Consider the following 144,179-nt stretch of genomic DNA (forward strand, 5'->3'; position numbering starts at 1 on the left):
ACCTGCCTCCTCTGCTTTTGTTTTAATAAATGAAGTGGGAAAATTTCACGAGTACAGCACAAGATGCTTTGCTTTGCCAAACTGATTCTGGGGGCGCAAAGCTGTGCGAGGGCCCTCGAACATGATTGTACTTCAGATATTTTACAATTTAAGGGTCCAGAGTGAGCGGTTGTTATTGGACCCAGAGTTTCTAGCAGGTGCCCTGGCCTGATATTTTCTGCGCAGTAGTAAAAGAGTATGTATTCTGGATTTAAGATCACTAAACTCTGTGGAGTGAATATATTGCAAATCATATTTGCATGCAAATATTCATAAATTTGAATGCATTTTTAAAAAGTGAATAAACCTAGTACATTTTGTACACAATACACACTTTTGTAGATTTTATCTCAAGCACATAACCTGCTTTGTGATTACTGATGGAGGAAAAAAACATTTTTTTCCACTAACAATACAAGGTAAATGGAGATAAAAAAGTTTTTGTCTGCACAAAAGAACACAGTGGTACTGTGAAGGCCTGCAGTCTATTGTAAGTCATAGATCTTAGTTTGTGAAACTGTCAGTCTCCTCCTGTATTCACAAGCTCCCACAGAAAAACATACCGTGTGTTCCAATACCCATACTACCATACTATATGCCAGAAAAAGATTTATTGTGTCCCAATAATAGTGTGTCAAATGCAGTGTGCCAAAAATACCAGGATGTTCTACTACATCCTGTCTGATTTTTCAGTATGCAAGCCAGCATGCCTTTCTGGCTATACTGACCCACAATCCTCTGCGCAATGAGTCCATTTTTTTTTTTTACAGTCTACAGGTGCGTCACATGACTGATCCACAAACAGACGACAGCTGATTATACACTAATGCTAATAACACTAATAATAGGAAAATTGATTGTTTAAGTGAACAAAATAATCATAAATATTACGAACAACAAAAGGACATAACTATGAAAATAATGACGGAGAACTGCAGATGTCATTTCACTGAGCAAATGTAATGTGATACTCTACAAACTGCACAGTTATATCTTATGAACTAAATTACATTGCAAAGTATTAACAGCAGAGCTCTCCTGGCTGATCACATAATAGCAAGAGGGTCAAAGTTGAGGACATAATGTTAGGAGACAGTATTATGTGCATACTGCATGCAATGATACATAATTTTTAAGGGCAGCCGCAGTACATACTAAAAGTAAAAACAAAAATATGCACCCCTTATTTTGCAGAGAGTCAATAGGTTCGTTCGAGATGAGCCAGGCCTTCGCAGATTCGATTGGCGCACAATGCATGCCGGTTAGTTTTGTGTCCGACTTCATCCCGACTTGCGCTGACGTATTACAAAAGAGTACGGCGATAAAGCAGTGAGAGCGAAGCGGCCACATGAGTTCATCTCAAACAAGCCTATTGGTCTGAAAGACTGATGTTTCCTCTCTCCAATCAGAGGACGAGGTTGCGGTGACCCAACAGTGGGCGGTGCCAATTGACTATGAACTTTAATGCAGATGAGACACGCGTAGCGCGGCTGTAGCAAACTACGGCTATGTCACAAGTTGTTCACTGTGCAATTACTTAACTGAAGCGCCCTCACTGGCCTGTGCAGTGAAAATTACTTTTTAAAGTTTCACCTGGTGTAGCTAAAAGCTTGGCAGCTTGGCCTCCGCTAAACATGACAAGTAAGTTTTTGCAAATAAGTAAGCTAACATTAGCTGGTAACCATGACACGCACCTGCAGGTTGGTTAAAATCAGCTGATGCTTAATTACTGTATGAGCTCGACATCCTTCCGTCATGTTTGCCTGTTAACCTGAGAAGAATGCACATCTCCATTTTCCCCTGGAAAACCTTATGGACACACTGGTGAGTGTAAATGCTTTCTGACACGATACTATAGTCCCTATCTTACACCCAGCGCACAGCGAAGGGATACTGCCATTGCTGGTGTCAGACGAACACAGGTCTGTGCGCCCATACTGTTGGTGTGTAGGTCTGTAAAGAGTTGTTAGGCCATATACTGTATAAATGGCTCAGGCAGGTTGGTGTATTGGTATTTTTAGGGCAGCAGAAAGCCTTTGTGCCATAAAACGTGGTCTAAAGTCAGAATGAGGCAGTATTGGAGTTGTAGGACACGCCCTCAATGCTCCTAAATGCAAAAAATATTTAATAAGGGCCCTACTTTTCACTTCCGGTGCCACGCGATGAATGGAACACCATCAGTGGTTAAAAAAACAAAAACTTTTGCCAAAAATAAAAATATTTGCAAGGAGATGGGCAGTGTAAAACAAATGATGGTGACATTTTTAGAAATAAGCAACAATACAAAGTGTTAGATTTACTGAATATATTGAATGCCTCTGGCTACATGGCTGTATGAAAGATTAGTTGCATTTGTCATGCGTCTAGAAAGTGACTGAATATTCCTTTATGATAATGTCAAGACAACAGTCATGGTGTATGAAATGTCTGTTAAAGGTCCAGTGTGTAAGACTTGGGGGAATTAGTGGTATCTAGCAGTGAGGGTTGCACATTAAAACCAGCTGAAAGTTCTCCAGGTTAGGATTCCTTCAGTGTTAAAGGGACAGTGTGTAATATTTGGCATGGTTTATTGTCAAATCTGAATCTGAATCTGAATATTCTACCCATTAATATGTTTATATAAGTGTATAATCTTCATAAAATAAAATTTGTTTGGTTTTTGTAGCCTTATAATTATGCTTTTCTATTTTATATATATATATATATATATATATATATATATATATATATATATATATATATATATTTATATAGCAAGGGCCTTGCTTTAGAGAGGTCGCCATCTTGCGCCGCCATGTATGTATGGCAGACTGAGTGGACAATCCAGCCAGCCATAGAATGCATTTCGAGTGTATAAATAAACCAACGAAGACAGCAGAAGGAAGGAAGAAGAAGGAGGAGGAAACAGCAGAGAGTGTTAGTAGTTCGTTGATAGAGAGTAGTGAAAAGTTTTTTTAGTTATAAAGTTTGCGAATGGACCACACTTACCACGCAGCAGGAGAGAATGAACCCGAACTGTCATCTGCGAGGAAAAGAAGACGCAACTTCACTCCTTGTGATGCACTCTCTGCGGCGCTTTTCCTCCTGGTGATATATCTCCCCAACGATGGTAGCAGTAGCACCGAATCCCATTCTGTGCAGCAAAATGGGAGCGGAGGATTCAGCCTCTCTTCTCGCCCGCTCAGTGTACTCCGGCTCTCATCTGTGTACTCCGGCTCAAACAGGTATGGCTCTGGGTCTGTGTCCGCTACAAGAAACTCTTCAAAATCGCGTTCAAAGTCGTCCATTGCAGCTACTATAGTCCGGAGATATTGCTAGGCTAAATAAACAGCTGAGCTCTGTTTACAGGCTACGCTGTCAGTCAGTGTGCAGGCTGGAGATTGGCGGAGCAGAGAGGAGAGCGGGTGCCCGCTAGGTATCGTAAACGAGAATGTGTGTATGGAGTGTGTGTGTTACGCCAGAAGAGTCCGAGTTTGGGACAGAGTTTTTTACCCCCTGGAGTGTTACCGGAGTTTTTGGAGTGTTCGGTTTTCAACCCATTTTACACAGTGGCCCTTTAACTGGTCAAAAGTTTTTTTTTTATTATTATTATTTTTTTCAATATACTCTCTTAATCCCAAGGGGAAATTCAATCTTTTCACTCCGTTTTTTTTTTTCATATAATTATACACACAGGCCGGAAATACACACAGATGCAGAAACGGGACCTATTCGTGCATTAAATGGAGAGATGTCAGAGTGAGGAGGTTGGGGGGTTGGGTGCCTTGCTCAAGGGCACCTCAGCAGTGCCCAGAAGGTGAACTGGCACCTCTCCAGCTACCAGTCGACGCTTCATATATTTGGTCCGGGCGGGGACTTGAACCGGTGACCCTCTGGTTCCCAAGTCTACTGCCGCCCCAGTCACCGGGAGGCAAATTATCCTCAGACATCTCTTCTTCTCCCAAACAAAGGGACCAGGGGTCTCATTTATAAACATAGTATATGCACAAAATGAGGCCTGAAAGAGGCGTACACCACTTTCCACGCTGAAGTTGTGATCTATTAAAACAGACTTGATGGGAGAAACTTTGACCCATGCTGACAAACATTTTGGAGACGGGAAATTGGTGACAAAGATGGTGAGATTTGTAGAAACTGTTGAATATTTTTTGGCGCACACCTTTCTTGGCTTTTGTCTGTAAGTACATTTTAAGTATGAATCCTCTGCACTGTTTTATAAATGAGGCCCCAGGTGATCAAAACTGGTACAAACACTGAATAAGGCAGTTTCATGTTACAAATCAGTGTTTCTCCAATGATGTTTCCCATGTCACAGACATGCCCAGCAATTGCAAATGTGTATTCACCTTTTTTCCCCTGATAACGTTTTTGTGTGCTCACCTTATTTCTGATCCAGAGGTTCAGGTTTTTTTTTTTTTTTACTGGGAGGTCTCTTCCTCTCCAAAACAAACAGACCCAGTGACTTAAAAGTGTGAGAACACTGAATAAGGCAGTTTCATGTTTACAAAAAAGAGGGACTGCTGACTATAAAGGGCAATGTGAAAACATGAATGGCCCTATCTAGAGCTAGTCTTAAGTTCGTCTATTCTGGGCTACTCTAGAAACATGATGGTGCAACCAGGTAATCTCCATGGATGAGGACCTGCTCCCTATGTAGAGATAAATGGCTCATTGTTAGGCAATGAAAACAAAAATATTCTTATTTACAGGTCTTTATACAGGAAAGAATACATACTTATTATATTCAATTTCTTTCAATATGTCCCTCTAAATCCTACACACTGGACCTTTAAAAAAACACACCAGAATATACAGTATAACAGAAATTGCACATACATGATGTATAGATCTACTTCTTTAATTATATGAAGTGTTATAACCTTTCATTTTAATCTTTCAATGCAAGCTGTTTTATTTATGGATTCCAGAGAGCTTTATCCAAAATCTATATTCTCAGACAGACTTTCCATTATTTTCTGCCCATTATATTGTAGCCAGGAAAGGACGTATTGGAAGTGGGATCCTTCTCTCTGCTCCAGTCTTGTCCGGTAGGCTAAGCTCTTTCTGTGAATGTTGTGTCTAAATGATTTCCTGACACTATTTACAAGTACAAGCAACTTGTGATGTGAGAATGCTGCTGTATCATGATGTGTTGTAGAAAAACACATCTGTGAAAGATATGTGTAGATAATACATTGCATTCATTACACCAAAATGGGACATTATCACTGTACTCACTTTAACTTGGAAGTATGGTGTGATGAAAATGCAGTAGAAAGGCAGTCTTGAAAACATTGTGATTTGGGAGCTGTAACAACAGGTTGGCCTAATTGTTGATTACACTCCCAAGTGTCTCTGTTAATGCCTTTTGATTTCAATACCAGGCACACTAACAGCAGGCAAACTAACAGGAGCTTTCGATTAGCGACATTTGCCAAATCAACATCTTGAGGTGATTATGAACATGTTTCCAAGAGCAAATGCTGCGATGGTGGCTAGACAGGGTGTGTTGATAATTACACAGTGGATAATGGACGGAGGGCAGTAGCACATTGCAGGAGGTGCCGGACCCAATGGGCCATGATAATTAACCAAAATCTTAATGACACTGGGCAAAATGATTCTCCCCCCCTGACTCGTATATGATAAATATTTAATGTTTCATTACAATAATGATGGGAATGCAAAATGCCAAACCACTAACTGTCAAACTTTTGCTACTGTTGTCTTGTAATTAGAGGAAGCCCTAACTGTCTCTAACTGTCTAATTTCCCAGTGCAGCCTCTGCCAGCATTTAGCACTCTCATGAAAGAGTGGTGACAGGGAAGGGAATTGTGTGTAGAACAGAGTTGGACTGCACATTGAAGAGTTTACCATCAATTCAGTACTTGGCATCCACTGGTGTGTGAATGTTTATCCTTTTGACAATTAAAGAGTTACAAATCATAGACCTACTTAAAAAGAACGCAATCCTTTGTGTACTCATGTTTCCAGGACAGTTATCTTCTGCAAGTGAGCCAAAGTTAGTTTTTTCCCCCTGAAAGGAAAAGCACTTTTATGTAACAGGAACAATCTATTACCGAAAGCCCTACAGAATTGACTTTTTTGTTACAGTTGTGGCCAGATGGACAAATGAGTGGGCATCTTGTAGAAATGACAAAGTGAACCACAGTGGTCTTATACAAACACATTAGTCAAGTTATTTTGACCACCTCACCTCTGTGTAAGCTTGCTCTACACAGTTGAGAAATCCCAGTTCAATTTCCGTCCTGGCTGCTTTAACCCACATATACACCAGAGGGAGCGGTGATCAATACACTGTACTTGGCCATCATTATCAAGACTTATATCCCCTTCAGCTCAGGGCCCATTAAATCAGAGGACCACATTCTTCCCGCCCAGTGTCTCAACCATGACTCTTGAGTCACATTAAGGTCTGATTTACGCGTCTTTAATGACGGGCCACCCTTAATTAGCTGATGGCGCAAAAACATAGCCACTGCTGAAAAGGATGACCACGAAGATGTTTGCTCCGGGCCACTTGCAATCTGTCATCCATATCAAGCCACACTCACATTGCAAAAACAGCTTCCTCTCGTGGCTGTGGCCATATCTCATATGCTGAGAGATGCCAGCAGCAATAATGAATCCTCGCCATGACGCCTGATCCCTTGCATCAATTCAGGGTACCAGTTACGTGAGACTTTTGGGCTGCAGCAAGGTCTGTAACTTCTCTTTCCTGAAGTATTTGCTGTCAAACAGTGGACTCTGATGACTTCTTCCTCTCTTGTTTTGGTCACAATCCATTGGTTCCAGCCTGAGAGGCTCTCTATATCATTAGCAAAAAAATAATTTGGTTAGTTTAATGGAGTGACTTAGACTAACAAGTTGTTGCAACAAGAATACCCTGAAGTGACTTGAGATGTATTACCACAGTAGTAGCGGCTGCTCATTAGCTCCTTGCAGTGTTATTGCAGTTAGGCTCATAAGAAACCTGCATAATATCCATGCACGGCTGTAAAAGAGAGACGGCTGATAAATTGCATAATAACCAGATTAGCAATATGTCACACTAAGCCTCTGGCAAACGGCAAGGGAATTGGGAAGATTCTACCCTCCCTGTGAGATGAGAAAGATATAAATAGAAACCTTGAAGCACAATTTGTCAAGTTACATGAGCAGAAATGCACTCCCCCTTTCCACCCCATCCTAAATATGTAAGTGTCCTTTGAAGCAGATTTCATCAAGTCATTATCAAAATGGTGATGCCTCTGTGAAAGCATTGACAAATATCTACTTTAAAGGTCACATTCATTCGAAACTCTGTAGTTTGTGAACTGTATTCGACATGACAGTCTTCTATAAGACAAACTCTGGCTATTGCGATGTGATAATGTATTCTATTAGGCAAAATTATATCTGGCTGTTTAAAATGATAATTCCGGCTATTTCGGAGCTAGAAGTGAAATTGGATTGTGCACTTTTGTCAAGGTCAACGGCCTGGCTCAACACTTTGGTCACCGATAAAGTTGCAATAGTCATAAAATCTGATGAAGGGCCCCCAAAACAGGCTCTTCTACATTACACCAAGACTTATTTGGTTTGGATTTATTGCTATGTAAACAGTACATGAATAGACAAACGTTTTCAAAAGATACATTTCACCACTTTATAAAACACTTAATTCCTCGAAACACAAATGTGACGGAGCAAAGTGACTTCGCAAAGAGGCATAGGAAGAGTTCTTAGTAGCATTAGTCAGTTTGCTAAACAAAAATGTTTGATTAAGGTAACCATTAATCGGTTAACCGCAGTGAATATTTTTGACAGGCTACACATGTCTGTCTGTAGGATAATTTTGTTGGTCTTCAGTTTACCACACTGCGTACCAACTGGGTTTGGTGGAAGCTAGCTAGTGGTGCCACTCATTTTGCAGTTACCTCCAGTATCGCTGTTCCAACCCAACAGTGTTGCTGTGGAAACATTGATCCCACCGTCCAGTCTACCCCCAGGTCACCTCAGTGAGTAAGTGGCTCAGTTTTAAGCGGCAAACCGCCTTTAGCATTGTTCACTATATTATCACTGCTAGTTCTGTTAGCACTGTTCAACATGGCTAGTGATGCTAACATGATAAACAATGCTAAATGGGTTTTGTGGCTCAAAATAAAGCTGCTTACTCAGTGGGGCTACCTGGAGGGAGACGGGAGTATGGCCACCAGTGGTAATCTCTGAATGATCAAGCACAATGAACCAAATCTGACATCCCTAGTTTGCATGTTGAACTTCAAAAACTGCCCAAACACACTGACACATTTTTCAAAAGAGTTATCTCTCCTTACAAAGTGTCATTGTGATGAAAAGGACATAATTTAGTGTGCTTTTGATTAAATGTTTTTACTGAGCATTTTTCATCCTCATATTCCACAACTGGAGACAGATACACCAGCCTGGAAGTTTAGTTTACTTGTCATCAATCCTCCACCTTTAGAAAACAGTGGCAGATTCAGACAGGTAAAAGTAAGATTGTTTGGTGTGGTGGAGAAGAGAAGATTTAATTAACCCGTATTCTTTAGAAATATCAGTGACAACAAAGGATGGAGAAACGGTGAAAAACATTGTTCAGGGAAGCCTCTTTAAAGAAAAAGACAGCATTACAATACTGTACCTGACTATTTTATAACTCTAAAGAGAGAAAGGATGGAGAGTAATGACTGGTTGATAGCTAAATTTAAATTCAAATTTGACACTCACTGAGCTGCTGAAGCATTAGCAGTAATATATTGGAATCTAAGATAGGCAACAGTGGCAATAACTTTTCTGTTGTGTTTACTTTTATCTCAACCAGTCCCTTTCACTTCCTGTAGGTTTAATTCAGTGATTCATATTACATTGTATTGTCAAGGCTTTCTTTATCTAAATGTTTTTTATAATTATTAATTATAATAATTATATAAGTATATTGAAGTATTTTGAAATGCATTATATTCGATTATTTTCTGAGCTTAATGATGCACCACACAGATCACCTTTTGTGTTATACTTTGTTCACAGAACATGCTTATAGTTGCATTTCCAATTGTTAAAACAAATCACAAACAGCGCAAAATAAAGTGAAGGTGAAGTGCAACTGTGTGCTGCGTTTTCATATAAATATGACCCTTTGTTTATATTGAAGAAAAAAGATTTCTGCAGCTCTGACAAATTATGAAATGTTCTACTAATTATCTTTATGGCATATGACAGAAAACAAGTTCCTTTTTCTCAAAGAGTACTTAGAGTTATCTTGGAGAGAAAGTGGTAGACTCGCTGTTGTTTGGTCCTCATTTTGCTCTGATTTAGGTAATGAAGCCCGCTGCAGGTTGGTTGGCTTGCTCCCACATCTCAGAGGAGCAACATCCTTATAACCACCTTACATTGCTTCCTCACTGGGTTCAAAATTGGCCATCACAACCTTTTTGTTGAGTCGCTGTTTTTCTAGTGTGGTTTTTCAGAAGTCTGTTCCTTACCTGTTTCCTCTGTGCTGTAGTGGCGAATATAGTTTGTTTCGCTTCCTGGTGTCAGTGGAGCTGCAGCGTCTCTGTTCTCTACAGGGCAGCAAATGAAAAACGTGTGTGTTCCAGTGACGTTGCAAACAAGCCAAGCCATGAATTTAGAACAGGATATTGGCTAGAGGGGAGCTGTTTGGAAAGTAATTACATCAAAGGCTGTTGTGGGAATATTTGCCACACAAAAATTGCTGCTGATGATAAGCAAGGCCCCACAAGGCAGTAATTAGGGACTCCTGCCTTATGGCCAGTGCATTGTGGCTCTTTCCCATGCTAAATAATTCTTCTTACATTTATGAACCTGCCAATGTATAGGGGCTACATTAAGTGCTGAAATCTTTCTCTTATTGCCTGTCATACCTTTGAATAACTACATCTCACTCACTCATCCTCTCGAACATCAAGTTTATGTATGTTGTGGGTTTTAATCACAACATAATTTTGTGTTGAAATTGGATTTGTATCTTGCCCGTATCTCTCAGCAGTAGTGTTCTGCATGGTTTCTGTCTTTAGAGCTTACTGGATGCAAACTCTTCACTTTTTACTGTAGTCTGGTGAAATGAGGTGAGCTGTGTGATGTCGTTGCATCCTCGTCTGCTGTAGAGCCAAATCAGCTGCTTCATAGTGCTCAGATGCTCATGACCTCTTTTTGTACCTGTCCTGACTGCGTTTAGCCTTTAATGGTTGAGGGGTGTGCGTGTGTCTGTCTCTCTGTGTATGAGCCTCCTCTTAAGAGTACAGCTACACCCCCCTAAGCATATAGAGCCTGTCAGAGGGTGTTGACCCACATAGTCACTGTCGAGTCATGGATGCAGAGGTGGGTTTTGACAGCCTTAGATAGTTGTGGTTAGCAAGAGATGGTAGCTCGTCCTGGTTTGCCGTCAATGTGGTACTCTGTGTAGGAGGGTGGTCAAGTCTGTTCTCACAGAAATGGAATTACAAAACATAACTTTTGTCCTCTTAAATTTGTCAGAGAAGCGGGCTGAAATTCCACTGTCACCATCTCCACCATTGTTTTGCCCTCACACACATTATTCATGTCATATTATGCTGAGACGGCAAACAGTTGGCAGTGAGTGATGACATTCAAGAAGTTTAGCTAAGACAACCACCCATTCATTTATTGTAGTATGCAAGTTGTGTTTTATTCCAGAACAGAAAAATAAGACTGAAGGTTGTCAAATTTGCATGAATATTGCAACGATTTGCAATGCTACTGCACCACTGCGGGCTTCAGTAACGTCCAATCTCCTGTTCTCCGAGGAGAAAACTGTCTTTATGTGGGAGGTACAAAGTCCCAAAGCACAAATACGTTATGCAGCACCCAAAATATAAATGAGCAGCACCCCAAAGATGCTTCACAGGAAGACAATGTCCCTTTTTATGTTTAATTTATGTTTTAGGCAAAATTGAAATTCTTGTCACATCGTTTTAAGAGTAATGATGCACACAAGACAATAACATCAGTACCCTTTGGCTAAATCTACACCAGCCTGTTGTAAAATATCTATATTTTATATTTACTAAAGTGACAAAGAGAGCTGTTATTTCATTGGTTGTATTTGGGTACATTTACATAGGCACAATAACACCAGAGTTGCAAATGCTGTTAGAAAAGAAATCCAGTCTCTTCAAGGCATTTATAGTACATAATTTCATACACTGACAGGCCTCCATAATAATCCCATTTGCACAACATAAAATATGATTTTGATTATCCAGAGAAAAGGGCATTGGGAGTTTTGCTTCAGGAGAGGAAGTGCTGTGAGATATATTTTAGGGGGCTCAGTGTGCATTGATCCTTATATAATCTGAGTGAGTGATTTAAGTGTATAAACTTGAAATCTGCATAGAATAGCCAAACAGTTTGATGTGCAGAAAGCACAGGAGGTCATGCACTTATTCTGCCAGAACTTGTTGCAGAGTCAAACGATTTAATAGCAGTGCAAGTCGTGATTGAGAAACTTTTAAATGAATGCGGATGCTGTGCACGTATTATATCTGCTTTAACCAATTGAAAGGGACGACCCCTAACACATCTTCCTGGAAGTTGTGAAGGCCTGATTAACAGTATCCCAAACAGGACACCTGAGGCTCTGTGTGAAACAAAATTAGCAACCCTATCTGTGAAAAATATCTAGGATGGAATATCTGCATCAGAAGGAAAGCAAGATTTCAACAAATTTGAATTTAAAACATTTAACCATTTTATTTTAAAACTGTAAAGAGTTTGGGGATAGGTATAAGTCAGTGCAGACTCTTTGATGTGTGTGAAAAATTATATCAAAGTGAAGTGGTGTATGTGATGTCAGAGAAGTCTGTTGCCTACTTCAACTGAAGCTTTGAAATTTGTTCTGCGCAGTACATTAACACAAAATATCTGCACGGGCAGCAACAAAACACACCCACTGAGAAATAATGATGTCATCTGAAGGTGCTATTTCGGTCGCCTTTGCCGGGGCACAAGCCGTTTAGTTCTTAAATCTTTTACTAATAAATCAGTGCAGTTTTTACTAATTAGAGTGATTCATCGTAAGTTTTAGTTCCGTCTTATCTCCTCCAGTGGCATTGCACTTGTGTTTGTAGCTGTACCCCGGATGACTTGCTTGCACAAAAGTAGAGCCTGTTTGTCGTCATATGGCAGTATCTTATATTGTGTTGGTGTTAGTTACAGCAAGATTTTGTATTTGCACTGTTGGTTGGGATCTTGATTTCATATGTGGATTATGATTGATTTATAAGGACGGTAAAGAGCTCGTAAGGCTTGCACTCCTTGTTGCTTCACCAACTTTTTAACGTTTTCATATGATCGTTGATGAACTACACCCTCTAAGAATTCAGATCAGAAGACCTACCAATATAGAGTGTATAACTTTTCCTATTAAGGGTCTGAGTTAGGATTATATAGTCCTACTGCATTTTTTTAGATGCACACCTTGGGTTAGCCATCATAATTTTGGCATGTGATCCTGACAATATTTGTTCCAAGAGTCCATCTGCATGTGAATGGGGTTATTTTGTCTCTCTGTGTTGCAGTGGCACTTTGGTTATAATTAGATAATAGTTCAAGTGGTCAATTGACATAAACATGTAGTATGGAAAGATGGTCAGCTATCTAATCAGAGAATGCTGTTATTGTTGATTTTGAGTAAACATGTTTGTACATTTGTTGTGTTCCATTAGACCCGTGGCGTCATTCAACTAAGTCAAAAGTGTAATTAAAACAGGGTTCAAAAGTCACATACAGACTTTAATGTCGCGGAAAAGACGTGTGTTGGACATATAGTTCTGTGTCTGTGAATAACGGAGACTAACAAAGTTAACATTACATTGCATTGCATTTTATTAAATGGTTTGTTCTTTTGTATGGAGATGAAAATAATGAAACATTAAATTAGAGGTATTGTTTTGGTACTTTTTGAAGTAAATTTTAATTTCACAGTTGGTGAGCAAAAGGATAATAGCAACAGAGATATGCATTACAGTTCTATTTTGATGTGAAAGAAGGAAATTAAAAATGTGCTTGATTATTTAACAAAAAGCTGTTATTTTATTTTTATTTTTGGCATGATTATGTGTTTACAAGGTTCGTGTGTGTGTGTGCTCATGTGTACCAGAATAATACTCATATATATGTGGGAGTAGAATTGGGATCTGTGCACAGAAGCAGATGTTTTCTCAGGGGGTGTGTGGCGCGCTCAGCAGTGTTTGGAAAAGGATGCACGCTGTGCTCACTGTAATTGGTGCATGTGTTAAAGCCAATCCTTGCTAAGGTCCCTTGTGCGGTTTGTTATCCTGCATCCCCACCTTCTTCCCAGTGGATTGGAATCCAGGTCGTTGCACTTCAGACATAGTGACTTGCCTATAGTGACTGAATGGAGTACAGGGAGACAAATTACACTCAAAGATACTGATTTTACCAAACCAGTTGCACCTTTTGAGCTCACCATCTATCTCTTCTGTTTACGTATATGATGATCACATTACTGTTTGACTTTTTTGGATCCCATGAGTTAAGTCATAGAAATGATCTTGTGAAGATTTCATGATTTTTTTTTTTTTTATAACAATCTATACATTCATCTCACTGCCTCTGACTTTGACCTTCACAGTTGACTTGTGCTGTAGGTGACTCTTGAACAATGAGCATCTGTACAGTAATTGCCAGGAGAATGCATTAAGGCTTTGTACATTGCTTTGTCACATTGATGTGTGGAAAATGCGACTGATAATATGGAAATGTCCTCTCATAAAAAGTGTTGGCTATTTTGGGTTTTATAAAAGAACTGCAGTTTGCATCATCTGCTGTATCACAACAGATGATGCTGGATTGACAATGTCAATGTTATACACACTTGTACAGGTGAGTTTCAAGGTGAGACTATAAGCATTTTATAGGGCTGCCCCCAATAGTCGACCAAACGTTAGTCAACCAGAAAGATCATTAGTCCGCAAGATTTCATTGGTCACTTAGTCGCAGAAAAAACTCCAAACAAAAAACAAACAAGCTTGAAACTATTAGAAGCTGTGCCTTGTCAAAATAAATCAAAACCTGTATGACTGGACCATTAGGGAATTTTATTTTAAAGGACAGACAAAAGAAGAGGCCACACTCAGCAGTCAGACAGGAGTCACGTTACAAACCAATCACAGCCAACAGATATCTTTCCCTTTTTCCGTAAACATTCAGTGTGATAAATACGGAACAGTTGATCGTTTTAGTGCAGGGCTACCCAGAGCTTTACATCTGTCCCACAGGTGATAGGCCTTCACACTTATAAACAGTGCCTGAAAGAAGATCAGCTCTGCACTCAGAATTTCAGGTAAATAGGCTATATGATGCTTGTTAAGGTTGCTTTGCAACCTCAGATGCAACCCGCTGCCACGCTCTTGAAAGATGGCACAAAAAAGGCACAAGAGTAGAGCTCAGCACCGGACTTCGTATTTTCCAGGCAGTTAAAGACATGGCAGGTGTACAGCTCCTAATTTACAGGGCTGGTATGTGTGGTTATTACACAGGCTAGTTAATAACATGTCGGACAGGAAATCCGTGTGGTCGTGGGATCATTTTGAGAAGGTGAAGGACGAACCCAAGGTGATATGTAAACTCTGCAGGCAAACATTTGCCTATCATTCGTCAACTACAAACATGACGTATCATCTGAAACATGGAAGTAGCTACATGCCCATTAGCCACTTAGCATAATCATTAATGCTTTGCTGACAGCGTCATTAACAGGCAGCTTGCTCAGTGTGACGTGCACTTGTAGATAAAATCTAGGCCTATATTAATGAAGGTTCATTAGTATGGTTTTGTATTTCTCTGTAATGTAGCACAGTGTTAACAATGTTACTGATACCATTCTTTCTCAGATGTTCAACTCAAACCATTGTGTTGCCCCGCCCAGAATAAACGATTTCATAATGAAATTAATATTGTAAATATGCGGATGACTAGTTGACTAATGGCCCTAAGTGACGACTATTGGTTGACGAGGAATATTCTTTGTTGGGGGCAGCCCTAGCATTTTAGCATTTAACTGACAGATCAGAAAGGGTAATGTTAGGGAAAACTTGTTACCAAAAACAGTCACTAACTTACATGAGCATAGTAATTAAAATTCTGATTCAGAAATAATGCTGTGCAGATTTCACAAATGTATTCACTTGGAAAAAAAATTATTTATTTAAACTTATTTATTTTTTTCCCCAAGTGTTTATATAAAGCCAAGGGGCACTATGGCTTTTTTGAGAACTGTGTTCAGATGTTAGCCTAGGTCCTTTTTGTGTGTAATTTGTATTTTCCTTCTGTGTGCACATTTTTGTCTTCTGGGTGCCTTTATTTCCTCCTGAAATTCAAACACCTGCACATTAGGTGAACTGAAGACTATAAATGACCCCCCAGACATGGAAATGAGAATATGACGGTGTTTTATGTGTTGGTCAGGCAATAGAGTGGTGATGTATCTACGATGGATGGGTTGTTCTGGCAGTTGTTTGCAGAATTTTGCTACTGTTGATAACACGAGTAAGCTGCTGCCCTTAAAACAAACACCGAAGAACCATCCAATAAGAACGTCTCAGTAATGAGATTGTTATCAGTGACAATAAACATATCCACATACACATAACCAGGCAGACAACGAGCAGATGTACAGTAGATAAAGGCCTTGGAGTTATTGTGTTGGCTGCAGAGCTACAAATGAATATGGATATGGACAATGTGATGACAAACAAAGAGAGATTTGGAAAAAGAATGTGGCCATAGTGTGAATATAAATGAACAAATCATAAAAGCATAATATGCTGTAGAGCATAACAGACAAAAACAGTTCTCGGTGTAAATGCACAACGATGGCATCTCATAAAAGTCTTCCTTCATGGTCTCTCCCAAAACTCACATTCACACACCAATAGCTGGATTGTCACTGTGTGAATATACCACACTAAATGGCAAATTAATGTGAGTGAAACATTCACACAACAAAAAGATGAAACAGTCATCACCAGAACTGCAGTCATGTACTGTATGATAGAAGCCAAACCATTTCTGTTTCCTCATATTGATTTGCCAGTGCTAATGATCGGCAAGAAATCTTTCATAACAGCTACAGATATTCCACAGGAGATTTATAAAATAATGCCCATATTCCTTATGTTTTTCATTGAGGCTGTGGCAGCTGGCTGGTCATGATGCTCCCTCTGTGCTTGTCAGATTACAGGCAGCCTAGACCCTGAAACCAGGAGACTATTTTTAGATGGCTAATAAGAATTCATTTAAGGCGGCGCCTTCAGTTGAAACAATATGTTCAGTGAACAACACTGTCAAGGCAGAAAAATGGGGCTGAAAAGTGAGCAAAATGATTAATTACCTCCACGTCTCTGTTGACTATATAAATAATACGAGAACAATAAAAAAATGGGTCTGGTTCATCTTTTACTCATAACCACATGTGAAACATTAATGGCTCGCTGTGGTTTTCAATCATGTCACACTTGAGCTACAGCAACTGTAAGTGTCTATTGTATCAAATAAATATTTCAAGATTCGACATGATAAGGCCCTCTTCCTCTGTGTCGCTTCTCCAGGGCAGCTCTTTGATACCAGATTCCTCTTTGCTAAGAGACGTCATGATCTGTCTCTAACCCAAAAGCACTATCTAGATGCACTGCAGTTTCACACGCTGCGGCCAGCTGTCATATGTAGTCCAATAAAACATGTCTGAAGCATACAATATTTATCGCAATATCCACAGAGGTGCTTCCATAGATACAACTGTTGCAAACTGCTCTCCTGCTTTCACAATAAGCTGACACCATTTAAAAAGACCTTATGATACACGGATCAAGAATTTCTTCTTTAGCTTATTGAACTCAGTGTTTCCTGTATATTGATTTATCTGTGGTGCAGTGCCACAATACCAGCATTGACTTCAACTTATAGATTTCTATTTTTTTTCTCCAATTATTTAAAGGTATACTATGCAGGATAAAATAAAAGAAGTTACACATTCATACAAAGTATAGTGGTGTATTCATCTGCAGAAAACCTTATCCCTGTTGGTATTTTCTTCTTTCTTCTTATTTTGCTATGTGGGGGCTGTTGTTGGGCACAGCGTGCAGGTTGGGACTTTATTAAAAGATACCAACCAGGTGCAAAAGCGTTAGCAGCATGCATCCAAGAGGAAGCTATGAAAATAGCGGACACAGTGCCGAAAAAATGCAAATATAGTGGGGCAAAATACCAAGCAGACAAAGCTGGGGTTGCTTTCTCTTTCGCTGGCAATACTGTTTATGAACAGTAGCTGACAAATCCTGCATAGTACACCTTTGAAATCTAATAAAATGAATTAATTACGAAATAATAGGGCTGCACATTCAATTGAAATATTATCAAAATCGCAATATGGTCATAAATCATTTTTTCAGTCAAAATGAAATGCAAAAATGACCATTCCCACTAGAATCGCAGATCATATTACAGTCTCTATCAGAATAATTACAATATGATTTTTTTTTTTTGCATATCATGCAGCCATAGAAAACATGTACTATTTTGGCTGTGATGCAGCCATCTATGACTGCAGTCACCATTCTGTAGCCTTGCTCAATGTAGCCTTGCTTTGTAGATTCTAGTGTTGTCACGGTACCAAAATTGGGACCCACGATACGATACCAGTGAAAGTATCACGGTTCTGAGTAGTATCACGATACCACAGCAAAAATGAGGCAGATGTGCCTTTTGTCATTTATAAAAAGATAAATCACTTTTCTATAAAACATCAGTGATATTTCAGTGGAATAAATTACTTATTGACTTATTCATACTTCAAAACAGCATCAATAAGTGATTAACATAGGGGGGATCAAAATAAAATAAATAAATGAAATAAAAATCAACCAGCCACCCTCCTCCCCTGACAAGTTAAGAACAGTCCCTTAATTGCGGTGACGTTTGTGGACCGTTACCTGCCACAAAGAGAGAAATGTGAATGGCTCATTTCTCTTATGACACGTCACATACCTGTGTGCCGCCACGGCTCGGCTGTTCAGGTACTTTTGGGCAGTCATGACACCAAGAAGAGGAAATTATTGGACCTGGAGCCGGGCTTCTTGGTCGCCGGTAAGCTGTAATCTTGCGGTGGCCATAGTGCTCTGCCGTATTCCTGTCTGTGACCCCTGTTCAACCCACAATCGGCAGGATTCGCCTTTCGTTTCTGCTGCTGATTGAAATCTGTACTCGCACAGTGTACTCCTGAATGATTTCTTTTGCTTGCACAAAACTATTTTTAGTCGCAAATGCGAGTAAAACGCTCACACCGTAGAGCTCTGTGGAAAACAAATCACTGTAGCATATATAAACAAATCTAGCCTACAAGTAAAAATAAATAAATAATAACTTTCACTGCTTAAAGATACTCAATAGCTCAGCTAATACCTGAAATGTCACTGGATACAAACCACTGCAGCAGCATATTGAGTGCCAGGTGGCCAGCGGATGGTGCATGGACACTCACCCTCTTGCGATCGGACTTTGACCTTATCCCACAGTAGTGGTATTGTGAGTACTATTGTAGTACTACGGTACTCCAACATTGTGGTATCACATGTGCCCTCGTGTTTTAGTACCACAGTCTACCGTTGGTACCAGTATACAGTGCAACACTAGTAGGTCCTTGAGTTAGCAAGTGGTGCTGTCTGTCAGATGTAAGGCAACAGAGGGGCGTCGGTAGTGTAGTGGATAGTGCCGGCGCCCCATGTACAGAGGCATCGCCTCGCTGCAGCGGCCGCGGATTCGAATCTGGCTCGCGTCCCTTTGCTGCATGTCAGTCCCCCACTTTCTCTCTCTGTCTCCCCATTTCACTCTCTGTCCTGTCAATAAAGGCAAAAAGCCCATAAAAATAATCTTTAAAAAAAAAAAAAAAGATGTAAGGCAACAGATATTACTGAAATTAAATTTAACGTCACAGTCCTCTACAATGATGTTGCAAAAACACCCGGGGCCTCATTTATAAAGCTTGCTTACGCACAAAACGGGGCTTGAAAGTGGCATATGCCACTTCCCACGCAAAGGTTGTGATTTATAAAAATAAACTTGGCGACAGAATGTGCGCACCTGTAAGCAAACTCTGAGTCATGTGTGTGCACATTTTGGAGACACTGGGAATTGGCGACGCAGACGGCAGGATGGAGAAGTGGAGTCAGATTTTTATTGATGTCTCACACAAATTTAATGTCACGTTATATCCACCTTAGATCCACGTTATCATTGAAATTAAATCCAGCAGCCTTATTTTGCGCTTGGAGTGAGTGATAATTGTTTCATAAAAACGTTGTAAAATCCAACTCAAATCCTGAATTGAAATTCTTTCTAAATACGTATTGAATCCGCACTGCCTCTAATGTCTCATTGTCCACTCTGTGAGCGCAGGAGGGGGAGAGGACGGCGCGACTGCATGGAATATATTTATTTATTTAGCTAAATATTTTCAGTGCATTTATCATGTCTCAAAATACAGCCATTAAGCACAACCGTTACACTAATTTCATCAACCCTACTTAGACATGAGCTGTTCATGACAAAACCGGCATTAAGAAACGTGTTCGCCTATTACACTTTCATCTTTGAATTGTATTTCAAATTACACGTTATATTTTGGGACAGGGATACCACTGGTTCATGCTGTAATTCAGGTCGAGTGTCTGATCAGACTAATTGCCATAAACATATAAATACTGCGGTGACCCTCGTGCGTAATTGCGCAAGATGGCACATACTCCTTTTTGCCTCCACCTTTAATGAATGTGATTCTTTATGTCGCACATCAACGTCAAACATCCTCAAATTTAAAAGCAACACATTAACTACATGTTGGTAAAGGAGTAGAAATATCTGGTCTACCTTTAGATCAGACCACTTTTTTTTTTCTCTGTCACTGTCCGTGCAGTCCCACAGACACAGCTGACAGCATCAGCAGCGCTGATGTGTTGCCACTTTTCTCGCTTTCTTTTATTAGTGATCCTGCTGCTGTGGCCACCAAATAAAATCTTTCTTCAGTCCTCCACCTCCCGTTAAAGGGTCTCGAGCTCAGTCTCGGAGAAATTCCGTTTTTTTGGTTCGTTTCTCACACCTGTCGCCGTGACTCACAACGAGAGAACACTCCCATGCTGGCTTATTTATATGCAGATCGCATTCATGAGGTGATTTGCATGACCATTTATGGTTGAACTAGGGCGTGTAGAGGGCGGAATATGAGGCGGATCTGGGTGCCCACAACTGCAGGAGGTCTGTGATTTATAAAGAGAACATTGCGTGCAAGTGTGCGTGCACACGGTTTTATAAATCAGATTATTTTTTGGCGCACGCCATTTTCAGCTTTTGGGAGCACGTCAACTTTTAGTATGAATCCTAAGCACTCTTTTATGAGGCCCCTGGTGTTTCCACTGGTAACGTTCTGCTGTTAGTAATTGTAGTTAGTGGATGTTTAAAGTGGACCTACAGATGCGCATTCAAGCTGCCCTGGACTCATTCAAATGAGTCAGCTGTTACTCTGTTTTGTCTCTGTTAGTAGAGTCTTCAGTCTGCCGTTTAGTTCATACAGCACACTTCCCTGAGAATTATATAGTAACATTCATTTATTCATTACCTGTATCCGCTTATCCTATTCGTGGTCATGGGGGGCTGGAGCCTATCCTAGCTGACACTGGCTGAGACGTGGGGTACACCCTGGACAGGCTAACACTATAGGGCAGCTACAGAGTCCTTTCTTGATGCCACCTTTACATTTTTACACAGAATAAAACCATGGTGTGCTTTTAGATAACTTGCTAGTATGCAAAATCAAAAGAGGTGTGATGGGCATGACATGTAACACAACAGTGTCAGCCTCTAATGTGACATTTTACATACCTGTCAGCAGGCTTTTTCAACAATTTCAATGGTAAAACATAGCAATAACAAACATTTACCGCTCCTATTATATGGCAGCTGATCTCGTCGTCTGCTTGGAGAGTAAGAAGCTCCCAGACCTCATTGTTTTCCCAATTTGCGGAGACTACGGCCACTGATATTCTTCTTTGAGTTAGCTGCTAACTGCTAGCAGCCATTTTTAGAAAATCTCCCGTGGTGGGTTGCACACATAACATTTTGTCAAAACATTACACCCATGCTGCCCAGGATCTCATCCTGCCGGCTGTCCTATACAGAAGTCGTTTTGGCGCTGTTACTGCCTCTGATGGGTACTTAAAGCCAAGACAACTGTGTCTCCCCATTGCACGATTGTATCTTATATACAGCACAGTGAGGCGGCATAACGGCATGAAATTCCTGCCTTGAAGAGGCAGTGTAAATGGGGCTATAGAGTCAGACAAGCATTCAAGCTCACATTCACACCTATGAGCAATTTAGAGTCACTAATTAACCTAACCTAACCCAAGATGGAGAACCTGGAGAAAACATGCAGAGAACTTGAAAACTCCACACAGAAGGGCCCCAACCTTTCTGTTGTGAGGTGAAAGTGCTAACCACTGCACCATCATGCTGCCCTATACAGTACCATATCTAACCATATCAAAATTTCACTACGTTAGAAGAAAGCAACATTTTCATGATTGATATGAAATCTAGCTTTCAAGAGGACAGATCTAATGAAAATAATTTGAAAAGAGACAACAGCACAATGTACTATACTGTATCTTTTAATTTGTTTTAAAATTAGCCATTTTTATGCTGAAAAGCCCAAGTATCCAACCATAACTGTAATTGTTGTTTAATCTGCCCTGTGATTATCACTCCCTTTATATACAGTTATTGTGTGGGACTACAAAGAAGTCAGAATCAGTAAAGGATGAATCAAATTAATTTTTAAGTGGCATCACTTACTTAATATTGCATTTGGATTGGGTTTATAATTTTTTCATGAAAATCTCTATTGAAAATTAAAGCCTTTTTTACTTTGAGGTAGGAATGGTACCAGATGGTGCTAGCATTCAGTGCACACCCCATTGTAAATGAAAGTTATGAGACCAGCAGTGTGTTTTTAAAATGACCATAAATATAAGCTCATGATAGGCAACTGTAAAACAGCCGGTAGGAAGTCGTGTTTAAAGCACAAAACATTTGTTGCTTTCATATGCCTCATCTCCTGCAGCATTCAAATGGCACAGTGAACCCTGCACAGTGAACATGCTGGACCACAATACTGGGTCAGGGAGCCAGTGCCCCTCATATTGTCAGCTAGCATGTCCCTGTATGGTAGTACACAAGGAGATTAGCCTGCTGAATTAATTATGTCTCCTTCCTTTTGACTTTATAATATTATTGTAAAAACGAGTCCTCGTTTGTAACAACTATTGGTTGTTGTTCCATAATGACACATATGAGCATTTTCCTGGTCTGGCACCCATATTACTAGGACAAAGACAAGCCAGCAATACTGTGTAAAGGCCCTGAAAACATATTTTCATAATCAGCCTCCTACTATAATCGATGGGGCCCTACATGAACACAACAATTTGTGCCAAAGTTTGGACAGTTTTTAATGGTTCACATTACACATTTCTGTTTTTGTGTTTTTCTCTGTGCTCCTCTCGCTAGACAGAAGGGGATAGGGCTGTGTTGGGAAATTAATAAATGATAACTGTGGAATTTTTTTTTTTTTTTAAACCAAACTTAAACTTTGGTTGTGGCTTTACATGGTAACATATTATTCTAGAGAAAAATACTTTTTCGATTTTAGAAAGCTAACAAAACTAAGCATTGGTTGAGATTAGGAGAAGATCAGTGTCATGGTTTACAGAAATCGATGCTGACTGCCCACGGCACTTTAAATAAATGACCAATGCTGTGAAAACAGTTTATTTTTGCCTGCGTTTTTAGAGTGTTGAAGTTAACCGAGTTGTCACTGTTGGTTATTTTAATATTAAAGGTGACAGGGGCCGAGGTGTCAGCAGCTGTTCAGTTCCAAGTTTAAAGCTTGTCATCATGTCAGTCTAATTGTCATGTGCAGCTTGAACAGCCAATGCCAGATATAGCAGCAGGGCACAGACTACGAAAAGACGAAAATGCATTAATTGAATGAGGAAGATACAGTAAATGGTATACATATACAGAACCAGGTCACTGGTTGTCCGTTAATTTAATTACCATGGCAGCAGAAGACATCTCAGCAACTAAGTGTTGACCTGTTGAAGCTTCAGTGATGATGGCTGCACAACTTGTATAATTGACTTAAGATACAATAGCACAAATGCACAATAGGAACAATAACTAATGTGATGCTTGCTTCAAGTCTGAGGCAATTATATTATCTACTAGGGTATACCAGAGTATTGCTGTAGAGACTAGAATGATACATGCACAATGGATTTATAGCTCCCTCATAAAACAAGTTTTATTTTAGGGATTGTCAGAAAAAAATGATTCACCTAAACATTACATTGCAACATTCTTTTCATGATTTTTTTTAAATTGTTATTTTTAATGCCTGAATTGATATAATTCAAATGCAAAGGTGAAAAGAAGTTGCTGCTTTTATTGAGGTAATCTATAAGTAACTAAGTAATGGAATGTTAATTTCAAGAGAAACAGAGCCAAAATGAGAAAGCAGAAAATGGTGGACAGTTCGAGAACATGGATCGTCAGCCGTCAAATTGCAACTCAAATTCTGCCAGCCCAGCACAAACCCCCCATTGGATCAGCAAGTGTCTGTTGCCGCAGTTAAACAGGTTAGACCCAGCCGCCGTGAACCCCTTTGCTGTGGTTTGTGCTGGTTGAATTCGAGTTGCATTAGCTGCTACTTAGTCGATACACTACACTCTCTCCTAATGGCAGGGAGGGAGGCAGAAGGACTGCTGGGTAGCTAACTAGCTAGCGAGCTTATTCTTGCAGCATTTGAGGTCTGATAAACAGAGCTAGAGATCAGGGCAAGGTGCTGAGGGAATCAATGCCCTGCTTGCAGCTGCACAACGGAATAAGATCTTACTCATTTTAACTAAGTTAAAAAAGAAAAAAATGAAGGTAGGTGGTGGTCAGTGTTGATATTGTGGCAGCCACCACAAATAAATCATTGTATGGGAAACACTGGGGCTCGATGCTGACCTGCGGCCCTTTTGCTGTGTGTTGTTCCCCCTCTCTCCTCCCTTCAAGCTTGATAAACTGTCCTGTCCATTTAAGGCAAAAGCCCAAAAAATAACCTTAAAAATAAAAGTTAAAAATAAGGCCATGCTTTTCTTTGCAGTATATGATGCTGTTTAAATGAAAATCAGACAGACTGACTGACATGTGATGTACATTGCTTTTGGTAATATATCTTATGATAAGTGTGATAGCAAAATGCGAAACTTCTGGAATCACAATACACAGAAATTGCAATACATATCAAATTGGCACCCAAGTATTGTGACAGTATCGAATAGGGAAATATGCATATTGCCACAGCCCTACTTACTTTGAGACATTCTGAGCATTTTAAAGTTCTGCCTGTTGAAAAAAGTTGCCAAAAGGACTTTTTTTTTCATTTCATTTATATTTGTCAGGAACACCTGCTGTGCTGGTTTTTGTAGATGTGGCGATGGCTGTTGTGCCCAGATGATCCCATCTGTGGTCTATAGCAATTATTTTATCTTGTTGGTCTCATTGTACTCCACTGTCCATGACCTGCTTTTTATTATATTACATATTCTGTGTTGCTGTGAGATTGTAACACACAGCAGCGCTATCTGTAACCTGAGAGCTAGTTAGCTGTAAAAATGATGCTAATCAGTAAGATTCTGATCAACACCAAGTGGTAACAACTAGAAAAATAAGTCCCAGGTTAAAAATACACAGAAATGTCCTTAACATGTCATGGATGATTGTAAATAAACAGGGTTGACTTCAGTTTTGCTACATATTAGTTAGATTTCATAACAACAAACTCCCACCGTCCACAATTACTTTGTTTTAGATGATTTTACATCGTTAGCATGTAAAAGATCAGTTTATTGGTGTGAAGATGGAGGCGGAATAGTAAGCCATGCAAATTGACATCACTATAATATATGCATGATTTAAAACAACAATATAATCTGATTAGTTTCACTGAAAGTCTTTGTTCTTATTGTAATGACAATCTGGTATGCTGAGGTTGAGTGCTAAAGCAGTTGGCATATATCACAAATAAGCAGCAGCTACAGAAAACATAATGGCAAAGATACAATAATAGTTACCACATCTCAGAGGCTTCAGTGCATTATGGTAATTCACTAATGAGATCAGTCCTAAAATGATTATAACACAGCTGTCGTGAATTATTTTCATCTGCCTTCCTGCTTTTTGGGGGGGGATCAAGACGTGGCATGGTGCCACAACTTTACCTTGAAGTGCTTTAACACCAGTTGGATGGCTAGCTGTCATGCTTGGAACCAGCCTTCAGGAAATGTAGCTGTGGAGAAAAAATATCTGAGGGGTTGTGAGCAAGAGAGGGGTTGCCATGGTGATGCAGTGGCAGACGGGCCGGGAGGTGCTAGGAGTTGGTTTCTATGGGCCACAGGACGTCAGATGGGGTGTGGAGTAGCCGGGGCCATAATGAGCGTTGTGAAGTGTGTTGATGGGTCTTGGTGCTATACCCGGGTCTAGGGATTTACAGAACCGCTGTCCCTTAAATCCCTTATATAGGCCTGTTCAAAAGATGGACCAGGATTGCATTCACTGAGCGCAGATTTTACAGGCTGCTCTTCATATGCAGATGAGTGTGTTTAATTGTTGCAGCGCCTAATTCCTAATGTATGAGAGGAAAGAGGAAATGCATTCGAAGATGTGTATTCAAATGAAATATTCAAGGCTTTTAATGAAATATTCTGTCAGTTTGGAGTTTCTATGGGCGACTCTGCCACTGGAGCTGCTTTTAAGAAGAGAGGCAGGCTGCTTTAATGAGCCTCTGGGCAGCCTCAGCCAGCCTTTTAAACTCTGCGTGTTTGTTTAGTAGCCTTTATTCTTTGTCTGCCGTGGACTTTTCATGGCAATATGACGGACCAGACATTGCATTAATAGCCTGTTGAAATCCTTTGCACCCCATTTCTGTCTCGACAATACGCAGGATGAACATTGAACATTTTTGAAGCCAGCTTCCATGTCTTGATCTGTATTTCTGATACACTCAATCACAAGAATAATCATGTCCTGTGGGCATAGAGTATATTGTATTTTATCTCCGAAACATATTTTCAATTAACAGGGAGATGGAAATTGATACTCCATCAAATCTGATAAAAAATAAATAAATAAATAAATGGGCGATGATATTCTTGCAGTGTTTTTTTTTTTTTTTTTTTTTTAACATGTTACTAATGGGCATATCCAGATTGCTTAATTAGAGACACACTGGATATGTTAATTATGCCAAGAGGAAAAGAGCTGGAGTGTTAAATTACTTCCCAATGCAGTGGCTCATCCACTAAAAACAAGAGGCATTTTAAAGGTTTGAAATGTAATCACAAGGGTACAAAGAGAATTTAAATAACACTGGCCTTGATTGTGTCCTGAGGTGAAACTGCAGAGAGGAAGAGCAATTTTATACTCTAGGGAGGTGCTTATCAATGTTGGCTGTAAAACATTTCCTGTTGAGCTTTAAAAGAATTTTTAGTGGGTGTACTAACGAAGCAACTGAACTTTTGATTATGCAATGCAATCAAAACTCTTTGTTAAAAAAATGAACCGATACCACATTCCCCTCTGAACAATTACATGCAGTAAATCAACACCTAATCACCAATTTGCTTGCTTTTACTCAGAGGGAAGTTGTTTCATTTTGTAGGTTCACTGTTAAATTATGAAGACCTTTTGTTTTGAACACTGCATGTGGCATGGAGGCTGCAAGCCTCTAGCTTTGTCCCTGTAATCTCTCTGGGGAGTTGATCAGAAAAAAAAAGACTTTCATGTTGCCTTCATGGCCACTAAATACTCAATTTAGGATTTAAAAATATTAGTGCTGATTCTGCTTTGGAGCTGAGATTAATGTGCAACTGTGGCTAATTTAGTCCTATAATTCACATATTTTTTTTTTTTTTTACAATTTCAGTTCAGATTTGATCAGTCTAGCAGATCTTGTTGTTGCTTACAATGCCCATTTCATTATGTTTTTTCGTCGCTGACACATGGCACATAATCTTGAATTAGTAGGCACAGGGATCTCAAAACTGATAATTGAACAGTCACATATGCATTGTGTGCTGGCATGGAGTAGTAGAAAGAGCTAAAGACAGGTGAAATAGCAACTTCCACAGTCCTGTGTGTTTGTCTCTGTCTGGAGCTCATCGCCAATGGCTACTGACAGTCTGTATTAAAGATTTGTGTTGCTGCATCATGTCATACTGAGCCACAGGATTTTATACAGACAGATCCAAGACTTCGAATTTGAAACCATTTTGAAACATTGTTTGTGACCCTGACTATTACTAAGAGTAAGAAAGAATGGTTTCATAAATAACAGATAGTACATTGAGCAAAAAGTAAATATTATGCACTGCATTAGGCATTCAATTTGTGGACTAAAAGTGCTGTCAAACTAGCTACACAAAATAAATGAAGGTTATAATTGATTGAATGCTTATTAAAAGCTAAATGTACCCAAGATTTTTACTAATTTATTCAACTTCATATTGTTAATATTAAATTTTTTCATTTCAAGAGTTCTTTGCTGATTTAAGAAAGATGAAGGCAAAATGGCGGCGTGATGAATGTGACATGTATGATGAGAACTAAGCAGCGAAAATGAAGCGAGTAGCCCGATTTTGCGGGAGAACAGGCTCTAATTGGAGGGAGAGCTAGCCACGCCCACTTAGGAGACAGGAAGAGTAACTGTTTTCTTAACATTGGATAAGCCTACGGTGGGGTATCTCCTCTATGCAATATCTCTGGTCAAAGCTTGCTCAACTGTTATGGAGCACAGAACAAAAAGGGGCAGGACTTAGAAGGCTAAGGGGCCATACACATGCCATATCTTCAACCTCCTGGAAGACATGAGATCAGACACTGTGTGCAACTCTTGTGCCTACTCCCATATCATAGCCTACTTACATGAAATCCTGAGTGCAGACTGGATCTTCTTCCAGGTGCTGATTTTTAACTGTTAAGGTTTAAAATATTGTCCATGGGACCGATATAAAGTTCTGGGTAGCCCTGCATTAAAATGATCTACTTCTCCATATGTACCACAGAGTAATATTTATGAAAGAAGGGCAAGATTTCTGTTGGCTGTGATTGGTTGTTCCCTGTCACGTAACATGTGGTGCACGCTGCTGCGTTCCAAAAGCTGATCTTAGTTTATCCGAGAGCTCTGGCTTTTCTGGAGCGCCTGCTGCAACTCAACTTTAAAAACAATGGATTTTAAGGTGTACAGCCCCAAACTGAGTCTCTGAGATAATGACCATGGTACCCAGAAACATCTAACCACTATCTAGGTTAAATTCTGAAATAAATCTTGATGATCCCTGGTTTTGAGGTGACAATAGATGAATGGAAATTACATTTAGACTCCTTTTAAGTTTAGCCGTCACCATACTCCATATTTTAAGACGCTTTGCTCAAAGCTCTCTGGCCTAATTTTTTTGAGCTTGTTTGGTACAACAAACAAACAGACTATAGAATTCAACAGTAATCTGTTACGTGGCTTCTTTCATGTTCATTTGTTTGGAGTCTGAACATGTTTGCATCTGTAATACAATATTGTTTCTATGGAGCAACATGGAACCTAATTAATCACCACAGAAAAGAACCAAATTCTATTTATAATGCACTGTAATTAGTCTGCATGCATAGAATGAAATTAGGGATACTTGCATTGGGTGCTGGTGATTAAAAATGATTTATTGAGACTATTTAAAGAATACAAATTGAACAATAACTAATGCAACGCACACCCTACTTGTAATCCTGAGAACATTGAAAGTTATCCCAAAGAAAGTTGAATTTCACAACTAAGTGAAAAGGGGAACAAATTGTGGCATTCAGTCCCATTTCCTTCACAGTAAATAAACACTGGCAGTTTTAATTTGATTTTTTACTAGAATAGTTATTGTTTTGTCCAACAAAGCCAGCAGCTCAAAGTATAAAAATCACTTATCATAGTCACTGTGCCATGTGTCTTGTTTTGTAGTACTGTTGTGCACTTCTTGCCAATATACAAGATCACTGGGACCTCAGATGTTGCAATAGTTGTTTTGAGTGACTGCACAATGTTGTCTTATTTATTTGTGGATATGGGATCTCTCCCTTGTGTTCTCCTCCGTCTTTGAGGTTTAACTGTTCCCCTCCAATATTCAAGCCCTCCTTCCTTGCCTTCATAGGACCAGTGGTGTAGCAGATGGAGCTTTAAAATGAAGCGTGTGTGGAAAATTAATAGTCCTGAGGAGCAGAGTGTTGCATGATGCTTTTATAAGTTAACAAATATTTAATGTGTCCTTCTGAGGAGAGAAAACGCATGAATAATGCATGTATCCAAACTAGTGTGTTATGCTAGCTGGATAGTTAAAGTGCAACTACAGTCAGTGGTTACATTGTCAAGCCTTTTCCCCTCAGACCTGTGATGAATACAGCTGTTTGGATTGTGTGAAAACAGATGAGTGTGTTAACCAGGTTATCAACAATATGCTGAATAATGTAACTGAAGCAAATATGAGTCACAAACTACATCTGTGTTTGTGTGTGTGCGCTGTATATGTGTGTGTGCGCATTGTATATGTTTGTGTGCAGAATATTTTCTATGTGAACAACAAATCTCTTTGAAAGGCCAACATTGAACTGATGCACTAGTATCATTATGTTACATCTATTACCAACAGTATAACTGTAGAATTACAATGCTACACATTTGAGCTGTCAATTTTCTTCTATAATCCTATTCATCCCGTATCATTGTTAATATTCAAATTGTATTCAAAATTTTATTGCTCACATAGAACCAGTTACCCTACCCCAGTCAATAACTACAAGTGTAACATCAAAAAATTGTTGTTATTGTGGATTAAATTGACTCCACTAACACACATGAAACATGAAAATGCGTCTCAATAAAAACTGTAAAGTTTCATAGACAACTGTTATTTTGTTGGTCACTCATTATTATCTATTAAAGATAACGTTACTAGTTGTTGTCAAAGCGAGTAACGTTCACTTTACCTGTCTCTCCTCTCCTGTGCTCCACCACAGGGCCACTCTGTGTGTGTGTGGGTGGCAAAGCCCTGCCCTTCGTGAAACATGTAGAGGAGAGAAACTTGCCCAACCCTAAATATCAGCAAAACACAGGGAAGACTCCCTCAACACCATCATTTATTTCCAAATCTATGGATATTTGGCATTATGTTTGGCATTGAAAAATATATATTTCTTTGGCCTGTTGGTCTAGCGGCCCACCATGCCTGAACAATTACAGGGGAAACGTATTGCTCCTCCTTTCAGACTCAAAAAAGGTGGCAGCTGGCTGGAGGGAGATCTGCAGGGAGCTGAAAGTTTTATGTTAGCTGCAGTATCCTTATCAAGGTAAAAGACCATCACTCATAACAATCTGCTTGCTGTTGGTTATACTGTATGTCATTACCAGTAAATATCACATTATAAAATGTGAGCTTTCTGTTTTAAAAAGTACAAACCTACCAAGATAGAAAGCAGGCTACTCACCCATCTTTCAAGTGGTTACGTTTTCAGTCTAATCCTAAGGGCACAGCTGATAGATACGTGGTTTATTTGCAAGAACGAAGGCGCATATTCAAGGAATTCAGTGTGGACAGAATGCATCTGATGCAATAGTTGGACGGTGGCCTATTTCAGGCCAATTTCCACCAGATGCGTGTTGGTTGCGTCTCCGCTCCGGCACAGCAGTAGAGCCGATAGGATTCAATTCTAGTCAATGTGTGTGTTTCCACCGGCTGCGGCTGTGCTGCGTTCCGGCTCCGTCTCAGCTCCGGCACTCCAGAGCCCTCCGCAACAGATACGCAGGACTTCTATTTTTGCCGGACGCCGGAGCACAACGCAGCAATTCAGCACAGAGCAGATCGTGCGGAGCAGGAAGTCGTGCACAGAAACACAATAAAACATCCGGTTAATTTTCAAAATAAAATACACAGTGTTCACGGCGGATCATATTTCCCTGCACTACACCTTAAAAACTACATAATGGGCAGAGGCAGGCCTGAAGTCAACAGGTCAGAGGTTTTCAGACATCATTTCACCCCGTGAACACCATGTACGAGGAGATATTAATCATGGCAGTGCACAGGTGTCTTCCGGTGGAGCTGCACTGCTCCGCACAGCAAACGCAGCCGGTGGGTATTGACGGACGGCGGAGCATGCAGCGGATAACCAGCGCTGCCATTCCGCAACGGACATGCATCCAGTGGAAATCTGGCGTTCCACCAGATGCGTGTTGGTTGCGTCTCCGCTCCGGCACGGCAGCGGAGCCGATAGGATTCAGTTCTAGTCAATGTGTGTGTTTCCACCGGCTGCGGCTGTGCTGCGTTCCGGCTCCGTCTCAGCTCCGGCACTCTGGAGCCCTCCGCAACAGATATGCAGGACTTCTATTTTTGCCGGACGCCGGAGCACAATGCAGCAATTCAGCACAGAGCAGATCGTGCGGGGCAGGAAGTGGTGTACAGAAACACAATAAAACATCTGGTTAATTTTCAAAATAAAATACACAGTGTTCACGGCGGATCATATTTCCCTGCACTACACCTTGAAAACTACATAATGGGCAGAGGCAGGCCTGAAGTCAACAGGTCAGAGGTTTTCAGATGTCATTTCACCACGTTAACACCATGGATGAGGAGATATTAGTCATGGCAGCGCACCGAGATGTCTTCTGGCGGAGCTGCACCGCTCCGCACAGCAAACGGAGTCGGTGAGTATTGACGGATGGCAGAGCACGCAGCGGATAACCAGAGCTGCCGTTCCGCAACAGACACGCATCCAGTGGAAACCCGGCGTTACGCTCTTACTGGTGTCAAAGTCAGTCTTTAAGAAATTCTGGATACTCTACATTTTGGCTGAGTTTTGCTAGGTTATTAGAGAGTCTAAAACTGAAGCCAACAACTCTATCACCACAAAAATTGATTTAGCAACAGTAAATTTGTATAGAAGTTTCACGTTTTTTAATTATTGTTTCATGCACGCATGGTGAATTATGTAATACAGCATGATGTGACTATAAGTGATGTGGTGTTACCATGCTATTCTTTATAAACAAATTAATTCATTGACCTTTTATGAAAGCATATTACACTAAGTTTCACTGTATGATGTTTGCTTAATTTATACTTATTTTAGGGCTGTAGTCTCCTGGTCGACTAATTGATTATTTGGTCGCTATGCTCTCGTCCGACCAAATTCTCATTAGTCGAATAATCGCTGTGTTACTTTCATAAGGAGAAAAGTGCTACATCAATAGCTTTCCAGGATTAATCCATTATTTCCTGCGGCGGGGGGACAGGCTAAGTTACCTGTGAAAATGGGGGTGTTTTCAAAACATCCTCGTTGTTGAGAAAAAGTTGAACTCGTCCACCCTACACTCAGCGTTGCGGTGATGCAGACCTCCTGTCGGTTTCAGCTTACAGAAACAATTTCCCTCAGTGGAAACAAAGCTTGTATTTACTTGTATTTCACAGATAAGAAACAATACATGGTGAAGACAGTAAAGCCTCCACTAAAATAGCATTTTAAGTCGTGTGTGTGATCTATCCTTTAGGGATTTATACTTCGGGATTTATCCTGGCTTAATATGAACAGAGGAAATCTCCGCTCGTCGCTAGGCTAATGTATACCCTGTAAAATGCCATAGGCTGGTGCTAGTAACTTTAGCATGTTGCATTTGCTTGGAAAACGTGTTTAGTATAAGACAGTTGTTTTGTCGGTGAATGTTGTGAGCTGTAATGGAGCCAACTGTGTGCCGCTACCTGTGTTACATGTTGCTGTTGTCCCTGGTTTTATATGAGAAGAGGAAAAGATCGCTAGACGCTAGGCTAATTTATAGAATGTAAAATGCCATAGACTTGTGCTAATAACGTTAGCATGTTGTATTTGTGGGGGAAATGTGTCCAGATACAGACAAGTGTGTGTCTGTCAGTTCTGCCATTTATAGTGAAGCCAATTTGCATACTTGTGTTTGAAATGGTCTCTATTAAGCCATGTTTAATGTGTGTTTTGACTATATAAATAAAGTTTGATTTGAACTAAACTTTTCAGCACTTAACACAGTCATCCACCGCCGACTAGTGTTTTGAAGGTGTAACAGCAGAGTGACACAGACACACCACAGCAGAAATAACGTGCAGATTTTTTTCCCCCACGACTAATCGATTATTTGAAGATTATGTGCGACTTTAGTCGACCAAGATTTTCTTTGGTTGACTACAGCCCTACTTATTTTATGTTTCTTGTATCCATTCTAATGAATGTACTTGAATTTAAAGGTGCTTTCACACTTAAACTGTTTGTTCAAAACAGTTTCAGGTCCATTTGAACAGTTAGTACAGTTTGTTTGTGCTGGTATGAAAGCTTTCGATTAAACCCTGGTGCAGACCAAACAACTGAATAGAGACTGCCTGAAAAGGTGGGTCTCGGTCTGCTTCCAGACAGACTCTGGTATGGTTCGTTTGTGGTGTAAAAGAAAACAAACCAATCACAGGGTTTTATGATAGCAGATATGTGATTTTAGCAGGATTTCAACAGCTAAACCAGAAATAAATCCATCTGCCGATTGTGAATTCTGTCTGTGATCTCATAAATGATCCTGATAAAGGCCATGTATATCCCATAATCTATTTATGCAAATGCATATGACATGTAACCATAGTAACATGTGCACATCAGTGAGGACATTTTCTCTGGTTAAAAAGCTATTAAAACTGCCGTATGTATCTGACTCCATGTATTTTGTCTGTTCATTAAGTCCATTAAAAAGCATGTGACAGTGATCCCATATTATAGAGCCCCAAGTCATTACTGCACAAGACGCCTTCTTTTCATCTTGTCTCCATGTTAGTCATTATTTATAACATGCCATTGATTTGCAGTCTAATAATAGCTTACTAATAATGCTTACAATCAGTTATGTCTCCATGAGCTCTTTGTGAAACCAAAAAACACAAATATAAACACTTGAGAAGCATTAAAGTGTTGCAGCATAAACGTCTGGCAGTCACCAGAATTTGACTTCCCCACATGGTTCCTGATGATGCAGGATGTGAAACACCAGAACTGTCCAATCAGCAAATTACCTGAACGTCATGTTTACTGCTCTTGGTTTGTTTGCAAAAGTCAGTGTGAACAGGAATTGAACCAAAACTAAAAGGCAATGATGTATCATTTTTTTCTGTCTGGTGCAAATGAACTGAACTCCTCTAAAATGTTATTCCTGATTTACATATTTTATGGCAGAAGTTGCTTATGCTGGACATTGTCTGATGACCAGAGAAATATATATGGAACAACAGGTGAAATATGAATTCTTCCTTGTGAACATTAAGGATCTAAATTTTTTGTTATGGATTGTAACAGTTATTTAATGGTGATATGTAAGTGTGTGGATTGCTTTGTATTGTTGTGGAGACTGTACCTCCCCATTCTTCTGCTTTGGTGGACATGGATTTCAATTGGATTTTCTATGAGACAGAGCCCAAGCCATGGTCCTAAATAGTTGGGGATCCAAAAAGAAATATGAATATGTGGAAGCAGCCTTCATTTCTCTGAATTCACCATGATTACTATATCTCCAAGTGTGACACACCTTCCTCTACTATCCTAAGGGTGGAAGTAGTAGTGTGGTATTCCATACCTGACCCCTTATTCTTTCTTTTTACTCAGTGCTTTGTGTATCTCAGGTGCACCTACCTCAGCATCCCAGCAGAGGAGACTTAGATGCTGCATCCGAATGAAGACTTCTATTTGACATTGATGTACCTTTGTGGTATTATATGCAAATTGACTGAGATGAAGGCGAAGGCTGTTTGATGTGCAAATGATGATTTTGGGGCACTGCAAATGTGCACACCACTGCTTTTCTGTTAATTGCCTTCCCTGTGGAGTCAAGAAACTTTATTAGACAAAGAATGAATGTGAGCCTAAAGAGAAGGGGTTTCAGCTTGCGTGGTTTGAACCGGTTGAGGACGTAGTATGTTCAACATCACAACACTGAGTAAAATTGTAGGCTGTGATTTTAAGAGGGTGCTCTACATTTTTTATGGCGAGCAGAGCCTAAGTCTTGCAGTGACAGAGGAATTGGCTTTCAAATAGAAACAGAACTGCAAATTGCAACACTACAGTCCTTTTTGAAAGAAGAAGTAAACAGTCATAGTGATAGCCTGGGCAACATGTCTGTGGCAGTAATCTTCATTGCACAGCTCCGCTCTGTGTGTCAGGATCAGATACAGGCTACCTCACTTTTATTGATTCTCTCAGTGCTCGCACTAAAACTGTAATAACTGGATGTTATTACACTCTTTGGTCTTATCAAGTTCCACTATGGCCTAGTATCTTACCCTACACCAAGAAAAGGTCAGACAAGACCAAAGTTTACAGAATATATCATTGTAAGCTTTCTGCTTTCTGTCACTCTGCGTTCTTTACCATATCACGACTGAAGCCGAGCATCCTGTCAATGACCTGGTAGACTGACTTAAAATGGATTACTTTATCCAATCTGTCTGCTTTGAATTTGTGAATGACCCTTTGATCAGCTTTAGATGGTGTATAATCAAAGACCTAGAGTTTATATCACTTGCATTATGCATTACCATTTGTAGTCAACCAGGTGTCAAACACATTACATTGCAAAGGGGCCCGACACATCCCATGTGTGTGCCAACTGCAGCTTTACAGGCATCTAGCATTTAGAGCCCTTCTGATGCTGCGTTGGAGGCGAGGGAGGGCATGACTGTCAGAACCCACAAATCAGAAACATGTTTTAAGACTTTTTGACATGTGGATGAGCAGAAAGTGATGGAGCATCACTTTGTTCATTGAAAATTGACGTCTTTTCGGAGACCACTGTATTTTTGTTTTGCACTATCTAAAAAAAACCCTCTTGTCAGGCTCTATGATGTTGTAGCTTGACGGTGCTTTCAACAATTCTTCTATATCAGAGGCATATCAAGAGTTTCATAGACAAAATGGCTTGTTTTAGTCTTGTATAACGTGTTCAGGGAACTGAGACTTACACTGACCAGTGTGTGCTCTTTTGAGTCAAATCCAATCAAGGGACCTTTCTCATTGGACATTTTGACTTGCCCAACACAAGTGTCACTAATAACATTATTAATTAATCCACTGAGGTGTCCAGTGCCAGGGCCCTGCATGCCATCTCACTGGCTTACTTGCACACCTGGATGATGCTGTGCCACCACTAATCTTTTTTTTCCTCTCATTTTTTTCCTCTAAAATGTCAAAATTTTTAGCAGTGAAAAATACCAATTGAATTTGCCTGCAGGTGGTTTTAGAGACATGAATGGTCAAGGAAGATAATTTTAAGACATTGTACTTGTACATAATATTAAATTTGTCAGTACAAAGCATGTATCAATACAAATGGATTAATACTCTAACCAGCCACTTCATTAGGTACACCTTATCAACTGCTCGTTAATGCAAATAGCTAATCGGCCAATCACGTGAAAGTAATTCAATGCATTTAGGCATGTGGACATGGTCAAGACAACCTGCTGAGGTTCAAACCGAGCATCAGAATGGGGAAGAAAGATGATCTAAGTGAGTTTGAATGTGGCATGGTTGTTGGTGCCAGGCGAGCTGGTCTGAGTATTTCAGAAAGTGCTGATATACTGGAATTTTCACACACAAGCATCTATCTATCTATCTCATGCGTTGTTGATGCCAGAGGTCAGAGGAGAATGGCCAGATTGGTTCAAGATGATAGAAAAGCAACAGTAACTAATAACCACTCATTACAACCAAGGTATGCAGAAGACCATCTCTGGACAAACAACACGTCCAGCCTTGAAGCAGATGGGCTACAGCAGCAGAAGGCCATATCAGGTGCCACTCCTGTCAGCTAACAACAGGAAACTGAGGCTACAATTCACACAGGCTCACAAAATTGGATAATAGAAGATTGGAAAAACGTTGTCTTGTCTGATGAGTCTTGATTTCTGCAACATTCAGATGGTAGGGTCAATTTGGCTTAAAGAAAGCATGGATCCATCCTGCCTTGTATAAATGGCTCAGGCTGTTGGTGGTGGTGGTGGTGTAATGGTGTGGGAGATATTTCCTCGGCACACTTTGGGCCCCTTAGTACTAATTAAGCATCATTTAAATGCCACTGCCTGCTTGAGTATTGTTGCTGACTGCGTCCATCTCTTTATAACCACAGCAGTGTTTCCCCTATATGCAACTAGCAGTGGTGCACCGCCGCTGCTGAAATATGACCGCTGCTGCTGATATTTTTTTTGTTGTTGTTGTTGTTTTTGTCTTAGCTCTTTAGAAACTACCGTTATATTATTTGGCACTATGGATGCTTCATATCCAGGTCGATTCACACACTTGTGAGTAAAGTATATAAGAGGAGAGGAGAGGGTTCCGTCTCGATGAGCACACAGACACGTGCGCACACACAGGTGAGCACGCAAGAGCATCGGGCCGCATTTTCCTTACCAAACCCGACCTGAGCCCAGCACAGTTTGTTAGCTGACATAGTTATTGTCATGGTCAGTGTGTAAATAACCATCAACAGACAAACTGTCTGTTATGCACAGACAAACACGCTGCTCGCACAGCAGTGCAGCACGGCACTGTACGCACACTCAGTTGGAGCGGAGCCTATGTTGCGTTCAGGTGTTGCCACGTAAATAACAACTTCCAACACTAATATAGGTCATAGCACAAAACAGCAGCATGACATGAATGTGCAGCCGACAAATCTGCAGCAACTGCGTGATGCTGTCATGTCGATATGGACCAAAATCTCTGAGGAATGTTTCCAGCACCTTGTTGAATCTATGCCACAAAGAATTAAGGAAGTTTTGAAGGCAAAAAGGGTTCAACCCGGTACAAGCAAGGTATACCTAATAAAGTGGCCTGTGATTGTATAATTATTAAAATACAGGATCTACAAGAGAATAATGTCATCAAGCTAGATTCCTTGGAAAAACCAACTCCAGTAATGCATTAGTCCATCTCTCTTTGTATCCCGTTTGTGGCACTCAGCCCAAAGTCCATTCATTCGTACTTAAGAAAGGTCTTAAAACTCAACTTCTTACTCTCACATAGGTGTCTTCACTTACTAGATCTCCTCTAAAGCCTGTGTGGTTGTGTACCAACTGAGCTTGATTGACATCTCCGCGAACCTCCTATTAACTTCTTTGCACCTTTTGAAGGTGGTACAGTTACGCCTTTTATAATTCCTACTGGTTCATGGTGTTTAGTGACCTCCCGTAATTCCCAGCATAGGTCCAACCAACTTCAGCCTGAGCAGAGGTCTAATTAGCCCAAATAAGTAAGAGCACCTGTGTGGATGTGCAAGGCCTTTTAAAAATAGAACAAGGATGTATAGTTACATTTTTCATGGGGTTATGTTTTGGCTGGGCATTGCAGTGTTTAATTAACAAACATTCTCAAACAGGAGTAAAAAGTGTACTTGTTGGGGTGATATTTTCTCAAGTAAATTATGCATTCTAGTGAGTATTTACAACACAGGATTGCTGTTAACCACATTGTGGCTCCTTTATGTGTTTTAGATACTTGGTCACAATTTGGCTATGCAGTACTTATTAGTAGAATAAATGACTTCTTGGTTACAGGATTTGGTGAGAGTATGAAAAATAAAAGAATATACCCATCCTTTTGAGAAGTTGTCTGTTAAGCATTTTCTCAAAGATGTGTGACTTGCATACATATCATAAGAGCCCAGCAGCCTTGTGCAACATGAGTAGGCTCTGAGTCTCTAATCATACACAAGTGACATATTGTATCCATTGTACAATATAGGATGCCGAGAAAGACCAAGGTTTGTTTTGACTGTGACTGCACCAGCAGCAGATTGTCTGATAGGAACACAGCCAACTTGTGAATTCTCAGCGGCTTGTTGGTGTTCTTGCAATGTGCTGTTGGTCAGGCGCTCCACCACCACAGCCTCCCACTTTGTAGCTGCAGGGAGATTGTTGTTTGCTTGCTTGCTCAATTCAAAAAGACTCAGGTATTGTCTCATAACCTCACAGGAAAAACAGTCTTATTGGTCTCTAACAACTTGGTTTATTGTAATTCAGCTTGAGTGAGTCAACCTGTTAATATTCCAGATATAATGTGCATTATCAAGAAATTATTTAAATATGTCCATTCTCAAAATGAGAGCGTACTGTCTCTTGAATGCTGAGAAATCCAATGCATCACAGGCCAAGTTGTGCTGTACTGAGGAACTGAATCATTTGCTCTCTTAGCACGCTCACAGCTGCCTGTAGATAAGGCTTTGTCTTGTGTTTTAAGCAGATATTTGACGCTAAGATGGGTGTTTTCTGTGCCTTGGAGGAGTGAGCAGTAAAAGGAGTGCAGTAAAAATTGCCAAGGTTGACTAAGGACAGATAAGAGCCACAAATTTATTATAATTAAGCAAGCTGCCCCTGCCTCTCTAGCTGTTGTACTATCTACTTCCATTAAAAAAAAGAGCAGAAGAGCAAAGGAAGGCAGGGAATAATAAATAAATACTGGTCAATTCTTCTGAGCTAATTTAAGGTAGAAGAGTTTAGGAACATATCATAACCTTAAAATTGCTAGTCCTCAAAAATTACCTTGAAATATAATGGAAATATGAGGACACCTTTATGACAGGTGTAGCTATCAGCTGTATGTTTGCATGCAGAGGTGGAAACTTATTATAGCTATTTTTTCTGACTTGCTTCTCTTTTCAAATGTTAATTTGTTCATTAGTTTGAGAGGTTTTAGATCATGTTACGTATTCTATTTACAAGATAGAAAAAGAACATCATAGAGGTCATGCGATGTCTTTCTCACTTGTTTCTCAAACTGTAGGCACACTTCTCATCTTAGGTCTTTTACCATTTGCAGAGAGAAAAACTGTTGGAGGTGAGGCGTTTTGCTCAGTTGACCATATGCTAAGCCAGCCCTGCATAGTTACTGTTGCTGTTACTATCTCTTGGATTTTGCAATAAGGATTTGCAATGATGTAAGCAATGACTCAGTAAAAACAATAGAGAAAATGGAGATGGGTTGCTAAAAAACACCAATGTTTGATGGCTAAAAAGCTGCTGCATACAACCAATTTTGTTGTTTGTTGGCCTTAAACAGTTGTCTGCAGTGGTCTGCAGCTTCGCGGGTGTCATTTAGGAGTCAAACAATCTGCCATCTCTTCCTCCTCCGCATGACAAAGTCAGTTACTGTGTCACTTTAGAAAAGTTATTTTGATACATGTGACACGTACAAATGTAATGAGTTCTTCGTTTGCAGAAAAGTACAATGCCGACATTTTCTTCCAGTGACAGGGCTGAAATAAGAGAGCAGCATCCCTTTTTTTGTAATGTAGGGTAGATAGATAGATAGCCTCTGTAATGTATAGGGCTGCCACCTGATAGCTGACCAAATGTTAATTGACCAGGAGGGTCATTAGTTGGCAATATTTCATTGGTTGCTTAGTCGCAGAAAAAAAAACAAAAAGTGAAACTCTGCGCCTTGTCAAAATAAATCAAAACCTATATGACTAGACCATGTGGGAATTTAATTCGAAAGGACAGACCCAAAACGAGGCCGCGCACACTCAGCAGTCAGACAGGAGTCACGTTTCAAACCAATCAAAGCTATAAGATATATTTCCTTTCTTCCATAAATACTCAGACTGATGATGATGAACATGAAAAAGTTGATCATTTTAGTGCAGGGCTACCCAGAGCTTTAAATTTAGCCTTTAAATAGGCTATATGATGCTTGTTAAGGTTGCTTTGCAACCTCAGATGCAACCTGCTGCCACACTCTTGAAAGATGGCACAAAAAAGGCACAAGAGTAGAGCTTAGCACCGGACTTCGTATTTTCCAGGTGGTTAAAGATGTGGCATGTGTACAGCCCCCAATTTACATGGCTGGTACCTGTGGTTATTACACAGGCTAGTTAATAACATGTCGGACAGGATATCCAAAGTGTTGGATCGTTTTGAGAAGGTGAAGGATGACTCCAAGGTGATATGTAAACACTGCCAGCAAACATTTGCCTGTCATTCGTCAACTACAAACTAGGGATGTCCCGGTCCAGCTTTTTCCACTTCCGATCCGATACCGATATTACAGCCTTGAGTTTTGGCCGATACCGATCCAAGCGTGTATTATACATATTCACTTATTTTGTTGTCAGTCATGTTAGAAAAGGTTTGATCAAGAGATATTACTCTAACAAGACCAACTACTTAATCAGGTTAATGATCCACAACAGTTGGTATGAGAAACTGACCTGTTTATTGTTAACAGGGTTAAATAAACAAACTATTAACTTGAACGTTAACATTAAATAAAAAATATAGCTGGTTTGCTTTGGCTACTTTGGCCCCTTAATAAATAGAAAATAAATCAACACAAGAAATCTTTAAAATGTCTAATATTGAAATTAAAATAGCAGCAAGACACACACTTGTGCTTTGCCCCCCTAATAAATAAAAAAACGATTAACACCACAAGACATTGTTGACATTTAACAAACAATGCAGCCTTTCCTTTTCAGTTATTTTAGTAGTGTCAGTGCAAGCCTGGTGCTGCTGTTTCCTGGGACCAACAGAGGGGACAAAAAACCACACACAATATTGTCCAACTGTTTAAACAAGCAATAGTCCATCCATGGCTCCAATTTCACTAATTGTGCCCAAAACAATGCCATCAATGCTCTTTACTTAAACAGTAAGAGTGTAAACCAAATAAAAATATCACTCTCAAAAAACCAGAGCAGAAAATAAATAGTCAGTTAACTAAATTGACCGCTACTCTTCCTATCCTCCGTGTGTGTCTGCCGTCTGCATGCTGGCCTGTTGGATTGATAGTAAGAGCTGGAGCGGTTCACTGGAATGGACTGCTTGAATCGTGGAGCGCTGGGCTGGTCGGAAAACCTGGAGCGGATTCTGTGAAAAACTGGATCAGAGTTCTTGGATCAGCATTTTTCCATGCCGTCCGATCCGATGCTGATGCACGTTTTTTTGCTAATATCGGCGGCCGATACCGATCCAAATATCGGATCGGGACATCCCTACTACAAACATGACGTATCATCTGAAACATGCCAGTAGCTTTATGCCCATGTGCCACTTGGCAAAGCAGTAATGATTGTGCTGACAGCGTCATTAACAGGTGGCTTGCTCAGTGTGTGACGTGCACTTGTAAAATAAAAATAAATTGAGGTTCATTAGTATGGTTGGTTATGTGGATTTTGAGCTAAACGTCCAGTAGCTACAAACATGCTACTTTTGCTTTTAATGATTGTAACCCTGCTTTACAGGAATCAGTGAAGGGAAACAAGGAGACTTTGCCAGTATTCAACCAACTGTGTGTCATCACAGTGTGTGCAGATAAACAGTGTTTGGCTTCCCGTAGAGCTTTCCGCCTATACCCCGGCGGAGGTCCTGGTGCTGTTGGCATTGGGTTGGCTGATCAGATTGAAGATGGATGTGTGGGTCTAATCATGGCTGCTGCTGCAGGTGGATTGACCTGCATAGTTTTTTTCTGACTCTCTTACTCTCACGATCTGACCTTTTATAGCATTCAGAGTCTTTACCATTACACATCTTCCTCTTAACCCTTGATGAGATGTACCTCTGGGTTCAGCTGCTGCTGTTTGAGGTGGATGGACCTGCATGGCTTCTCTAGAACTTCTTCCTTTCATCATCTTGCCTTTTGTAGTAGTCAGAGTCCATTTGACGACACCCCACATTTCACCATTAACCTTTCCCTTAATCCTTGACCTGATGCAACTCTGGGTCTGGCTGCCTCTGGAGGGGTGTGTTGATGTGGTGGTGGAGGGGCTGGGCCAGGGGGCTTCTCACAGCAGTGCCAGCCTGGATATTTCTGCTAGAATCATAGCTGCTGCTGGAGGTGGATGAACCTGCTAGTTGCCTCTGTAATTTGATAAATAGAAGGTTAATTGATAGATTAATATATTTGTGACAGTAACAGACGTCAAACTGATACAAAAGCTTTGAAATTCTTAAAATCTTCTGATGATGTGGGTAATGTAAGTGAGCTAACCCCTGCCATCCAGCCTAGACTATTTTGTAGAGATGAGAGGTTTCATATTCTGTAGTTCCATCTTCATCAGCCTTTCTTTTCATCCCTGACTTGACTGAAGCCATGGTCTGGGTACTAGTGCATGAGTGAGGGTTAATATAGGCTAGCTTTTCAAGTTTTATCTCCAAGTTAGCAATTTCAAGGGAGTTTATTTTTCTTATCAGTTTCACTTTTTAAGTTTTTGACTAACCCGTTGGTTTTTGAATCTGCCTTTATTGTTATTGCTTTATTGCCCAGCCCTAGCTAAAATTCCAGGAGTGCCACATATTTGACACTACACATGATTGCCACTCCTTCCCAAACGATCGTACATGGAAAAAGGCATGCAACGAACATGCATGCCTTTTTCCCACTTTTTTACCATTCTCTGTTCAGACTCAGAGATAATGACACAGTTGCTTTGATGCTGAAGTACATTTTTCCACACAGCAAATTGACCAGGACTTTGTAAGTGAATCGATAAAGAATCAGACTGATAAGCTGAATTGATAATGGCATTGATAGCAATAAAATCTTATCAATTCCCATCCTTCCCTGATAGAGCAGCATTTGTGCTCCTAAACGGTGGATGTGCAAAACAGGTATTTTTATGACATCCACAAAGTAATGAAATTAGGTAATGATATACCCATTGCCTTTGGAAAATAATGCAAGGTATGTGAAAATATTATCTGTTCATTTTTCCTGAGGTGTATTTTTCCCCGTTAGACTGCTAATGGAATTCCTTAATTTTTGCTCTCTATGTGGTAAATTGTTTATTACTTCACTGTGAGCACGCCATCCGCAGAAAAGGGGGAAAACCTTGAAATAAGCCAAACTGCTGTCTGCTCCAGTATGTTAAGGTACAAGAATGGCAGTCCTAGATATGTGTGTGTGCTTGCAGATGTGTGTAGGCAAGTGCATTTGGGTGTAGGTATGTATACACATCCAGTGACAACAAAACCACTCCCACAAAGAGAGGTTTCTGAGGCCTGGCCCTGCAGTATGGTGGGCTTGGTGATTAATAGGGGGGCAGTGCAGGAGGGCTGCAGAATGATTAATTGAGCTCAGGACCTCATCTGCAATGTTTTGATGAAAATGAAGAGAGGATGAAGGGTTGTGCTGGAGTGGTGGCGGTATGTGTGAATGCGTTGTGGGGGAGGGAGGACAGTGAGGTGCTTTAATGAAGCTTTTATGTGTTGGTTTACAGTAGGTGTGCCTTTGCTGATGGTCTTGTGTAGTTATGTGTGACGATTCTCTCTGTGCTCACCTCTACTTTCTAGGATTAAAGCTCAACATTGACAAAACACACAGAAGGATCCAAACATCTTCTCCTCACCAACGCACAAATCATTTAACCTTGCCAAGCATAAAACTACAGTTTACAGTTGGGCTTTTGATAAAGTTTAATTTAACCTTGCCTGAGGGGAATGACATTGTGCGTCAGTAACTTTATCGTATTCTATTCAACTACTTCCTCAAGTCATGCATAGTTAAGAAACGGATCCAGAATGGCAAACTGAGCCAACGTAGAAGATACACCTTGAGAGGGGAGCGCGAAAACAGCCATTTCAGATAAGCTGCAATTATCACTCAACGTGTGAAGGGCTGAATTGTGCTCAAGAGGAAAGTCACTCTACTGTGTTTGCCTGATTGAAAATCAGTTCTCATAAACACTGCAATCACCTTTATAGTCTCCCACAGACAGTTTGATCCTCAGGGGCTGTAATAAACACCCAGGGGAATATGAGGTGACATGCAGTTGGCGTTTTGTGATATGAGAGAAGTGATAGCATACTTTGTCATGAATGTGTTACCTTCATTTGACATTAAAGACTGAAAGATCTAATTAGTATGTAAGCTGCAGCGTGCCGGTTGGTCTATAGTATATCAAAACAGATTTTTCAAAAAGGCAGAATTTTATGCTCCTTCAACCACTAAATTGGTCTTTTGAACACTGATGAGTGTACATTATGTTACATGCTGTACTTTGTTGCAAAATGAAATGTACTGTACACTCATTTCTTCCAACAAATATTGCTTCTGACTCATCTAAATCATTTTCTCCACCCCTGCTACAAGCTGAAGCCCAGTCTGAGATCTTCAGGCGGTGCTGTGCTCAGTTGAGCTTGGTCCATTGCAGCCCCTGCAGGCTCTGGAAGACCTTTTCTCATAAATCTGCCAAGCCATTTTCATTGTCTATTAGCAATCACTGACTTTTTATTTTACTTTTAAAGGCCCATCTTCTACTTTCACTCCTGCAATAGTCAGACACAATCTGAGACTCATTGCATGTGTGCAGGAACAATCTTTCAGTAAAAAAAAAAAAAAAAAAAGGTATCAGGAAATCTACAGCTGAGCTGCACACAAGGGTTGACAGCTACTCTGTGGTATTTTATTCAGCAGATTATTTGTCGCCATTATGTAAGACACCAGGGCCCTCACACTGGAACTTCTGAATGAAATGTAGCCATTATTAATGTTATTAGCTACACCTCTTAAAAAAGAAGTATTTCACTGCTGAAAAGATGGTCTTTTCATAAAACTGAGCTCTCTATGCAGTAGGAAGATGCAAATGCTTTTGAGATTGGTGCTACATGACCAGAAGAACTGAGGAAAAGAACTGTGGCATTTGCTTTAGCTCCAGAGGTAGAAAAGCTACAACTACCAGAATGCACTGTGCCACACTACACCAATAAACATTCCCAGTGGGTGGTGACATGCAAACTTATCAGTTTTGACACAGGAAACAATATGGGGTTCGACTGGCAACAAATAATCTCAAATAACAGTTAATCAGTAAGCTGAAATATTTTTTGGAAACATTTTAGGTGTAAAATAGGCAACGCAGTAACGAAATTTTGGTTCATATTTGATTAGCACTGATTAGTTTAACCATTTAAGTAGTTTGAGCAACAGCCCTAGAGCCCTGAGAGATGAGCATGGAGAAAGCAGTGAAGTTGTTTCTATGCATATTGTTAGGAGTGATAGGGGGATTATAGTTCCTCTTTTCTTTTCCTTTCCTTTTCCTTTCATTTACGTTTTGGACTGGTTTTCGCTGAGAAATAAAGGTATGGTTGAGCTGTGTGTTTGTTTACGTCACATCATTGAGGTGCGCACGCACCCTCTGGAGTTAGTTAATGAGGTGACAAGATTCAGGTGTGAGAGCGGCAGAGAAAAATGTTTGCTTCCATGTCACGAGGACTCCCTCCATTTTTTGAAAGTGCTGCTGAAGAGGACGACAGCTACACCCACTCAGCCAAGCCACAGACTTTGTGAGAGCGAAACCAGTTTATGTTTGTTTTCGGATCCATTTTAACTACAAAAAAACCTGAACTATTGGGAAGAGCCAGGACGGAGCTCGCTGCTCACCGGGAGCCGCGGCCAGAGCTGGCGGTGCCTGGACTGACTGACCAGCCTCTGAATGCACCTAGCCTGCGGACCTGGTAAGCTGGCCTACCTGTATTATTTCTCGTGCCTGGCAAACCAGTCCGCTGTTCCGTTCTTTCCTCCATTTGTTTCCTTCAATCACACTCCAGGTTAGGGCTAGCCTCTCATTTGAGCTGTTGACATCCTTAGACTTGACTAGTCCGTAACAATATGTTACGCTCTAACACACCAGTGTTGGACCTTCAATGAGCGTCTGTGAATTAGAGCTGTGCCTTGTGACTGATTTCCCTGTCGACTAAATGAAAAGACTGGTTGACTCGTCAAATAAAAGGAGAACACTCAGAAAATAGGGATGCCAAATTTATTCAGTATGAATGTAAAATTAAACATCTAAAATAAATATATTTCCACTGAATTGTGAGGTGCTGTGCACCATTCAATATAAATGTAAACCTGGCACATTAACCCCCTAAAAAATGACAAAACTAACTTAAACAAATAAAACAGCATATGACATGAACAATTTGCCACTGAAATGAGCGTCATTTTGCCTTGTTATTTCAGTATAAACCTTGCATATTTATTAACCTACAGAACATAGTAATCAGCAGTAGAGTGAGGTTGACAATCGTCTTCAAACGGCAGGGATATACACAGATGCACACCTTAGTATGCCGCCTTACTGGACTGATGAAACGTTTTTGTTCAGCGAAATTAACCTGTCAACTTGTTCGATAGAAAGATGAGTGCGCAGTCGATAAACAACAGTTTCGGAAAGCGCCGTTTCTTCTCGCTCCACCACAAAGTGGGTCTTTGGTCCGTGGGATGCAGGCTTCGCTCAAGTAGCGCTCCAGCTCATCTTGATCCGCGGCTTCTCCATAGCTATCTCTAAATAAAGAGATCAAACCAGTTTTCTGTCGTTCTGGTTGCGTGCAGCTCCAAGTCAAGTTGTCTTCTGTAGGCCTGCAGTCTTCTTCATTCTTAGCATCCTCCTCACCATCGTTTGCTGTGAGGCTGTAATATTGATCAGCAAGTTAGTATCGTACAGCCTGCTGCATGTCCACCTGGAGAAAACTGAGGTGTTTGTGGCAGGGATCAAGAGCGGAGGCAAGAAGTGCAACACTTCCAGCTTTCTCTGTGTCTGTTGGGCGCATTCATCTCTCCAGTGAACCTGCCACTGTCCTTTAGAACGCGGCCACGTTATTGGGATCGCTTGGCAAGTTGAGATGCCTAGTGGAGGTAATTCAGTAGATGAAAATCAGTTTATGTTCCCATTTTGACATATATTAAAATATAGAATACATAGTGTGTTTGTAATTAAAGTCTTATTTCATTATGATGACATCCTTCTCCCTCATTTAAATAGTTTTTAAAACTCATGGTAATGGGGAACACCACTGACACGTATGCCTCGCCACACAGGGCAATTGTGGCACTTTTAAGGGATTCCAGCACAGGGAGCATGGCCTTGATTGTCTGCCAACTGTCATCTGACAGCTCCAGCGTCCTGGCGTCTGTCAGCTTTGTCAGTGTTCTGTCTGACAGAACAGCGGTGATGGCCCACTGCTCCTCGTGAATGTGCTGAAACATGTTGCTTACAGAGTTCCAGTGTGTCCTGCATAGAGTTGGGTATCGTTTGGATTTTTTCCAATACCGGTGTCGAACCCATACTTTTAAAACGGTACCGGTGCTTAAATGGTGCCTGAACCAGTACCTCAAAATATGAGTTTTTTATGGAGGTTGAAAAGTGGCACAAATGGGCCACCTTTCAGAAGTGTGTGAGTATTTTGTATAGCTTAAATTATAATAAAAACAATGTTTTTATTTTTTTTTATTGCTGAGGCCTATTAGAAATACCTAGAAATAAATAGGTGTATGAACTCTATTAACAGTTTTATAATATAATAAAAAACACTTAACAAATTAACATTACAATAATATTAACTCTATTAAAGTTCGGTGTCTGTAGGAAGCCCAGGCTCCACAAATGGCAACAAAACCATTTGGGTCCAGGCTGTACCAACCAGTCAGCACTAGATCAGCAAAAGCAAGCACACACACATGAACGTGGTGCCCATGTCTCACGGTCTCACGCAAGCACGCACACGTGAACGCGGTGCCCAGAGAGGCAGTTAGAGCTACAGGCTACAATGAGGCTAAAAACAAAGTTTTTCAAGTTCAAATGACATTTTTCCAACGCACTGTTTATGAATGAGGCCAATTGTTATGATACAATGCTTATTGAAAGTCAGCCAAGTGTCCCTTTAAAATTAAGATGGGTTTAAGACATGTAGCACGCAGGTTGTGAAAGATGTTTTAATTTTCTATTAGCCCTGTGGCCCTTTCACAACATGATTCCCCACTTGACCTCTTTCGACATGAAGCAGCAGCATTAGGAAATCATTGGGGTTTACACACTTGGGTGACTCTTGTTAGAGGTTTTCAGGGCACATCCAACTGGTAGGAAGCTTCGGGGTAGACCCAGAACAAGCTGGAGGGATTATATATTTCATCTGGCCTGGGAATGCCTCAGGATCCCCCAGGAGGAGCTGGTGAGAGGGATGCTTGGAATGCCTTGTTTAGCCTGCTGCTCCTGTGACCTGGCCACAGATAAGCGGAAGGATGGATAGATGGATGAATGGATTACAAACGGTAACATGCAGTCCATGAATGCATTTTTTCCACTGTAAATGCACTATATAGAGAGGTAGTCACAGAAGGCAAATACAGGAATGAAAATAACATTAAGATATTTTAGAATGATCAGCGTCAGGCTTAAAAAAGACAGGCTTTAAAAAGAAATTAAAAGCAGTTGTTTGCACTTTATTTTACTCATTAATTAAGAGTGATATTCAGTATTAGGCTTGACTTCAACTTGCCACTTATCAGGCATGCCTAAAAGGATAACTTACCATTGTAATCCGACCTCCATCTATCCGAACTTTCTTTGTGAAACACTTGAAATAGCTCTCTGGAGAAGCAATTAATGCTCAAAATAGAACCTCTATATGCAGTACTTTGCATTATATTGTCATATCAGTCAGCATTCCCTCAGTCTGCTCATGACAGAGGTGTCTTTCCTTTTTTGGAAAAAAAAAAATGAATAAATGAAAATAGAAGCTGATATAATTATTCAGATTTAGAGTGACATGTTGCATCTGCTCAGAACAACTGAATGTGACAGGACTAACTTCAATGCTGTTTTGTTTTTCCTCGGGCCAGTCTAAATGCAAAAGAGATTGAGAGAGAAGGATGAATTCTGTTCCCAGGGTTGCTCTGACTGTATATCTCAAAGAAGCGGGCTTTAAACCCGCTAAAATGGATCCAATTACGAAGAGGGCTTTTTGGTGAAGCTTGTGGAACTGTGTGTAATTGTGTAACCCTAATTTTCCTGGCACGGAGGCTCTGACAGAGGCCTGTCATCTCCCCTAAGCCTCTTCTCTCAGGCACGATGCTGAAATGAGATCTCGTCTTAGCTGCAGAAATGCTGAAAGTAATATAACGGACACCAAGAGAACAAAATCACCTTCTTACAGAGAAATCCCTTAGAAAATGGCTTTAGCTTCCATATCTACACTGTCCTCTCAGCTGACATGATGCAGTGAAGAGGGCTGTGTGATATCCACTCACAGTACGTTCTTGCAGATGAGAGGACACAGAAAAGATGTTTCATCACCCAGGGCACTGAGTAATTTGTCAGCATATGATTTTTTTTTAAACTGGATACTTGTTAATTCACATGTAGACTCATGTACAAATATTCCTTGAAGAGAAAAATGGTGAAAAAGGTGAATACTGATTAAAAAAAGAGCAGTCTGGCTTGTGTGACTGGCTAATTTCACATGGTGTGTGCCCCTCCTCACTACCCATGCCTCTCAGACCTCATAAGCAGCAGCAGGATCCTTTGGCATGGCAGTCTAATGGCTCATAAATGTTTTATAGCAGTGCATGATAGTGCAATGACATCTGGCTATTCCGTGTCTATTTCGGCTAGTGCCAGTTCTTTCAGAGGAGCTTACACTGTGATGAAAAGATGTTTGTTGTCCCTTTGACTTCAGTCAAATCATTGAGAAATTGCTAGGGCCAGGCTCCAAACTCAAATAAATAGAAAAAAATTGATATGTGTTGTAGGGGTGTCACAGTTTCAATTCTTAATCAAAATTCAATCAAAATAAGCTTCTGATTTTGATCACTGAAACAAAAGCAACGATTCTCCCAGTTAGGAATGTCAACAGTTTACCCCAGAGAACATTTTTTTACCAGTCACGCATGTGAGTGTATAGGTTAGTCTTTCGAACATTCCTCATAATTTTAGTGCACTGTGCCGCTCAATCTGTGATTACAACTAGTAATACCTTCCAGACCCAACAATGTTGTTGTGGAAACATTGTGCCAACCCCCAGGTCCCCCCAGTGAGTAACTTGCTCAATTTTGAACCAGAAACCTGCTTCAGCATTGTTAGCTATGTTATCACTGTTAACTGTGTTACCACAGTTAGCACCGTCAGCACAGCTAGTGATGCTAACATAGTTAACAATGCTAAAGGGGTTTTCTGGCTCAAAATGACGGTGCTTACTCACAGGGGCTACCTGGGGGAAGACCGGAGGGTGATCACCATGATTCGATGTTTCCTGGATGGCATTACAAGCAATAATCACAGAATGAGCGGCTCTGCCAGCAAGCTCCCACCTGATCTGGTTGGTGCACAGTGCAGAGTGGCCAAGGCTAACGTCAGCTTACCAGATGAGATCAGAGGATAGGCAGCGGGCACTATATTAGGGCACGCTGATGTGGCTAGACAACAAAGACAACAGATAGTAAAATAAAAATCCACCACCTGTAAACGGATGGATGGAACTGACTGGCGAAAAAACTCATTAAGTAAATATAAATGACAGTTCCCAGGGCATAAAACCAGTTGTCATTTCATCTTTGAGAATGAAAACTTGATAGTCTAGCAATGGAATAGCCTTTAATCCTGGAAAAAAAATGGCTAAATTGAATTGAATCGTGACCTTAGAATAGAAAGTCAAATGGAACTGTGGATCTGGAGAATCCTAATGCCCCTACACTTTTGCTTTACAATGGAAAAATTTTTCCAATTTTTTTTTTTTCCATCTTCATCAATGGAAAAAGGAGTCGTTCATTCACTGATGTTATCTTTACTGATGTGCTCTTTTTTCCATGGACATGAACTGTTTTGAATGTTTGGTTTAGGAAAGATAGATTATGGGAGTATGAGTGTATACAGAAGTGTGTGCGGAGGTCTCTGAAATTACTGCAGATAGTAGCAAATCTCCTGCCTTTGATCTTTGCAACCATCAAAGAGATCCGTCCTCCCAAAGTCAGACACCCAGCTACAAACAGTGCTGCATTTCATATGCATTGAGAGGACGTCAAACAGCATCGCTTCATTTCTCTCTCGCTGGTCAGTAATCTCTACACAGAAATACTGTGAGATTGTTGCTTCCTAGATCACAGACTGCCAGCCACCAGCACATAGTTAGCACAATAACCAATGTAAAAGCAAAGCACTGACTGTAGCTATCAGTGTATGAATAACAAAAGACGGGAAAGAGAGGCATTGTTTGTCTTTTTTCCTATATGTCTGACAATAAATCAAACAGTAAATCCATTTTCTAAAAATAAGTCACCCACTCCTAACGCAGTGCTTTCAGTCTCTAGGCTTACTCTATGCCTCCTCATGCATTTGTCTCCCACATTATTATTTTTGGTTTTATACCTTTACACTACATGACCAGTGACCAGTTTGCTGATGTAAAAACTCAGTTACCCAATAGGTCAGTATTTTGTTTGTACCTGATCAACAACTGCAGGTTGCAGTGTGAGAAAGGCAGAAAGAAAGCATGGAAGAAGCAGCCTTTAAACACATATTAAAACAGTGGGTGATGGCTGAGTTGGGTGATATGAAGAAAATCATAAAAAAACAAGGGCAAACTGGAATGCCTCGAAGCTTTAATCATTGCCATGGTAATCCTCCAAGTCAGTATTCCAGTGCCCTGTTTTTCTATAGTAAAACCCCAAAAATCCTGAATAGCCCATAAATTAAGAAATACATAGTAATCCAACATAATTCATTATGCATCAACATTAAATATTAGTTATACTCAGACAAGGACATTTAAACTTAATGATAACCCAGTTTTGTGACTACAGCAGTTTGACTGCCTGTGACAGGCTTACAGATACGCTCGCATGATGTTAAAAAATGTCAGGCATCTGGCATAGTTTCAGAATTTACAAAGATGACCCCTAACCCTTGCACGAAGGGATGCCAAAGGAAATTGGCATATCACTAATCTACAACAAGCTTGACAAAGCACCTGAAACACCTCTCACTGACGCTTCGATGCACAAAAACTGGGAATGCCTGGCAAATATCACAATATTTTTGACCAGATACCTCAAAATCAATGTTGTGATATTTTTGGGTTGACTGTTAGTAATGCTTAAGTGGGTAAAGGCAAATAATAGAGCAACTAGAAGAGTCTAAGTTTAGAAAGTTACGTCACTTTACTGTAATGCAGCCTTTAAAACAAGGAAAAAACAGTTGCGATATAACAATATCCAAAATTCAAGTTATCCTGTCGATAGTCTTGTTTCTATATCATAATATCTAGCCTATATAATGCTGATATATTGCCCAGCCCTAGTTCAGAAAATGTTTATAAGCAAGAGAATGTGTTCAACATGTTTGTCAGGCTGTAACAATACATACAGTGCATTTTGTTAAGCTCATTTACAGGACAACTCTACAGGGCACCTTAGTATTTTTTCACTTTAATGTCAGCTGGCAGAGTTTGTACAAACAGTACAATGCATATGCGCTAAGTAAAGAGATTGGAAATATTGTAGTATATGTCAGTTACCATAGAACCAATAATATATTTTCACAATTTAATTTTATTCTAGTATGAATGTCTTGTGACAGAAAATTTTCTTGTCTATAAATTGAAATACACTAAACCTTGCAGGATGGCACTGCCTCTACTTATTCTTAATCGTGCTTTCTACATAAATGTTACATCTTTCAAATCACCTTTTCCTCCCCCATGAATAAATTGCTGGACTGAAGCCCAAAGGTTGCTGCAGCTATAATCTCAGTTATCTTTATCTCTTCACTTCACGCATTTGAATCCCTGTCTGTACCCGCACCCTAGCAATTTTTTCTCACATGACCATTTTAGGGTCAGAACAGTATTTACAGTTGTGTCATCAGGGTGCAGTTAATCTGCAGCTCGCACTCTCTACTGCTGAAATGACTCCCACTTCCCTGCGATTGCTCCAGGAAATTAAGCTTATTCGACTGTTTCCCATATTGGGAATCACTCAGGGGAAGAGTGTTAGCTGTGCAAAAAGCTGGAAATGTAAATGACATTATACCTTAAATACTTAAATACTGACTTTTTCTTAATTTGTCCCTACAGTATGCAGCTTATTTAAGGTGACTTTAAAGTTCTTGGTAAATGGAGGTTTCGTGAGGACCTTGAAGAGGCAGCGTGTGAAATGAATCGTCTTCTGCCACATTCCATCCCTTATGTCACTCTTCATATAGCTGACTTGCAGCCATTTCTGCAAATCAATGAAATTTTAATGACTTAAAAGGCAACTAATCAGCCCAACCAGTATACAGTAATTTGTCGCTTACCACCGTGAAGTTCAGCATCAACAATATAATGTCACGGCACCCACAGCAACCATTGACCCATCTTCTGATTATGAGATTTATTCAAATGTTGTTTTGCAGCTTTCTCAAGGTATCGGCTATAAGCTGCTCGTTATGGTGCACAGTACCATCTGTAGACAGTGATTGCTTGTTTTTTCCATAATGCAGGAGACAACTAAGTGAAGAGCCATTTAAAATTGATCTGTTTGCTGAGCAATGACAATCCAATCTACTGCAGGATTCAATTGGTGGACTTTATTAATATGATAATGGCTCAACCTAAACAGTTTAGTGGAGGTTTTTTTTGTAAACAAACAAAAGTTGTATTTACCTATGGGGTTACTCATCAAAACACATTGTATGTATCCTTGAGGTATAACAAATGTCTTGGATGCATTTCCATCCTCAAAGACTTGCAAAGCCCTTTTTTGCACATTTAAAGCATGCATTGTTTACATCAGTGTTTGCACTTTTCTTCTTGCCATTGTTGGTGCATTGCTATGTTTCTTTGTATATTGATGCTGCCAACCAGCAATCAGTGAAAGAGTAAAACCAGTTACAAGTTATTAACAAAGTGGGGATTCGCTTGTAAAGACACTGCTCCATAGCATGGTCAAATACTTGTTTAACTTGGAGTAGCTTCCTTTCTCCTCTTTTGTGTCCACTGAAGCAGTTAGATTTTATTTAAAGATACATACCAAATGTTGATATTACATGTTATTCCAGGGACCGCAGATACAAATTAGCTGCTAGCTAATGTCCCTGCAAAAATAAACAATAAAATAAAAATTACATAGCATGTTGATTAAGCTTTCGTATTAATTACAAATAGAACAAAATTCTAAATTCAGATGACATCAATCAGAATACTCCTTGTGTTGTGGACACAGTGTATTTTAGCACAACAAATCCCTGTTTGAATCAACATAAGAGCAGAAATGCCACCTTAAATTCATTACAATTGCTACTTTTCTTCTGCAGTTTTGAAGTTCTTATGGTTTTAATGCCCCTCTGTCTGTCATTAAGAAATAACCAGACTCCAGTGATGATGAAGGCCTTCTACTCTATCTGCAGTCGAGTCTCGCCCTGCTGAAGGTAAACTTAGTCCATCTTGCGCAGTTGTAATGGCGTCCGTCTCCCTGTGAGAAACAGTGACAGATACCTGCCAGTAACGACTAAATCACTTGATGAAGGAGAATAAATAAATGTAAATTCAATTACCCCCTGTGCTTTCATCGGCATTCACGCGACATTGGGAGTGTGCATGTGGGAATTTGTCGTTCAGGAGACATTGATTAATTATGCCACACACAATTAGCCCATCAAATCGAGTGTGTCCTCCTCTCCTGTGGAAAGGTGATGTCAGAATTTTATGGGGCATTAGGCAATAGTGCTCCTTGTATTTTCTTAGAGATCACTAGAGAGTAAGAGCACCAGGGGAGAGGCGCATTTGCAGGCTGTTTTTGTATGAATAGGGAATCGTGAGGCCTGCAGGGTAAAGAGAAGGCTAACTGATCCTTTTAGACCAATGTCAATACTGATACCCATCACTGTTTGCACTCCCAGCAGGGTCCATGGCCTGCCTGTAATGTCTGTGGCATCTCAGTGATTGAGAGAAGAAATGACAGTGAGACAAATTAAGAGATGAGGCAGAGATGGCTGCCCCTGTAACTCCTCATTCCCCAATGCAAATTGTCTCCTAATACTTTGCTTCTAGGTTTAGCCCAGACATTAAATAGAGAAAATCACCCTGAAAACACAAAATTCATATCGTTCTTTCTACTAATGCTTTGTCATGGATATGAGGATTTATTTGTATACTCTCTCCATATTTAATTTAGCTCTCTCTATATACAGTACAATATGTACCACTGCTATGTCAAACATTTCCTCTCAATGTACTGTCTTCTTTCACTCTGAGCTCCACTCACTAATTCTCTGCTCTTACTGTGTGTGCTTGTATGGACTGTCAAACATCAAGTTGCCAACATGTTGCCTCATCAGTTTAAGAAAGTCTTGTGAAAGTTGTAATCTGCAGTACTTACTGATGTGTGTGCAGAATAAATGGTTATTGGGTTTTTATATATCAAAAGATTTTTATTACAATAATGTTTTCATAGTTTGTATCAGGGATCTTCAATGTTCAGGCCAAGGACCCCTTAGCTAAAAGAGGGACAGAGCAGGGACCTCCTACTACATATATTGTATAGAATTGAGTTGCATAATAAATGGGGCCAACAATAACGTGGAGGGCAGCCTAAAGTGCCATCTATAAACATACCCTGTTATGGTGCATACAATACTAAGCTATTAAAATAATTATTGGCACATTCATAGATTTATATAGCTAATTGGCCAACATGTTTCAATAGTACATAACTGTTAGCTAACTAGTTCACCTCACTGTTATGGACAGGTGTCACACAGTGATTTAGCTAGCAAACATGATTGCACAAGGATTCATGGGTAACAGTTAGCCTATCATCAATATTGTGTACATTGAGGCCAATTTGTTTTTGCTAATGATATGTTGAATTCATAGCACTGTGTATTATAAGACATATTTTAATTTTTGAAAAAACAAAAACACAAAAAACCCCTGCAGAAACTCTTGAGGGCTCCTCATTGAAGATTCTTATTTTCTAATAAATATTTTGACTATTCTACAATAAGCATAATGATCTTTCAAAAAACATTACTTATAGACTTCATTTCCTGCCAGTTATCTTATCGGGAATCATGCCATTTAATGACTGATCATGCTAGGAAATATCACTGGCAGTTTGGGCGGGCGGGACAAAAATAGGCAAAGCAGCATTCAGAGTAAGTCATTAATAACTTACAGAAACACATTCCACCTTTACCCTCTCCCCCTACAGTCCTCAGTCCTGGCAGTTGTACAACAATAATGCATTAAGTTTGTTGGTTGGGTGGTTGTTTAATGCATGTTTTTAGCATCCCACGGATAGCTAGCACACGCTTTCAACTTGCAAAGACAATAGGATTCACCATTATAAAAACATAGTTGCCAACAATGGGCCTCATTCACTAATATCTGCGCAGAAATGTTCTTACTCTCCGCAAAAAATAAGTATTTGTGCAAAATCACCGTCGGATTCATGACACGTGCGTACCGGCCAATTTTGTCCTCACCACTGTGCGTATGTTAGTAAATCAGAACCATTCTAAATTGACAGGCGCGTGTCCGCGATCTGCAATATATATATAAGGAAACCGCTTGCCTAGAGTTGATTCATGAATGAAGGAAGCGGTTACGCGAGGAGAGAAGTAGTTAATTTCACAGTTTGTTAGAAGCGAAGGCGCCGCAGGTCTTACAGGAATGCCATGGGTCATTGTAAGATTGTGGAGGACACAGCATGCCAGCATGATCTTGCACACCTTCTCAGGGGTATAAAGTAGTTTGCCACCGGCCGTATCTGATCCAAACACATCCAACGGCCCTTAAGCACGCCAAAAGTGCGCTCTACGGCGCGTGTGTGGGCATGCGCACCTCTTGAGGGGTTTCAGGGTTTGCGTATGGTGTCATCGGCCATGTTTTAAGGCCATATGCCCAGACAATATAACATTTTAACATTAACAGAATAGAGACTTACTGAAAATACTAACTTAAAACAACTGAAATAAAAGACTAGAACAAAAGATGCTCACCAACAAGCCATCCACTTCTCACAGCCCCTGCCTCCAAACACATTCCCACTGTACTGTTTTGCAAAATAAATGAGTCGTGGGTGCCTCCTGGCCAGCGGGCCACTGCCTTAAGGATATGGCAGTCGGCATTACAGATCATCTGCACGCTGATGGAGTGATAGTTTTTCTGTTCAAGTTATTGTTAATATTTTAATTGTCACAATGATGAGGGTGAACGTGTGTCAATTTCATGGTAATTTAATCCATTTGGCCAATGTATTAGTAAATTAATTATTTTAAAAAATGTTAATTAAATCCCTTTTTCATGAATGTGGTTTTATAGACTCTGCATGTACTTAAAAGGTATGTGTTTGCATTTTCTAAGTCAGTTCGGCCTTCCTCATTTGTGCGTACGCATGGTCTGAGGCAGTTCTAAATTTGTTCGCAGAGTAAGAACAAATTTGGGTAAGAAAATATTGATGAATCCCGGATTTGTGCATCAAACGATCGTACGCACAGTTTAAGCACAGATTTGTGCGTACGCACTGTTTGTGAATGAGGCCCAATATTACCATTTAGGAACACGTCATGAATCTGACTTTTCTTAGGACGTTTCTTACGAACAAATTTAAGAAATGACTTAGGAAGATATTGGTGAATGGGGCCCATTGTTTCCTCGGCACTAAGTGTAAAACTTATTAGTTACTATGCACAAAAGGATGTTTACGCAGTTCCCACACTATATGTGTAGCAAATGTAAAATAATTAATGTACTGGGTAGAGATTCAGTTATGATTGTGATGTACAATGAGTTGGATAATGGCTTTTTTCTTGCATGAAGTGTTGGATCGTCATTATAGTAATTCTGACGTTTCTGTGCCTTTTCACTAGTAAAATTATTAGATGAGTGCAGTAATAGGGTGTGGTACATGTGGGACTGATTCTACACTCCTAATTTATGTATTTTACTTTAGATGACCACTGTAAGCAAGTGTGCCATATTTATACATGTTTCTTGCCAATGAGGATGCCATAAAAGAGCATCATAAAGTATCAAATAAATTTCTCAGGGAGCTCAAAACAAAACTCCCTCAGGCAGCTTTTGTGCTTTTGTCTTTGATTTTGCAACGCCACACATTATGGTTCTCTGTCCAGAAAATGTGCTGCAACTTCATGGTGGTGTGAAAAAGCCTCAGTTAACCTTGTCATCCTTTATTTCTTTCATACTTCACAGCCATTTTCAAGATGACAAACCCATATGTGCCAGTCTTACAGATAGCCATCACTTTCTGGGGCTTTTCTGGGAACTTTACTGAAACCACCACCCCTTTTTTGGAGGGGACTGCTGTTGTTGTTCCTTCACCAGTTCTCACTTTCATGTGATTGTCATTTCAGTTTTGAAGGTCAATGTACAGTTAATCAGTACAGGTCATGTTCTGGAAAAGCATTTCCATGACAACCATTCGCCGAACACAGAAGGTAACTTGGCAATCTGCAGACATCGGTTCTGCATGAAAGAGAGTTGCTGGTAGGTAAAGGAAATCGCAGCACTTTCAGTGAGTGAAAAAAAAAAAGACACGTTCAGAAACATCCAGGATGATCAGTCAAGCATTTAAGCTGTCTCTGAATGAGCTCTAGCTTTTCGACCCACTTTACTGTGATCAATGTAAAAAAAAAAATGCAGTGTGTAGCATCAGTGTGATAGTGTGTAACAAAAGAATATCTTTTGCCTGGACGGTAAAGTGTAAAGATACTGTGAATACTTGCTGCTTACCATCGGATTCAATATTGATTCGGTAGAGGTGTATATAACTTTAGATGCAGGCCACACCATGCAGGCTTTTCAGTGCCATAATGCATTTAGACACTGATAGAAGAAAGCTGAGATGTAAACTGGACTTACAGCACCATTACAGCCCTCTGATGTCCCCTTTAGTATAAAACATGGATCTACACCTTTCTGTGTGGTCAAGGATAATGGCGTGATGAAATGTGTGTAATATTTGCCAAGCTTCCTTTTGGAGAGCTGTGTTAAATGTCCATGTGCGTGTGCAGAAGGCTTGTGTATGAGCTCGCCAACATGGGTAATCTTTCCAATGGTGTTATATTACGTGCTCAGATCAACGTTGGATTTTATGGCCACCCAGTGTGTGGTGCTCCCTCTTGTGCAGATGGCTTGGAGGGATATGGTCTGCTCTGGTGTCAGGGAGGAATAGTTATTTCATGTAATAAATACTACTCTCATAGCATGATTATGCTGCCTCTTTTCAGAGTAGAATCATAACTCCCTGAAGCTAATGCACACACGCCTGTTTCTTTACACCTATACATCTACTGCCAGTACAACAGCAAGCCTGCATCCTGATGAGACTAAAACAGAAGCGTTGGATCATAATTTTAATTTAACAAGGATTCCTTGTGGTGAGGCTTGATGTTTTAACATCAGAGCGAATCTTATTCCTCCTCCTCCTGGGAGAACTATTCATTATATTTAGAATATAGTACCACAAGGGAATTATTTTAATGCACACATAGTGTTGGGAGCCAAAGACATATGATCATATTTAATGAGCATAAGAAGCAGAAGATTCACTCCTTGTTTTATTAATGGGATTCTGCTTTCACCTGGGCCTTGCTATGGGAGTCCAGTGATAATTGATGAAGGTCTAATGTACTTATTTATGTGTCCGGTCTCCGAGGAGGAGGGGGTGGGGAGGGGAGTCATGCCGTAGGATACAAGTGTATGGTCGAGTGAAGCAAAACCCTGTATAATCCTCGTCCTGTGCCTGCAGTCAACTTCTTCTCCAATCACACAGAGCTCCCAGCTCTCCTCTATTAATCCCTGCACCTAGAACACACCATTATTTAATTCCAGCTGCTTTGCAGTTTGAGCTTAACGTAAAGTGTGGCGATGCTGAACTGATTACCTGCAACCTTTCTTGAACACTGTCAAAGAATGGGCGAATATGAATAATGATCATTATCATTGTCAGGGTGTATTTTGGCTATTAGATTTGGCTGTATATAATGTAGGATATACTGCAGCCTTTCTGAATTGGTGTGTGTGTGTGTGTGTGTGTGTGTGTGTGTGTGCGCGTGAGCATAGACGCACAGTATTTCTCCCCCAGCCTCCTTTCTGAGATAGCAAGCAATAAATGTGTCACTCTGAGACCAAGGTATGGCTCTAAGGGAAATCTCAGATCCCTCTCAAATCATCCGTTAGAGAGAGAGAGTGAGACAGAGAGGTCACTGAATTCACAGCTTTTTTTTTTTTTTTCCTGTCTTTTCTGTCTGTCCCCCACTTACCTACAACCATCTGCCCCACGGCCCAGCCCACTTAACCAAACTAAAAGCCTTTAGGAGAAGGAGTAGGCCTTTAGTTGTAAGGGTCAAGCTGAGGCCTGTAGTCCTGTATTATCAAGAGTCCTTTAGTTTCAAGCTGAAATGGTAACGCTCAGCTGAGGGATGTACTCAGATTCTCATCTATGACATTCCCTTCTTTTTAAAAGAGTACTCTACCATTCAGCATTGCAACCCTATAACATTGTTGGACTCACAATGGGCAGTTTACAAAAAAAAAAAAAGCATCATCTTTTTTGTTTCCTGAAACCTCAAAAAGCTTTATCAAATTTGTCAAATCATCAAATCTGTGCTATTTTTCTTCAGAAATAATTAAAGTAATTAATCAATTCCAAAATGCATCTACAGTTTTTTTGAAGATTAACTAATCAATTAATCAGCCGATTTTTGCAGCTCTAATACTGGGAGTTAGGGCTGGGTGGTGTATCGTTTTATTTATATATAATTATTTTAATATAATTATTATATATATATATATATATATATATATATATATTAAAGCAAGGTATAGATTTAGACAATACCATTTGTATGATCTAGGGTCAAGTTGCGTTACATAATGTATACCAGTGTTCATCTCTCCTCTGTCACAGTCTTTGCACAGCTCCGCCCCACTCACAACTTCTCCCGCAACACTCAGAGAGACACAGAGCTGCTCCTCTGTCTAATCTTCTTCTGTTCATTAGTCTACGGTGCGAAAGGTCTGTATGTTGCACAAGCTAAGCTAAATCAGTCTGTGAGATGAATGAAGTTACTGCAGTAGCACATGTACAATACTGTGATCCTTTTCCTCTGTAACTTTTAGCTGCGTCCAGTCAAGCCATGTTGCATCGATTTGTGTTTCCGTTACCAGTTTCGACGTGTGGTGCCATGCTGAGCTGTGCACCTACTCCTTCTCTGGAGTAATTTCAAAAGCTGGGCTGCTCAAGTGGGTAGCTGTGACGTAGAGCTTAGATTCTCTGCCCAAGCCCGAGCCCGGCCCGACCCGGTCCGCGGGCCCAAGCCGGGTCGGGCCAGGAGCCCCCCTCCCTCTGATGGGCCCAGGCCGGGCCTGGTCAGATATGATGTTTTTTTTTTTTTTCCCCAAAGCTATGATTTGATAATATTATAGTTGTAGTGACCCTGCAGTAAATGTTCTGTTATAATATCAGTGTTCTGTGAGTTAATGGCATGTCTGGGATTGAATGAGGTGCGGGGTGCGAGTGTGACGGGGATGAGGAGAGCTGTGTGTGTGTGCGTGCTGGTGTGTGTATGAGCGAGCTGGAGGAGAAAGCAGGAGTGCACAGATGGAATTACAGCTAAGTTGTTGTTTGTTGGTTGTTTTGGCGTTGTTACAGCCAACAGTAGCCTGTACTGTTCAGTAATAAACGATGGTTTAATTGCCGAATAACTGTGTCATCCTTTCCACAAGTCCTGGCAGACGCTACAGTATTATAAAAAAAAATAAAATTAAACCACACTTTGTATGACACATAGCCTAAAGTTACAACAAACTTAGGGCCGAATTCACAAAGAATGAACTGCGGCCACTGATAGCACCTTGAATTGTACTTCACTTGCACCCGCAGTTTGCTCCGTCTTAACGTCCTATTCACAAAGGGTATTGCGCTAATGATATACCAGCGCAAACACGTCCACAAAGTTTGCCAGCTGAGTGCAGTTTGCTCCTGATTTGCCCCTGATTGCAATAAGCCACACATGGCAAAGTATAAATGCTGGCTTTGCGCCAAGAACACCGTGGCAGAACAATGACAGACTTTGTTTGGCAAAATACTGAATACTGTAAACCCTCATGTAGTGATGTCTGCTGGTGAGTCAGTCTAACAGTGTTGGATGGGTTGAGGCTGTGGATTTGACCAAGTTTGACCACTTTATCACTATTCCCTCTCACTTGTAGCTGTTTTTTCGTTATCTTTTGAATTTAATAGGAATTATGGAACCGTTTTTGTTCACGTTTGTTTCCCCCGTTTCGTAAAATAAATTATTGAAAGTTGCTTTTGAAGTGCATTTTGAGAACGACCGCAGACTGGCACCTGTTCAACGCATCACTATCTTCGGATGCCATTAAAGTAATAATGATTATAATAATAATGTCAAAATATTATTTACAGACTGATTTAACAGACGATCACTGCCGCCACGATCACTGGAAAGTCTGGGCGAGAGGCTTCCACAGAGGAGCGGCCAGTTTGCACCAGCTTTCTAAAGACATTATTTACTTCACTCGAACTGCGTGTGGCTATTAGCGCTGGTGTTAGTGAATTAGACGTTGTTTATCAATAAGGCTCATTTGCATAGAAAGGTAAAAGAAAGAAAGGTAATATATGCATATTACCTCATTTCAATACGCGCAAATAACACTGGAGCACCGAGACGCAATCTGCTTGGCAGCGCAGTTAGTGGAGTATTTCACCCTCTGCGCGTGCTTTGTTAATTAGACGGTATCTGTTTGCTCCATTTTTACCGGTTTAGCGGCTGCAAAAGCCACGCAATCCTTTTGTGAATTCGGCCCTCAGTTACAATGTTGCACCACTGTGCGCACACCAACCACCTGGATCCTAAAAAAACACCTGTTTTATTACATAATCATATTTCCGTGTTGCGCCATTCATTAAGATCCTATGTTTCTGTCATTCAAATAACAAGACTTGTGGTTTAATACTCTTAATTATAACAGCCAACTTATTGAAAAATGTCAGGTTTAAATTGACTGGGGCCCATAATTACAGTTAATTGGACAGGCCGGGCTGGTCCCGGACATAACGTGCACGGGCTCGGGCCGGGTCGGGCTGGATTTTTTGGGCCCGATCTAAGCTCTACTGTGACGTCTCGCTGAGAAAGGTGTTTTTTTTTAAAGATATTTTTTAGGGCTTTTTTTGCCTTTAATTGATAGGATAGAGAAGTGTGAAGGGGGGGAGAGAGAGGGAGAGACATGCAGCCAAAGGGCCATAGGCTGGAGTTGAACCCGGGCCGCTGTGGCAACAGCATTGTACATGGGGTGTCTGCTCTACCACTAAGCCACCGATGCCCCGAGAAAGGTGTTTTCAAAAGTCTCTGTGTTCAGCTTTCAATGTCTGTAGCTTCTAACTGAATCTCTGTGGTTTGGAGTTTAGTTTCTTTCCTGCGTCCTGTTTTAACTTTAGAGATCTGCTTTATTTTACCGTTTCATGTTGGCTATCCGCCGTATTAAGTTGTGTCAAGTTGCCGCTCCAAAACTCAATATTTACTTATTTTGCTGCTTCACAATAAAAGTCTATGCAAAGCAAAATAATGGGGGACTTTTAATTTTTACTTAATAGGAATTAAAATATGTTTATTACAGAAGAAGTGAAACTTTACTAGTGGCTTTTCTTCAGTCAAGACAAGTGTAATAATACGGCAGGGAAGAAGCGTAAAATCAGAAACAGCCACAGTGAGATTTTGATGATGAAGAGCTGCAGACAGCAGGCTCTTACTGCACCTCTGCAAACAGCTCAACTCCAACAGGTAAACTTGGAAAAACACATGCAGCAAAAATAACGGGACTTCAGCTGCGGTTCAGCTTGCAACTGAACATGTAGCCCACTTTGGAGAAAATACTGGGATATATATCGTGTATCGCCATTCAACCTGAAAATACAGAGAATTTTGTCCATATTGCCCAGCCCTAGTGGGACGGGATGTAACTCCATCTGTTAGCTTATTTATTCATCCTTTTGTAAATGAAATGTCACAGTTGCCTTTTTACAAACTAAGTCTAAGTATTGTCTTTGGGCACTTGGCATGATTAAATCAATACTTGTACAAGCACATAACTGATAGCATTCACCTGACATTTCATGCATTTCCAGCCAATATGAGGCAGTTCAGTAAATACCATTTATTGGCTTTTTCTTTGATTACAATCATCTACGGTTTGATTACAGACACCTTTTGTTTGCCACCCAACATTTGCATGGCGAGGTAATCAAATACAATAAAAGAGAGGTAAAGAAATGTCCCAGATAAGTCTTATGAATTTGTTTGTGAGTTTGTGATTTTTAAAGCTTTGCTTTGTCAGGACTAGGGTTCAGTATTGTATGGATTTTAATGATTCTGATCCCTTTTGTGCCTATGCATTACAGCTATTATGATTGAGAATTCTGTGTGGGGCGGTGTCAAAACAGGTCACAAAACCTCAAAACAAGAACTCTGTCACAATTCATATTAATTTATATTGACACTGATATTCACAGTCACTTCATGCAACTAATGTAACCTGTCAATTAATTTCATACACTTTAATATGGTTGCTGTCATTAACCCTATGGGCCCTAGGCCTTTTTGGGGTATTTTTACTGCCTTTACTTTTAAGCTCATATCACAGTCATTATAAAGGCTGCATACACATGCTATATCTGTTTTTTTTTTCAGGACAATCTGGGCTAACCAGATTTGCCATCATTCCATGTCCTTCCACACAAATCTGGGTACCTAAATTCTTACATTTTTACATGTATCTCACCATAGCAAGTTGGAAGTTGACATATTCTGCCATATAGGAAGAGGGGAGACTCTCTGGAATCTGGCAATATAAGAACCATGATGCTGGGACATTCTGTCACTTCACAGTTGTCCAAAACACGTGGTTTGTGCCAGGCGGACATGATTACCAGTATTTTTTCATTATTGCAAGAAATTCCATTGACTCATTCACAAGTCAAAAATGTGTTTTATCTGAAAGAAACATGCAATATTTACATCTAAGATCATAGAAAAATAGTCAACCAAGTGCAATGATGTCCTCCAAGATAATATTTGTTTTTCAGTTTCACTTACATATTGGGGGGACATTTTGGGCATTGGTGGGGGGGCATGTCCCCCTCAATGTATATGGTGACTGCGGCCCTGTCAGCATGCATAATTAGGCTGCAGTTGTCTGGGTGCGCAAAGGTGAAGTGCGCTTGTCTTGTCATACAAAGTTTGATGGAGTGTCAACTGGGCAATATGGAGATATCTGCATCTTGAAAGCTGGACTACAAATGTGGATAGACAGGGAGAAACACACGCAAGCCTAAGACGTGGTAAGATACAATATTCCTCACTATATGAAGTGACTGACAACAAGATCTGTATAATGGATTGTAAAGAAATTCGTCAGGTTTTTATTTTGTAGACAATTGATCTGGATTTATAGCGTGATGGGATGACAGCACAGTGTGTGTGTGTGTGTGTGTGTGCGTGTCTGTGTATCCCTGGAAAGCTCTAGTCCTGCACTTTCATGTGATATGCGTGCGAGCCTGCATTCGCGAGTAATCCATCCAACAGTAATATGTGTGCAAAGCCGTATGAAAGCTCCATTATACATCATTTTATTGTAAATTTGTCATTTTTTTTATCGCTGTGAAAACATTGGACTACCAACAAGTGATTGGCCTTGTCGGAAAGCTACAGTTCCGCTGTTTCACGCGATATGCGTGGCTTCTCACTATGACGCACGGTCACAAAGAAAATCCACAGAGGAGAACAGGTGTGAATTTGGACGCACTATACGTCATTCGGGCCCATAGGGTTAAATAACATGATTCAATAATAATCTGTTCATTCTTTTTTTAATTCACTCTACTGATTGGCTTCTTTGCCTGAGGTCCTCCAGAGTAGCCGAGGCTGGGATCACCACTGTGTCCTACGAAGACATACAGGCAGGTTTTTTTTTTTAACCTCATAGATGAAATGGCCTAAAATGACACACAAGTTCAAATGCAAAAGAACATTCATTGTGTTATGGAGAGAAATATAGAAATGGGTTGAGAGTGATGACTGGTATTATAAGAATATAACTCAGTGTGTACTGTGTGCCATATTGACTGTGTGGTTGAGCAAGAGAGGGGAGAGGATGAGAGAGATAAGCAAACAGGTGTTGGAGATAAGAGAAGAAAACCTGAGGTCCATGGCTCACGCCCTCTCTAGGACTTGTGTGCTTGCAACTCCTTATGATATTCCCATAGTATCTAAATAAGACAAAAATAAAATGTATCACTTAGTCCAGTCCAGAAAAAGCGCCGGGAATTGATAAGCATTTTGTATTTGGTTCTGAAGTGAAACAGAGTTTCGGTTCCCAGCCCTCACTGGGGAAAAAAGCCAGGAATTGTCAAGGAATTGGTGGCACTTTGTTTGCTCTCAGGTCTCCCTTCAAATGGCACCAGGTCTCTGTTGTCTGTTTGCAGGATATTGGGCCATGTGGGTCATGACATATGCACCCTTCTGGAACACACTGAAATAGCAGCACATATGTCAAACATGGCTCCTGCTACATGGTAGCTCATCTGGCTCAGGCCCAGTCCTGTCAGCCCATACGACTCAAATGTATTTTCGTCGTTTCCCACCGTTTTGATTTGGCTCCATCTGTTCTCCCTCAGCGAGGGGCTGGAGATACGGACGCCCAAGGTTGAGGAAGCACGCAGGCTGGCGACCTTTGTGAAATGCTGGATGTGTGTCTTCCAAACACCAATAGCTAAGATGCAGTAAAGTTAACAATAAAAGCAGATTACTGAGATTTTTATAGAAACTGAAAGCTTAAATATCCTACAGGCTCCTTAAAAGAAGAGTTAGAATGAAGCTTATGACTTTAGATATTAATTTAATGATGTACATTTCCAAAGGCAATGTACCAGATAATGTTGCTTTCAGTGCTGTGAAAATGTTGTCTTCTTTCTATAATTGTTACTACTGGCATGCAGGCCTACTATATCAAAGATTTAGGATGATCAAATGGCTCTTTCAAGATAACAACCTGTAATGCTTCACAAACAAGATAATTACAAGTGTTTCACTGAAATCACATCAAAGTGAGCGCCAATCTCTTGATGAGTTTGAGTTCAAAATGCCAAGAAAGGACATAGACTTTGTAAATGTATCACTGGGTGTGTGCAGGCACAATACCTGCAATCTGTTCATGTCTTCTCACCAGGTTGGTGTGAAGGTAATTACGGCTGATGATACAAGTAAAATGTGCCACTTACTGGGCTTCTCTGTCAGAGTAGTGTCCAATCAGACAGGATAATGAGCAACACAATTCCAGAGGGATCTTCCCCACGTGCTGATGTGTGTTCGAAGGAAACATCTGGCCTTTATCAATGCTCTAGGCCCCTGTGAGACTGTCATTTCACAAATCCTCATGTCACTAAGCAGGGGGAATATTCTTGCCGAGTCCTCTGGAAATCCATTTTACACTTGTAAACACGTACCAAGGAACCTGGAGAGCAATATTTTAACTTTGTTTACAAAAGTGAGTGGGCGGAGGGTTCTTTAATATCGGAAGCCCTCAAAAGCTCAGTACAAAAGTGAGGAGTGTTGTAAATCCGGCAAACTGAGGAGAAATCAGAAAATAAACTAAGCTGGGAGTGGGATGACTGTTACTACTGCATTTAGAGTCAAAGGCTTTAAGTCCTGGAAGAATTAAGAGATAAAAGTTTTCATTTGACAGCAGAAGAATGCTCTTGGCCTCACATGCCATTCTGTGCGTTAGCTCTGCTGTGAAATGATACTGCAAAATCGAAGTGGTGTCTTTACTGTGAAAGCACAACTTGAGATTTTGTAATCAGGTTTTTTTTTTCTCTACAGCTCCCAGTCTTCTGCAGAATATGTACTGACAAATAGAAATGGGGCCACTACACTGGGACACTGGGAGAAAGTATGATGCATGATGAAGACCTTGAAGAGAAGTAAATATCTACTTAAGTGTTTATTCCTCGCGTGCCATACTCTCAGTGGCGGCGTAGCACAGGTGCCGTGAGCAGTTAGCGATGCTCTGAACAAAGGGTGAAGTGTGCGGGAGAGCATCCATGAAAGGCTGATGGATTCATTTTTCTTGGTTTATCCTGGATGCCAGCCAGAAATAGTCCTGTCTGTAATTCCATTACCAGTCTTTAGTTCATCTATTTATTTAGTGACATCAGCGCTGGAGTTTACTCACAGTACGAGCGATGCCGGCACTAACTGTGATTTTTAATAAGATGTGTACTTACTTCCTGTTCTAATTAGCATCATGCAGAAGCCGACTAATGCACATTTGAGTTGACATTGCTTATATAATTTAACATTACGGGTTTTAATAAAACACCCTCTTCATGCTTCATTTCCACTGATCACCAGCTGCTGGGTCAATTGAATAATTAAGAATTTAATTAAGCTTCAGTTTGGATCACAATCTTCTAACACAGTCAAGCCTTGTACTGTACTCTAAGCATCAGTAGCAGAGATCAAATAGGGAAGGGATGATGTGCCATGCAAGAATTTGGAGATGTGAGCTCTATCATGCGCTGAAATGGAAAGGTCTGAAGTGGCTTATCTATTTGATCTCTGAATCCTCCGGTTCCACTCCACAGAGTGGGGCTGTTATTTTTCTGCTTGCCCATATTATACTGCAGATTCCAGCACAACCCTCTAAGGTATGCAGCATTTCAGTCTGTATTATCCCTTTGGACTGCTCCCCTCATCATTGCCAGCATGTAATACAATACATTCTATTGACTTCTTGGGAAACAGCTCTCACAGTGAATTGACTGTGTTGCTGTAGCCTAAAGTAGGCTAATTTCACTCAATGGTGCATGAGTAAATGTTAACTGAAGCGACCGAGCCTGGCAATATGAGAATAACCTTGCCCTCACTGTGTGTCTCCAAATGTTAACAGACATGTTGTAATGTTCGTTTTGTGTGCAGAGGTGACTATTGGATGCTAAGTATTTAATTGGATGTGCTATCAAACTGAGTATCGGAGAAGACCGCACCGGAGTCTGTCGTCTGACATAATATTAAAAATCGAACTTGGAAGTGTCTGACCCCATGTTATGCAGTTATACCACTGTGTTACACGAACTTGGAGGACTTACGTTAGAGACAGTCAGGAACTGTGTGGACTGACCCATCAGCATCTGTACTGCTGAGACTTACATTTGAATAAATCACTAATTTCCATCACCTCAGGACTGGTAAGATTCCCAGAAAAACAATAAGAGGTGTGTGGTCCAAAGCACTTCCTCATCACTATTATAAAACCTGTTAATTCAGTGAAAGACCATCATAACGTTACACAAAACAGACATACAGTATTTTAGAGAGCCATGCAAAATGGCGGCAGCAATGTGAGAAGTGTGCTATCAACAGTGAATGTGGTAAGATTTTGCAAATGTACAGCAAGTTCAGTGCTTTGGATGATTAATATGGCTCATTTTATATTATGGGACATTTACAAGGTAATCAAAAGGTTTTTGCAAGTATATGATTTTCTGTAGAGCTAAGCACTCATGGAGGGGTTATTGATATTCAAATAAATGGTCACATATCCATTAGGCAAGCTCATCAAAATAAATCTTATTCCACAGTGTGTTATTGTTCCAAATGATATTATACACAAAACACACACATCAGAATCTTCATGTGACGCTTACCAGTTGATTTGTTTTCGTAGGAATTGTTTATGAAGTGCTAACCAAATACCATTAACACCCACCAGAGAAGAAAACAACAAAACGGTGTTTAATCAATTGTAATCGCATTGTCGCTCTCAACATAATGTCTGTGGTAGCTCCTGTCGGCGCACAGTACGAATATACTCTTCAGACACACACAAACACACACACACACACACACACACACACACACACACACACACACGCATACATAAAGCCTATCTGATTTACTGCTTTGTACACATTGTGCTGACACTGAAAATCACACTAGGCATCACAGCACCTGATGAATAGACCCAGTGTGAAGTTATAGTTAGGTTGTAACCCTGTGATATATGCAGGTTACAAAGCTGTATGAAGACTGCTTACGCATAAAGTAGTATTTCTGGAGCACTGACAAAACTTTACTCTCCAGGAGCCTTTTATAGTGTATCAACCAATCCACAGCTGGCAGCTCGAGGACTTGATTTCAGGTTAAATGTGACTATGAACCGTGGAAATAACATCCTTCTTATATAAAAGATACAAATGTTAAAAGGGATACAAACTGTACGAGAGACTGGACTGTGAATTATCACATTCATACATTCTTTAACTGTATGTATATAAACTACAACAACCTGTTCTTATCAGAACGCTGATTACGAGGTTAACCTTAGAAGTACTCCATGTGTGACAACAGATTCTGCAGGCATCAGGCACAGTTAGAACAGCGCTTTAGTAGCCTACTTCTCTGCTTTCCATTCATATGCTCAGTATGTTCCAAAATCCTACTGCAAAGCTTCTGGTTGTTGCTCGAACAGTTAACTGTTTACATATAGTTGTCTTCAACAATAAATGCAAACAGCTAACCATGAAAGCGACAAACGAAAGCCATATTTTTTTTTATATGTAACATAAACATATGCCTTTTTATTAGGTACACCTTGCTAGTACTTCCTTTGACCCCCTTTTGCCTTCAGAACTGCCTTAATTCTTGGTGGCATAGATTCAACAATGTGCTGGAAACATTCCTCAGAGATTTTGGTCCATATTGACATGACAGCATCGCGCAGTGGCCGCAGATTTGTTGGCTACACATCCATAATGCGAATGTCCCGTTCCACCACATCCCAAAGGTGCTCTGTTGGATTGAGATCTGGTGACTGTGGAGGCCACTGGAGTACAATGAACTCATTGTCATGTTCCAGAAACCAGTTTGAGAGGATGTGAGCTTTGTGACATGGTGTGTTATCCTGCTGGAAGTAGCCATCACAAGATGGGTACACTGTGGTCCTAAACGGATGGACACGGTCAGCAACAATACTCAGGCAGGCTGTGGTGTTTAAATAGTGCTCAGTTGGTACTAAGGGGCCAAAAGTAAAGTGCCAAATAAATATCTCCCACACCATTACACCACCACCACCTGCCTGAACCGTTGATACAAGGCAGGATGGATCCATGCTTTAGTGTTGTTTAGGCCAAATTCTGACTCTACCATCTGAATGTGGCAGCAGAAATCAGGACTCATCAGACCAGGCAATGATTTTCCAATCTTTTGGTGACACCCAGTGTGGTCTTCTGCTGCTGTAGCCCATCTGCTTCAAGGTTTCGACGTGTTGTTTTTTTAGAGATGGTCTTCTGCATATCTTGGTTGTAATGAGTGGTTATTAGAGTTACTGTTGCCTTTCTATCATCTTGAACCGGTCTGGCCACACACTTTGACCTCTGGCATCAACAAGGCATTTTCACCCAAAGAACTGCAGTTCACTGGATAGTTTCTCTTTTTCGGACCATCCTTTGTAAACCCAAGAGACGGTTGAGCGTGAAAATCCCAGTAGATCAGATTCAGAGATTCAGGTTTCTGAAATACTCAGACCAGCCCATCTGGCACCAACAGCCATGCCACGTTCAAAGTCACTTAAATCACTTTTCTTCACCATTCTGATGCTCAAGTTGAACTTCAGCAGGTCATCTTGACCATGTCTACATGCCTAAATACATTGAGTTGCTGCCACATGATTGGCTGATTATCTATTTGTCTTAATGAGTAGTTAAACATGTGTGCCTAATAAAGTGGACGGTGAGTGTATGAGTATATAGTAATTGCTCTAATGATGTATCATAAATACAGGAAGCATAAATAAAATAGGTCCAAAATGGCTCATATCGAGGCAAACTAACATTATTGTAGTTCCTGCTTTGCTGAATTATGCTGGTACCATTTCTGTATGAAAAGAAAAACAGAAAAATTAAACTGTTTTCTGCACCTGCAGTTTTTTGTTTTTTTTTTTTACTTTTTCACTTGTTATTTATTGATTTAAAAATTGAACACAATTCATAAAAGGATCAGTTAGTTTAGTGGCTGGGTACACACACAGGATTCATAACAATCAACATCAGCTAAGGTCTACAACATTCAAAAATTAACAGAGTTTTGCATTTGTTTGTTTATAAATTAGAAATTGAAATTCATCATTCAAAATTTAAAAATGTCAAGAAACTAAACTTACAAAAGCTCTTTTTGTAGTGTTAATGTCAAAGTAATTTATTCAAAGTATTGCTGGAGATAGAATAAGAGATGACGAACTGCTGTATAAGCAAACATACAGTAGATCAAACATCTTGGGTGGTCCTGAAAAATGGGGAACAAAAGGATGCACATAAAGGCAATCACGGCACTCGTAACCAAAAATTATATGTATCAACAAGGAGACAAATACATCATCAAAAGAGCCAACATGTTTGACCACTGTAGGTCTTTGTCACGGCTTCATGCTGGAGATGTGTATGTATGTATGTATGTATGTATGTATGTCTGTATGTATGTATACATACAGTATAGAAGTATAATATTCATTTATTTATATAACCACTTTGACTTCCCCTAAATGGCACTAAGAGTTCCTAGCTGAGAGTTTTCTCTGAGGATGTGTTGACTAACCAGATAAAGGTAACTTTCAAAGCTGTGCTGAGATTACAGGAGTGTTAAAATCCATCCTGATTTTAGGTTTCACCATGCGCATAAAAAGGAATTTCACTGATTATCTGCTCTCGAATCGTGAACGCACTCTAACTACAAGATTAGAAAATAGCAGAGCATCACAGGCTACAGGATATTATAAAGATTATCTTTCCAGCAGGAAGTACGCATCAACCAACTTTCTCTGACAAACATACTCGCCTGTCTCGCTGTCTTTCTTTCTGTACCTCTGTCACACATGCTCACACATACAAATACACATCCTCAGGATACACTGGCCCTGTTGTTTCTCTTTTCTAACTTCCTTTATTGTCTCTATTAATTTTTCTCTACTGCTGGCTCATTTCAGTCTGCTTGGTGATGGGTAGTCCAGATTTATGTAAATATGAAACAGGTTTGACATTATCTTATGTGAGGCAGTACAGGTGGCTAAAAAAATTGTATCTTGTAATTTGAGCCCAGTGTAAGAAATAAGGGATATTATGTGGCTAGGAGAAAGGACAGGGGAGATCTTGCTGGTAAGGTCGACATTGGTTTTCATAGATGTACCTAGTACGTCCACAGTCATTGGTTAATAGAGGACCAATTTGTGTTTGTAAATTCATTATAAAAATTTTTGGGAGGTATACTGCTTGTTTATCCTGATTTGAGGTCTTTGTGTGAGCAGCATAACTCTGGTTTAAAAAGAAGAGCAAAGTGAAAGTAAGTACATTTGTGTATGTAACGAGTCTGTGGCTTCTCTCCCTATTTGTTTCAACAGATTTTCTTGCAAGATAGTAGCTCACCAACCTGATTTCACTTCACTTTTTCAACCTTCTCAGTGCAGCAGCGCTGGAAGATTACTGTTAACAGGTAACATTTATGACCCTGGATTAAACCAGAATTTGATACTTCAGTTGCTGATCAAAAAACAAACAAAACATTTTGATGGAAATAACTGAGTTGTGTATGAAAACACAATGTAAGTCATACATTACATGTATTATGAAATATATATATATATATATATATATATATATATATATATATATATATATATACATAATATAAACTTTCTCTGCTGTACACACGTGTGTATATACAGTTGTGACAGACAACAATAGCCATGGCTAGAGGCATTATTTTTTCTGGTTGTCTGTCCATCCTTTCGTCCACTGATCCCTTTGTCTGTCCGTCCGTCCATGTGTCATCCTTGTGTACGTTCTCTCTCAAGAACGCCTCAAGGGAATTTCTTCAAATTTGGCAAAAATGTCCACTTGGACTCATCAATGCACTGATTAGTTTTTGGTCATAGGTCATATGTCAACATAGGTCAAAGGTCAAGTCTATGTGACCTCATCTGTCTCATTGTTGTGAAGGCTATATCTGCTGAACGTGATACTCTGAGAGAATTTCTTCAAATAAGCAAAAAGATTGACTTGGACTTGAGGATGAACTGATTAGAATTTTGTAGCCAAGCGTCAGTGTCAAGGCCACAGTGACCTTGCATACATCTTATTCTCATGAAAGCGATATCTCAGTAGCTTCAAATTTGGCACAAATGTCCACTCAAACTCAACAATGAACTGATTAGATTTTGGTGGTTAAAGGTCAAAGTCATATTGACCTTGTCTGTCTCTTTTTGTGAATGCGATATATCAAGAATGCCTTCAGGGAATTTCCTCAGATTCGGCAAAGCATGTTTTAACAGACATGAATGTAAACTGCAAGAGAAACTTGATTGGTGTGTGGAGGCATACAACCTCAAGGCAGTAATTCGAGTTTTCTTTGTGCTTCCTGTGTGGAGTTAACAAACTGACAGGCTGATCTGTATCCAGTGTGAAGCAGGAATGGTGTTGATAACATAATGAAAATAGCTCTGCTACTAATTTCATGAGAACTTAGCTGCAGACAGAAAAATGTTAACATTTCATCTTTAGTAGCTGATACCACATGTTCTCATTGTTCAGCTTTGCATCACAACAAACGCATATATAGTAACATACTTAACATAGTTGAAGATCTATTTTTCATGTAGTTATATAGATGAAGCAATTATTCTGGACAGACTTTGTCATCACAAGCTTCTCCAATGTTCTTAAAGAAGCTGTTGTCATTTCAGTCACATCTCACATGTTTATATTTCCTGATCATCCAGCCTGAGCACTGGATGTTTTTTCTGATCAATGTTAAACTGATGGAAATGCTGCTGATAGCTCTGCAGCTGTCTTAAATCCTGAAGAGATGTGTAATTTAAAAAAGATGATAAATGATTTCACTCACATGTCTGAAAGTAAGAAGAAATAATTAATAGACAATTTCTGACTGGTTAGGACAAATTTGCTACTCTAAGATGCTGGTCAAATATGAGCCCCAGTTTAGTTAATTTAACTGCAGCTGCAAGTTGGAAAACAAGCTGAAATAACACATATCATAACCCATTTCCTCGCGATTAGCCATGCTTCTCAGCTGCTAAAGGGATTTAAGACACGATAATAAAGATAAAAAGGAGACATTAATAATTTTGTTATGTTAATTAAAGGCAAGAGGATTAACAACAACACAGGAGCCTTGTAAAGCAATAAACAGACAGGGGCTCTGACGTTTTTCCAAAACCATTAATAATGAATGCATTTGGTCCCTGCTGCGATCAAACAAATCATATGGGATGGAAAAACACTTTACATTCTCACTTCACTTTGGAGACTCTTTGAATTCCAGGGTCTTAAAGATCTTGTAGTAGGACCAGTATATACACACTGTGATTTTTTTTTTCCTAATAATTTAGCCTTCACTGCGTCTGTGCTAGTTGACTTTGAGTATTCAGCCTCAATGCAGTGTGTGCATTTGAAGAGCTCTTTGGAATTCCAAGTGAAGAGTAAAACAAACAAGGAATATACGTAGTATTCATTCTTGCAAGTATTCGGCATAACTACAGTTTTTACATATGGATTTGTACCATGGAATTCCGTAAACAGAGCCAAATTCCCTCATTAGAATTAGCACAACCCGTGTTAATGTTTTTTCCTCCAAGCAGTGTAAACATGGAGCTCCAACCCTGAGCAGTGATTGTCAGGGTACAAAAATGCAGAAGCTGTTTAAGAGTGAACTACTTCAGCCATGTTCATGTTAAGCAAATTATTACAGCCTATTAATGAGGCTGCTTATCAGCCTAATAACCTGCAGATGTGCCTGCCTGTCTGTCTAAGCCTGAATAAACTTCGACTCTGGACTGGTAAAATATAATCCTTATCAGAAATGGGGTTGGCTACCATTCACATTAACGGTACAGGTACCTTGAATTTGGTACTTAATTCTCTTTGTACTAACAAAATGGTGTCCAGTTGTAAAACACAAGTCCAAACTCCTCAATTTCAACATTATTCATTTAGAAAATGTTGTCTATTGAGAAAGTTATGCACATCACACACAAATGAAACGCCTCCATACCTCCCTCTCCTCTCCCAAACCCATCCGTACAACCCCCAGCCTGTCAGTGTGTGTCATCAGGGCACAGTGAGAGAACGCTGTCGTGTGTCTCAAAGGAAATACAATTAAACGTGGTAATGTAGTAAAGTAGTAGTGTTTTATCGGGCAACAACCTTGTGTTTACACACGTATTGTTGAAAAAAATAGACTTCATGTGTAAATAAATGCTTTAGGTCACGGTTTCGCGTGTGAGACATAGCTGAGACACGAGTCTGCACGGAGCCGGTGCAGACAGTGGCATAGATTAAAATGGGAGCAAATCTGTTGCGTGAGACATGCAAGTAAAAATATGTATCTGAAATGCTAGCAGTCTATACATGCGACATATTGCCCTGGCCAGCTTTGCATTCACACTACAAATATTGGCATTAGTCTTGTCTGTGTCGAGTTTTGAAAAGTGTAACCACACTTTAAATGTGGCACCTATTGATTTTAAAGTGAATCAGTGCTTAGTATTGCCTACATAATTTGGACTGCACCCTTAAAAGTACGGAGTTTGGTACCAAACCTCAGTTAGGAATGAAGTCCACTATTTGTTCGAGATAGTGTTCTATTTCTCACATCATGTTTTAATTCAATTATGTTGTCTGTCATTTAATATTGAGTTGTTTTAGCTCAAATAGGTAGATAATCTAGAAACAACCATATTTTACCCCAGTGTGTCAATGATATCTACCTTGTAAATGCACAATTCACAACATGCCACTGACAGGGTCTTGGTATTATGAATGCTGGCTCACTGGCATAACTCTCACACCTTAATGTAATGTTAATGTTATTAGTAACACCTGTCCTATTCCTGCAGGTCAAAATGGCTGCCACGAGAAAAGGTCTGTTGGGTGCTTAAAGGTTCATGATGAGTGAAGAGCAATAGATGCTTTTGTAGTCACACCACCTGTGGCTTTTACTGCTGCACACTGCTCCTGGTGGTCGCTGATTTGTAGACAGATGTCATAGAGAGCTGCAGACAAATTGAAATGCGAGCTGCTGGAAAATTACAAATAGTGTGAAGTAGATAGAGCTGTGAGGAATGAACAATATTAGTGTTACCGCTGCAGTCGCTCCAGATGGCACATAGCAATCTGACATTAGCACCAGTGACATGAGCTTAGGCGGCGGGGGGGAGGGTTTGCCTGCTTGACTGATCGGCTCAGACATGACCTCAGCGTTTTAGGGGTTAATAGCCCAGAATTTAGGTTGAAGCTGATTGATATGTTAATATTGATTTTACAATAGTTAGTATAATGAAATAGCCTGGTTGAAATGATCGTAGGTGGTTTGGTTATTGTCAGTCAAAGGCTGATGAAAATTTAAATAAGGTAGCAGTGTTTGCTGACCCCTAGCAGCCAGAGGGGGATTACTTTTTATTGTCTGGACAGACCAGACTTTCTTGCTGATGGCCAATATGCCAGAATTCTAGCTATATAGTTCGATCAGGAGAGACAGAAGAATGAAGTAAAGATAATATTTATCACAAAGTATTAGTGTATAGATTAACAGGTGATTTGTGCTGATTAAGATTTAACACAAGTCTTTGGCACTTAGACACCAATTGGAGATATTGCTTCGCTGTCAAATATAATGGAGGGGTCCCCTCAGATTATGTGTGGTCATATGCCTACGAAGATGCATGGTGATCGGTGAAACCCTTGAGATGTTATACACCTTTATGTGATGAGCCACGCCCTCCGCAATATTCATTGCCTTATAGAAGCTCAGTTTTAGTGAGTTTCATGCAGATCGGTCAGACTTCCTAGGAAGAGATCGATTTTAAGTGTTGTTCAAAAAATTCAAAGTGGCGAAAAATCTGTATAACTGGAAGTTATGGGTTCTTGAGGCAAATTTGTTCCTCATGAGGAGAGGCATCTAGAGGCAAGTGAAAACAGGTTTTTCGGTTCTCTGCCTTGGCGACAGCAGGACAGGGCCCCAGCGTCCTGCAGGCATTGTTGCCACCCTGGTAAGCCTACATACCCACTCCTCTAATTGGTCAAACACTACCACCACCATCTCATCTTCGTAGGTCCAGTCTTGGCACGTAGCAGATGTTTTTCATGAATGTAGAGTACTTAGATGATCCTTATTCTTGAACGAATGTTAGTTTGCTGTGAAGATGTGCACTTTTGTTTAATGGATTTTATCTTTAGCCTCTGCTTCTGTGGGTGGTTCAAGCTTTTTACCAGGGCAAGATAAAAGCCATCACTGGTATGCTCAGCTATTTTAGTTCATATACTCTCCAAGAAAAAAATAATGACATGTCCTGCGCCATGTTTTGAATTCAGAATCCTGGCCGTGTGTCTGAGCAGCTGTGCTTATTTAGAGAACAGAAAGCATTATTGAAATCATATTTACACCTGGGCAGTGGGCGGCCCTCACCATTTAAATGATTCTAATTTCCCAAGCATTTGAATAAATGTCACAAACGCTGTATTCAGCATTAGGATTGGCTGCCTGCAACAGCTGGCACAAGCTGCTAGTCAGTGTGCCATAGTTGATTGTGCCCAGGCTCCCACTTTCATTCCATTTTTTTTCCTTCTTCATATTGGAGAAAATGGTTTCTACATCACACCACACTGCCTTTAGATGCCCCACATTTAAGAATGTTTACCACCAGTAGTATTAGAAGCAAGTGGTAGGATCTAGAGGTAAGGACTACTGAGGTGTGGGTATCTGATCACAGAGCATGACATGTTTAATGACAAACTGGCCAAGAAGAAAGGAAATGGCTTAATCCTGTGTGGAGGTATGGGAGCTGTGAAAAGGGTGTGGAATAAGTGAGGTGGCTAGTGGGATGACCCTCCAGGGAGCACACCCCGCCCTGGACATACCCATAAAATGTATGAAAAATGATTAGGCTGTGACTAATTACCCGTTTAGTGTCGCCGAAAGTTGTTAAACAGACCATTGCCTTTTAATACCTAAAGTAAGGAATGGAATTAATTAAGCAGAAATGTATTCTTCTACTCTGCCAAGTCTCTTTCTCACAGTCTCTAAAAACACTGTGTGATGGGGTTTGCACCTCGGGGAAATAGTTGGTAATGGCCTGAGAAAGGGATCTCCTTTTCTCCACTCACTACTTCTTTTTGGGTGGATGAATGAATGAATAAGTGCATGAGCAGCTGTCTCTATAAAATGGAAGGCAGAAGGGAAAAAATGGAAGCTTAGAAGAAAGAGGATTTATGACTGCACAACTGTTCCTTTGAAAAGCATGACCTTTAAAGGTGAAATCCATAATGGTTTTTAATAAATATATCATTATTAATATCCATCTGTATGGTAAAGAGTAGTGAAACACTAAAAAATGGCACCTATACCTCAGTCTGGGACAGGCTACTCTGTATTCTGCTGCCGAGTGATGTTGATTTTGTTTGTCAGGCTACAACTATCCAGTTGACAATACCAATGCTGTCTAACTTCATCACTTCAGTAAACACTTTCATCAGTCAATGACATTTACACTGCATACTACCAACAAAAAGGTAAAACATGTACGCAAACACAAAGCTAGATGCTCCATCATCCTTTTTGTAGTGTGAATTATGAAAACCTACAGATTGTAGGTTATTTAATCACCTCAGCAAAAGAGCTACTGCTTCTTTGAATACACAAACAGGAGCTAATGAAAATTAAAATGAGGCATAAGCAATTTAGAAGTATTTTTCTTCTAGAAAAAAACTTAATTTACTGACTTTCAGCAGCGTTTTAAAAGGATTGTAATGCCACTTTGTTTATTAGCAGCATAATGAGGAAATGTTAACTAAGGTAGTTGCTGAATGTTGACACTGAACATTGTTCATTTTCAGTATATTTCATTTGTATGATTACGCTTTTTATGACATCGTTTAGGCAACTCAGAACACTAAGTACAGATGACAGTCTTATTTGAATATTGTAAAAGTCAACAGTGACCTGAAGCACAAGACTGGATGTGCTGACTCCATTACCATTCTGTTGAAACTCAGCCTGGTTCCTTTCTGAAATAGGTTCAGTACTGAGCAAGACTGCTGTAGCTTGCAGTGGCAAAACAAGTGTCTGACAAAATTATGTGAAGAATCTTTACAGATACAGACCTTTTTAATAAGAATATGATCTTTTTTGTTCAACCAGAAACAGCCTTGAAGACGCCATTGCCAGACCCACAAGACTCACTTCAAACAGGCGATTTTAACATCATAGAAAAGAAACAGAAAAACTCACAAAAACCATTGTGGTTCATCTCTCCACTGCTATAACAATCACCAATCCTGGTTTGGTTAGAATAAATCCTTAATTCGACCAGTTCGATGTGGCTCCATACACACTGAAATTACTGGAAGGGGTGTATTTCTTGGGTTCTTTGAGTTCAAATACCAATCTTTCCTGAGAATCCCAGATTCCACCTTTAATATAATGTGTAGGTGGATATCTGTATAATGGCTGTATTACCTTCCATCTTGGTTGCTTGGATCATTATAGCCAATTGAAGGTGGCAGTAAAATGTATATTCTGTGGATTATGTCCCTGGCCTTGTATTTGAAGGCAGCAGTGCACATTTTGATTGCACGTTTACACACTCTTCCTCCAACATGCTTAATTCTTGTCAACCAGCACCAGGCTATTGCAAGATTAATACAAAACCTTGTGTTTTTATCTGTTACACACCAGTCTGGGGCCTGTGTTCTCATCCCACATGACCATGACTGAAATGACCTCAGCCAGCAGTCACCTGTAGCTTGATCACATGCTTGACAACGTAACGTAAACAGGAGCCTAAATAGAAACTTAGAAATGCATACTTAACCCCCCAGCCCATCTCATCTAATCATCTGCGACCTGCATCAGGCTACACTGGTCATATATGTGTGAAAGAGGATCGGAAGACAGTTGTGCATGTATCATACTGCGAGTAATGTGTCTGGCCCTCATTAAAAGTGAGCGAAACCAAAGCAGCGACCACACTCGTTATTTGACAGTTTCCCCAGCATTGCCTGGAGCGTTGTATTTTTAATTGCAAGACAAATAGGCCTATGGCTGTAACAAACATGGTGTGGTGCAACAATGAATCACTTGTCATGTAAATTCATGTAATATCATGTAAATTCAGCAATTACAGGGAGTAGTAACTTTTTTATTTTTAAATCATGTAATATTGAAGAAAAAACTTTAAACTCTAATCAGTGCCCCGTTGTCTAAATGTCCACATTCAAATTGTGGTTTGCATGATCCGATGAACAGAAAATAAGCTCTAAGCTGCACAGCCATATTCAGCCATGATATGACTTTTGGGGAATTGGATGCTACATGAGGTTCAGGGTTGTACACAATGGTTTACCTGCTGCATTGGTGATATTTCTGTGTGCATCGGAATGTACTGTAGTCGAATGTGACTAACAGGCCTTTTTCACAGCAGACATTTTGACAAGTAATGTAGGAAAAGCACAGGTCTAACAAACATTAATTACATTACATTAATTATGGCTCCACTCCTTTTAGCTGTCCCAATAAGCCAACATGCACCATACCAGTACTATGGCTACTGGCACACTTAAACAGAATGAAGCCTTTAATGATGTTATTAGTTACACCCACATTTGACAAGCACCGGTGTCCTGCCTTGTCCCTTTTGCACCTTTAAGAACAAGACAGCAACACCAGCGACCTCTTGGAGGACCTACTCTTGTCAGCATGTGATGTAGCTCACTGCTTTTAGAAGGGATGGGGATGGTAGGAGCTTAAAGGGATAGTGCACCCAAAAATGAAAATTCAGCCATTATCTACTCACCCATATGCCGATGGAGGCCCCAGTGAAGTTTTAGAGTCCTCACATCCCTTGCGGAGATCGGCGGGAGGAGCGGCCAGCACACCTAATGGCATACGGCGCCCTAGACTAACGTCCAAGAACACAATATTGAATCCACTATTGATCCAAGTGTGCTGTAGCCCCGACATAAAAAGTTGTTTCGAAAAACGTCATATGAACTCTGTTTTTAGCCTCACTGTAGCCTGTAGCTGGCCGCTCCCCCCGCCGATCTCCGCACCCATCTCTGTTAAAGCACTGACCGGACCACAGTATCCATTGTAGGCATGTTACAATACCAGAAATTTAGTATACGATACCAATACTAGCGAAATTCCATGATTCCCAATACCCAATTTGATACTATGGTAAAAACAAAACAAAAACAAACAAGCAAAAACAAATAAACAAATACCATGTGCTTTAAAATGAACTTCATACTTTTTTTTAATTTAAAAATTATTTCAAGGTAAACTCAAGGTACTAGTTATTGTGGGTTCATGATTTTGATATCATTATATAGCCTACAGTTTATAAACATAATGCTCCTCCATTGTTGTTGAGGCTCAGCACTTGTACCTGTAAGATGTGACAGCTGGTCTTTGTGGTAGACTGTTTGCTCCACTGTGATTGGACAGCTTGGTAAAAAGTAAACATTTTTTAACTCTTAGCGACCAGAAAAAAAATGCCAAACGTGCACAGCATTTAAAAGATAAATGTAGGCCTCAGGAAAAATGCTTTTCCTCTCAACGAGTCTAGAAGGAGGTGTCGCTGCAGCTACACTTGTCACCATCTTCCGTGTGTGTTTGCTGTTCTTCCATGCTGATAGGCGTTCTTCTTCTTCCTTTGGCATTTAACAGTGGACTAGAACACTTGTAGGCATATATGCTACCCTGTTGGGTCTGGAAAAACGGCATCCCTGGTACATAAAGTATTTGAGAAAAACAAGCACTGTCAGATTTTAAGAATTTTGGTGTCGACTTGGTACCAAAGTATTGATTCTAGTGACACCGCCAGTCCAAGGTGCCTTGTGCCTTTTACTCTGCTGTCATGCAATATTGGACCACAAAAATAAAGTCCTCAGTGGTCCTCACACTGTAAAACACGCTATGCACTTTTATTCAGGAAAGGACGCCAAGACTCCAGCAGAATTTGAAGTGCAGTCAAATGCACCATTTGAAATGCTCAGAGGTCATGATTGTACAATTTTATGGCCATAGGTGCGCAGTATAACTTGGCAAGATAAAGAGCACTCATTCACCATATATCATCAGTGGGTGTGTCAGGGGTTGGTATCAATTATGGCCATTCACATTAGCTCCTTACGACCCACTGAAAGCAGAGCCCTCTTGTCAGTGACCTTGTGACGGTTTGTAAGGACACAAAGACTCCAGACTGGCTTATCCTTAGAGCAAATTTATATTGTTGCTCACACGAGAACGTGATTATTGAGAGACTCTCAACTTAAGTTCATGTCTGCAAACATTTTCAAAATTCTCACTTAATACAATGTGTGTTCATGGCAACTATTGTGTGGTTGAGGTCAGTGACAGATTAATTATGGGCTCTTACAAAGTTAGAGACACTACATGCCCTTCCATCAACCCAACCTACACACCTTTCCTTATGCATTCCTACGAAAAGGGCACCTCAAGTCCTGTGTTGGCACTGTATATTGGCACTGGATGTAAAGTCTGAGGTTTGGATTTGTCCAATATGGAACATAATTCCTGGGGACACTGGGCTGTTTTTTGGAAGAACAAATACATGGCAGCCCAAATATGAATATATTGTATAAGGATATGCCAACAGCCAGTAGTGTCTCTTTAAAGTCAATTCAAGTTGCTAGAGGCATTGCGCAAGGGCACAGACATTCAGGTTGTTATTTTGCATCAGTCCAGTGGTGGTTATGCATGATTTAATGAAGAATTTGACCTGGTTTGGGTTAATTGCACAGCACGTCCTTCAAATTTGATACTAATGATGGAACAGTAAGTATTTAACTGAAACAGAAAGCCACCATATAATCCATAAACAGCTATTCATAGCAGATGATGGTATAACTGTATGCTCTACTTTACTAGCATTATATATGAACATAAAAGATGGTTTTGCACTTTTGGATGCAGGTGGGCCTCTGCTTTTATTTTTGGAGACTGCACTAAACACAAACATGCACTTTCTACAGTTTGACCTGACTCATGCAGGTGAGCAACTCATTGCTCACCTCAACACCTCTTACTGCATATATCCTCCTACTTTGCTGCACAGTAAGTCATCAAAATACCAGTCTGGTTCAAGTGAAGGAACATCTCACTACACAAAAGCAAAATGTCACTTCACAGAGTGTCATAGCTGGCTGCCACTGGTAATTCTCCAACTGTAAATTGCACAGTAAATTCACACTACATTTTTTTTTTTTTTTTTTTTGGTCTTTATGGAATCTTTTCTTTGTGAAAGTGATAGCGACTCAGGGACTGAGAGTTGTCACTGTTAGTATCTGTGAAAAGATTTCCATAATGTCTAATTTCATCCTGGTAATAGCATGTTGCTACAGCTGGCTTCTTACAGCTCTGTGGAAGGTGGTAAATCCGGTCTGGAGCCAGCAGAGATCAGTCTGTCAGCTGGGAGATTTATACTTTACATGCTCTTAAAGTCCTGGTCCGACACCAAGGGTGCCAGAAACCCCTGCCAGATTGCCAGACACCAGGCTAGCAAAGGGCCCACACAGCCATTTAACGGCTGTGCTTTCTAGGCTTTATAGCCCATGCTGATGCACTGAGGACACAAGCAAAAGAGAACATTGATTGACCACTTGGACAAGGCCAAGATGCTATAACTTAAAACTGCACCCTGATTGCTTTTTATTCAAGCAACATAACAGGCCTTTTGCTGCCTTGGGATCAATTTTAAAGGAAAAGCGGTGATGTTTGTTTGTCACGTAACTTGGCATCTGACCAACCCATGCTCTATCCCCACTGACCCCTGCTTAATACCTCTGATAGATTAATAATGCAGTTTGTTTTTTGTAGCGACAATGTCCATTGCGAAGGCAATAAGTCAAATCCTCAATGAACAATAGCTTTTATGAGTAAATAATGGCAGATTTCAATGACCAGAAATTATAACAATAATATTTCTACTTTTGCATTTAATGTGTAGCATGCCTTTAATTTGGTTTGAGAGCAAATTTGTTGCAAATAAGTATACTACACACTAGAGACCTTGACAGGCCACCAGTCTTGGTAATACATTATTATCACCATAGGAGAAGATATTTTGTAACCTGTGTACAATATGAATGTTGTTAAATGGCAAAGTTTTTGAATTGATTCACAGATATTAGATTCTTTGGAAAATATTATACCTCAGAACTTCAAAGTCTTTTAATTGTTTAAAGATTGAGAAGTTCAGAATAGATTGTCAATTTTTGTATGTAGTTTTTGTCATCTACATTTGTTCTTACAAAATTATTATTACAGTACATTGCTGCTTTTATTGTTCTTATAAATTGATTGGTGTCCGTTCTACTTTAGGTCTGTTCTGTTCGGCCACAATTGGGATCAGGTGTAATTGTCCTTGAGGTCTATTCGGATCAAGTCTGACTATGCTCGGGTCTCCTCCATATCAGGTCTCTGTTTTTGTGAAAGTTCATTTCTGCACGGCAGATTTGGTCCCAATGTTTTGGACCCACTCTGAAAAACCCTCACTCTTCACCCTTCACCCTTCAGGAAGGCAACAGCACTCGAGCAAAAAATGTAAAATTATGTTTGACTCCCGTGTGACTGAATTTAGACAACCAAACACATTTTGCAAACATTTTAGGTCCAGTATGCCTCCATTGTTTTTTAGTCGTTTGGGCTGCATCTTTGCATGAAAGGTGCTATACAAACAAATTAATTTTTCAGATGTGAATTATTTTGCATCATTCATTTTTGTAACCTACTGAAAATGATCTTTTGTTTAGTGATTACGACTGTAACTGACATGATGTGTAGCAAGGAGCTGTTGTCAGCTGTGACTGTAAATCTTGACATATGTGGACTAGATCAATGCATGGGCCTGTTTATAGATCTTTTAGTTTTTTACCTCTGTGCCTAATTATGGACTAAACTTAAGGGAAAACACTGAAGTTTTAATTAATTTGTGTTTATTCCTCCTGTTTCTTTAAAGCACCTGACTTAATGAAATCCCACAGCTATTAATCTTTTGACGTACCTCTGAGCTACTTTGTCAGCAAGCCACCGTGAGAGCGCAAACCAAGCCTGACATTTGACTAATTGCAGTCATTTGAGAATGATCACTGCTGTAATGTATTGGAAATGCACAGCAGCGTAACACAACATTCAGGCACCCCTATCCGTCTGGTGACCCACTTTACAGTCAGAATATGGTGGAAGCTGTTGAACCACTAAAAAACAAACAAACAAAAAATGTCTACTAATTGGAGCAAGGTAAGTATAATGGTAATGATTGCTAGAATTATTTTGCCTGAGCCCTCAAAGACAGGAACCACTCCATGGCACAATCAACCATCCAGTAAGCTCGGAACCCATTGGCTATTGTCAAACTACAATAAAGGCCAGTGTTTCCAGGGCTCTAATGTAGCCAGTGGATATCCAGGTCAAGTCTTCCCCAGGGATAGACGCTAATATTTATGCTAGTATGTGTAAGCACTGGTCCCAGGGGCCACCAAATTTAAGGATTTGTTGGTACATTTTTAGCCTAAATGTAAACTTATAGAAAAACAATAGTCTACAAAAGAGGCAATTTAATGCAAGTTGGTGCCGCTTTCCTTGACAGTGACACTTCAATAGATAAAAAACTTTAACAGAATGAAATCATCTCTGTAAACATATTCTCGCACAATCTCATAGTTTTTAGTTAAACATCATTAAAATGTTGTGGAAATAGATACTTAAATTTGCTTTTATAGCCCTATAGACAAAACGTCACGCTAAGGCCTCACTGACACCGCAAGCGATGTGTTCGTGTAGCGTTTGTGAAGCGGTCCACAAGCTTAGCGGCAGCACACGTGTATTCACACCAAAACCGAACAGACACGTTGTGCAGCGGCTGCTGCTGTCCTGTCACAATACAAACCACACCCGTACAGTTGGTTGGCAGTAGTGCACCGTGTTTGCAAATCTCCAAAAAAACAAAAACAAAGAAGAAGTGAGTTTGGACCCAAAGCCCAGAGTGGACAGGTTCGCATGCCAGAGATTATTCCAGCGCTTGGGGAAATAATATTTAGCACTACAAATGGGTAAGTACATGAAACGTGCCTGTCAGGTCTTGCTTGGTCAAGTGGGAGATGTGTATGGTGGCTGAGAGAGGTCACAGCACACGCAACCTCGTGTTTTTTTGTGAATACAGCGACCATTAACTCGCGACTCACGCAAAAAATCGGCATCTCTTCTATTTTCGAGCTTGCTCGCGAAAGCGGCGCGACTTGAGCAGCGTGTTGAACAGATGTGGTGTGAATGCTCTAACCTGTTAACATGCTCGCCCAAATGAAAACGCGAGTAAACAGCAACCGTTCACGAGCGCCACTTGAACGCATCGCTTGCGGTGTAAATGAGGCCTAAAAGATACAGGGATGATAATCCCTGTATCTAAAAATAATCCAGAATATATGAGTTAACTGCTGTTTCTGATTGTTTTGTTTAGTTCACGTAAAACACTTTGTAATTAATAGCTGGAACAGAATTAATTAAATGTATCTGGTTACTTATAATCTGACTGATGGTTGGTAAGATGTAAACATCTGATGATGTAAATGGAAAGAATCTGATGAAAAGAATCTGTAACTCCAAACTTAAAGTACTTTTAATGTTACCTCTAAACTGCAGCATTACTCAGCTGAAGTACTTCAGTAACATTGTGTTAAGTTGTCACATTAAACTGCAGGTCCAGTTTTAACCCCCTTATGTTGAAACTCTCAGTCCTGCTGTGTTTTGCTCTATGAGCTGTTAGCTCTGTTAGCAAAGTTAGCTATTCATTTGTCAGCCAACACACTGCAGAACCCCTCTACTCACTGGCTGCTAATGGCTAACAACTAACCAGCTGTCCTCCCAGCACAAAGAGCATAAGAGCATCAAGATTCAGAAGCCTGCTTCACTCCGCCATTTTCTAAGTGATAGTTATACATACATACAAACGGCATCCGTCCTAAAGGTGTCCCAGAGAAGATCTCTGTTCATCCCAAACACATTTTCTTTTGTCACAATGATGATTGAACCTTGTGTCTCGAGCCTTGGCTAGCAGGCAACAAGAACTGTCAGATGGCCAGTGGGTTCTGAGATTATAATCCAGCCAGTGTCTTCCGCCTGCTTTGCTCTCCACACAGACTGCTTAGCTGTAGGCAACTACAGCTCAATCCAATGTGATTGGTCAATGTTGCTCTGGCTACAAACAGTAACCACCATGCTTCCACTACCAGGATCTTGTAATATTGTCTGGGGCTGGGTGATATGGAGAAAATCAAAATTCACAATATTTTTGACCAAGTACCTCAATATTATTATTGCCACAATAATGAAGAGTTGTCTATTGATGATTTCACAAAATATGCACACAGTGAAATATTTGATAAATAATCACTAGTAATATAGATACAATGACTAGGTGGGTCTGGTAAGTTCAGAAAATTACATCAATTTACTGTAATGCAGCTTTACACCCAAGAAAAGACAACACTTACGGCAATATCCAAAATCTAAGAGGAAATCGAGTCTCGTACCACAATATTGATAGATTGGCCAGCCCTACTGTTGCCAACAGATTGTGCATACATATGCAGATATCTGTTTATAAAGATTAGTCATCCAGTGCTGCACTATGATCGAACTCCAACTTATCCCCCTCCCCTCCGTTTCATAGTGGAGCCTCAGAAGAATGACTCTTACCTGTCCTTGGCACCTTGAGAATTGCTGTGCGTTTGATGAAGACCTCAGTCACACCTTCCTGGGCTAGAGTGGAGAGCTCATTACAGCCAGAGGAGACAAGTGCATGGGAAAGAATGAGTAGAGGTGAGTGAGTGAGTGAGTGAGTGAGACAGAGAGAGACAGAGAGAATAGGGTGTAGACTGTTGAGAAAGTAGTAAATATGAGCAATGGGGAAAGCCCCTTGTAAGGTGAAATAAGGGGCTCTTGGGGACTCGCTTTGTACATTGCACCTGTCTTATCATTTAACTCTTATTTGTTGGTCTTACTAAACTGTCAGCAGTTCTCTGCCTTCTTGGCCTTCACCTGTAAAATGCCATGGAAATGCTGACAGGCTGCCAAACTGGAGCTGTCTGGAAACAGACTGCTGCTGGCTTTTCTTTGACTTCTACAATGTATTGTCAGAATTAGATATACACTCAGAGCGCTGCTCTTAGCTGTATTTATATTCCACAGTCCCCCTTTCATATACAAATTCATTTAACAGTGGCTTCCTCCAACTGACTCTTTGCTTCCTCAGCTCACCAGTAACTCTGTAATATATGTTTTCCCTGAAACATGCCTCACCCATTCCTGCAGTCTGTGTCAGTGATGTTTCGTGTAATTGTGTATTTTTCTGGACCGATTCAATTGTCTCTTGATGTATTCCTCGCTCAGCTGAGCATGTCATTACACACATCATTTGTGTGCAATTTAATGTGATATGCAACAAGGTTACATTTCTATGGTGGTTCAATTTGGGGACTCGTAGCATTTCCGCTGCAATCATTTCTCTCTCTGTCTCTCTTTTTCACTGGCTCTCAGAAATTGCTTGGGCGATGATTACGCACTGCTCTGCCTCGCTCGGTCATGCCACATTTTAAGTTCACATTGGGAGATATTCCAATTATCAGTTAGGTAATGTGATAAAAATTGTAACCTTCTCTCTTTAGCCAGGGTGTGTTGATCAATTTTTTTTTTTTCTCAAGTGGACTGCATCATAAAATTATATTTATCAGTTGCTTTATGTCCTTTTCACTGGGTGTAGCCATTGGCAGTTGTATATGCTTCTCAGTGACTCTTGTATGGTGATCATACTGTGGTGTGTTTCTGGTAAGCTTAAATGCAAAGGATTGCAGTTGTCTCTGTGTAAGTATGAGCCAGTACATTTTTACAATTAGTTTTCCCTTTCATAGGTGGAAAAAGGGCAGTTTGCCACATAGAAGAGGAGCTATGCCCATTTTCCAAATTCATACATGTTATTCCTATGGACTGAGACAGTTAGTAAACATTGTAAATAGTAAACATTAACAGTTCTCCCTCAAATCTAAAACATATATTGCTAAAGCTCAAACTTGGAATGTCATAGACTAAAAAGTCTGGAGCTGCTCCAAAGACAATGAATTGGGAGAGATGTTCCAGATGACACTGAGAGCGCCCAAGGGAACGCTCTGAGTATATGGGTACATTTTCTGTTTCAGAACTGAGATCACTAGGATAGAATACAACTCATTTGGGTATAAAAAGAAAATAAACTTTCTGTGGGTTCACAAAATCAGTCTTCCATTCAGTCTCTATGGAGCAGCTCCAGACTTTATACTCAATGACATCACAAGTTTGAGACTCTCATCTTTGGTTTCTGTCTCACAGAGCGAGTGGCTCATGTTCACAAATGTTGATTGAACTTTCTTGGGCCATGGAAATATCAAAGTGGAATTCCTAATTTAGGTAGTGTTCCCCTTTAAAGTTGGTGCAACACAGTTTAGATAGGCACAGGAAAGTAGTCAAATGTCAAGGGTCTGCACTTTTTTTATGTCTGTTATCGGAAGTGCAAATCCAGGTTTCCCCATCCAAGGTCCAGTACAAACACTAAAAATGATTTGGCAGTTTTATTTGATCAAGGCCATATGGTTGCCTTCTCTTTGACCTATCATAGAATAATTATTGCCTCCTATTACCTTTCTTTGTTTTGCTTGACATACTGTTCAATCACAATGCCACGGTGTATGTGAAAGTGACAGGTTTCTCATTAACTTTAATTACTGTGTGCCAAGTCATCTGAAGGCAGTGTTTTGTCCCAGGCACCGCCCAGCCCCCCACTCGTAGCCACAGGCCCTGTCCTTCATCACCTGTGAAGGTCTAATCTTATCTGTGGCTGTTGCATGGCTCTTCATTAATCACTCCCCCAGCCCAATCAAATGGTGACTTATGGTTGACGTGGCCTTGTCCGGCTATCCCTCCGGTGCTGGGAGTCGGTCTCGGATAGGCCAGGGTAAAACGCGTTATAGATTCAGTGGCCGATTGTGACTGGTGTCTGTGTTTGCATAAACACGGCGGTGTCCTCTACATGGGGTATGCTGCATGCTGTGTAATCCTGTGCCAACCATCCACTGCACCTGAAGTTCAACACATTGTTCCGCTGCTGCTGACCTTCGCTCATTAGGAGCAGTGAGCTCTTCAAGCTGTGATCTGGGTACTGGACATTTTTTGCTCAATGACACAAACTTTCTGCCCCATCTGTGTGTGAACTCAGTAGATGTGCAGTGGCCAACCAGCAATACCATGAATGGACAGAGGTGTGTGGTGGAAGGAGGTTGCGGGTAGGAGATGGAGGCGGGAGATGGAATAGAAATGTTTGTTCTAGTAGCGGCAGGATATAAATGGCACATAGATGAAACAAATCAACCTTAGGTAGCCCTGGCCGTTAGCCAATCCATAGTAATCAGTGAGGCTGCATTGAGTTCTCCGCTTCATGGGCCCTTACCAATCAGCAGAGAAAACAGAGATCTGTCATCTGTTTTCCTGTGCTCACTGATGGGGGCAAAGGGCAGTGAGAGTGAAGTGAGGTAATTATATACGAAGTGCAAGTGTGTGTATGGAAGGGGTTGGGGGCGTACGTTTCTGTGTTTTAGTGTCATAATCACCTTTTTAAAGTGGTTCTGCTCTACACTATTTGTCAGCCACTCAACGGAGGGTGTGCCACTGGCAGCGATTAGAGGATTGATCAGGGATATGAACTAATACATTCCCACCGCTGATGTCAAAACACAGATGGCATGACTCACTTTGCAGCCTTCGAAAAGAGATTTTGTTTAATCTTGTCTTATGGACAAGTCTGGCCAAATGACTTCCAGGGGGATGTGCAGCGTCTATTTGTATTGATCTCCATTAATTGTTGTGACAGTGAAATATGAAATTAAACATGAGGCGATGTATAATTCGGAAAAACATCACTTATCTCCTCACACAATGTGCAGGCACAAAGGCAGTGAGCATACAGACAGGCGACACGTACATGTGCGCGCGTACACAAACACACAACATCTGTTTTGTATGCAGTGGCATCACAAAATGATCTTCCTGGTAGGCAGATGATTTGGCATCAGTGGGCTCAGGTTTTTATAACCTTTGGATGCCTCCCATCCTTGTCCTACAGAGAACCGAGGACAAAGCTCTGCCCTATTAGAGATGAATAATGAGCCTGTTGGCAAAAGAGACGTGGCTAATGTTTTGTCCAAATATCTCAAATCTGTCCCCAATGATAATGTATTCTGCAGCAGTGCCAAACAGCTCTGTATTTGAAGAGGTGATTTCATCCCCGATATGACTTATACAATCTTTAGATTAGAAAAGGGAAAAAAAAATCCCCCCTCACATTGTAATGTCTGGTGAGTGTATAGGCATCACACTAAGGGCTTAGTTTGTTTTCCTGTAATTGATGTTTTGCCTGTGTGGCGGCATAGCTTTGTTTGTTTATGCTAATGGCTGTGATGACCTGTTGGTCCCCAATCTAGCAGGGAAATGGCAGCCAATGCTTTGGGGAGTGAGCCATTGATCTCTCTTCAGTGCCTCTTTCTTCACAGGTACTTGGGATTAACTGAGCCAGAGCAAGACAAAAGGAAAATGTTACAAAAGCAGAAAAAAATATCACCAAATTACTTCTGGTATATGCATGTATAGCACATCAGCTTCAGGCCAATTGATACTTGTGCGGCTTCTACCAAGCTGCCTGGTGTAAAGGTGCTCACTTGGCTTCCCTTATATTGGGCTCTTGAGGCTTGATGCTGCCTAAACAACACAGCTGTAATTCCCCAAAGCAATGCACTATGCAATAACTGTTATACATGAACACACAAACAAAAACAACAAGGTGGACTGTTGTAAATGTGCTTTCCTTAGAGTGCCTAATAATCTCTTGCAGTGGCCAGTTGTGGAAGACGTGGTACATCCCAAACCATGATGAGAGCAGAGACTCACTGAAACACCAGCAGTCAGAAAGTCACTTAGTTGTAATTTGTTGAATGAGATCTAATGTTATTTTAAGCCACATTTTCATCAGCTATTGCCGTGATTTCAATTTACAAAAATATTTGACCCTGTACTGTTTTCATTGCAAGGAAATTTAAATTATGTGGTTTACAGTAGCGTGATATTTTCACTAGGGATGCACCGAAATGAAAATTTGTAGCCGAAGCCGAATATTATTAAACGCTTGGCCAAATACCGAGTACCGAATACCGAATATCATTGTTTAGTTTTTCATTAGTTTTTGCAGATGAACACCCTCCAGATTAGTGTTGTCACGGTACCAAAATTGGGACCCACAGTACGATACCAGTGAAAGTATCATGGTTCTGAGTAGAATCATGATACCACAGCGAAAATGAGGCAGATGTGCCTTTTGTCATTTATAAAAAGATAAATCACTTTTCTATAATACATCAATGATATTTCAATGGAATAAATTACTTATTGACTTATTCATACTTCAAAAACAGCATCAATAAGTGATTAACATAGGGGGGATCAAAATAAAATAAATAAATAAAATAAAAATCAACCAGCCACCCTCCTCCCCTGACAGTCCCTTCATAAGTAATGAACAGTCCCTAAAGTGCGGTGAGGTTTGTGGGCCGTTACTGCCGGAAAGAGAGAAATGTGAACGGCTCGTTTCCCCTCTGACATGTCACATACCTGTGTGCCACCACGGCTCGGCTGTTCAGGTACTTCTGGGCAGTCATGACACCAAGAAGAGGATATTATTGGAGCCGACTTCTCCATCGCCGGGTAAGCCAATGGCCGTCGTATTTGACAGGAATACATTAACGTTACTGTCTGTGTCTGTGACCCCTGTTCAACCCACAATCGGTGGGATTCGCCTTTCGTTTCTGCTGCTGGTTGAAATCTGTAGGCTGCTCGCACAGAGTGCTGAATGATTTAAGCCTACTTTGCTCACTCAAAACTATCTTTAGTCGTAAATGCGAGTGCCGTGACGGGCGGATCGCCACACTGCCGACATTTTACTCCGCCCGTCACGGCACACTGTTTGATTGCATTATCAAAACACGCTGCTATTATTCGGCCTTGCTTTTAACTTATTCCACCGATTACCAAATGTGTGTTTTTTTGCAATATTCGGCCGAATATATTCGGTTACCGAATATTCGGTGCATCCCTAATTTTCATTTATACTTTATTAATCTAGAGCTATGGTTGTTGATTCCAATATATTGCTTTGACCGGTTGCAGATCATTTGAGCACATTTCTGCAGACTAAAACCGTCTAATCTTCATGTTGATTATTTTAATAATAAATTGGCTTGTTGGTTCCACTAAAAGGAAAAACAGTCACCTAATAAGTAGCCCCAACAACAAAAACTAAAAACAAGATGGCTTGCTCATGTACACTGCATGTAAAGATTACAACATTTCACAGTGTGTTCCACTACCTACATCACTGTGAAAAGTATTCTCACAACTCCCTTACAGCACATGGAAGCATTAAATATATATGGTATTTGCATGTGTAAGAGTCTGCAAGCATCTGCCTATTGCAGAAGGTCAAAGGTACAGTTCACCTCAAAATCAAAAATACATTTTTCCCCCTTACCTGTAGTGCTATTTATCAATCTTGATTGTTTTGGTGTGAGTTGCTGAGTGTTTGAGATATTGTCCGTAGAGATGTCTGCTTTGTCTACAATTGAACTACTCACCACAATTCCCCTGATGCACTGGATGGTCTCATTGCCTGTTTCAGTGATATTAATGTATGGATGGGTAAAAACCTTTTAAAGATAAATGAGGACAAAACTTAGATTCTTTTAATCAGACAAAAGCAGCAAGAGAAAAAACTGCACTCAGTATTTGGTGGCTTTAGCAAGCACATTAAAACTGATATTACCAAACTTGGAGTGATTTTAGACACTGATTTGAACTTTAATTCTCATTTTAACAGGGTCATTAAAACATCCTTTTTCATCTGCGGAACATTGCTAAGGTCAGACAATTTTAACCCAGAAAATGGTGAAAAACTCACTCATGCTTTTATTACCAGTCATTTAGACTAATGCAACTCCCCTTTCACTGGACTACCCAAGAAATCAATATGAAAACCACAGCTAGTCCAGAGTGCTGCAGCCAGTTGACCAAAGGAAGGAAAATGGATCACATTACCCCACTGTTAAAGTCACTACACTGGCTGCCTCTATCTTTTAGATTAGATTGATCTTAAAGTTATTTTACTTGTTTATAAAGCTTTGAATAACCTTGCCCCTCCATACATCAGAGATTTTCTATCATTTTATGTTCCAGTCAGATCACTAAGGTCCTCCACTGGTTTACTTTTAGATGTTCCTCATGTGTCCCATAAAAGTTACCTACTTTTATTTCTTCTGTTCATTTTTATTATATTTTATTTATTTATTTACTCTCTTTTTATTCTATGGAGTTTTCATCTTCATCATCTTCTTTGTTAGATTGTTCTGTTGTGCCAAAGCACTTTGGGCTGCATGTTTGTATGACAGGTGCTACATAAAGTTGAATTAAGTTGAGTTGAGTAGATGGTACTTGGCTTGCGGTGCTCACAGTGCCTGAAAAAAACTGAACTGCAGAAATCATGACCTGGTTACTGAAGACAATCCACAGACCTTGTTGTGAGCAGATTCATGTAGTAACTTTTTTCTTTCTTTCGATCGTACTACACCCGCCAACTGAATCGCTCTGCAGAAGGAAGGGTGCGTCTACTGCAAGCTCACCTAGCAGCACTGAGCTAGCTAACATTGCAGCTCAGCCGATGAGGACACCATTAATGTTTACATCTCGTGCTGTCACGGAAAAAGCCTCTTGTCCATCAGTAGGTTCATGCTTCCTTCTGGGTGGTGAAAAGGTTAGCGGGTGTAGTTTGGTAGAAAGAAAATAGTTCCTTCATGAAACTGCTGACAACAAGGTTTGTGGATTATCTTGAGTAACTGGGTCATGATTAATGGAAACAGACATTGCTGTTGAGTTTTTTCAAATGTGTGTGTTTTTTTATGGCACCTTGAGCACCACAGGCCAAGTGCCATCTCATTCCATTATATTGAAGAGAAGAACGATATCTCCAACACTCGGCAACTCCCACCAAAACACTTTAGATTGATAAATAGCATTGTCCCTTTACGAACCCCGGTATTGAACAAGCCCTGGGACTACATTCTTCAAGACCGCAGTATTGATGAGCTCTGACCTTAACGGTTCTGCTATCGGTACTGGAGCAGTCGTGTGTTTTTTTTTTTTTTAACAAGATAAACATTATCTTGCACATTTATCTCACCAACTCCGTCAATTATCTGTCATTGTATCATAATTTTCGCTATTCTCCCAGAAGACGAGAGATCTGTGTCGCTCACCCTGGCTGCCTGCTGTGTGTGAGTGGAGAGCAGGGGGGCGGGGCTGTTGTTCCAGTGACAGACAGACAGACACACACACACACACACACACACACACACACGCACACAAGACAGCGCATGCACCAACTCAAGCTCATAGCCTACCTTTAGATAGATAACGATGGCGGAGAGAGCCAAACGGTCAAAACTGTGGCTTTACATGACAAGAGTTGATGCAGACACAGCGTGTTGTCACAAGTGTGACAAATGTTTTGCATGTAAGGGCGGCAACGCTAGTAATTTGTCAAAACACCTTGTGAAAGTGCATCATATTCAGACAGAAAGATGTACAGTGTTTGACTGCCCTAGCACAGCTAGTTCATCTACGTCCAGTCCAGGTTTGTAACATTATGCTAGCAGCCAACACGTGGAGTTAATAACCATTAGCTATTTTGCGATCCTATTTACTAAATAGGGTTTCAGATTTGGGATTTTATTTGTGTATTTTTCAGATACTTCTAAATACATGGATATAACCATAATTATAGCTTTGGCCCGGTCTACATATCCATAGTGATTAATGTTACATCACCATATAAAATACCTAGAATACCTAATATTTTACTTATAGGCTAGATTTGTTTATATATGCTACAGTGATACAGTATGTTTTCCACAGAGCTCTATGGTGCAAGCATTTTACTGCATTTGCGACTAAAAATAGTGTTGTGCAAGTAAAAGAAATCATTTAGGAGTACTCATTCGAGTACAGATTTCACCCAGCAGCAGAATCCTGTTGGTTGTGGTTTGAACGAGGGTCACAGACACAGACAGGAATACGTATTCCTGTCAAATACGGCGGCCATAGTGCTCCGCGGCACAAGATAACGGCTTACCAGAGACGGAGAAGCTTGGCTCCAGGTCCAATATTTTCCTCTTTGTTGGTGTCGTGGCCGAGCCGTGGCGGCACACAGGTATGTGACGTGTCAGAGGGGAAACGAGCTGTTCACATTTCTCTCTGTGTCATGTAACGGTCCACAAACCTCACCGCACTTTAGGGACTGTTCTTAACTTATAAAGGGACTGCTCTTTACTTGTCAGGGGAGGAGGTTGGCTGGTTGATTTTTATTTTATTTATTTATTTTATTTTGATCCCCCCTATGTTAATCACTTATTGATGCTGTTTTTGAAGTATGAATAAGTCAATAAGTAATTTATTCCATTGAAATATCATTGATGTATTATAGAAAAGTGATTTATCTTTTTATAAATGACAAAAGGCACATCTGCCTCATTTTTGCTGTGGTATCGTGATACTACTCAGAACCGTGATACTTTCACTGGTATCGTACCGTGGGTCCCAATTTTGGTACCGTGACAACACTATTATTTTATGTATTTTACATTTCAATTTGTAAAAAGTAAAATGTTTTGTTAAAAAACTATTTTGTTGCATAATGAGAATTGAGAAAATAAAGCAATTTATGTTCTTAATTTGTTTTTTTCTTCCTCGAAAAGTATCTCTGAGTACCGTTAAAATACCGGATCGATAAGCAGTACCGATAAGAGTAGTAGTACCGTTAAAATCTTAATGATACCCATCCCTAGTCCACATTAGGTACGGAGGCACAGAGGTCAGCTTCACAGGAGTCACGAAAGAGTTACCTCTTAAAGACTACGGTATTTGACTTTTTTTCTTTTTAAACTTGAATACAACATTAGGAAAGTGAGGGTGAGGGGACCAGGGGAGCAGGCTCACAAAGCCGTTCCCCGGGGTAGATTATTGCTCTGTAAAAAAAAATCTTTCAACAGGAACACACTCTCTTTCCACCATCAGCTCTCACTCCTGGACACACATTTTTTTGAAATGTCAGTTCTTTAGGGCCACAGTTCTAATTTTTGTTCCACTCAGTCTAAGTAAATAGGTCTGACTGTGAGTTTTTGTTCACAGTTCCCAGGAGAGTGGCATGCATGCTCAGCAGAGAGACCTCTCACTGCAACCTCCCTCTAACATATCGATCAGGAATGGTTATTGGCGTTAGCCCTGTGAATAAAATGCTGCTCTGCTGAGTTCAATTCCCCACTGAGCAACTGAATGGAGAGACAAAACCTCGGATCCCAGGTCTAATGACATCACTGGCAGGCACAGACGGATAGAAAAAATTGGAAATGTCACTTTTGTGGGCCGCACATTCTTAAATTACTTTATACATCTGTTTTTCTGCCTGCCAGTCTCTATGTTTCTGCAGCAGACCAGGAAAAGATCACATTGAGATGATTTATAAAATCAAGGGCAGGTAAATAGTGTTGTTTTCTGGCTCTTCGCTCAAACTTGTTTGTTGACATCAAAGAGAGGAAGAGGCTTGACATGTGCATCTAGATACATTATCCCGCTGAAAGCAACAATCCCCTTGACATTGGAAATAACTGGAACATGAAAAAAGACAATGTTTATACAGATTCAGAGTACAGAATGTGCAGCGTTTTGTATCCACATTATAGGAACAAGCATTTTCTTTTCTTTTTTTGTGTGACTTCTAATAGTGTATGAGGAGGGGAAAGGACCTCTTCATAATCAACTTCCATTTTTGAACACTTAAAATGTTCTAGTAAAAATGATTGCTTTCATAATCTCTGTCATTGTTTCAAATGATTACACATTGGGAATCCATTCAGTGTATCTCCTGACATTAAAACAGGCACTAACCTTTTGGTCCACCAGTACTTTTGTCTTAATGATCTGCCTTGCTTCATTTCATCATGTTTTCCCTGAGCCTCAGAATAACTGTAGGTAGTCGAGTGATTTCCCATATATCATTTATTTATTTAGTAATTAATTTATTTGTGTATTAATCTATGAGCTATGTATTTAATATTAAATAATGCACAGTCCTCTTCATGAGATTTATGATCAACTTAGGGCTTTCTCAGTGGTCCTTTGTTTTCTGTTTGGTTGGAATATAGGGCAGTACAGTTTGGGTGCTCTTGTCAGAGACAGTTTGTGTGCTGCTATTTCGTAACAGTTTTTTGCGGCAGCCGGGATTTAAGAGACCTTTCCTGGGTAGTGTGTGAGCTCCCGTCGTCCCCTTCATTGGCGAGGAGACATAGGAAGGGTCCAGACAGTTATGGAGGAGTGAGTGCTCAGAGGAAGAACGTTTGGGGGTTACTGAGCTCGACAGGAGACTGGGTTCACTATCGCTATCTGGTGTCGCACAGCCACTCTTGTCCTCTTGTAATTCCTCTTGCTCCTCCTCCTCATCGTCATCACAGCACAACGCGTGGTACAGAATTTTGTCGCTGAAGCGGACTCTTTCTCTTGTGCCGGAGGTACGAGAAGTCTTGTGGCTGTGCGTGGAGCTGCTGGCCTCCTCACTGGACGAATCTGGAGTGATAATGCGGGGCCCGTTGGGGATTGGCAGCCCACCATTCATCTGGGAGTAGACCGAGGCAGTGGAGGGGGGCGGGGTGGGGGTCTGCGTCTGGGTGGGGATGGTCCCGCGGCCCAGCTCCGGTCGCAGATCTCCTGGTTGCTCACCAGGTCTGCGGGCAGCGGCGCCTGCAGCCTCAAGGTAGCTGCAGAACTCCCAGCTATCAGAAAGCACATCTGCATTGAGGAAGTCCAGCCTGAAGGCCTCTCCCAAACCTCGCTCACTGCTGGACGTGCTGCTGGCTGTGGCCACTGTCCAGTCATCTGGCTCCAGGTCAAAGTCAAAGTCGGACGTTAGTTTATCGATCTGACCCACCACCTGCAATCGAAAAGGGAGAGGACAAGAGAGAGAGAACTGATGAAATGTTGTAGAGGATAGAGATAGGTATTAGTACTCGAGTCCTTGACATCAGTGTTCTTTCAACATATAGAGAAATTGGCGCCCAACCTCCCACATGTGAACATAACTTCTCTACTTTGCTATTTAAAATGGGTAAAATCTTATTTCATTGCAGAGCTGTGTGCAGTGTATTGCTTTGCTCAGTGCCCCACTGTAACTCTCTCTGTTTAGCCTGAGACACTAGGGGACTACTGCAAGAGTGTGAGCTCCATGCTGGGGACAGTTAGAGAGTCTGCCAATACAAACACACACAGTCACAGGGCTAATTGTTAGCTCCAAACAGCTAATGTTACATTTATTAACAGATTTAACGTCAGAGTCGAGCCATTTCTGTGTTGGTGTGAGTTTGTTGGGACCAGTGAAAGGTGTGGTGTCAGATGTTGGCTGCTGCTGCTGCTGTATAAGCGTGTGGGCAGATGTTAAACTGAGTAGGAGGAGTGGGGCTCTGGAGATGGTCCTTCAACGTTGCATCTAACCAGTGTTATGGCAGCAACAGAAAGTTTGCTGATTTTTTATTTTTTTTTTCTGTTAACTTTAGATATGTGGTTTAAAGGGCTAATTGAAGCCTAGTTAAAATTTCACTTGTTTTGTTGTTGCTATTGTTAGCAAATGTATATTCCTTTCTCACATTAGATTATGCAGTAGTATTTATTGAAAGCACAATATAAGTGGTGCTCATTATAATTGCTCAAAAATGTGCTATTTAAATCTTAAAAGATTTAGTCCCCCCCTCCCATTCCTAGTAGTGGTATATCCCACACTCTTTCCAACGGGTGGGGCTGCTTGGCAGTGCAGTAGCAGTGTGTGGCTGGAACCGCTGCCCATATCGCGCATCGCAGGGTAAGATGTACACTCACATAGACACAGTTTAACTTACGCATGTTACAACACATCCCATTTACTGTTACAACAAGCCCCAGGCCCAGGCTAATAATATAAACTGTCTGCAACATTTCTCCTGCATTGTTCAAAAGCCTACTCAATTACGAGTGCTGCTAAGCTAAAAGCTAATGATTAAGCTCAGAGTTTAGTGATAGAGAGGACAGGAGAGAAAGAAGAGGGAGAGGACAGGACAAGAGCAGTCAGTGGCGGAGCAATGGGTACCTGTCTGTAGGCTCTCCACCTGTCAGTGAGACAAACATGAATGACGTGCACTCTAACTGACAAGGAGCGGTCATTATGAGCGACTATTACGCACGGTTGTGGCGGAGCGGCTCGTATGGGTACCTGTCTGTAGACTCTCCACCTGTCAGTGAGACAAACATGAAAGACGTGCAGACGAGGAGCGGTCATGACGCGCGACTATTACGCACAGTTGTGACTGAGCGTAGCTAATGGGTACCTGTCTGTAGGCTCTCCTCCTGTCAGTGAGACAAACATCAAAGACGTGCAGACGAGGAGCGGTCATTATGCGCGACTATTACGCACGGTTGTGAGGTGCGCAGCAGCAGATCTCACAGCACACTGTTTATAAACCACTTTACCAGTTTAATTGCAGGAAATGTTGTTTTAGTTTTAGTTTAGTTAGTATAGACATTTTCTCTGCCTGTTGGACAGATAAAGAGAAGATTAAAGCGTCAAATTGCGGTAAAAGATGCTGTATAAAAGACAGGCTACAACTTTTTTTCCTTGTCCCCCCCTGGGGTTTATTGTCCCCCTCAACTATGAAATGGGATTTTCACCCCTGGGTCAGGTGGTCCACCTCTTTTGTCCAGATTGAAATATCTGAACAACTACTGGCTGGATTGCAATGAAACTTTGTGCAGACATGGTGAGATTGACATCAAAGCTTGGCAATGTGCAAACATTTTGAAATGGGAAACGCCTGCAACCATCTGTACTTGTTTAGTTGCGTCATGGAACATATGGCATAGTACATGCACTTCTGGTGTGATTTTAACATGACAACACCATAGTAGTGCAGGAGAATAAAGGGCTCTTTGCACAACCACTGCATTACTCTAGGGTTCTCCATGGACTTTTAGACCTTTAGTAGTGCGATGGAGCTTTTTTGTTGGTGATTGAGTTCCTATTTGGTTTATCTCGTGCATTCGACAAGGGACTCTATACACAGTTGTAACAATGGTGTCACGCTATATCACTGATCAACAGGTGAAAATGACTTGGAAAGATATACATCTGTGCTCATGCAAAGGCAGGGAAGAAGAAGACTGCAAGCTGGTAAACATGCAGATTTAAAGATACTTTAAAAATGGCTTTGCAAATGCTTTATGAGGAAGGAAATGCACTTGACATGTTTGTTAGACCTCAAGGATACACACAGTGTGTTTCGGTGAGTAACACTGAATGTAAACATCACTTCTGTTTGTTTACAAGAAAACTCCACAGGGCCCATTTAATGTTCACAGGGGGTTCATTATTACTCATATTTTGGGACTTTAAAAAGCACTACAAATGCTAAATGCATACTGATCTGCCTTTTCACACATACAGTATGTAAATACACTCACTGTAATGACTAAAGTTGATAAAAGTATGAAATAAACTTAAACAAAAGTACTAATTTTTAAACTCACTTCAGTATAAATCTCTGTGACAGCTTAACCGATACTACATTTCATGAAATTTCCAGATGCTTTGCATCCCACTGATTTACCCCCCACAGGCAGGTTTAACAAAAGCTAAGATTTATTCACAGCTGCTAATAGATCTTTGTTTCCCTTTACAGCTTGCCATTGCACTACTTTTCATCCATAAATCCTTAATTGTTTGTTCATGGTTTTAAAATTGTTTTTATTTCCACCAAGGCCTCCCGTGGACAGGTGTTGTAAATTAGCTTTATGCTACATCAAGACAAAATTAAATATCCACTGGAATGAGGATGAAGCAGTGAAGACGTGTCGTGACTCGTCAAAGAGGCTACTTCAGCTCTGAGAGAGAGAACAACTGAAGAAGCCTCTTAGATGAGCGGCAAAAGCAGCACATCCTCAGTCGGGTGGCTGATTCAGTTTGCCTTGATGCTGTACTGCGGCTACCAGGATGAATGAGATGGCCCTACACAGACATATAGCTTTACGGAGCACACACACACACTTAACCCAGGGCTTTTAACGCTTGTACATTGATGTGCATTTTACTCCTAGTGCTATTGTGATGTCCATGTCAAACAAAATCATCTCAGAATTTCACCTACTGCATGAGAATGTGCGCCGTAAAAGCATTTAATTTAGTGTTAACTCTGAATTAACCTCAATGCTTCTGTCACCAGCAGCCACAGCGGTGAGTGTTTGATGAATAGAAAGCACTTCAGCTGAAATCACACTGTTTTGCTGACAACACCTAAAATCCAAGCCCTCTATACTTGACATTTCAGCACCTTCAATCAGCATGTTCTGCTCTCAACAACAGTCTATTGTAAAATGAAAACACTCAGCGTTCCTGCAGCTTGTAAATGATACATTTCCCCATCCTGTTCAGCAATTAAGCCCAGTGGTTTAAACTCCAAAATGTTTATTTTTTTCTTTTTTAAAAACATGCACATATGAGTTTCCAACATATTTGCAGCTGAACAGCAGAGAAAGTGTAGTTTTACTCTGAGATTTGTGTAACATCATCCTTTTTTAATGCCTCTGTAATTATTTGCAGTGTTTGCTCCTCTCTGGCTCTTATGACTACAAATGAGACCAGTTTGTATCAACAGCACAAAGTCTTATCTCTGTGTGTAAGAATTAAAATCCTCATTCATTCTCTGTCCAACTTTAAAAGAGGAATTATGAGTCACAGACTGTATACGAAAACATACTGATAACGTGCTCACCAAAAGCTCAGGTGATGATCTCTGCAAATATGGCAACTGACATCCAGGAGCTTGATGATCTTGTGCAAATATATCAAGATGATGATATGAATCTAACATAAATTTGCTCACTGAGTCCTTGAACCAAAAATAAAGAACACTGACTCACATTACCAGCTGCAAATTTAAGAGAGAGACACTGAAGGATGACTAGATGCTGCTATTCTCCTCACTGCTGCATTTTATATAGCTGATCATGAGTCCTTTTTTATGCCGTTAAGTCACACCTCCTGCATTTGTATCTTGCTGTATATGTCTGCATGCATGGCATTGGCTCATCTGTCAATGAGCTTCTCTGCAGATCTGCCAGTTGTGGCACTGTACACCTCATGAGTACCTGGACCGTGCTTCTCTATTGGCAGACTGCCCAGAGGGAATTGGGCTGTATGAATCCTCTAATCCTTGAATTACTCAACGTGTTTGCTGTGTGATTTGCCGACTTTTTACTCATGAAGTTGTTAATGTAAGACGTTTCTCAGGCCCGGAGGAGGCTGAATTGCTCTGTTTACGTGATTACACATCTTGAGCGAGGGACTTAATTTAATCAACAAGTTAAGAAATTATCTGGCAAATGTATTTCACAAGCTTTGCCGTGACACCAATATAGACTATTTGGTTGGTTAGCAGTTATTGCAATGAACAGAAAGTCATTTTAAATAAATGTCATTTAGATGTGTATTTAGAAAAGTTTAAACACAAACACTATACGGTGACATTTTATTGTAAGAATTGTAAGAATAATGTGTCTAGTCGCCGAACATCACCCAAATGTTGCTGTTGTTTCTCTGCAGCGGATCATGACCCTGCTTATTTCCCATTTTGAAATGCATTGCCGGGTGTTAACTGTAAGCTGCGGCAGCTTCCACCGCTGGTTAGCCTGACCCCTGCCTGCGGTATGTAGGCTAATTTAGCTTGATAAGTGTCTCAGCTCGAAGGGTTCTGCCGAATCTTTCTAGGTCACAATGCAGCACACACTCTATGCAGCAACAATGAACACTGGTCTCTGCTTTTTCTTCCAGTCAGAGAATGTGTGATGAAGGAGCTATGGAGTGAATAGGAGGAGCAGATAGCTTTAGCACAAAGGATGAATGAACACATCAGGAGCCAGTCATTAACAATGCGCACAATGTGTTAAAAATAGAAAATGCATTATGAAAATCTACAAGAGTCAAAAATAGAAGAGGACGAAAGTAATTATGTGACTTTCCAATGAAACATTTCACAGAGGAACACCTGCACACCATAACTTCACATCAGTGAGGCAGATAGCAAATTTCTATTTGAGATTATCCTATGGTAGGTCTCGTAGTGCAACCGTAAAATAGCAGGCCCCATTTAAGATAAGAAATTCGACCAAACATTGCACGGGTAAACAGAATTACTCCAGCGCTCATTTCCTATGCAATAAGCAGCTCATGTTTACTGTACCAACACTTAATGATCCTGTGCACATGAGTCTAATCAGCCAGAGTAATTGAAAACACCTGTGTGGGTGGATAACACAAAAAGTTACACATTTACACCGACTCATATCCTCTGACTAACTGTTAATAGTGAATTTAGTATTTTTGACTTCTCATTGTGTTTTGTCTCCTTAAAATTCCGGCTATGCAACTTGAAGCTGTGATAAACCCCTGGAGTTAGGCTGTGTATCCCCCGTGGACTTTATGGCGCTACCACTCTGCAAGGTTTATGATGCAGTGATGGCACATCCTTGTGACTGAAAAGACTCCATTTGCAACACAGTTAAGCAGTAATGTATAGTATAAGCGTGGATATAAGTGCTGGGGATTTGAGTTTATCTTTAGTCTTTAATTTTCTCTCAATGCCTCCGCTGACAACTTGCTTTCTTTAGTGTAAGTGGTGTCTAGTGGAAGCTACTAAAAACTATGATGATGAATATAACAATATCTATGATTCAATGTGTGAGTGATAAGCACACAAATTACAGTAAACATTTATTTTTCAATAATATTTTTGAAGATAGTTTATTCACTGTCGAGGCAGGGTTGCCCAGCCAACCTGAAGCACATCTGATCTTGTTTATACAGTCCATACAGAGCAATAAGTGGTATTGTTACATTATTTTTTTCTTATTCACTGCACACTATCAGCCGGCAGCCGCGAGTCAACTGTGGTCACTGCACCTGATCAACACTGAGTTCAGTCATTTCAGAGCTCTCAGAGGTACTTTAAAAGAGAGGCTGCCTCGGCAGCATCAGGCGCGGGTTTATTACTGTACCTCAACACCTGTCTGAGATGATTGGGCCGGGTAATTGAGGGTCAGAGTGAAAGAGGCCACTTGGAGCCTTGTCTGTGGCAGAAAGGTACAGTGATGGAAAAGACAGGCAAGGATAATCATACACAGAGTGATGGTCAGTAATGTAAAAAAAAAAAAAAAAAAATTCTCAGAAGAGGCTCTTCTCAGGCAGAGTGGTGGTTTGGGAAATAGATTCCATACTGTCCACTATCATTACAAGAGTCCTTCTCGCTAATATTCAGCTCCACCTGGTATCATGATTTATTTATCCTGAGTGGATACCTGTTTCTTTTCTCCCAAGCGAGCGCCTGTCCTCTGTTAATGCTAATTGAAAATGCAGTGGAACATCAGTACTGGAATAACTTATACCACTACTACCGTTGAATGTGTTGCTGAAAATTACAGGCTGAGGTCAAAATCGGCAAATGTGAAAATTTGGGTATGAAATTGCCTCTGATAAGTAGAAAATCTACCACATGTTCTAATCACTCTGATGATCTTGAAACAGATGTTGAACGGGAAAAGCTTGTTTTGATGTGCATTGATGGCTTTCTGTATGAAAAGATTTTTTGTTAGCCGTCTAGTAAACAGATGGAGGTTGCCAACCTTTGCAAGTCTTATACACAAACACGATGTAAAAGTGCATCTTTAACAAGTTTGCAATGATCACAGTATCATGTTTTCCAAGTTGATGCTGTATTGAATATTCTAGTATTTATCAGTGAATAAAAATAGCTCCTAAATATGGCATCTGTAGCAATGCATTTTGTACATGTGTAAAAAATACATCAGGTGTGAGTTACCAAAATAAATGAGACATAACACCCTCACTGGGTTCATTTGAAATGCACGCTGTATGAGTGAATTTTCTGTGGATCGCTTCATTACGCTGTGTTCAAGTGGCCTCTCTCCATCTGTTCCTGTGCCACCCGTTCTTCCAGGAGTCATTTTCAGAGCAGACTGAGAGAAGTTTGCAGTGCGTGTTTGTTAATTATGCAGCATCCGACGTCTAGCATGGCTTTGCTTTTTCATGGGAAAATCTAAAATGTGTTCAGTGGAGCCATTCAGACACATCTAAGTGTTATTTCTTTCTCAACATGTCACAATAGATTTCCAGCCTGCCCCTGTGCTACACTACCAGCGCTGGAAGCGGTTTATGCCAGTTAGGAAGTCTCAGCAATTATCAAAATAGCCTTGCATGCTGGCTTCGTAAGTAAAACGTTTGCAAATATTGTTTTAATGCAGTTAGCTCCTGCAGTTTTGCAGTTTCTCCTTACTCCTTACCCCATGCTTACTTCCCCTCAGTTTAATTCCCCTCAAGACGTGAAGAGGGGACCATCCAAGCCACTCACATTGTTCATATGGTTTATCTTATCCCCAAGAAGCTAATTTATCATCCCCGACTTACTCTGAAAAGAAAATATTTATTGGATTCACTATAAAAATTGTCCAGTGACTCGTAAACGTGTGCAATCTCTTCCAGACATCTTATTCACTATTGGATGAAACAGCACTTTGGGAGCATTTTGAAATTTCTCGTTACGTACTTAATATTACCCAGCAGTATGTGAACAACATGCAGAACGGTGCGATATCTGCACAGGGCTGTTGGCCTGAAAGTTTGGGCCACATTACCCGAAAGCTGAGAGACGATTTATGAAGCAGGAGGCGGGCCGATGCACATGCTTACTTGTGAGCTCAACAAGGTCATGTATGGAGACTGAGACAGATGCAGAGTATTCAGACATACTTTGTTGAAAGAGAAAGATGATTATTTAGAATCTACTGAGCAGATGGTGCACACCAGAATGATTAATTATGTTTCAGGAGTCGTTTAAGAATTTTGATAGACATTTTGATGCTTTCTTGCTGCTGTGAAAACTTCACTGAAACCCACCTGCTCAACCGTAACTTCCGTACTTTGCCACAGAACAAACTACAAACTTAATTGCAGCCACATTGTGAGCTTCCAGGAGGTGAGTCTTTCATAGTCACTCCATGTAAAAATAAAATAGCCACGGGGTGTTATGAAAATTTAATGCCATAATTATTCTAGCCAAAATAATTGCTATTTACAATATTACCATGAAAATATGTTGAAACTCTTAAAATGGCACTGGAACGTATTGGAAACACGATACCTTACATTCAGGCAAGAAACAAATATTTTAACTGCATCCCAGATAGGACATATATTTTCACTGAACATCCTTTTGTGAAAAACAAATAATCTTAAGAAGCCAGGGTTTTCTGCTATTTGAAATGGCATTGTGTCTTCCAGAATCAACCATGCCAATGCTTGATTAAGATCTTTCAAGGGTTAGTGCAGTCTGGTTTTGCAGAGCCTCTTTTATTGTTGGTTGCGCAGCGGTCTCTTTTGGCACAATACTCTTGATAATGGAAATTCAGTACAATCGACCTCCTGTGTTTTTTTTATTGCGATCTAGGATAAAATCATACATCATCTTATAAAGCTGGACTTTCTTTGGATTATTACACTAATAGAACTGGACATTTTTACAGCTGTGCCTTTTGTCTTTTTTTTTTTTTTTTTTTTTGCAGCAACGTCAGAAAGACAAATTCCTGTATTCTAATTGTACTTTTCAGTTACAGTGAGTGTGGTTGTGATTCTCATGCAGTTGACTCTGCAGAGGTCCAGTGGGTCTGTGGGCGAGAGACATTACAGACAAGCCAGGGGAACCTGATTTAGGTCAGGCCATCTTGATTGGTGAGATGTGTTGCGTGGTGTTGGCACAGGCATGAAGTGTCCTTTGAAGTGTTCGCTGGAAGCATTTGGTGTAATTATCCTGTCATGAGAGGGCCTATAAGCCTGAGACTTCATTAGGCACATGCCCCCTGCTTTTTCATCTTTTCTCAAAAAACACTCATCTTTATGGAGGCCTTAAAGTGCTAAACAACGCTGTGATGAGCATAGGGCCAATACCTCCTGACAACTCACTAATCAAAAGCATCATTACAAACTTCACCGTATAATGGGCCTCGTTTATCCCTCTGGGGCTTTAGAAGAGGTGGGCTTCTGCCGTCCTTGAGGTCTGGAAAATCAACCACTTCCTTAGCCAAATTTAGGTCATTAGACTGGGCAGACTCATCCACCTGCTGTATGGCCAAATTTGGAAGGTTTATACTATTATGCTGGAGAGGTTATGGGTTGTACAATCAGTGCAGGAGCAAGATGGGAACTCTGTCTTCCAGCAACAGGGAGGCAGCAGATGCAGCATGCGTTGGTGCTGGCAGAGTGCACCAATCATTTATTGAGGTTCTCCTTCATCGCTTCTATCCGTGTTGAGAGGCCTAGCGCCGGTAATGACCAGAGAAAGATGGTAGTGCCATGCTACGGGGCTCCTCAGTCTGTCTGCTTCCCTGAGATAGCACTCGGATTAGGCCTGAGTACTGTCAGGTCACGCTGGTCACATGCGGGGAAAAAGGTGTGCATGTGAGCGCAGCCAGGCCACACTGACCCATTTTAATGACTGAGTAGAGTTTTCATTAACAACATGGTGTCTTTCTGTAGAAGGCCAGTGAAGGTCTAAAGTGATTACAGTGTGTCTGAGCGCGGCAAGTGTGTGTGTGTTTATGTGTGTGCGGTGGGTTGGAGGGTAAACGTAGCTGACCCAAACTGGAAAAAAGGGGAGAATCTCTCTGGCAGAATACAACACTACAGGAACCGGCTCAGCCCAATCCAGCAGTAAATCCCTCACCCTGACACTTCACACTGCCAGTTTGTCTACAGGCCAAACCAGTAAGCAGATAAGCAGCAAGTCTACCCTGAGAGAAAAAAAGACACATAGTACAGATAAGTAGCTACATGGCTATCCCATTTTTGTACTGATGACTAATGATAGAGTTCCCTATGTAATCCGTTTGAATTTTTTCCAATTCTGTTTTGATTTTCCCAAATTCTGTACTCATGATTTAATTTTTCTGAGTCTTGTTTTACCATTGAGACACATTTTTTTCATCAGAAGGAGTGTCTCTAGTGTCTGTCTCATGTGGTGGTGGATGTGGAAAATATTCCTAATTTAATGGATCTCAGTGAATTTGATGTAAAACAACATTGCACTATTTTCAATAATTGAATAAAAATTCCTTCACAACTAAGTGGGATTTCTTAATTTGTAAGGGACGCAGGTAACGTGTTTATACTTCCTGTGAATATCATCCAATTGATCTTATTAACTAAAAAGATAAAAAGCAACGACTGGCCAGCTCACTCATTGTAAAACTCCATGGTACAGGCAGCAGGCATGCATTTTACACCCTGATGAAGACTTTAGTCGAGACACGTTGGTTTATCCATTTACTAATGAAGGATTTTTAACTAAGTCAGAATGCCTTGGATGCATTTTTGGACTGCCTGCCTGTACCATGGAGTTCTACACTAAGTGAGCTGGCCAGTCGTTGCTTTTTATCTTTATATGACTATTTGCCCCATCCTTGAAGAGCACCTGATTTTTTACAGTTAATTACATAGTGCCATAACCCAGTGTAGCACTCACTATTTTTTTCCTCATGATCTTATTTCCTGTTTTTATTTTCACTGTGTTAACACTTTATTTTAGAAAGCAAACATAAGCCCCATTTCCTCCAAGCAGTCAGGTACAGTTCAGTTTGGTTCGGTGCACTTTCTTTCCGTTTCCACCGTGAAAAGTTGTGGATGGTACCAATGGAAGCGTTCTGTACGGTCCCCATTTTTGGTAACCCTCTGTTGGGGTACCTAGCACACAGATCTGGTACTAAAAGGTGGAGCTGTGAACACTGCAGTCTGTTGATTGGTCAGTAGCGGATGGTCACTCTGCTCAGGGCCGAGTTGTGGCTGGTTTTGAGGCTCATGTTACCACTGTTCATACTGTGGAGAGTTTTATGAGTAAACTGTAACTATAAAATGAAAGGATGTTTTTCTGCCTTTTGCAGCAGCTCTAGTTGGAGAAAAAATAACTTAATTCACTGGGCCGACCGCTGGAAACTTTTAAGGTGGAACGTTAACTTTTAACTTGTATTTACTGAATACATGAGATGACAATGTGAATCAATCAACACACCTTAAATTTCACTGACAACTTTAATTTTTATGTGACACACACACTTTTAGTAATGAGTGGATCTTCAACTGTTTACATATATTAATTTCACCCAGATTATGTGAACGGCATGTGTTCTAATCCTCACTTGGAGAAAAAAAAGTGCTGTGGAGCATCCTTCCTGTGGGTTACGGCAACATTAACCCCTGAGCTTGCCTGAGAAGGACAAAATTTTATTCTGAAAATGTTGGCGTGCATCTACGTTCTGTGGAAAATAGGCTTCCATCTGTGTCACCAGTAATGAGGAAATACAGTGAGAGCTGGATGGAGCAGTGAGTGACAACAACCACGCCCACATTTACTACTGTTTGCGGTGGAAACGCTAGAGTCTAGGTACCATGTCTGAAGGGTTACTTTCGGTTTCAAAGATATCATACCGAAAGTGTTTGGTGGAAATGGCGCTATGCTAGTCATGTTTGTATGCTGGGCTGTTTCAATTCATTTACAGGTCAGAATACAGTTGTACTCCAGATGCACTCCAACTTTAGCTCCAGCTGCCCGTTTGACCACAGAGATGCAAGTGGCGGCTAGCTTGATGCAAGAAAACCTCAGACAGTGCCTCTGGACCACCTGGGAAGCACAAGAGGACAGGATTTGACCTAGCCTGGCTGACAGAATAAAAGACTGCAGTCAAGCTAGCCATCACCTACACCTCTGTGATCAAACCTGCCGATTCTAAAATTTGAGACAGATACAGGCATAACAGAGTAAAGCCCTTGCGACAAGTAACCCGATGTGGCCCTGCCTGTGTTTGTGGAGGAGCTGAGCCCCGCTCTCGGTGAAACACATGGAGAGTAGAGGAAAGAAGCAGCGTATCTGCACATAAAAATATAGCAGCAAAGTTTTTTTTCTGTTCACTTAGTGCTGTGAAGAAACGCTTTTTATGGTAGGGAAATCTGCAATTTTTTGAATTGCATCCGCATTTTAGCCAGTTCCACAACATTATGTGTTTTACACTTTACACTCAATTTTTATTGTCACTCCTGAGATTCTGTCCGTGTTTGCACGTAGGGAAATCATAGGTCCCTAATAACACTCTCTGTGTTGTGTGGGAAATGCATTGAGATTTCTACTACAGTTAAACTTATTTCTTACAATAACAATGCCTCATGTAATTCTTTCCATAGCAGTAAATACTAAGCACTAAAACTGCTGTGAACATGAGTACATAAAAATATCACATTATATACACAGTTTTTCCCTACTGCCAAACCTGTTTGCCTCAGACGGTGTGCATAGTCAAGCATAAATTAACACTGACTGAAAATTAAATATGCACATCTTATGTAGTTTATGTTGGAATAATAGCTTTAAGTGCTTCTTGGAATTGGCCCGTATTTTGGCCCTAAATTGTTTTAAAGAGGCACTGACCAGCAAAAGCAGCAGTAGTAGTTTGAACAGGCAATTAACAGTTTGCAAGATGGATCCGTATCAGAGGAAAATGATAGAAACTGAAAAGACAGTAAGGTGCACTTGGTGGTATTTGTCTCAGTTGTTGTCAAAGTAAACATCTACACATTTTGTTTCGAAAATGCCAACTAAAAGCCCACCTTTAAGGCTTCATTGAGATCTTATATGTTGCAGATACTTCTAGAAATTTGGTCTTAGGCAGATGTAACTGTAGTTAGGCACACACAGATATTTATTTAAGCATGTCCTTATGTTAGTCTACTTGAAACAAACAGGCATCCCTCTATAGTCTTGACTTCTAACAGTCGTAATACACCCTCATTATTCAAAGCAGGAACATAAGAAAGATGGAGGATGGATGGAGGGACAGACGGATGAAAGAGGGGAGACGGCCAGGCAGCAGGCGAAAGACTGATTGGCAGGAAAATAATCTTCTTCATCCAAACTTATTTTGCACATTTAACTTCCGCAGCTTTTTCGGATCTCATTGTCAGCTTTGTTCCACTTTTGTATCAGCGAGGAACATATTCACATCTTTGAAAAATATAGCCTACAATAAAACTTCTTTACAACATCAGAGTTGATTTGCACCTCGCTCGCATAGTCACATTATCGCTCATATACAGTCACACACAGCCATCAATGCCTTTATCCTAAGTGAGGATGAAACTGCAAACCCTCCACTCAGCAAAATATTTTGCAGTATCCACTCCCCTCAGCCAACAAGACGGAGAGTTCTATTTATGGTTGGGTGAGAAATGATCCATGACTAGTGTTACCATGCAGAAGCTATCACCTGCTCTCTTTTTGTAATTAAAAATCCTTCTTTCCAAATTCCTGTTATGGCTCCTATCACTGTCTGTCTGCTCAGCTGGGGAGAGATGATACTGCCTAATGACAGTTTCCATGCAACAGCAATGGGTGTTATTTCACAATTCCAGGGGTGTAAATGGATTTACACACCCCCAAAAACTTAGAATAATACACCAAGGTGCAACAAAACTACCCCAAAGGCTTTCCTTTTTTTTTTATCAGAGAGCATGTTTGCACTGTTTCCCTTCAAGATTCTGCAGTTAGATCTATCAGCTCTGTCGGTGAAGAGAAAAGAAAATGTGAATATACAGCTTGTTGCCAGAGGATCTGATATGTGGATGTGTAAAACTGGACAACACTGCTGTTCCAGGGAAGTAAATTAAATCATTGTTGCTCTATGTGTTCATAACATTCCAGATTTCTTTATTGACGTAATTTGTGTTGAGTTCAGTAACAGCTTCACACTGTCAACGCACTGTCACTATTTGTCTTAAACAAGCAGCAACCACTGTTTCTGCATACTGTAGTGCAGAGGTGCTGCAGCTCCTGCAGTGAAAAGGTGTTGGCTGCTAAATTCTGACTGTGCTGAAGAAAATAGAAAAACCTTCAAGTCAGTAAATATAAAGTGAAGTTACAAAGTCAATTTAGGTTTTCAAAAGGCATCAACAGAACTTTGTTCAACAATGTCCTCCTACACAACAGAATAGGTCATAGCTTTTTCAGTGCCCTCTAAAACAACCAATATGACCATTTTAAAAATGTCTCAATGCTCTTTGATCCGACACAGTTGGGTCTGGCAAAGTTTAGGCAGCTGTGAATTCTTGGTTGAAAAACACGAAATGCCCAAGTCAATTTAGTGACCCATGCACAGTTAAATACTGCAATAAACACCTAGTAAAAGGAGGAAAAGTTAGCGTTAAAAATGATTCAGAATAAGGTGAGTAAACAAACAGCAAGGTTTAGATAAAACTATGCTGAATTACACACATACATTGTTTCCTGTGAATCCCTAGTGAGCGGGAATATAATTTGAATCCAGCTGACTGCCACAAAAAAAAAAAAACACAATACAGAGAGGTAATTACTGAACGTAAATACATCAAATGGCTATCGCAGAAAAAATCTTAATAGTTGTAAAAAAAAAAATGGATTTCCCAAAACTGTAGGAAATGGGAGTTTGATTTCATGAAAAGCTTAAGGAGATAGTATGTAAAATGTGTTCTGAAAGCCATGTACTTTGTCAACTATCCTCCACAAACTCCCTCCAAAACCTTTTTATGGAGGTGTAACAGCTTCACACCACTTGTGCCTTTTCTGTCGAGAGAGGACAGTCATTACTCCCATAGACTCAAAAGGTCACTTGTCAGAAAAACATGGACAGAGGTTGTTTTAAGCCTTTGAACAACCAATACTGTTGGTTTTGTGGTGGAGACAGTATCTGCATTACCTACCAAAATATATACACATGTATTTACTCGTGCTTTGTAGTGTGCAGTGAGTGAGTGCGTAGCATGTACTAATCATTTAGAGGCAGCTGTTATCAATGTGCCGTAGAAATATTGACATATAAACGCCATGACATGTTACCCGAACTACTCAGCATTCAGGCCACATCTGCAGCTCTGCTACACGTGCAATAATGTATTCGGTTATTATGAATTATATGAACATGTCCCTCCGTTCATTCAGATGTCAGTCATGAATCTGCTGTGCATGGCTGTAACTTTTTTTAACAACAGCACTATTCTACTGTGCAGCAGCTGTCCTTGTTCAGACACACAGCTCGTAGACCCTGATGAAGTAAGACATATCCATCAACAACATGCCAACAACAGAGAGTATAAATCCCTCACTGAAATGTAAATTCACTGTTTCTGTATATACAATGCAGGATAGCTAACCAACACTCTCTGGGCTCAGGAGCTTGCTTTGTTATTGCTGTTTATATTACCATACTTACAGCTGATAATGTTAATAAGCTTACACCTAGAAATATATGCATGTGATCACTGATCAATAATCAATGTTAATTTGTATTCATTGTACCTGCCACAAATGATTAATTTTTATCTGCTTGTGGCTTTTCATGATACCATACTGTTACACAGACTCACAGCTACACTTACTCACAAGTTAAAACCCAGCCTGTTAAAGTGAGTCACAATGAACAAGTGTCATAATACCCAACATCTCCCATAATATCCACTCACTGAAAGTCTGTGCTTACTAGAGAAATGCTAGTTGTTTTTATCTGACACATTTAGCATCACTGACAGAAAAAGGGTGTTCAATCAAACTCAAGTTCGTTTGCCCCCTAAATGTGGTTCATTTGGGCAGGTGTGAACAGAGCAATCACACTTGGGTGCGCACCAAAACAACCGGACCGAGACCACCTCTTGAAGAAGGTCTCAGTACGGTTGTCTTGGTGCACACTCAAGTGCAATTGCTGTGTTCACACCTGCCCAAATGAACCGAACTTAAGGGGCAAACGAACTTTAGTTAATTACAAACAAACTCTGGTGCGGTTTGTTTGTGGTGAGATTGTGTTCCGACCTCAATATGAACCAACTGCAGTAGCATTACACATTGTTCGGGTCAAAAAGGATTGTTAATATGTGCCTCCTCCTGTACTGCCTTAATATAAGTATTCAGGGCATCCAATGCATCAAAACATTGTTTTCTAGTAAGAGCCGCATCTCATTTTCAAACTGTATGGTTGAACAATGAACAATTTGACCAATATAGTCCACGATGACCAGCGCTAAAATCAACCTGCATAGTTGTCCCTCCATTGTGACATTAGAAAGTGTTGCATTCATCTTGCAAGCGTACTCTTCTTCAACGATTTGTTTACTTCCTGGATTTTTCCTGCACGGAAATTCTGACCAATCAAGAGCAGCTTTCTTGAGCAAGGAATTTTATCTGGTCCGCTTATAAATATTGCTGTGAGATCACGAACAAACTCTAGGCAATTATGCAACTTTGTAACAAAATGAGTCCCTGATTTGGACCAAAGCAAGACAACTCTAGGTCTGAAAGCACCCTAAGGAACCACCAACAATGACTATAAAGCATTTTTTTTAAAGGATGTAACAGACGTCAGCGTACTCATTTACACTATTAGGCCTTGATTAAACATTGAGCTATAGAACAAATTAACCTTTCCGCCATGGACTTTGCGCTGCTGTGCACTTAACTACAGCTGTCTTTCAGCTGTTCAGCACTTGTACAATTTGTCATTTGGTTAAAACTTGGGGTTAGTTTTCATTGCTGCTCATTGTTGTTGGGCTGTGGCTTTGGATGAAATGTCCAGGCTGAGAGAGCAGCAGCTAACCCTACTTTTAATACAGGGCATGCAATCAATATGCCACTGGCATTTCTAGGTTTCCTTGGCCTGCAGCGCTTATCTTAATGGAAGTGTGCTCCCATTTTCTTTTATTGTGTGAACCCATATATCATTACCCACCAAATAAAGCTGGATCTACCCTGCCGAAGTGAAAACATTGAGGCTCAGAGGAAAAAAAAACATTTATGCAATTTATTTTTATTTTAACCTTCTCTTTGCTGCTTATGGCGGCGGTGGTAGACCTCAGGGATTTATCTAGAGCTATTCAATTTCTGCTCCATCTTCTTTGTTTTCACTTTGAACTCACAGACAAAGGTTCTCCCAGTGTTTGCAGCAGCAGCGTTATTCCTCATGAACCATAGCATGTCAGTAGAGGATGATGTGCTGTACTTTAAGCGCTTGATATACAGGTAGAAACACACTGATATGGACAGGTATGTTCAGTTCCCCGTAATCTTGAAATGATACATGCTTAGTTACATGGTGCATTATTCTGCTGAAGGACTGCGGCCATGAAGAGATGCATGTGGTCGGCAGAAAGGTTGCATAATACATTGTGGCATTCAGTCAATTCTCGGCTGTTTGTAAGGCAATTAATACAGTTTGCACTAAGGAAAACGTATCATGCCAGCGTATCACCTTCATCTTTTACTGATAGTGACACTGTTATCTCCATGCCACAGCAAACTCTGGGCTCTGTACTTTCCCTGTTTATTAATATGGTGATCACAAGCTGAGACAGGCCTAATCTTGTAGGCAGGTAACAGAAATGGTACCTGGGGTGGTTTACCACTGTCATAGGCCATTCACACTTCCAAGGGTTGATGGTTAATGCTTATTCTTAGACACCTCTTTTCACACTGTTACTTGTGGCCACTCTGTTAGCTTGAACAGGTCGTCTCTGACCTCATCAACAAAGCATTTTCGCCCTCGGGCCTGTGACTGTGACTCACTGTCTGGAGGAGTGAGCCGTTTAAAGTAAGCAGTATATTTTACCTTAAGGTAACAGATATTCTATAATAGGGTCCCATTTACAGTGATGCATTAGCCCAAGGCATTATTGACTTCCTAAGTAGGCTAACACTTAACTTTAAAACAATTCCAAAAACAAAAACTGATATTGCCTCACAAAGGCAAACTTCATTCATTAAATATAAACTTCCACAGTAAATTTAGAGAAGAAATAAAAAAAAAATCATTAATCCTCAGATTTTAGACATATATTAAATCCTGAGCCTGTTTCTCCTGAGGTACTGATGGGAGAGCAGAAGAGCCCTAAGTAGTGAAGACTTCAAGTGATTTAAAAAAAACCAACCTGTAGCAGCTCTATTAAAAAATAATTGGAGATTGAATTTGTGTACTCGTAAAATGTTTGTTTGAGCTTTTACACCCAAATGAGCTTTATCTGGTGTGGTGCTAGCAGTTACGAACCAGAAAATGTGCCCATATCTCCGTGAAATCACCCTGGCTTCTGTTACAGTGTTCACAATGTCGTACTCGCGCTCACTCAGTGGAGCAGATCAGGGATTGCTCTCTTGATGACATAAAGAGAATCTTGACTTCTATTTTTTCTAATAATAGAATTGTTCATGTGCACATTAAGGTTGTCCCAAAATGATGATGTTCAGAGTCGACTTGGCACCTTAGACTGATGCACTGACTCGACTCCCCTGCCCAGTTAGTGTGAGCTCAGTGCACTGCCCCACACTAAACTCCTATATCAGCCTATTTGAGGCTCATGTTTGACCTATAAGACCCACATTTTAATGCCTTTGTTCACATTATCATTCACTTTCACACAAAGAAAGCAAAGGTGTGTGTCTCCTGGTCAAAGTTCAGTTATAAATTCCTGTCTTGCCAGGCTGCTGACAGTGCGGCCACTCGAACATTCAGTCACACTGGATGGCAGTACAGGAGGTCCTATCAGCATCTAGCTCAAAAGTAGTTTAGCTGACTTCATTGACAGTCAGCATCGGAGCTGGGAGTCAACAGACACAAGTCCTGCTGCCCTCCTTTGCACTGTCCAGCTTTGCCATCACCCTTCTCTACTTCCATCACTGTTAGTTTTGTGGTTTGGTCATTTTGAGACAAGACTTAATTTGCAACATTTACAGCCTGCCATGGTGTTGCTCTTGCAGTGTTATGTGCACAATGATGAGTCACGGTCTCCACTAATAACTTGGATCATGGTCTTTTAGGGGCGACCGTAGTGCATATATGTATGTATAGAATCACAGGATGCAAAGATTATGTGTTTGCTGTGGACATTTTGTGACAGAACATTTAAGCATATCTTTAATAGATATCAGACAACCGAAGCATGTGTTGTTTTGATACATCGTCTGCAACCTCTAGGATTGTTGACAAATTAGGTGTAATGAATGCTCACATCCCCAAATTCAAATCAGAGGAGCTTTGGAAGAGAAAGGTATACATCATTCAATCCTGTTCCAACCAGTGGTCTATGTAACACATGGTTCCAGAGTACAACCAAAAATCACTTAAGTGCTACTAAACATTTTCATTGGTTGCACCAGTGCGCCTGACAGATCTGTCTGTTAGCAGGTCTGTCTCTGTGTGTGTGATATGTGTAGCATAATCCCCCACCCACCCACCCGCACTCTGTGAAGACCTGCCCTTATTCTGCCCCTGATTGACACTGATCTTGATATTCTTCTCTGCAACCTTAAAACACTTTTAATTCAAAATGAAGGGAACTATTGATTGTTTTTTCATCAGGAAAAATGCTGCAGTGCCCATTACACCTGTCAACAACCCTGACAGGCCCAGCCCAGCCCAGACAGCCCAGATCATCTGTGGAGGTAACCACTCCACCACCTGTCTCCCCTGTCCCCGGTAAGATGCTTAATCCTAACCCAACATCTTCGGCTGAGACAGCCTCATCTGACTCTGACTCAGAGCCAGAGCCTCACACACACAAAAAGGCCAAAATATATGCTTTTTGCCAAGAATGCAGTGTTTGCAACAGAATTACACTCTATGTGTGGTGGTAGCTGATGACGTTTTTCCTTTTATTTTTCTTGCCTGTGTGTCCTTGTGTATCAGTCTGTGTCCCCTCTCTAAATTCAGGTTTTTGTGATATATGAATGCAGCGCAGGCAGAAGTCATGAGTTATTTTTTTTTTTTCCTCAGCAGCAGTTTGTGGAGTTTAATGTCGCAAGGTGGATATTTGATCAGTTGTTCCGATCAGAGGTGATCAGATCAGAGGCGAGAGAAAGCAAACCTACCCAGCACAATGAAAGGTCAAGTTTCACTGATGTTCTGCTTCTTCATCTATGCCCAGAGTACGCTCTGCACTGTGAGAGTGTGTAGCAGTGAATAACTGAATGGTGTATATATACTAACGGCACTCCTAATAAATGGTCTAGCTCCAACGATAGAAAATCGAAACGTGGCGGCACATGTTTTGATCGTGGCGGGCTGCCACAAGTAAATGAATGTGTGGGAAACCCTGAAATGGCTTGTCCAATTTCTGTGACTCAGATGTGATATAATGTTCAACATTATGCTTTGCATTTATTGCAAGGAATGTGGCCAGTGCATGGCTGGACTTTATTATCTCCAAGAAACAGGTCATGTGCCATGATAGGTGTGTGGCCAGCAGGGCAGTTTTAGATAGGTTGTTCCAAGTTCTTGTTAGAGCTATGGTTTAAATAAAGAAAAAGAAATATCTGCATCTTTATTCCTGTTTACAGTCATTTACATAATGTGTGAAGAAATGACTAATGCGTATGGGAACTCACAAAAAAAGATAACACTTAAAATGTATTATTGCTGCATTTAAAAGATTTTTGGGTGCACCTGTTGTTATGTGCTGGTGCACCTAAATGAAAAAGTTAAGCACAGTGGTGCAATCAAAATTTAAGAAGTTAATCTGGAGCCCTGTGACACACTTCAGGATACAGTTAGGCAAAGTTAAAGGTCGAGAGTTGTGCAGGTAGCTTAATGATTAGCCCAAACAACATATATCTTAAATCTGCAGTTAGTTCTGTTTGCAGAGAGAATCCCACCCGTGAGGGGTCAGGACACCTAGACATTTCTTTATGGGAAGTGAAAGCAAAGATCTTGAGTGATGGTGCGCTCCCCTCCGTCCCCACCACAGCGCTGAAGTAGGCCACAGATATTGGCATGACTCTCTCTCCTACTTCTTTTTCTCAAAACAATTTGTCATTGCTTCCAGGGTTCTGCCATTTCTATCTGTGACAATCTGTAGGGCGGTCGCCTCAGAGAGTGACAAAACCTGTCACAGTGCGTCACTTTCACTCTCTCTCCGGCAAGCGGCGGGACATCTTTGAGTCTGCAGCACCTTTATCAGATATGGCAGTTCCTAAAGCTCTGCCTATAACAGCAGGCAAGTTGGAGGAGAGGAGTCGCGACTTTACAGAGACCTATTTGCAAACAAAATCACTGGGAGATATTCCCCACAAGGCACCATCTGGCTGCCACACATACCTGCCTCCATCACTCCCTCACCATCACCGGCTTCTCTATTTATAGACTGCTCTCCTGTCCACCCACCCACACACTGCATCTTGTAAAACAGCAACCAAAATGTAGCAAACTGACGAATCTCCTTCAGGCAATCAATCATCAGGGTGACAGATGTCAACACATCTCTCCGTAATGTGTGGATAACATCTTCTTAAGTCTGCTGTCGCTAACAATAGAAATGAACAATCAGCCGGCTCCTTTCCAGACCTTGCGGAGATAGTGAGGCAGGCAATGACCTTCTTTGTCATTATCTGAACTCTTTGCCTATTTTTAGCTCGGCTGTGTTAGAGTAAGTAGTGAGATGAGCTATGAAATACAATGAGAAGTGTGGGGTGAAAACTTGCTGCGGTGACAGGTGGGGGCAGGTGGCGAGGGTACTGGCCGTGATCTAATCTTTGTGTGTTGCACGTTGATACAAGCAGAATTTGTGATGATATGAGACGTCAGCCATCAACCACCAGTGGGCTATCAGACTTATCAATAAAGCAATTAGTGTCTCATCTCTGAGGGGAGTAGGCTGAATTCTGATCATTGGTATTATGTTATTGAACAAGCATTACCCAGCGAGGGAGTGATATTGAGAGCCCTATAACAGAACGTGCGCTCGCAAGCTAGTCAGGCATTTGCTGCATTTTGATAAGGTCCACAGAGAATATATTTTGAATGCTATAAGAACCCTCACAGCAATGTACTGCTTTGATTGCAGCTCGAAAATGTCACGTGTAATTAAACTTAAGCAAGCCAGAACGGCAAAATAATAATAGATGTTCTCCCTGCATCCCATATTCTCCCGCATTTATTTGTGCGTTTAACATATCCTCTCTCCATTTTTGCTCAGTTGAATTCCTCTTAGAGCAAGAATGAACTTTAACAAAAATTCCAAAATAAAAAACAGCCTTTGAATATGAAATTAGTCATCAAAATCCAGATGTGCTGGCATGGCTCCCCATTAAGAAGCTGCAACAGCCTCTCTCTTTTTCTCTCTCTCTCTCCTCTTTTGGATGGAGTTCATCAGCCATTTCATAGCAAGAACAATTAGTCAATGTGCATGGATCAGCTCCTTTAATTACATATTGAAATATTACTCATAAGCTCAAAAACATATTGATTACTTGCCTGAAATCTGCGGAGAATACATATATGTTCCCCTCAGAGCAATACCACAGCATATTTTCCTCCCAACAATTCTCTTGATTTGCATCCTTGTGTGTGTGTGTGTGTGTGTGTGTGTGTGTGTGTGTGTGTGTGTGTGTGTGTGTGTGTGTGTGTGTGCCCGCGCGTCTCTTGATAATTATAGGTTGCAGAGTTGGCAAGGAAACATGGTGGTGTGTGGAAAAGCGCTACCTCACTCACACAAGCCCTTCCGGCAAGAGGAGCCTGGTAAACAAATCTTACCAAAGTGAGAGAAAAAATTCTGTTTAAGTAGGGCAGTATTTTAGTGCACTATTAATATTTTTTTGCTACTTTCTGGACTCATTTCTGATAATTCTCATCCCCATTGTCGGGGTTATGGCTGTCCAGGCATAGGCGTACCATGAGATAACCATCTCCTTCTTTAGTATGCATAATCACAAAAATATATCATGGTTAACTCAGTTCATTTGCATTTAACTACAGCCAGTTATCAATTATCTGCCCAGTGATGGGAAAATATGTGCAGTTCCAGAATGGATTAATATAGATGTAAATGGGAAGTTCATGCTGGCCAGCCAGGTGTAGAGTCCACCGTAACATACATCACCCATCCATCCATCAGATTTTCTCCCGTCTGCTACATTCTGCTCTGCTGTCTTGTTAGGAAATGCATAACACAGTAGGGTTCTCTACCTGCATTCTCCAGAAACATTAAAAGGGCCAATTACCACAGACAAATAAGCAATGTACAGTGAAGGTGAAGGACAGGAGAGGCAATTTTCCATCCTTTTCTCCTCTCACTTCATCTCTTGCTTTCACGCTTTAAATTGCCAGTACATAAACAGAGGGCCCATTGTACTGTGCTGTTGACACAAATTGGAAGGAGTGAAGAATGGAGATGTATTGTTCCATGTAAAGCATATTCATCTTTTCAATAAAGTTGGCATTTGTAGGGAAGAGAAAGTGTGAAGTAAGGCGCAGCATGTAATTAGCAGGTAGAGGCATAGTATGGATGCTTCGTCGAGCCATCTGTGGGGGTACATTTGTGAGGATCTGTGCAGACTGAGCTTCCCTCAGCTTCTTTGTCTTCACCTGCGGTTTTTCCATGACCCTCTCCCCTGTATGCTAAGCCTGCCAGCAAATCGCCTCCTCCGAACCTACTGTAGAGCCTGTTTGCAAGTCTGCATGATGCAAGAACCGGTGTTCGCCAAGGCGCCTTCTGACGCAAGCTCCTCTCTTTTTCACACACCATTCTACAAGGTTCCTGGAAACATTTGAAAAGGGGCCGCATTAATAATCCATGCATTCTGTGTCCGTGCGTAAATGCGGCGCCAACCTACAAGTGCAAGTCCTTAGTTGGCCACTGTTTTGACACCTTTTCAGGGTTTTTCCCTCTCTCTCTGGCAGCCGAGCTTTGATTGATGACAACAAAAGGGGTGGTGAAATCTGAGGGCTGGATGGAGAGATAACTGACTGGCTGAGAATGACTCAGTCTGTAGCAGAGAGTCAGTCTGCTGCAGCCTGGAGGAAGAGAGCGAGACAGGAGTGCGAGAGCGTGAGGCAGCGGGGAAAGGGAGAAGGTATCACGGGGTAAATGAGGCCTTGCAGTTTGGTAGTGCACATAGCTTCATCATCCTTGGCTCATGTTTGGGAGGCAAACATGACTGGGCTAATGTTGCTTTATTTGAGAAGAGAAACATCACCGACAGTCAGAGTGATGCGACCAAACACACGGGGGGGCCTCGCCAACAGCGTTCTATCTAATCAATCCACTGTGGGAGGACAGAAAACACGCACAAACAACGTGCATTCACGCAAGAGCACACACCCACAATAGGCACCCACAGAACTACAGTATATGCGCACACACTCCCGTGTACACAGCCAATCTCATATCTTCTGGCAGATACTCATACACCCACGCAAACACATGCATCAATCACTTTTTTCCATCTCAAATAAAAACACACTGTCATACACACGCAACAGATACACATAGAGCGCACGCCAAATCAGTCTGACTGCCAGGCTGGCTCATGCTACTTTGATCCTGATGGGAAACAGTGATTATTCTGATGGCAGCCCAAACGTCTAACCTCAGGGTTAGAGATGTTTATTTATAGGCCAACAATAACCCTTAAAAATGTGTACTGCAGCTCTGACTGCATCTCTGACATCATCGGGCGTATTCCCTCTCGTGTGACCTTGGCTTTTATGCGGTGAATCAACACGGATGCGGAGAACGTGTAACGTGATCAGGTCAGTCACGGCAGAGGAAAATGCCCCCTTCCTGCCCAGCTCCTTTGTAGCCATCATTTGTGTTGCATGTTTTTTGTCACAAGGTGATGGCTGCCAATGATGTCAGAGACACGACGGATGCAGTGTGGACACTGGCGTCGGGGGCTTTGGCGTGCGCTCCCTCTTTAAATAGCCCCAGATCTAATCTGCAGACAGCAGCAGAGTTCTGACAGATCCTGCCTCGATGCCTCCTCCCACTAGGTGACACATTCTTTATTTATTTTTCCTCTCCTCCGCTCTGGTATTCACTCCGTGGAGCACTGGCCCCTCAAGCTATTGTCAGTTCCGTTCTCCTTCCATGTCTGAAAAACCAAATGGATTTACAGGGTTTACTGTCAACCCCTCCCTTTTTCTGGGCTTATGAATGTGACACAGTCTTCTATTTCCAATCTTTTATTTCTACACTATCCAATCTTTTATGATGACTTCGTCATTCTTCTTAGTATGGGGGGCTGCTGTTGTGGCACTGGCTTTACTTTGTCTAAGCATCACTTTCACATGACATCATAATAAGTCCTGACCTGTGGTCTTGGCTCAATATACAGTAGTGCAAGTTTACAAGATGGTCACGGTGGTCTTGACAGTTTCAAGCACGCACATCAAATCGGAATACTTTGAACCTTTAACCCTCACTGCTTTTCCAGTAAGCCCGAGAAAAAGATGGAGAACACACTGAGGCTGTCCTCCCAAGAAAAAGACAGAAACGGGCATTTCAGCAAATGCACCAAAACAATATATGTTTAGGTTTCAAATGACAAAGCGGTTTGGAACCTGTAGTAACTATGACCGTTAGAGTTAAAAGCCAGCTATGGCTTTTAGAAAGTGACAAAGCCCCCAGAGGGACAAGGTGGGGATGGATTAATGGGTCAGCAAAACCTTCCCATTTTGTGCTGCCAGTCACCATAGCTCTCTTTAGTCCTGTGTCCACCGAGCGGGACAGTTCAGTTCAGTTTGGTTCGCTTTTTTTTCGTCTCCACTATGAAAAGTCGTGGATGGTACCAATGGAACTGTTTCGTACTGTCCCCATATTTGGTCAGCCCCTCTGTTGGGGTACCTAGCACACAGATCTGGTACTAAAAAGAGGAGCTGTGAACACTGCAGTCTGTTGATTGGTCAATAGCAGACAGTCACTCTGCTCAGGGCTGAGTTGTGGCTGGTTTTGAGGCTCATGTAACCACTGTTCATGCAGTGGGGATTTTTATAAGTAACTCTAACTATAAAATGAAAGGATGTTTTGCTGCCTCTTGCAGCAGCTGGAGTCGGAGTAAAAAAAAATAATAAAAAACTTTGACCATTACTTAAGTTTTATATGATATACACTTCTAGTAATGAGTGGATCTTCAAGCGTCAACCAAACCGCACATATAGTGTTGTCAAATAATTCTGTTTTATTTCCAACAGTTTAAAAGGCACAGACTGTCATCCTGTTAGTCAGAGAATGTTTATATGTGTCACTCTGGAGGGAGTCGATGTTGTAGCTCAATTTGGAGGACTTGCATGGTTGACACCAATTGAGCCTCTGCTACCTCAGGGTTAACATGGTTGCTTGATATCACCACTGCAAATTAATTAACATTCTTAATTTGAGTTTGTGAAATGGACATTTTCAATTGGAGGCTTGCCAATTCTTTTTTTTTTTTAAATATAGAAGAGGCAAGAAATGACAAATTACACCATACACACCTTTTCTTATCTAATACCTTTGAGGAAGTGAGAAACTATCCCTGGCCAACAATAGAAAATTATACTTATAAAGAAGAGCTCCAATGTGAAGATTATGAATGCTTACGAAACTTCTCATCCCTTCAATTAAGGTTACAAAGCTATTATCATGTCAGAGCAATGAGTTATTTGCCTCACATATTCAAACTTATGAACTGTGTTAAGACATCGTCAGCTTTATTAATTGCGCTCCAGAGATGCATTGAATCACCATTGGCTCCATCACACGGAACTTAACTCTTTTAATCGAGACGTAACTTCTATCTATATGATGATTAATGAGCGCAACTAAAAGTAATACGTAATTCATGGAAAGAGAGTAATGATGATAATTCTTATAATAATAATTCACAAAGATGACAGAGAGCGTTTCAAAGGATTTGCTCAGGAGCACTGATGCTCTCTGGCCCAAATTTGGATTTTTTGATCCTATCCACAGTAGCAGTCATGATAAACCACACTCCAGGCTTCATTGTACTCTTCTGAATCCTGTTAGAAACATCAGATGTTACGTCCAAGGTTCGCTTAAGTCTTTGATTGTAGGGCTGAAACTAATGATTATTTTCATTGTTGATTAATCTGTCATTTATTGTCTTGGTCAATAAATTAGATGTTTGGTCTATAAAATGTCAAAACATAGTGAAACATGTTAATCAGTGTTTGCCAAAGCCCAATATAATGTCCTCAAATGTCTTGTTTTGTCCACAACCCAAATATATTCAGTTTACTGTCATAGAGGAGTAAAAAAAAAGAAAATATTCACATTTAAAAAGCTTATTTTTTCATTAATTGATCATCAAATTAGGTGGTGAATCCAATAGTGTAGGTCTATTTGACTATTGTTCTATTTCTTAGTATATAGAGTCGCCACTATCTATTGAAAACAGTAGACATCCGTTAATAATTCCTGTCAGGTTTCACCTCGTGGTTTAAGTGTTGAGGCACAAGGAACCCCTGCACCAACACAAGACTTCAAAGCCATGGGATAATCCTGAGGCAGTAGGCTCATCATATGTTGGCTTGCATAGCCATTTCAATGTAAATGCTGTGCATACTATCCCTCTCCACGCCACACTGACAAGCCTGGAAATTAGCTAATATGTAATGCTGCACCATATCTGTGAGCTGCATTCAGTATTCTGGTGGAGGCAGCAGCTGTGTGGACTTTGCTGGGATGAAAAAGAAGAAAACAAGGAATATAGTTTTACTTTATGCAATTGTGTGATGACATGGTGAAATCCATTTCTATGAGATATTCTCTCGCCCTCCTCACTCCATGCACAATTAATTTGATACAAGCTAGTAGCATAAATCCTGGATGATTATGCTGTGTTCAGGACAACAGCAATGAATATTTTCATCTTCTCAGGACTCAAGAACAGCAGGAGACAGGGAAATTAGTTTTGTTGTATTATGTAGATGCAGGCGCATTCTGCAGCATCGACAGGATTCAGCGGTTGAGGTGTGTATGTGCGGGAGGGGGGTGGGGGGGTGTGGGTGGGCGGTTGGGATGTCAAGGTTATTAAAGTAAAAAAAAATTAACTAAATGTAATTTTATGATTTTTTTTTCTCTCAAGTGTTTTTTATTTTTTTTTATTTTACATTTTAACGATGGCAGGTGTTTTGTCTACATAGCTGTCATACCATGTCTCTTGAGCACTGATCCTGTGAAGTGAGACTCATTGGTGATGATTGAAAAGTAGATGTAATCGTAGAAGACCCCCGTCGCGCGCAGAACACAGCTGCAATTAAAAGCGCAGTTGTCGAAGCTGGAAGGTGGCCAGCTGTTCTGGGTTAATAGATGGGCTTGGCCAGACGTCTGCGAGGTGACCGCTAGCTGGCAGCCTGCTGGATAAGGTTGCAGATTGTAAGTGGACATGTACTTTGCTTCCCTCTGTGTGCAGTTGTCACTGGAGATGATGAAGCACCCTGAATCTCCCTCCTTCTCTGTCTTTAGCACCCTCGTTTCGCCCTTATCCTAACCTTCCTAACCCTCCTTTCTCTCGCACAGACTGGAGCAAATGTAGTGCTGACACGTGGGTACCATCTCCCTGGCCCCCTGACTTTAGAACCCGTGGAGTGGAGTGTCTCTATTGACTCAGGGGGGTTCAAGGACTAAGAGAGCATGATAAAAAGAAAGACAGAGACAAGGAGAAAAAGACAGCAGGAGCCAGAGACCATGCCCTTTGATCACCCATGCCCCATATCCCAGAAAATAACGCAAATTGTCAAAAGTGTGCTTACTTGGCACTCCTCTTCTGTACTTTAACATACACATGCCCTCAAACCTGGAGTTAAATCAGTGCAGGCACAGGCTTTGACCTGGAATGACCTGAAATGGCATGCTAAAATATGTACATTGCTCTAAATATTCACCCAGTGTGTCCCGGTTACAGCTATTTCTTATTTCAGTGCTGCTCTGCTTAGTGGTTTCATTTGGCATCTGCTCTCATTTCCAGAGCAAAAAAAAAAAAAAAAAAAAAAAGGAGAGGGAGCAAGATGGGGGCTGGTGCGCTCGGTCAGCCACAAATGTTACTCCAGCTTTTCCTGTAATCGTTGTAGTAGAGCTGTGTTATCAACGTTAACATAGAAATATTGGTCAGAAACGAGCAGTAAAAATCTACCAGACATGCTCCCTCATAAGTAGCCAGGAAGGCTTTCCATGCAAGCACTTAAGGGAGCATGAATTATCCATGTATGTTTTTAAAAAATCAAATATTGGAGTAGACTGTATTTGAGTGACACGACTTTTAATAGCAGCTACCATTAGACCACAACTTGAGTCTGTTTTTACGGTGTTGTAAAAAGTTTGTCTACATCAGCAATGTTTGTAAATATTGCAATGGAGCAGCCTATATTCTGAAATATGATCGATTGAGAAACGCACAAAATGCTGATTTCCCATCCACAACTCAAACTCGTGAATTATGTATGTGAATATACTGTACCTGCTCAATAATTTATAAAGTCAAATGACTGATTGGGCCTCAAAAGTATTCACTCTCTAATGCAGAAATGGAAGGAAATCTGAGCATGTGGGCAGGGCAACAAACACCAGGTAGTGTTTGCAGGGTCTCTAATAGATCCCATCAAAATGCATATGAAATATTCATTTAATGGATCACACTTTATTTGGATAGTCTAGTGGTGAAAATCAGCATCACATTAAGTGACTTTTATGTGTCACTAAAATGCCTGAGGTGTTTCAAATGCTGCTCATAATTGTGTGAGAAGTAGTCGATATATCTCTGGGCTACAGTTAAACTTATGGCTAGGGTTACTTCAGTAGTACAGTGTCCTGAAAGCTTTAATGCAGTAGAAATGGAGGAGGAATACAGGAGTGGAGTGTCTTGCAGCTCTCTCTTTGGCTTCACTTCGCACTGGCCTGATTAGTATTCCATCTGCAGCGTAGGACACTGGTCTAAATTTAACCAATAAAAAATAAGGAACTGGACTCACCCTTCCAATTCTGAGAGAGCTGAGCTGAGCTGACCAGACCTGAACTGCTCCTATACCTGCTGGAGGACCAATGTTTGTGGGGGTTTTTTTTTTTTCTGCCTCTGGCTACCATTCTGGCACTTGAGCAACAGTCCATGTGTCTGGGCTTGATTGGGTGCTTCTAATGACTGCTGGGAGGGTGCTTTAGGCCCATACTTACACCAGCACAGCCCTGCTACTGTACTGCTGGGATCCAGCTCAGAGACGGCACATTAATAATGCTTATTCTCTCAAGTTGCATGGCATTAGGAAGGCATTTTAATCAGTGATATGAATAAACATGCAACCACACATGTATCTCAAGAGCTCTCGTGTGCATAGTTGATGTTAAGATGCCTCCATCTGTAGCCATACAATTACCAGTTGGCCACTAATTAAGGAACAAATTTGGACAAATACAAGAAATGCTATGTAACACGTCCGGCAGCAGTAGCTTTTAGTTCCTCGTCTCTCTGTTGTCACTCTGAACATGTGTCCTCAGATGGCGAAGGCAGATGCTCCCGCAGTCATTGCGGTCCACCCAATTCATTAGCCTCCAGATACCCAGCACTGATCTCAAAAACTCACCGCTCTGCTCCGAGTAATGAAAGTGGCAATAAATGGATAGCTTTGTAGGGAGTGGGAGAGAGTGAAAAAAGACAGAGCGTGCATCTATCAATTAAATGACAAGGGCAGAGTGTGTGCGGTGAATTAAGAGAATCCGATGGCCTATTTTTCCTCTCTCATTGGAAATCATCAACACTAAATACAGCAATAGCAGATAAAGGAAGGAAATCCAATAAAGTATAAAATGGATGGAAAATACAGCCACTGGCTGTCACAAAAGTTTACAGCGGGCTCTTCGTCAGAAAAATTCTCCACTGCTTCAAAATGGAGTCTCACTGTAAAGAGTTGCAAAGGCTTGCTGTGCTGCACCTTTCATCAAATAAATGATATTTCTAAATTGAACTGCTATGCCATATTGTTTCTTCCTTTATTGTCCTCAATATTGTGAACGCTCAGCACCTCCCACAAAGTCCGACATTTTCTCCAGCAGTTCAGAGGCATGAAACATTTCTGACAGTTATTTTGACAATGTGGTGTGAAAGGAGGGTAAGAAGTGGGTGGGTGGGCTGAGTGACGATGTTGTTAGCGGTGCCAGCACTCCTTTCTCCTTCTTTCCTTGAAGCTTGTTTTCGCCTTTAATGGCTCAATGGCCCTCAAAGAGATGATACCCAAGGCAACCTCCAATTGTTTGCTGTCTCTTTCTTTCCTTTGCCTTTTTGATTTTTTAAGATGATCAAGCTGAAATTATCTGCAGCTTTTTTTATTTGTCAGTCCAAGATAAAGGACATGCATATTGAGAGATGTACATGAATAGAAAATTAAATCCAATTTATAAATCTTCATGGATCAGAGGTTTTAGTACCCTGAGCATTTGAAGCCAGTCATTCCAAGAGAATATAGTGGTACGCAGATTTACCTCTGCTCACCTCATTTCAGTGCACAACTGTTGACAATGCAGCGCTTGAACATTATTTGTTTGTTTAAAGATGGGAGGCTTGATTGCACCAGATCTCGGTGTGCAAAACCTCAGCTACTGTGCAACTGTGTTTTAATACACCAGAAGTTTAAGCAACAAAGTTTGTTATTCCTCAAGGATATTCACTGGTGTCCAAGGATCAGAAATCAATAATGTATCCTCTGACTCCACTAGCCGCACTGATAAAATACAACAACAACAACAACAACAACAACAACATATTTATGGAGTGAAAGCAGCTTTTATTGATCTTTGTTGCTCCCCTTTCTATGTTTAAGTGCTTAAAAGCAGGTTTAAATTCATCAGTCAGACTGCAACCATGGTGGCAAACAGCATGGCAGGCAACATGGCGTTGGCGCCATGAGTTTGTTTGCTCACACAGATGGAAAGAGAAGTCATGGATTTAACTATTAAGCCAATAAGACAAACAGAAACTACTAATATGACATACACTGGTTAAAAAAGAGTCAAAGCGTGTCACTGGTGGGAAACACTTGCTAAAGGAATATCTGCTCCCCCAAAGGACCATTTGTATATCAGTCGACCCTTGTTATGTTGAATTCATGACGAAAACTGTTTTTTTTGCATTCTTGAACGAAGAATCCAAATGCTCAGCCCTCTGACAGTGAGCTGAACTATGGACCGTTTCATTGCTATTCTGTTGCTAGGGCAACAACTTTGGTCCCTGTTTACTTCCTGTCAGCTTCTGCAGTAACATACATTCAAACAGGAAATACAAAGGGACCCATTTAGAATGTTTATGTTGTCCAGTTTGAAACAGTCTATACAAGAAACTTATCTTTGCTCTCTTCAAAACCAGACTCCATTGATAAAATGAGTAATTTTACTTTGCTGTACACAGGAGCTGCTGGTCTGCCACAGACTGGATCAGTAGTTTGTTTGTCTGAATATGTGACTTTGGTGAATCTGAGCAAACCCTTTACAACACCTGAGTCACACAATAACATACATAAACTGATTGATCGATGTTGCGGTAGACCAGCAGCTCCTGTTTTCCACAAGGTAAAATTATCGTTTTTGTCAATGGAGTCTGGCATTGAGGTGAGCCTCGGAGCTGTCGGAAAGGACTGTCTGTTCGGGAAGTTCTGAGCATACGACTAGATAAATCAGACTTAATACTGCATAAGTTGTGTGAGAGTTTGTAAACTGATGTTGTGATATAGTTTTGCGGTTCTTAACACAGATCCCAATGACTTGAATTCATCAAAAATGTTCTCTGATTTTGGACTCTTCATTCACAGTGGAGGCATGACAGAAATTTTCTTCATGGATTCAATGTAACACAGGGTGAATTAGTGATATGCAAATAGCCATTTGTGGGGTGAAGTATGACTTTAAGACAACCTTTAATTTAAAAAATGAAAATAGTTGTGTCTTATGGGTTTGCTTCTCCTCTCTTCCTGAGCTCATACATATGTATAGTGCTGAGGCAGGCAGGCAGGAGTGGGCAGAGAACAGCATGAGGCTGGGTTTTGCACTGTATATATCTAATTGCCTGACCACCAACAGTTACAGCCAGATTCAAATCCAGCACTAAATGTTTCCTGAGCTGTTTTCCACTTCCAGACCCTAAAGCCAGCCTCCCCGGAGCCCCATGGACACGTGGCAAACAGTCCGTCTATCAGTGGCGAGTGGAGGCCACAGTCAGCCTTTATCAATCTGTCAGTCAGGCACGGACTGTCACAATGAATTTCAGAGCATCAAGCCCCTGCTACCTCACCTCCAGAATTTGGCTCCAGAACAGTTTCCCAACTGCCAATGTTATGTCCATGCAATTAGACTGAGGGAGAGGTAATGGTGTCACCCTCCTCCAGGTGTCCGGATGGGCTGCATCTGGTCAAGCAGTGGAGAGGGCGTTTGACAGAGTGGAAGTTCCCAGAGGTGTACTAGTCCAGGAGTGCCACTAAGCTTTCACATGGACGTGTCAAAGCAGCAGATTTTTTTGTCTTTTTGCTGCAGGCATCAATTAGTTGGGTTGGAGAGCATTGTGAGAGATTTAAATTCACAGCCATATCATGTGCAAAGGTCACGCTTCCTCCTGCTCGTGTCGAAGTAGACGACTAAGAAAAAGTTTTAAAACAAGAATTCCTTGCATGTTGCTCACTCTTTTATTTCCTTCTTCTGGAGACACACGCCTCCCCTGATGAGCACGCTATTTTTTCTGCACTTCAAAAAAGTAGCTCTAAATGTCAAAAACGGTTTATCTTTAGTTATTAAGTTTCCATTCAACGCTTTGTCTGAAGTTTTCAAACAATCAGGAGGAACAGCGTTAACTAAGAAATGAAGCTCTGGGAGGATGAGATCCCTTTTTTAGAGAAATCAAAGTGGGGCATCATAATGGCAACTTAGCCATGGATACAAAGCACTGTGGGACATGCTCCCAAGCAGGAAGAGAGGATACATTGATCTGAGCAAAGTGGTATGATAAGTAGGGAAATGAGGTTTTCATTTACATAGAAAATGTGGGGAAATATGGCTATCGCTTGCAGGCTTGCCAAGAGTTTCCTTAATTGATTTGGGAATTTTATTGTGTCTCAAAGCGCATAATTCTCCATAAAGAGTTTACATGTCGCCTACCAGACTGCTGTGTTCATGTTGTGCTCTGATGCTTAAAGCGACAATCCATATTTTTGACCATGTTGTATTCACATTCATAACTGAGGAGTTTGACTTAATTCTTTTCCCCTTGGAGATTGCTCAGTGGTAATTATTGAGAAGTATAGGCAAGTTTTAAATCAATTTAGATTGATTTGTCTATTGTTAATCCTTAATAATTTCAACGTTTTTGTTAAAGAGGTGCTTTTAATTTGTTTTTAACTGTTTTTTTTTTGTTTTTTTTTTAAACATGGTATGAATTAATAACCACAATAAAGGATAAATAATAATAGTAATATTTAGGTATCATTCTAAACATGAACTGTTTGGCAGATTTGATGGGCTGTATTGGTCTTTTTACATATAATATTAAATGTGTATACACATGCACAAACAATCGAAATACAAAAACAGTTACGTGAGATAAATGTTTATATTTTGTCTTATGTTTTGCTGATTCTAAACAGTATCTCAGTGGGTGTACTTAATTCAGCACTTCTTGCACTTCCTTGTAAAATGCCTTAAAGTCACAGCAGGATGAAAAAAGAATAGGTTTTTGTTCATTTTGTATGCTAATTTTCCATGAAAAAACATTTACATTGCAATAAATGCCCCCCAAAGTGCGTTTTTTAAAAATGCTCTTGTGGTTTTAAATCAAAATCCAATTTGAATACTAATTTAGTTCTTGTACTTTCTGGAAAATTGTGTCTTAGTTGCATGCTTTAGCCCTCCATCACATACAAATCGTTTTCTGTTCTAACACATATTACAATAGATTATATTTCTGAATGATGGTCTGCCCCAATATTCTGTATCAAGTGAAAATGCAGCACATCAACAGGGAGTCCACGATCTGGGTCTTAAAAAGTATTTAAAGTTGATATATCAATTTAGTGAAAATTAAGGCCCTTAAAAAGCATTAATAAGTCTTAAATGCAAATTTCGAAAGTACTAAATTTTATAGTGTGTTTAAATTTTTAAATTGATCAAAAAAAAGTTGTAAGATAAAAGTTTTTACTGAATGTAGTTATTACCTTTATTTTTAATCAGGCTCGCAGTGGGATTCTGATGGAATTCCTCTAAATTTTATGCCATGTTCGAGCGCTCTTTTATGTGCTTGGCTTGCTGAGCTGGCATTGTTTGTTCACGCGTGTGTATGTGTGTGTGAATGATAGGTAATTGCAAGTTGCCTGAGAAGTGGTTGGAAAATAAAGAGTTGCTAATGTAACAATAAACGGCGATGAAAATGAAACATTCACATACACACACACACACACACACACACACACACACACACACACACACAAAGCAGAGGCAGCCTCTGACCTCATGGCAGCCGCAGTGGCAACAGGGAATTCAACCAAAGTCAGTGAGATAAGATTTTTAGTAAACTGTTAAACGTCATAATAAAGTTGCACCTAACGAATGCTCATGATTCTGCAACCGTCATTTACATTTAAAGCGAGTAAGCTGATGATAACGTTATGTAAACTATAAGAGTCAAAGCACAGCTACAGCTCAAATCATGTTACTAACGTTAACCACTTACTTATTTACTTGCTCCTCTTCCTCCCCTGTGGGACATGAGGCTGCAATGAGATCTCTCCAAACCTTTTTTTCCCTGTCAACATGCTGCGTCTCTCCCCATGACAGCTACATCTTATCAGTAGACACATCAGCTAGCAGGGCAGTTTCTAGCTTTTGTGGGGGCCTAAATCTTGTTTTGCCCCCTTTTTCAATCACTCATGAATACACCTCAGATCCTAAATACTGCTTTTTACATATAAAGATATATTTTAATTTAACTTAGCTGCATTGTTAATATTAAATTCCAAACAAAGTGTCCCTGGCCCCCATAAAAAAGACACTTGTCCGCTGACTTTACAGCGTTTCATGGGGAAACCCTTCATTGAAATAAGTTGCACATGCAGAAGGTGAAATTGTAGTTAGTCAGCTAATGTTAGCGCTGTTAATTTTTCATGTGTAACGTTAATCTTTGATGTTATGATAAGGAGGAAAGGGGCAGAAAGGAAGAGATAGAGAGTGAAAGGGAGATTATTCATTTCTCAATTGTATATAGGGCTGTCCTTATTTGTTTGATTAGCTGACCATTTTTTGCCCTGGCCTGCTTGAAGAGTAACTCGTACTTTGAGTAATTTATTAACCAGGTACTTTTTTACTTTTCTTTGGGTAGTGTTGTCAAATGTTAATTTTTACTTGTACTTGAGTCATTTTTTTAATGGGAATAATTGTACTTTTACTTGATATAGATATTTAGTTCTCTACCTAGCACTGCTTTAACTCCACAGGCATTTTAATTCTTATTACGACAGGACCTTCTTAAGCTAAGGGTCTTTTTTTACTCTAAAATATTTATATGGATTGGAATTATGAGCCTGTAAAACTACAGAATCTTTTGTTGCAGCTGTGTTGGCTAGATTTTTGCAACTGTTAAGACCCTCTCAGGCAGTTAGCAACGTATATTGAAGAAGTCATTCAAGACATTCTCTCTTGCTTTGTTCCTTCCCACCTATCTGATTTAAAGTCTTTGCACACTCAGAGCCGAATTCACAAAGAATGAACTGCGGCCACTGATAGCACCTTGAATTGCACTTCACTTGCACTCGCAGTTTGCTCCGTCTTAACGTCCTATTCACAAAGGATATTGCGCTTATGATATACCAGCGCAAACACGGCCACAAAGTTTGGCAGCTGAGTGCAGTTTGCTCCTGATTTGCCCCTGATTGCAATAAGCCACACATGGCAAAGTATAAATGCTGGCTTAGCGTCAAGAACACTGTGGCAGAACAATGGCAGCTAGGAAGAGAACGCAAGCTTGAGGTCCTGACCGAGGAGGTGTTAACCCATTCCTCAAAACACCCTTAAATACCTTCTGTTAGCACCAGCTTTCTGAAGACGTTATTTTTTTTCACTAATTAATTGCATGTGGCTATTAGCGCTGGTATTAGTTAATTAGACTTTGTTTGGCAAAGTACTGAATACTGTAAACCCTCATGTAGTGATGTCTGCTGGTGAGTCAGTCTAACAGTGTCGGATGGGTTGAGGCTGTGGATTTGACCAAGTTTGACCACTTTATCACTATTCCCTCTCACTTGTAGCTGTTTTTTCGTTATCTTTTGAATTGACAGAAGTGCATTTTGAGAACGACCGCAGACTGTCACCTGTTCAACGCATCAGTATCTTCGGATGCCATTAAAGTAATAATGATTATAATAATAATGTCAAAATATTATTTACAGACTGATTTAACAGACGATCACTGCTGCCACGATCACTGGAAAGTCTGGGCGAGAGGTTTCCACAGAGGAGCGGCCAGTTTGCACCAGCTTTCTAAAGACATTATTTACTTCACTCAAACTGCGTGTGGCTATTAGCGCTGGTGTTAGTGAATTAGACGTTGTTTATCAATAAGGCTCATTTGCATAGAAAGGTAAAAGAAAAAAAGGTAATATATGCATATTACCTCATTTCAATACGTGCAAATAACACTGGAGCACTGAGACGCAATCTGCTTGGCAGCGCAGTTAGTGGAGCATTTCACCCTCTGCGCGTGCTTTGTGAATTAGACGGTATCTGTTTGCTCCATTTTTACCGGTTTAGCGGCTGCAAAAGCCACGCAATCCTTTTGTGAATTCGGCCCAGAGTCTTTTTTTTTTTTCAGATGCGTTTTTTTTTAGTTTTTTCGTCTTTCATCCGAGAAAAAACAAACAAACAACAAAACGTTACGCACAGAAACCTAGCACACTGATTCCATGCGTTTTATTGTTCTACTTCTTGCGAAAATTCTCAAGACGTTGCAAAATTAAAAGACATACTTCTCTCTTTTGCCTCGCTCCTTCGGAGTTACCTATCTGGCTGTCACCACTTCCTCCCTGTCTTTCATTTGGCAACTCAGCTGCATGAAGGGTGGAGCTGTCCTTCCTCTCTGTCCTCCACTTTCTGAGCGCGGGCCACATCCTTCTTGTCTTCGTCATCATCCTCCTGAATATTACTATTTGACCTGTTGAAAGTGAGCTATCAGGACACTTGGTCCTCCCTGACTCATGACCTTGGTGTCTCTCACCGCTGTCACAGTAGGGGTTAAATGAGCAAGTTACCTTATACAAAACATGCAGAGCACGCTATAGGTTAAAAAGGTCCAGAATACCAGAGTTTTCTATCACAGTTATGAAATGAGTCTATGCACCCCGTTCTTCTGTCTTGTCATAGCTGTGTCCTGCCGATACATTTTCTTAACTGATTCTTGGTTAAACATTTCTAAAGGCTCTGACGGACGCGTTAATTTGCAGAAAATCAAACCTGTTCCAGACATTTTAATGACGGACAAAACTCAGTGTGAAAATGGAATTGATACAATGTGATGTCTTATCTATTTATACAGGTGCAACAATTTTGACAATAAAAACAGACTCAGTGTGCAATGGCCTTTACGCTGCATTGATAAGGAGTTATCACAAACAGTTGTTCTGTTGTACTTTCTTATAATTCGTATAATACATACAAGTGTGTCACTGATGTAACCGGTCAGAAGGTGAAGATGCAATGAGGTCTTTAAAAAGTATAACAATGGTCATGAAAAGGTCTTAATATGAAGTTAAAGTATGGAATTTAACATCAGAATTCCTGCATATACCCTGATCATCATAAGAAAGCAGGGGGGCAAGTTGGGGTATTGTGACTTTAAAGATGTCTGTAGGTTTTAGATGTAGGCAGTGCCCTTGATTTTTTTCTTCCCTTTATCATAATTTAGACATAAAGATGTACTGAAAACACAGTTCCCTTTAAAGAGTGTGTGCCACCACAAATTTAGCTACTCGCAGCCCATTTAATATCGCCTCCATTTAGGTCATAGCAGATGTCATTGAGTAAATGTAGACCAAAGCTATTTTTGGTTGTTACAAATGACTCTGCAAAGCAATAGTGACGCGAGACAGATGGATCTGATGCTTCTTAAGGGCGAAGGACTTGTGAAATTCCAGCATCAGTTAAAAATAAGGACATTATTAAAAAAAAAAAAAAAAAAAGAAAGAAATTACAAGCTCACAGATGGATGAAGAGAAATCTTTCGTCCTCCTTCATGAACTCTTGTAATTATGCTCTGGCTAACAGCCACTCTAGTCAGCTCCCAGTGCAGACGCAGGAATGACAGGTGTTAAATAGCTCGATCCTGTTTTTTATTGTCGTGCATGTGTGACTGACTTGCAGCCATAGAATTATGAGTTGAACTGCTGACCCTCTGGCTCACCAACCCCAAAGAGGAACCCCCCCACCCCCACCCCCCAGCCCTATGCACACAGCTCCAGCTTTGAAAAAAGAACTGCTGTCTGCAGGCCAAGAGATAAACCTTCTCTGTCTGTCTGTCTCTCTTTTCTTTTTCTCTGTCTCTCCCTTGCTCCTCCTCTCTCCCCCTCTCTTTCACCCTGCCTCCATCTCTTCCTCCTTCTCCACATCGTCTCTTGATTCTCAGTCTATAAATATTTTCCCCAAACACACACACACACCTGTACAGACTGAAACGGACATTGGATGCCCTGCTGTTGTGCTATACCCTTGTCCTATTTGTTTTGTGCTGACAAAAGCCTCCACGCAAACCCAACAATGGATGACCTGAGTGTCTTCACCCTCACCTGACTCTGAAAGTCCTGACTGTGGGCAAACCACTCCATCAAGCTGCCCTCTTTGCCAACACGAACAGCTGATTCTAGGAGTTATAATTCCAGCTTTGACCTTGATAGCCGCTGTGGAGGTCATCATTGCAGCTCCACCTCTGCTTCCTTTCTCCCTCCCTCCTCCTTCTATTCCATGTCAATGGCTCTGAAGCTAAACAAGGACAGGCTTCAAACATTAGGTCAGTTAGTTACATGGTTTGCCTTTTGGCAAGTCACAGATGCACACATGAATGGTAACAAACCTTAAGCTGCAGACTGGGCACTATGATTTATGGGGTAGTGCCAGGACATTTAGCTCTGTGGGGGTCATTGCAATCATGATTAACCTTAAGTCCTTAGTCACACACATACTGCACCCTTTTTTCTACAGACTGGACTGAACTGACCACTGAAAACATAGTTTTCAAATAATAGACGGACAGCAGAATGGATTAGATAATCAAATATGATAACTTATCACTTGAAAAAGCAAATCAGTCCGTATCTTATCCCGTCCAAAAAGTCATCCTTAGTATCTCTATCAACCATCTCATTTCCAGTGAATAATCTGTGCTCACTCACTGGGAGCCTCAAAACTGTGACTCATAGTTGAATTGAGGACAGTGGAGCGGCTTTACTTGTCAGACTCTTCAGCTATTTCATACTTTCCTGACCACACGCAGCATGCAAATGTGGATTTTTGTGTTGAAGTGAATGTTCTTTATGCATGAGCATCACTTGCGGCTGTACACGTGAGTCAGTTTGGGCGAACATGAGCGTGCCATGCATAATGGATTTATCAAAGAAATTACTATGGTTAACGATCAACTATGTAAGGCTGTATTGAATATATTTTGTAGTGTATTTTTGTGTGAGTGATGGAGGCACTATTTAGGTTAGTCAATCAGAGCATATTCATTTCGATCAATCTTAGAGTGTAGGACCTTACAGTGTTGCAAGCTTCAATGGCCAGGGTCAAGGAAACCACTACTAAAATCAATAGGATCTGTTATTCAAATAGTTTTCTTTGTTGATCTTCATCTATAAATTAATAAAGCAAATCATGCAGTCTACTCGTGATAATGGTGCAACTAGGGGATGAGTTATTACTGTTTGGATTACCCTTTGTACTGTTGGTTATTGGACAGCCTTTACATTAGAAACCACAAGTCATCACACACAGTGAACAGTTTTTCATGTAGGGCCCCTGAAGGGCTCTAAATCAAACCATCTACATAGGAAAATGTTGAGTTGTATTTGGGCTTTAAATAACAAGTTATTTCTATTACCGATTCATTTACAAATTGTTTTTTGATTTAATCCATTTCTCGTTCAGTCTTTATAGCGTCCAAAAATAGTAAAACACTACCCACCACAATTTCCCTCAAGATGATGTTTGTTTGTCCAAAACCCCCAAATATTCAGTGTTTCTACAATGTAAGATAAGGAAGGAAAACAAGTTTGTACATTTGAGGTTGGATCTAAAAATTCTATTAAAAGGATCCTTCCTCTCTTAAAAGCCCACTATAAGATAAAGATAACACCATTATTATGGGATATGTCTTATCAAGCTAGAACTGGTGTTATCATTGACATATATTTATGTTTCTTTAGGGAAACAGCTGCATGTTCATCAAATACATGGCTGTAAATAGCTAAAGAGGCTAATGGTTTTGCCTTTGCTGTTAGCATTTTGAGACCCTCGATCAGATCAGTCTTTTTATAATCACGCAGCCATCTGACAACAGAAACAGCTTCCCACGGGCCTGCCACCTGTGATCATTGATGATTGTATTTACTGGAGCAAAGCAATAAGCAAGTAGCCATGAGTCAATGTGTCCATGTGACACTGCAAACAATAGCCTAAATACAGTACCTAATATATGACATTGAAATGTATCAGAATCCCATGGACCGTTCCCATGACAACACTTGATATTTGTAAAGGTGACCAATATCTGTTGAATTCACATAATAAAATATTCAGTACCAAATCATAATTTTCCCTTGAAAAATACAGTGAAATGTGATGTCACAGTGTGGGAAACAAAGAAGTCAGTCCAAAGGTTATTAACCTTGGGAATTTGCTAATGCATGTTCATCAGTGAATTCATCAGTAAATTCATTTTTTGTCCAATCTGCTTTTTGCATAATCATAATTAGGATTTTTTCCCCCTCTCTAATCAGAACCTGCAGCACACGGTCCGTCGCAGCCCACATCAACCTGCAGTCCCATCCCCAGTTAATATCCTTGAGAATAACAGAGGACCAAAAAGCCTAATTATAATTTTCACCCTCGTAGACCTTGCTGTATCATCTACTTTGCATAAAAGTCAGAAATCTCGGGCTTCATCATCTTGGCCATAAACTGCCAACTGCACAGGTGACTGCGCAGATGACAAAAAATATTAATCACCCACACAGTTTGTTGACATGTTCTGTCCCCCGTCTGCTCTTAGCTGTGTGTCTGAATAATTAGCCTGTCCTCTCTGCTGTGCCTCTTTCATCTCGCCCTGCCCTGCATTAGATGCTGCGTTGTCATGCTATTGACAATGACAGTGGTGGCAGCCATCCATGCCGTGCCACTGGCAGAGTGTGAGCTGCCTGTGAGGCGATGAGAGAAAGAGGGGGAGAGGGAGATTCCAGAAACATGGAGGGCTGTCTTTGAAGACGCTCAACAGGGTTTCGTTTCTTGGTTTTACATCTTAGACTCAGAGATTGTAAAGGTGCTGCCCTTTACAGGGAATCACAGTGGCTTTGGTAAAACGTGTACAAACATTATGACAAAGGTCACTTATAAGCTGAACAAAAAGCAGAAACACAGCCACTGCTGAATTCTTACTGGAAGTATGACTTATTATCACGGCCAACTAATTCACCTGCAGCCTCAACACCTGCTCCTGCAACACTTACTGACACTAAGCTCGCTCCATGCTGGGTTGACGGCCAGCACCGATGAAATTGAACACCACCAGTCCAATTTGCAAGCCGACAACTAGCCACTTAGCCAAAACGATAAAAGAAATAGTTCACAAAAGCACAG

General features: G+C 40.6%; 1 protein-coding gene and 1 long non-coding RNA gene across 3 annotated transcripts in view; one reads left to right on the forward strand and one right to left on the reverse strand.

The window, feature by feature from the left end:
* Positions 1-1,802: 1,802 nt before the first annotated feature.
* Positions 1,803-90,040, forward strand: LOC125878855 (uncharacterized). The gene is made up of 3 exons (XR_007447799.1): positions 1,803-1,863; positions 5,034-5,087; positions 89,907-90,040. It is a non-coding gene; the product is annotated as an uncharacterized LOC125878855 (long non-coding RNA).
* A 9,564-nt stretch (positions 90,041-99,604) lies between these two features.
* The window catches only part of insyn1 (inhibitory synaptic factor 1), a 58,389-nt gene continuing 13,814 nt past the window's right edge, over positions 99,605-144,179 (reverse strand). For both annotated transcript variants that reach the window (XM_049560296.1, XM_049560304.1), the window contains exon 3: positions 99,605-101,339. In XM_049560296.1, the coding sequence (XP_049416253.1) occupies positions 100,521-101,339 (819 nt within the window). In that variant the 3' untranslated portion in view covers positions 99,605-100,520. The remainder of the gene's footprint in view (positions 101,340-144,179) is intronic.

The sequence above is a fragment of the Epinephelus fuscoguttatus genome, linkage group LG2, assembly GCF_011397635.1.
Source record: "Epinephelus fuscoguttatus linkage group LG2, E.fuscoguttatus.final_Chr_v1".
NCBI classification, from domain to species: domain Eukaryota; kingdom Metazoa; phylum Chordata; class Actinopteri; order Perciformes; family Serranidae; genus Epinephelus; species Epinephelus fuscoguttatus.